Source organism: Talpa europaea (genome assembly GCF_964194135.1).
Source record: "Talpa europaea genome assembly, chromosome: 1".
Taxonomy (NCBI): Eukaryota; Metazoa; Chordata; class Mammalia; order Eulipotyphla; family Talpidae; genus Talpa; species Talpa europaea.
Genome location: NC_140073.1, coordinates 40409549 through 40553727, shown reverse-complemented (window position 1 = coordinate 40553727; position 144179 = coordinate 40409549). Strand labels below are relative to the sequence as shown.

At 40.0% G+C, this 144179-nt stretch overlaps 4 protein-coding genes across 5 annotated transcripts; 3 read left to right on the top strand and 1 right to left on the bottom strand.

Annotated features, from left to right (window-relative positions):
* Positions 1-14976: 14976 nt before the first annotated feature.
* GTF2H1 (general transcription factor IIH subunit 1) lies at positions 14977-41085 on the bottom strand (the record flags this gene model as incomplete). Its single annotated transcript, XM_084246585.1, has 14 exons — positions 40929-41085; positions 36587-36779; positions 35317-35482; positions 34284-34377; positions 32198-32347; positions 31996-32075; positions 27038-27170; positions 26848-26930; positions 23693-23781; positions 23192-23309; positions 20281-20371; positions 19716-19831; positions 17073-17165; positions 14977-15063 (listed from the first exon to the last, which is right to left on the bottom strand). The coding sequence occupies exons 1-14, from the start codon at positions 41080-41082 to the stop codon at positions 14977-14979; spliced, it is 1647 nt and encodes a 548-aa protein (XP_084102711.1). The 5' UTR covers positions 41083-41085.
* Positions 41086-50311: 9226 nt separating this feature from the next.
* On the top strand, positions 50312-92276 carry HPS5 (HPS5 biogenesis of lysosomal organelles complex 2 subunit 2; the record flags this gene model as incomplete). The annotated part of the gene is made up of 22 exons (XM_084243422.1): positions 50312-50419; positions 52721-52831; positions 53008-53072; positions 53513-53705; positions 56222-56355; positions 61416-61628; positions 62209-62280; positions 66696-66784; positions 67735-67913; positions 68376-68534; positions 69089-69275; positions 69964-70087; positions 70934-71083; positions 72450-72527; positions 72838-73415; positions 77180-77300; positions 77483-77638; positions 78645-78764; positions 79389-79502; positions 81054-81160; positions 91002-91272; positions 92216-92276. 22 exons carry the CDS (start codon positions 50312-50314, stop codon positions 92274-92276), a joined length of 3390 nt encoding a protein of 1129 aa, XP_084099548.1.
* An 11284-nt stretch (positions 92277-103560) lies between these two features.
* LOC311173170 (serum amyloid A-2 protein-like) lies at positions 103561-113693 on the top strand (the record flags this gene model as incomplete). The annotated part of the gene is made up of 3 exons (XM_084236983.1): positions 103561-103651; positions 112970-113108; positions 113531-113693. The coding sequence occupies 3 exons, from the start codon at positions 103561-103563 to the stop codon at positions 113691-113693; spliced, it is 393 nt and encodes a 130-aa protein (XP_084093109.1).
* A 3544-nt stretch (positions 113694-117237) lies between these two features.
* Positions 117238-143267, top strand: SAAL1 (serum amyloid A like 1; the record flags this gene model as incomplete). Of its 2 annotated transcripts, XM_084242334.1 has the most annotated exons (12): positions 117238-117425; positions 119022-119135; positions 126438-126521; positions 130416-130495; positions 132740-132799; positions 132894-133009; positions 133359-133539; positions 137391-137473; positions 137562-137750; positions 140559-140755; positions 141752-141844; positions 143175-143267. In XM_084242334.1, exons 1-12 carry the CDS (start codon positions 117303-117305, stop codon positions 143265-143267), a joined length of 1413 nt encoding a protein of 470 aa, XP_084098460.1. In that variant the 5' UTR covers positions 117238-117302. The 2 variants fall into 2 exon arrangements, with proteins under 2 accessions (XP_084098460.1, XP_084098461.1); XM_084242335.1 differs by lacking the exon at positions 126438-126521.
* Between the last annotated feature and the right edge of the window lie 912 nt (positions 143268-144179).

Below are 144179 nucleotides of genomic sequence, written 5' to 3'. Positions count from 1 at the left end.
ATCAGGGAAGACTGTTTGGGACAATAGCCGGGCAGAAGGATTTGGCTCTACAGGCTGTTTACATAATAAGGAAGAAGGAAACCCCTAACAGCATTTTGGGGGGAATGGGATAGATTTCAAAAACCATGCCCTAACTTCTGTGGACAGGTAAAATGGATTAGAGAGGAAAGAGGATTCTTGATAAAGGCTGCTGTGCACACCACTGTAACCTCTGCTGTCTCTTTGAAGGGCACATCAAGGATTTGAGCTATTTTGAAATTACTCATGATTGCTAAAGGGTACTTTTTTTTTTTTTTATGCATGCAACAGCTGGGGTGTAAGCCAGAGGTGGGGGGGGGGAGGGCTTGAGAGGATTCACCAGAGACAGAGTGGGGGGCAGAACAGGCAGACAGACTGAAAGCACTGCTGAGGGGAGCAGTGGGCGAGACAGGAGAGGTCTGCCATGCCATGTGGGACTCTCCCTGGCCAGCCGGGACTTGAACCCACGCTGCAGAGGCTGTGGACAGCTTCACAGCGCTGCACTCAACCTGCTGTACTACCGGGGAGGCCCCTAAAGGGTACTTCTTAGTCACTGTTAGGAGACCAAATCCTGTGGATCCAGACTTCATGAGAATGGCAGTAATAATCACCCTCATCTTTATTGAACGTTTAATATGCACCCAGTGCTCCTACTAAACTCTCTGAATGCATTATCTCATTTCATTCTCACAACTACCCTGTAGTGTCAGGAGCATCATTATCCCCATTTTACAGAAACGGGAACTGAGTCTTAGGGAAGTAAAGTCACTTGCCCGAAGTCACACAGTCAGATGTGCTGAGCCAGGCTTCAAAAATATGAAGACCAGGTGGTACCTGGGCAGGCTCTCTGCATGGTGACCAAGAGCTGCTAGTGCCCCAAATAGCAGAGACAACTAAGGTAGTGCCTCTCAGTAGCTCCCAAGGTAATCGCTGGGCCTTATTAAAGAGGACTCTCTGCAGGAGCCCCAGGCTCTCAGCTACCTAACAAAGCAGAAGATCATTGAGCTTTATAAGAGGCTCCTCGCTGATCTGAGCAGCAGGAATGCAGTGGGCCCCAAGACACCATCTGGAGCAGCTCCTGCCAGCCTGTTTCTGTGCCAGTTTGTCAAGTCCTAGGAGGCAGGGGGAGCCAGGAAGCACAGAGCCCAGGGTGACTCCTTCTGAGGACGCCCTGCCTTGTCTTTCTGCCAGGCCTTTTAAAATATAGCTGCCCCCCTCCCGTTACTCCAAGAGATACTCTTGACATCTCCCAAGGGATGAGAAGGCACAGAGAGCACCGCCTCCATCTTTACTACCTCCCTCTATTTTGTGCCAAACTTGAGTCCTTCAGATACAGGGGCTCAGTGGGAACCTCAGATTTGGGAGCCTGATTTGGTTAAAGCCCTGACTCTGCTCCTACTGCTTGAATATGTCTGGGCAAGTCACTTAACTTTCTAAGCCTTGTGCATCTGTACAATAGGAAAAGTAATCCCACCTAAGAGGGCGAATGCCAACAGGAGGAACTGACTCAGGGAAATTGCTCAATAAACTATATGCCTAGCTCAGGAAATGAGCTGAGAAGAAAGGCAAGTTTTTGGTTACTCTCTGACAGTTTGTTTCATCTAGTTTGGGCTATTACTGGTTCATAGACTTCTCCTCAGCCCTGCCCTCATGTCTAACCTGACCCTATGACCTCTTCCTCAGGTGAAGGTATTCTAGAACCTGCACTTAATGTCTGCCATAGCCACCTCATTTATTTATTTATTTATGATTTTATTTATTTATGATTTTATTTGTTTATTCATTAAGAGGAACACCTTTTTATTTAGTTCTACACTCAGTTATACATACAGGATCAGGCTGGCCAGGAAGGGGCTACTAGTTTCCTAATTTTTTATGATGTTTCTTGGTCTATGATGTAAAGCACAGGTCTTAGAAAAGAAAGGAGGCCAGTCCTGGGTTTCGGCCTCCTTTGTTAGAAAAGAGAGGAAGCCAAGAATATCAGATTGAAGTGGGTTTTCTTGAAAGTCCTTGAGGTGAGGACTTTCTTTTCTAACAACATGGACATTTCAGACCACCCAAAGCTGGACTTGCTGCCTGGCCATTGCCACATACTTTCTGGTCTCTGGCTTGTGCATGGATTTAGAAAGGCAGTCCTTGCAGGGGGTAAAGGGTGTGGGGAGGGGTGGAGGTGGTGGGAAGGCTCTGACGAACCTCAGTTTTGTTTTTCACAGGTTGGAAGGAGGCACCATTTAATTTCCAGACAGCAGCAGAGCAGGGGACAGACCTGGCTTGTGCCTTTTCCTCACTGGGGCCAGATACTGCCTGGGGGCGTGACTCCTGGCTCTGCCACTCACAGTGAGAGGTGGAGCAGTTTCTTGATCTCATGGAATCCCTGTGGAGTGGGGAAAGTAGCGCTTTCATACTTCGTTGTGTGGTTTCATTGTATAGTTCCAAGGGGGCCAAACAGGTGCTCAGTGCATGTTAGTTCTCTCCTGTAGCCCCTTGGGGCAATCAGGTATATTAATTGAAGACACTCCTGGGAAGCTCTCAAGAGTCCAATATAAGACAAGAGACATTGGGAGGAGTAAGAGAGACTTTTGACTGCCCCCTGCTTCCTAACCCAAGCTGCCCTGTTCTGGGCTGTGCCAGGGACAATTCTGAGACAGGTAAGGAGCCGGCCAGTTGTCAGCTTAAGGCTATAAAACTGAACACTCCAGCTAGCTGTTAATTTTCAGCCCCTCTGAGCTTCTTAGCCTGAATCTCAGAGTAAAGTGAGCAAGGTACAAAGAAAGGGAGGCCGCTAGGAGCAGGAATGCAGCTCTAAAAGGGAGGCAGTATCCACAGGTCTGCCTTGCTGGTCTAGTTCATACCTCTGCACAGAGTCTCTGCAACTCAGAACCTGCTTGTTGAAACCAGCACAGAAGCATTTCTACTATCATCTCACAGAAACAGTAATTTCTGATGGAGGGGGGCCTGTAATGGGCCATATCTTCCATCCTAAGGAACTACGAGGCAGGAGAAGAACACAGATCTAAGGGCTGTCTTGGAAAGGAATGTGATTCTTAAGTTTCCTTTCTGGATCACATCTATAACTCAGCAGAATAAGTGTTACCAAGTACTAGGCATTGTAACCATATTTGCCATTCCTGAATGGTACCTATTGTATTATTTAGTAAAGCTTTCTTTAAATAGAGTCACTGTTTTACTTGGACTCATCCTTAGCAAAATATGGGCCTGATACATTACATTTTACAGATCTGTATATTAAAATAAATAACAATTACAATTTTGAAATGTTCATTCATCTGATACTCTCTGTACCCTGGAGGTGGCTATCCATACTTTAGAAAACTCTGTGTAATAGTGATGAGGCTTTCCAGGAAAGACAACAATGAATAGAAAGTCAGGTCCTCCCTGGTGGCACAAGGGGTTAAGCACAGCACTGTGAAGCTATCAGCAGGAGTTCAATCCCAGGCAGCCAGGGAGCTACCCACATGGCACAGCAGACCTCTCCTGACTCTGACTCGTCCACTGCTCCCCTCAGCAGTATATTTCAGTTAATCTGCCTGTTCTGTTCCCTACTCTGTCTCTGGTGAATCCTCTCACCCCACCCCCGCAACTCTGGCCTGTACCCCAGTTCTTGTATGCATAAATAAATAAATCTTTAAAAAAAAAAAGTTAAGGAAACCTTAGTACCTTGCTGGCTACAGTGTTGCACATCCTCTGTTTGCCCTGAAGGTTCAAGTTCCACTCTCTACTCTGCCCTACGTTCTGGGGCAGCAATCTGAGTGAACTATACAGCAATGCTCCACATCCTCTGACTTCACAGGTAGAGGGCAGGAGGAGGGAGGAGAGTGAGATGGTGCCTCCCTGTGGGATCTAGAACAAGCTGTGTCCCTGACTCCTTTTCTCTCCTGGTAACTACTTCTTAGCCCCTCTTCAGGCCCAGGCGTGTTAACTGAGGCCACGGAACTTTCATATGGTCTCTCTACACTTTCCCAGTCCACACCTTTCTAAGCAGTCACGTTATTAACCTCCTCCCACCATCTATTTCCTCCCAGGACCCTAACTGAAGCGCTAACCAATATTTACATCATCAAAATGTAGTCACTGATATTGATTATCCAAGAAACTGAAATAACTATATCGAGAGGCCACAGAGAGGAAAATAGAGTAATGGTATAAGAAGACTAAATCATAATAGGAGCCAGTAGGTAACAAGATTGATAAATTAAAAAAGAATGGTATAATATAAGCTAAAGAGTTCAAAATGAATGATTTCATGGAAAGGGAATTGGGTAGGGAGCAGTGGGTTGGGGCTTGTGATGTTTTGATATGCATCTTTTAGTGCTTTTGATTGCTTAAATGATCAGCATGTATAACTTTACTAAAAAAAAAAAAACAACTAATATTTAGAAAGTCAAATGCCAGGAGAAAACAGGACAGCAAATATGCTTTGATTTCTTCTGCAGGACTAGCGCGTAATGGATACTTCATACTCTCAGCAGCTGAGCTTGAGCCTGTGTGGCTCTCTCCAGCAGCTTCACATCCAAGCTTCTGTCTCCTTCCTGCACTTCAGAATGAGGCAGTCTCTCAACCTCACAGCCATCCATTTTTGTCAGTGTGTAACTATTTCTTTTTTTTTTTTTTAAAGATTTTTAAAATTTATTTATGCATAAAAGAGCTGGAGTGTAGGCAAGAGGTGTTGGGGGTAAGACAATTCACCAGAGACAGAGTGGGGAGCAGAACAGTCAGATTTACTGAAATGCACTGCTGAGGGGAGCAGTGGGCAAGACGGGAGAGCCGTGTATCTGCTGTGCCATGTGGCTCAACTCCCTGGCTGGGAATCGAACTCGTGCTACAGTGGCTGGTGATAGCTTCATAGTGCTGAGACCTACGCCCTTGGGCCATCAGGGAGGCCCCAGTGTGTAACTATTTCAAAGAAATGAAATAACTCTCCCTTTCACTATTATTTATAGCCTAAGCAATGAGAGGAGTAGGGAGAGAGAGGTCAGCAGTGGCAGAGATTTTATATTCAAGAACTGAATTTGTATCTTAGCTCTTAACTCCCAAGTTGGAGTCAGGGCTTTTAGGAAATTTATTTCACTTCCTGAGCCTCAATTTGTTCTCAAGTATGTGCCAAAAGGACACAGTCTACTCTACCCATCATGCAGGACAGCGCCCTTTCATGACCTGAGACTTCATAAGGTGGGACTTGATTGATGCATAGTGGGAGCTTCATAAATAATTGTTGAATGAATTCTAAGGATTAAATAAGAATGTACAGTGAGCAACACAAATATATGGCAAATAGATTAATAGTTTCTTTCCCTTACTTTGTGCCTGTGCTACCTATCAATGTTGATATTGCATGCCAGCCTGGATCAATAAACCTAGTAATAGTAAATATAGTAATAAGAACATTTATTGAATGCTTAATTTGTGCCATGTGCTAATCAAAACATAGTTATTAGCTTGTTGAAACTTCAGATTATCTAAGAACTATTATTATGCCCATTTTACAAATTAGGAAACTAAGGTGTGGAGAGATTATGTAATCCCACAACTCTTAAGTGACAGGGCTGAAATTTGAAACCGGACAGCTCAACTGAAGAGCACAGTGTTTACTCACATGTTAGATTTTTACTAATCTATTTGTGTAACACGGAAAAGGGATCACTATTATGCTTTTAAAGAAATTTCTTCTTCCCTAACTAAGCTGTAATAGTAATGTGTAACTGTTGTGATGTCAAATCACCTTGTATTTTGGTTTGGGATATATTAAATAAGCCTGTTATTGTCCTTGTTTTGAAGAGAAACCTTTACACACTTGAACCAAGTTTCAAGGCTGCTCTCCTGCTTACTTAGTATATTTTCACTGGCTTTTTCTTTTAGCTCAACTTTAAGGCAACCTCTATTTTAAAATAAAATTGTTAGCAAGTAGTTAATTATAATAGGATGTGCTTCCCTTCCCACTCCTACCAAAAAAAAAAAAAAAAAAAAAGAACACCTTTTCCCCCTAAATATCAAACATTAAACATTAATTTCAAACAGATTATGGGTTCTACCCGCTTACACTGCTGATGGGAATGCAAACTAGTCCAATCACTATGGTCCACTTATTTACTACTATGGTCCAACCTCTACTGTGTGGAGGCTCCTCAAAACACTAAAAATGGATCTACTATATGATTCAAGGACTCCACTACTAGGAATGTACCCAAAGGATGCAAAGACACTGATTCAAAAGGAAACCCACACTCTTATGTTTATTGCAGCACTATTTACAAAAGCCAAGATATGGAAACAAAGTAAATGCCCCCAAAACACATGACTGAATCAAGAAGATGTGGTATGTATACATCATGGAATACTACCCAGCAATCAAAAAGATAAACTCATGCCATTTGCAGCAACGTGAATGGAGCTGGAAGGGATTATGCTAAGCGAAATAAGTCAGAAGGAAAAAGAAAAATACTGGATTATATCACTTACAGGTGGAATATAGGGAAACCAAGCAAAGGGTCAAGAAGACAAAATTTGCAAACTGACCATAGATCTAAGGCATATAGCAGGGGAGGAGGAGAGAGAGGGGTCAAAATAGGGAAAGGAAAAGAACAAGAGACTCTGGTGATGGTGTTAGGGTGATATGGGAGAACTATGGGGCCTACACTTGAAGGGGGAAATCAAATATTGTACAAAAATTAACAAAGATGTAAGAAAAAAAGCAACAAACATATTATGGCTTCTAATTTATAGTATCCTTTCACTTGCATCTGTCTTGATCTACACTTTATATATTACATCCCAGACAAGAACACAGAAACATATTCCTCATGTTCCCAAATGAGTAGAGAAAATTTATTTTGTGAATACTGCAACTGAATGGGCATCCTCTGCTGGCGCAGTGGTTGAGCACTGGGCTGTGAAGCTGCCCGCAGCCTCTGCAGCACTGGTTTGATCCCTGGCCTCCAGCGAGCGTCCCACATGGCGCGCAGACCTCTCCTGCTGCGCCCACTGCTCCCCTCAGCAGTGTGTTTCATCAGTCTGCCTGTTCTGTTCCCGGCTCTGGCTCTGGTGGATTCTCTCACCCTCCTGCGCTTCTGACTATACCCAGTGCTTGTATAAATAAATAAATCTTTTTTAAAAGCTACTGCAACTGAAGTATGAATCAGTATTAAGTAATTTCATTTAAAAAATCCTAATATGGAGAATCAGGATTCCACAAACAAGTGGGTAGTAATTAATCTATTAGAGATGAATCATGAAGCCAGATTTAGGCATTTTTGTTGGGGTAGAAACACAGAAGTACTTCACTATTCTTTGAAGGAATTTTCTTCGATTGAGGTTTCTAAACAGTGATATCACGAAGATGCTGCAATTAAGAAGAGCCTTTGACTGTGTGACAAGTTTAAGGGAAGACTATCAGCAGTAAGGACAGCAAACTCCCACACAGCCCTGGTAGGTGCTGGACTCTGCTCCATGTACCTTATATAGTTATCTGTTATTGTAGCAATAACCCTATCAGTTAAGCTCTACTTCAAGGCCCATTTAAATATTTTTCCTTGAGCTTCTTGGGAATGTGAAAAAATATTTTAAAAGTAGCTTAAGAATTCCTTAAGCTATTAAGAATTCTTTCCAGGAATCTTTAGAACTTAAAAATCTGAAATTTCTTCCTACCATGTTTGGAGGGAAGGAAACAGATGTCATATTTTTATAAATCTCAGATCACTCCTACTCGATTTTAATCCTAACCTTTAAAACAGTTGCACACACAGAGCTTTCTTTCTTTTTTTTTTTTTGTAGAGGCATGTTTTATTTATTTATTTGTTTGTTTGTTTGTTTTTTGTTTTTTATACAAGCACTGGGTACAGTCAGAAGCGCGGGAGGGTGAGAGAATTCACCAGAGTCAGAGCAGGCAGAAGACCGAAGTACACTGCTGAGGGGAGCAGTGGGTGGCAGGAGAGGTCTGCGCGCCATGTGGGACCCTCCTCTGGTGGCAGGGGAGCAGCCGGGGATCGAACCGGCACCGCAGAGGCCGCGGGCAACATCGCAACCCAGCGTTCAACCGCTGCGCCACCGGGGAGGCCCTCTTTTTTTTTTTTTTTTTTTTGTGGGATCCTCGCCAGTGGCGGGGGAACCAACCTGCGCTGCAGAGGCTGCGGGCAGCCTCGCAGCCCAGTGCTCAATTGCTGCGCCATCAGGGGAGGCCCACACAGAGCTTTCTTATATGTAAGCACTGTGTATATTAGATCTTCACATTCCCCCCGCCCCCCAGAATAATCTTTTAGCATAGTTAAGCCAAACAGCACAGATTGGAATTTTTATCTATAGGACTTAAGGCAAATGTATTATTTTTAAATAATTCCTGTGAAGGCCAATTTTATAGATGAAGAGATGTTAGCACAGACTTAAGGTCACACAGCTACTGAGCAATTTGAACCTGAAACCCTATGTCCAAAGTTCATGCTCTAACAGCTCTGCTGTACCATGTCTCTGCTGAAGCTGAGGTTGCAGTCAGTCCTGAGAAGGCCTGTTGGAATACTAGACAGTTTCTCTGCTTCCTGTATTTCTGAGGCTAAATGTTCTTTGGTGACAAGAATCTGACCGTGCATGTAAAATTCCAAGATGTTTTTGTATTCAGGCCAGGCAGAACTTGTTTTTATGGACTACCAGGTGCCAAGTGGATAGGACCAAAACTCACAAAAATTTGATTTACAGAAATAGGACCATTGATTGATTCTTTTCTAAGGAGATGAGCCCAATTGTCAAGATTTACTTTGAAGAGCACACAGGTGTGCCCAAATGCCTCTTCACCAGAAAAATCTCAGGTTGTAGATTGGAAAAATAATTTGAAGAGCATAGAAAAATGTCTGAAAGAAAATGCACTGAACATACTTTGGAGGAGTGAGATTTAGGAGTAAGGATCTAGAAACATTTTCTATTTTGTGTAATTTAGTATTATTCAAATCCTTAAAATTGTACTTCTGTGATTTAAAAAATAATAATGGTCAGTGATCTTGTCCTTGTCCATTCTTTTTAAATTTATTATCACCAGCCATTTAGCTACCCGAACCAGACAGGAAAAAAATATGCGTAATAAGGGTCTTTGAATCCTAACAACTAGTGAACCTGAGTTTGAAACTTGATGGGAAGTCCAGTAAGTACAGACACTTGTGTGATTAAAACTAGCCTAGATTTGAGCCTTGGTTTTTCAATCTATTCTGACAATCTGTGTCTTTTAGAATGCTCAGGAGGCCCACATTTAATGTAATTGTTAATAAGTTGGGAAATCATTATCTCGCTATTTATTTCCAATACTACAGATTAAGTAACATTTAAAATTTAAGCCAGACTTTATCTTACACTTCAACTTAAGCCTACTCCTGTTATCAGCTGTCTAGCCTAACAAATACAGCATATCATCAGGTGGCCAGAGGGACATTGATTGGTTTTTCATGTTTGTGTTGTTAGTGGGCATGCGGGAGGGTTTACTGGATCTCTGGCACAGGTAGTTCCACATTGATTGTATGTTTTAGGGATTGTATGAAAATAGGATTTTCTGGTTACAAAGTTTGAATTCAAAAGCCACTTCTGTGATTAAAATACACAATCAAGCAAAGATGTGGACTACAAACTAAGGCTGATCACCTCTGAACCAGGTTCCAGGCAACGCTCCAGGCCTAGTCAATTTAAGAACTGAAAATAACAAAGATTTCCCTGGCCTCAGGAACTGGGAGAACAGCTGAGTCTTGAAGGAGCTAAACTGGGAAAGGGCAGAGGTAATGTACTGAGGAATCCCTTGCAAGTCTTGACACTGGATACAGCAAATCTAAGTTTAAAACAGGCAGCTTTCCATCCCAGGGTCACTGACGGCTCCAAATGGTCTATGTACCCATAGGAAATCACTTTCTGCATTAAACCCTCAACCTGGGTCAGTTGGTTGCCCTTTTGAGTATGACTGTTAAAACAACCATTTGTCTTCCAGACTGAAGTGGGTATCACACTGTAGGGTCAGGATTGGCCACTGAACAGGTTTTCTAGGATCCCATGCAGACCGGGTAAAGGAGGAGTCAGAGTCCTCAGTGGTTTTTGCAGGTCTTTTATTGGGATTTACCCGGTACACAGCAGGCAAGGGTGCTGGGGGGCCGGGAGGCTGGCAGGCCTCCCAGCCCCCAGCAAATCCTCATTCTATCTGGGCTCTCCGGTGATCTCTGCTTCTGCTCCTTTGCTTCTCTCTTGGCTTCTCTTTCGGCTTCTACTGGTGTCCCCGTGACACCGCCCTTAAAAGCCCAGTCTCAGCCCAGGTGAATCCATCTACCCATGCCCACACCCTATTCCAGGTGGCCGCCATCAGGCATGCACTCAGGACCTCAAGGATCCATCATCTATCCTGATGGCAGGAGGGCAGAAAAGCCTGACATTTTTCCTTACCCTACACACACCCATGAAGTTCAGAGCAGATTAACATCAGACTTTGTCTTTCCAGGAGAAACTCAGTATCCTAAGGCAGGATATAGTTTCATTATTATATTTTGCAGCCCTCTGGGCTAATGGGACCCACTAGGCAGATTAACCTCATGTGATTTGCTACAAATGGAGCATAATATAGAATCAGATAGTAAAGCCTGACAGAGCAAAGAAAAACTAGGCATGGAAACCCAGACTCTGAAATAAACTTCCAATTTCACAAGCAGCATATTCCTAAGTGACTGCAGAAGCTTAGCAGTTTAGGATAAATCCTAGTTCAGCCACTTCCTGGCTGTGTGAATTTGGATAACTGACTTACCATGCCTAACCTGTAAATCTGTGGCACTGACCTGGTTGTTGAGGGAATGACATGACCTATTGCAGGAAAGGTGCCTGGCAGAGATGGTTTATAGTAGCTCTCAATCACCAATGGCTGCTATCATTTTCCAGAATGGGAGGTGCGGTCACAGTGGGTCTACATGGCCACCAAAGTTCATTTTTAAAGGACTTCAACTACCAAATATTTCAAATGCAAGCTAGACATGAAATTGAGAGCTATTTCTGGTGGTCACCCTTATTCCCGTCACTGCTTATAAGACTTGCTTGTGTATTTTAGTGTTGCGTCGGGCAACACCACACTGACAAACGGGAGTCATGGAGCAGGCTACATAATGCAGGATGCTGCAGAAGAGCAAGATCCTGGCCCTTTTATTGACACATGTAATTGGTTTTAAGATTAGGGAGATTAAGGAAAGGGGAAGGGTGTAGAAGATTAGGGATTGTGAGTCTGCCCTCCAGGCACTTCTAATCTACTTGATGCTACACCCTAATCCCCAGCCATGGTTCTAATCTTATCAACAAGGCTCTCCGCTGATCAGCTTCTGGGGTCCCTTGTCTTACATCAGTCCTTGGCCCCCCAGGCATTCCTGGTCATACCTTGTGATGTATAAATCGGGAGTATATATTGTGCATCAGTCCTCAGCCCTCCGGGCGTTCTGGACATACCTTGTGATGCATAACCTTCCCAGTGTGATCCAGCTTTGTGCTCTTGTTTGATCTGAAGGGCTTAAGGGTTTGGGCTCCTGTTCCTACCTGGCCGGGCCACTTTGACCTTATTTAGGTGACAAAATGGCGGCCGAATAGGCTGCCTAGGAGTAGCAGACCCACATTTTAGGAATGTCTTTACTCAGTCCCTTCTCCTTTCTACTTACTAGACCTCCACTAATTTGGACTTAGTTCCACTCTGTATGTTCCAAAAGCATTTGTTTTGGCCTCCCTAACTGCCAGATCTTTCATTAAAAAGCAAAAGAAATATACGAAACCCCACAGAACAACCAAATAGCCCTTGCAAAAACTACATACTTGCTCAGTTTTCTCCCAGGTCACCCATGACTAAGGAGGTAGGTCTGAATTTCCTTACCTCAGCATACAAACTGACCTCCCCAGCCTTTTGTCACTCCTTACCCTCTAACACACTGGAATCTTTCGAAGCCTTCACACCTTCATCATACTTTTTTTTTTTAATATGATGAAATGTATTTTTCCTTTTTTTAAAGATTTATTTATTTATTTATACAAACACTTGGGTACAGTCAGAAGTGCGGGAGGGCAAGAGAATTCATCAGAGCCGGAGCGGGGAGCAGAAAAGGCAGAAGGACCGAAGCACACTGCTGAGGGGAGCAGCTGGCGTGGCAGAAGTCTGCGCGCCATGTGGGACCCTCCCCAGTGGCTGGGGAGCAGCCGTGGATTGAACCGGCACTGCAGAGGCTGCAGGCAGCTTCGCAGCCCAGCGCTCAACCGCTGAGCCACCAAGGGAGGCCCTCATCACACTTTCTTATTCAGTCTTTCAGGCTTAAAATGTTATTTCTTTAGGAAAGTCTACCTAATTCTGTTGTAGAGCAACCCCGATACAAAACGGGGTGCCTGACTGTGGGTCCTCACCCGCGCGCTTAAAAGGACTTATCAATGCTCTACTGCAGGCACACGTGAAAGGTTAATAAAAGGTTTATTTACAAGGGAAGGGGAAATGAGGAAATGTACAGCTCTGGGAGAAAAGTGGGAGACAAAGTTTTAAATGAGTCTTACCCAATCCGCCCATCAGGAATCCCAAAATGGCACTCTGAGAACTGGCCGCCAGCCAGGAGCCGTGAAGCCAGGAGGCGAGCGATCACGAGCCAGAGAGAGCCCAAGGCCCACGTGTTCGGTTTTTTATATCCAACCTGGCTGCCCAACTCCACCCTCAGGTCCCAGCCACCCTCCCTTGGTGGTGACGGGATTTGTCTTTCCCAGAGTCTTGATGGCTTTAGTCTGGAGTGGGGGTGGGATCCACAAAGCCTGTATGGGATTATCTCAGGACATCATTTCCCCCTAACAATTCTACTGTTTCTTCCTCCGGGCTACATTATCTATCACTTCATCTTTTTAAAAAAGATTTATTTATTTATGCATACAAGAGCTGGGATATAGATCAGCGGTATGGGGGGCGTTGTTTGAGAGGATTCAGCAGAGTCAGAATGGGGAGCAGAACAGACAGATCTATTGAAATATGCTGCTGAGGGGAGCAGTGGGATAGACAAGAGAGGTCTGCTACACCATGTGGGTTACCTCCCTGGCCGGGGATCCAACTTGTGCTGCAGTGGCTTCAGATAGTTTCATAGGTTGTGCCTTAAACCCCTTGCTCCACCAGCGAGGCCCATCATTTCATCATCTATCTGCCTTTCCCAATAGACATACTCTTTTTTTTTTTAATTTTTAGAGGCATGTTTTATTTATTTATTTGTTTGTTTTGTTTATACATGCACTGGGTACAGTCAGAAGTGCGGGAGGGTGAGAGAATTCACCAGAGCCAGAGCGGGGAGCAGAGCAGGCAGAAGGACCGAAGTACACTGCTGAGGGGAGCAGCGGGCGGCAGGAGAGGTCTGCGCACCATGTGGGACCCTCCTCCGGTGGCCGGGGAGCAGCCGGGGATTGAACGGGCGCCGCAGAGGCCGCGGGCAGCTTCGCAACCGCTGCACCACCGGGGAGGCCCTAGACATACTCTTTTATTGCAAATATTTTTCTATTTGCTCTATTGTTATTGCTCAGAATAGTTGTGCTGATAATACATTTGAAAAAGACTTTGTAAAACTATAATAGCTAAGGGATTACACCAATGCTATATGGACCTAAAGGAGAAATGGGAGGTTGTCGTTCCTTTTACCAGTTCAAAGTCGGGACATGTTTTTGACCTGTTGCAACCATTATACAAATGATAACCAGCTTGTAATAATAGTTTTAAAAAAGAATGAGTAGCCCTCAAGTCACCAAGCAAGTAAATATCACACATAAGGAGAAACCACAAAATATGTTTCAGTTAAAAGAGTATCTATAGAAAGTTTTACTTTTTACTGTAATTTTTAATACAAGACATCTAAAGTCTTAGAGAAACAGCAGGTTGATCCCATTAGGAACAAAATATGGCACGGATTCCAGAAACAACAACATAGCTTTTTTTTTTCTTTTTTGCATTTAGGCTTTTCAGTCACTATGCAGTGATTATCGATACGCCAAGGACAGTAACAGATACTGGAGAAAAGGAGATATGAGAAACATCTTTTATTTTTTCTAAAGAAGTGAAAATAAGTAAGATTTCTTATATTTTTCACTCATAAGATTTTTTAAACTCTTAAAAATGCAATTTCCTCTTTTCAAAGCACATGCCATCTTAAAAAAAAAAAAACTCTTAGCACTGTACATTTGCACTCAAAGAAAAACATGCAGTGCCATTGTCTTCTGACAAAATTCTGCATAAAAAACCCCACGCGACTTTCTGCAAATATGTTCCCTCTTTATCATTTAGGGACTCCAAGCCACAAACATTCAGTGCAATATTTATTGTGTTTTATTTCCGTAGGAAACACAGGACCAATGATGTCTTCTGACTATAACTGTTTCCCGATGGTTGAGTAACAGTCTTCCTCTGCTTTATTTAAAAGTACTCTCTTAATTTGCTGATGTAAGGTACAACTAGAATTCAGTAAAACTTGAAAATTCAAAACTGGAGGATGAAGGAGAAATACTTAAGGTGTACCCTGTGCCATAAACTTAGGAAAAAATTTACACAGAAAAAACAAACAAACAAAAAAATCCCCTAGCCCCACCCAAGATTTTATCAATGCACCCTTTAAAAAAGTGTTTTTTCTTCTTCAAATTTCTGAAAGCAGCTTAATGTGAATCAAAAGCAGTTCCTGAGTAACTGCAGTAAACAGTGTCTTTTTAAAATATATATATTTGCAACTTAGCTCATTTTGGTTCTGCCTTAATATATCTCCCCAGCTTTTAATTTAATCACAGTTCCTTTCAGTTCACAATGTGCAAGTACAATAGCATCAGCTCCGAGAGTCCGCGTGGTGCAGATGTTTGTCACTTCTAAGTGATCCATCTGCAGGTCTGTCAGGCCAGGTTTTCAGGGTCATTGTGGGCCACAGTTCTCTCAATCTCACAAAACCTGTGAGAGCTACCGACCCTTCACGTTTTCTTCATCAGACGCCGTGACTGCCACATGTGTAGCTTGTTGTAGGCTGTCTGGAGCATCTCTTCTATGTGACTTACCAGCTGAAAAACACAGGAGGACACTTAATAACTGGGCAAAGTCTGGGGAAGTTAATGCTGCTCACCCTGACACATCTTCAGAGTACAGTTTCCAAGATTATTTGTGTGTCCCCAGTAAATGAGGCAACTCTATGCAGATAGTATTAACAAACACATTTTGCATAAAAATGTAAGAAAGATGTTGGATACAGTAGAGGCTAGAAAATTTACCTGCTCTGAGTTGTAATGTTTGCCCTGTCATTAACCAGGAAAATAGGAAAATCCTAACTTTACTTAAGGACTCAATTTCTTCTGTCAAGTGAGGGAGGTGAACCAAACTGGTGATTTCAAGATTTGAACATTAATCTGTTGACTAAAGCCAGGATGGTGGCACATTACGTTATACAACATTTGAAAAATCTCTTACCCCCCAAAGATTCTGATGAGACCCAGGAATCTTCTATTTTCAAAAATTCCTGAAGTTAATTCTACACAGCCAATCTTGCACATCATTTTCGTATTTCTCTAGGGTCTTTTCCAGCTCCAACATTTGAGGATTTCAATATTACTCAGATTAGAGAACATCTAAATGATTTCAAAGTTTCACACAAGTACTGTGTTATACCTTAGGTTAGGACAAAGTATTTTGAGTAGAAACTAAGTTTGTCTTCATCATGGATATAATTAGAAGTCAACAGGACCACACTGATCTACACTGACAGACTCCTGAGGCAGAATGTCTTTGGAATATATTTCTTTGGAGGAGGACATTTATATGGTTGGAAGCAAAAGTCTTGTAAAGTCTACAAGTTACTTCTGACAGTATGGGGATGGAGATCAAGAAGTCATAAATCCTTTCAGCATTCCAATGTCTTAGATTCAATCAGAAGTATAAACAAAATAAAACTCTTATCACATCTGCTATCACTACCTGTGTGTGTGTATGTATGTTAGGAGTATAATCTTAACCAGGTTATTAGGTCTGTCTGGAAACTTACAAAAATCATTTATTCTGCTTGATGGGCAGCAGTGGTTTGAAATTACCAATTAGAAGATATGAATACTACAACCTCCTTTAAGGCTGCACAAGACTTTAGATCCTTTTCATCACAGTGCTCTGGAAGTTACATTCCAGAAGGTACATGAGTTGAAACCTATTGTCATCCTTGCCCTGCCATGGGAAGGCACTTACAAATTTCTTTTTTGATAAAAGTAAAACCGTTGTATTTTGAGAAAAGTTGTTTAGAATGTTCAGGGAATAAATGCTTACTAAAACTCTCACTGATGAAGATTCTTCAGCTATCAGTTGTGAAGTAACTCTCTGATCATCCTCCTTATAGAAATATTGAATCTAAAGTATGTATATAATAATCTTTCCCAGTCATTTCAGAACGCACTTATATACACACAAAATGATCTTGTGCGGTTGCTCTAGCCAAGCATTAAAAACAAAGCTAAAAATCCTGGGTACAAAGTAACACTTTTCACTCACCAGCTTACCTGCTGCCCTGCACTGCCCTGCTATAAACAACCAGAGAAGGTGAAGGCAGATTATAATCTAGGAACTGCTTGGTTTACCGTCACATATACTGGCAATTTTGTCATTCTCTGCATTGCTTGGTTTGTGCTTGCTACTCAGGTTTACAAACTAAGTATTATTTTAGGAACATATACATAGTTTGTAAATCTATGAAGAAAAGCACCTTTTGATGATCATTTCAAATGCCTGGTTAGTCATGGACTAGGGACAGTGAGAGATTAAGAGCAGGCCAATGAACAGGGGCATTTAGGGGATACCTATGAATACTGGTAATGTTCTTGGTAGTATTTCTTACCATGACTGGTGGACATACAGTCCATAGCTTTTTATTTTAAAAAGCACATATATTTTACATACTCCTGCGAATGAAAAACCGGTACTTCCATCAACAACAAAAGTTAAATCTATATACTCATCACCAAAAACAAGGTTAACTTCATCATCATAGTACATAGAAAACAATAGTTGGGCAAAAATCAAATTGCTATCTTACATTTGTGCTTAAATACTGTCTTCGAATTTTTTCTTGGAATGGGGAGAGCTTTGTAACTTGGAACCGTTCCAAATTACTTTTCATTTTCACTACCTGAAAAAGATGAAAGAAATAATGAATTATAGAGGACTCAGAAAGGCCCTACAGGGAAGAGAAAAATATACACAAGAAAGTTTGTGCGTGAGTACACATATTCAGATTAAACGGCTATACCAGGCAGAGAAAAAATAGCTAGTCCCAAAATAATATATGATTTCTGCAGAAACAATTTTAAACGTAAAAGTAAGAAAATAAATGTACTTCTTGAATATTCCACCACATATATATCATTAAAACTTTGGTTCATAATTCATATTCTTGGTATTTTTCTGTGCATGTGTATAAATAGATACAAAAAAAGACAGTAACACTAAAAATTTTCAAAGCCCAAAAATAAATCTACATATATATTGATACTTAATTCCACGGTAAAGAAGCCATGAGCAGGTAATAGGCATGTCTTTAACAAACATGCTAGGAAAATTCAACAGTTCCATGTAAAAGAATGGTGTTGGATCACATTCTGATCCCATGCACCAAAATAATTTTGAAATGAATTAAAGATTTAGATATAAGACCTGCAGCAATAAAAATATATAGAAGAAAACACTGGCAATCCATTTCATTACAGTAATGATAAAGATGTTTTTGGAGCCTTGACCCTTATGCAGGGATATACAGGCGAAAATAAATAATAGGGGTTATCTCAAAAGCTTTTACATAGCAGCAGAAAATATAGATTAAAAAGACATTCTACCATGAGGAAATATTCACACATTACACGACCAAAAAAGAAGGTTAATACTAAGATATATATATATATATGTAAAAAAAAAAAGCCTAATTTAACAATTCAAAAGCAAATAACCCAACTACCCAAAGAGGATACCTAGAGACCAACAGACATAAGGAAAAAAATGTTTATCATTTTTAATGATGGAGATGCAGGTCAATGCCACAGAGATATCTCACATCTGTGAGAACGGCACATAAAATGATCTCCCTACATGTGCTGGAGAGGGTACAGAGAAAGAGGAATCCTATTATACTGTTGGTGGGAATGAAAACTGGTGCAGCCATTTTAGTCATTTTGAAAAGTAATTTGAATATACCTTAAATAACTAAAAATGGAAATACTGTATGACCTGACATACAGTATGTCAATCTCATTCTTGGGCATTTATCCAAAAACATGAAACCATCGACTCAAGGAATTATATGCTCTACAATGTTTACTGTAGTTAGGACATGAAAACAACCTAAGTGTATACTGATAAGCAACTGGAGTAAGATGTGATATATTCACATGATGGAATATTACTCATCCATAAGGAAACGATAAAACGATGCCTTTACAGCAAAACAGAAACAGTACAAGGGAATTAAGCACAGTAAAGAATGACAAAGACGAATATTGGATGTTTACACAATGGGCAATAAGACAAGACAAAGCAAAATATTTATACAACAAAACCATTCAAAATTTTTTTCCTAGGGAAAATGTCAGACAAAAAAAGTAAAAGTATACACTGACAAGTAAAACACCAGTGAGGAAAGTAAAAATTTTTTGTTTAAAGGGAAAAACCATGTATCTTCCAAAGGTGAAAACTCTTTTGGATAGATTATGTATGTGCATGTGATTCTATTTACATAACATTCTATAAAATGCAAACTAATTTATAGAGACATAGTATATTAGTGGTTGCTTGGGTCAAAGGTACAGAGACTACTCTCAGAAAAGGAACATTTGGGAACTTTTCAGGTAGCAAAATGAGTGAGCTGGATTGTCAAGTAATTACTAAAAATTTCATAGGATTAGATTACATGAAAGAAGTAAACATCACTTATAATGCAAACCAGAGTCTCATTAAGTTCTGTACTAGTCAAACCACATCTGAAACATTATGTTCGATTATGATTGGCAGATTATAAGCAGGTTACCTATGAAGGGCATCAAAAAGAAAAAAAAAAGATAATGTATTTGAATACTAGTGACTATGAAAATTTCCTCTTGGATTTACTGGGCTCCTGCATTCTTTAGTGAGCTGACTGTTAGAAGTTTTTCACATTATCTTTAAATACAAGATTTACCTTTTCTTTTAAAAATTGATTGTAAGAGTAAAATTATTAGCATTAAAAACATCCGCCCGCTGCTCCTCTCAGCAGTGTACTTTGGTCCTTCTGCCTGCTCTGCTCCCCGCTCTGGCTCTGGTGAATTCTCTCACCCTCCCGCGCTTCTGACTGTACCCAGTGCATGTATAAACAAAACAAACAAATAAATAAATAAATAAAACATGCCTCTTTAAAAAAAAAAAAAAAAATGAAAATATCCTTAAAAAAAAAAAAAAACATCTTTCCATTGTTAACTGTCTTTTAATTGGTTAAAATGGTTTTGGAGTTGTTAAGAAGCTAGCTAGTGCTAAATCTGCTGTCCTTTCAATCTGTATTTCACTAGACCTATAATATATACCAAATAAATAATAGTTATCCCAATGTCTGGCACATGGTAAACACTCAATACAATTCTCTGAGGTGTTTAAAAAAAAAACACCTCACTAAGTCACACCATGACAACAGTTGGCTGTGTTTGGAATTGGTCCCAACCTTTTCTTCTAGGAATGGTGTATTAACAGGAAAGCAGGACCAGAAGTGCCGTAAAAGTTCCCCAACTGCCACATAGAGGTGTTTCAATTCAGACTGAATATCATTTGGCACCATCTCTGTAAAAAAAAAAGAGGTTGAGAGGATAAAAGTTATTTTCACATATATATAGTCTCTGAAAGAATGACTATTCATGAGAATAAACTTGAACACATGTTTTTTGCCATTGCCAAAGTAAGATGTGTAATTCTGACACAAATGACTGACTTTGTGACCGAGAGATCACAGAATTAAAATTCCCTTGGAATTTTGAATGAACTTTTCAGGTTTTCCTTTATTCTAGAAGTAGAGGAGAAATGAAGGAAGCTTCTAGTGTGATACAAGGAGACAAGCAATGCCGACTGCTCATAATAATAACGGGTGTCTAAGGCCTTCACTAGCCATATTTCAGGATCTGGATGCAGAAAACAAAATCCCAGAAATGTTACTTACAGAGAAAAACCTCTCTACTTGTTCTTTAGAGCTTATTTAAACAAAGGGAGAGCAACAGAAGGTGGCCCAGACATACGGTTTATGGCTTGCTGTGTTCCTCCCTGCATAAGTGCTCCTCCAGGTGACAGTGCTGTGATGGTACTACTGGCAGCACTACTTGAAAGAACCTGAAACAAATCAGGACAAATGTCTGTAAGTCTTTGCTCCTGTATAAATGCATAAAGCAGCCAAGTGAACTCTTTACATGATGTACAAAAGAATACCTACCAAACTTTCAGGAATACCAGGTAAGTCCATCAGTACCTCAAAACTGACACATTTTTGCCTAGTGAAGCCCTTTGAGTACCAATGCTACTTGTGAACTCTTACCACTGAAGATAAAACTGAATTTAAGGCAAGAAAGTCAAATGAAACAACACATTAACATGTATTCTCAATAGCTGCCGGGGAAAACAACTGTAGGACAGCAAAAATAGATCATCTGTACGTTTTCTTCTTTTTTAAAAAATTTATTTATTTATTTATGCACAGAAGAACTGGGGTGCAGGCCAGAGGTACAGGGGGTGAGAGGATTCACCAGAGACAGAGTGGTGAGCAGAGCAGGCGGATCTACTGAAATAAACTGAGGGAAGCAGCAGGTGGGACAGGAGAGGTCTGCTGTGCCATGTGGGTCAGTTCCATGGCTGGGGATTGAACTCATGCTGCAGTGGCTTGCAACAGCTTCATAGCACTGAGATTTAACCCCTGCACCACCAGGGAGGCCCCCGTAATTTTTCAAGGAAGCAAATACCTTACCAGAAAGGGGAAAACTGTGTTTCAACATTGAGGGATATAACCAACCTATTTATTCAGTAAGTTTCTAACAAAAGCCAGGCACTGTGGCTATAGGAAAGAACAAATCTTGTTGAATAGCCCAAGTGTAGTACCTAAAAATTTTCAATGGATTTTTTAGAAATAGAAATCGATGTACATGTGGGTTAGATGAAAATAATTTTTTTTAACTTGGTCTAAGTGCATGGTAATTCTGAGTTATAGGAATTATTAATTCTGGGATATAGGAAATATTCCTAGTGTCAGAAATTTTATAATGCATTCGAACCAAAACTTCAGTGATTATTGAGCTTGCTGACTAGTTACTGGCTGCACTCAGGTACACACACCTAAAGACAGATACTCTTCAGCTACTGACTCAATTTACACATCACGGATAATGAAATCACTTTTTTTTGGGGTGTAGGGTAGGATGAGGGGGAAGTGGATGTGGTAAAGAATCGAAATATTTAAGACAGACTACAACTTTAAAAACTTATGTGGGGGGCCTCCCCGTTGGCACAGTGGTTGAGCACTGGACTGTGAAGCTGCCCGCAGCTTCTGCAGTGCCAGTTCGATCCCTGGCCGCTGGCGAGGTTCCCACATGGTGCGCAGACCCCTCCTGCCACGCCCGCTACTCCCCTCAGCAGTGTACTTCGTCACTCTGCCTCTTCTGCTGCCCGCTCTGGCTCTGGTGAATTCTCTCACCCTCCCACACTCCTGACTGTACCCAGTGCTTGTATAAATAAATCTTTAAAAAAAACAAACAAACTTATGTGGGTCTACCTAGGCCCAAGGGCCAGATGTTGGACTATTACAGTTTAGAATAAAAGTAGTTAGATAATCACAATTTTGTTATGTGAGCATATATGGACAGACGTATTTTTCCAAACTCTGTTCAATGAGGGGATAATGACATTAGTGGCTACTGATATCCCAACAGCAATGAATATACCTCAGTACTAAAAGGAAGACTTCGTGACCAGGACATTGGTGCAATGTCCCTTATATGGTACACTGGATAAAAGGGGAAATTTGTGTAAGACCTATAGACCTATAGATAACACTTTATCAATGAAAATATGCACTGAAATATTTAAAGATAAAGGAATCTATACTTAAAAATGGGCCTTTCCCCCCTTACTTTCTGTAAATCTGAGATTACTTCAAAATGAAAAAATAACAGAGGAAATGAAAAAACTAACTTGTTTCTGGGCAAGCTGAGAACTTTTTTTCAGAGGCAAGGCTGAGCTGAGCTGAGCACTGAATTATTATTAGTAATTCCTTAGAGGCAGTAACAGGCTATGGGCATTCTGAAAGCATGAACAAAAGCACAGGAAGCATGAAGATATGATTTTGAAAACTCTGGGTAGCTTAATGTTTGTGTTAGGCTATAATATGTAAGTCTTGGTTACACGCGTGGAAGGGGAGAATGGAGATACAGCTGAAGCTGGGACTGGAGATGTGAGTTAGGGCGGGCCAGACAAAGGCATTCTAACAATTGCTATGGCAATGAAGGGAGTGGAGGTTCTTTGTTTTGTTTTACATTTTGAAAGGACAGGTTTATTAGGAAAAGGAGAAAAACAGAGGCACCTAGAGAGTCACAGGTAGCAGAGCTGCTGCTCTTGTTTTGCAAAGGGAAAAAAGGGAGTGAAGGTTTTTAAGCTGTAGTGTGATATTATGGAATTTATGTTATCAAAAAGGTAACAGTGTAGAAAAGTGATCATGTCTGCTTGAACCAAGGTGAAAGAGTGAAGAAACTCTCTGAATAGATGGAATTTGTTGATTAAGTGAAGTATGAATAAGGTTGGGAGAAAAATTAAGAAGAGATGAGTTTTGATTTATATATTGAGTCATGTGAATATCTAAGAGAATGATGTCTAGAAGTTTTACTAAAATCCAGTAAAACTCTGTGTGTGTGTGTGTGTGTGTATATATATATATATATATATATATATATATGAGTTAGCAACTACAAAGCTCATCTTATTTTTTGTTATCATCTTCAGATGTTTCTTGAGTATGTTAAATACCTTTTCCTCTCTACCTCTTCACACTTAGAATTTATTTAGCCAAAATGTCTTTTCCAATTAAAATAACAGATGCATAATTCAATTTGGTTGGGTTCATAAAGTGAAGAAGGGGAATTATGGCAATTCTGGCATTCAGTCACTTACCTGAGTTAATTTGGGTGTATAAGCTTCCATTTCTTGTCTAATACTTTGAAAAGAATTAATAATGTCCTGACTTGTTGCATACTGTAATGACTGGATTGGAGTTGGACCATGATAATACCTAAAGTTTAGCAAAGAAAGAAATTATTGATGAAATAAAATTGCTCACCATTTGTCTTTCAAATATTTTAGCAGTCCCAACACACAACATTCTTCCAAAAGCAAAAAATAAGTTTAATGAGATTTCAATAAAGTAATTTAATTTGTAGGAGGACCGTAACAGAAAACAAAACAGAAATCCAAAATTAATTTTCTTCACTTTGATCATTTAGGATCGTTTCCTTAAAAGCACAAAACAAATTATTAGAGAAAAAGGGTACTATACTTTTATAATAACAAATTAAAACTTACAGAATTTGGGTGCTATAATGCAGAACAAAGTCTGCAATAACTTGTGTTATATGACTATTCTGTTCCAAATTAATTTGATACTAAACAACTTACCTATCTGACTTCTTGAGGTTTAGTGCAATTGTTTTCATGGAATTATTTTTCCCCAAATCCTCATATTCAATAGACTCTTGTAACTTCGCCTATAATTAACAACATGACACTTTATATTATTATATTCCCTTATAAATGTAAAGGACACGACTGAAAAAAGTAAAACTATATTAGATGGCAAGCTATGAAGTCTTCCCACCATGAGCTTTTCTTTCTAGAGGTGATTTCTACAAAAGGCTGAACCCATTTACTCACCAACCACTTATAGAGAGTATTTGTTTCTTTATACCCTAACCATACTATTGAACTTATAATTGTTGACAATCTGTTAGTTTGTGAAAATCTATATTTTACTATTTTTCTACCAAATAAACAAGACTAAATCTTACCATATACATCTCAAATACTAAATAAATTAAGAATTTTCTTCCAGTTTGGGGTTTTTTAATTTTAATTATTCCCTTTTTGCTTATTCTTTTGTGTATCAATCTTTTGTTTAAGTCTTCGAGCCATGGGGATTTACTTTAGAATGAGTTACTTTTCACTAAATTACTATCAGTCCTAATACCATTTGTGGAATAATCTGTCTTTCCCCACTGATTCTGAGATGTTATGTTTATTGTATTTATACTTAATATCTCTGTGTATAGGTATACTTATAGACTTTTATTTTGGTTTTATTTATGTTTTCTTCATGCTAGTAATGAATTAGTAATGACACGTAATACACACAAAGACAAGCTATGTAAACATTTTGAAACTAGTTCTTTTATGGAATACAGGCCAGAGATGCAGGGGGTGAGAGGATCCACCAGAGACAGAGGGGGGAACAGAACAGGCAGACTGACCAAAATACACTGCTGAGGGGAGCAGCAGGAGTGACAGGAGAAGTCGGCCTTGCCATGTGGGTTTCTTCCTGGCCGGCCCGGGGATCAAACTCATGCTGCAGAGGCTGCGGACTGCTTCCTAGTGCAGTGCTTAACCCCTTGTGTCACCAGGGAGGCCCTTGAAACTAATTCTATAATGTTTTTAATATTTTGCCTGCTACACAGCTATGAAATTCAGGTCAACTCTTATCTCTAGCTACCAAGACTAGGATCAAAACATACAGGTTACTAAATATATCTTAAGAAGTCAATTTGAGAACTTAGTATTTTAAATTGTCTCTATTTTAAGTCCAAATGCAAATAGTCCTCCTGTTAGTACAGAAACTAATCTGCTCTCACTATCAGAATACAGTTATCACCTTACCTAGACTCAGTCTGATTTTTTTTAGTATTTATACTCTTCAGCCAACTTCACGATGTACTGAGTTCTTTATTACTTTTCACATGATAAGCTCATTTCTGCCCCTACTGTTACCTTACATAAATCATGTCTTTACCCAACCTCCATAAAAATCAAAATCTTAACTTCTGCCAATGCCTGGTTAAGTCACCTGGCTTTCATACTTAACTGAAAGCTCCATAAATGTTAAGGACTCTTGCCTGCTACTTCTGAATCACCTGTTCTATAAAACCCTTTGGAGAACACACAGCAGACTATTACTGATTTGAGAGAATATCTTGAGTCAGCATCTATTAGTGAATATTGTGAAAATCCACATAATGACTTTTGAAACTCTTTTACTACTACCAGGAGTACTTAGTGTAACAGTATTGTAAAAAAAAAGCTCACTTCCCAGATTTCCTTTTTTTTTTTAAGATTTATTTTTTATTTATACAATAGCTGGGGTACAGGCCAGAGGCACGGGAGGGTGTGAAGATTCACCAGAGACAGAGTGGGGAGCAGAACAGGCAGACAGACCAAAAGCGCTGCCGTGGGGAGCAGTGGGCGCGACAGGAGAGGTCTGCTGCACCATGTGGGAATCTCCCTGGCCGGCCAGGAATCAAACCCGTGCTGCAGAGGCTGCAGACAGCTTCACAGCGCTGAGCTCAACCCACTGGGCCACCGGGGAGGCCCACTTTCCAGATTTCTTATTTAGCCTTTGTCTACAACTTACAGTTTAGTTTCACTTCAGCGAAAAAAAAAACTTATTAACTGTTAATCTTAAAGGTGTACATGCATATAGAAACATGCATGTAAGTTACTAGAATACATATAGCATAGACTCACCCCTAATCTCTAAATAAATATAACCAACCACTTAGTATATTCTTTTAAAAGTCTTTTTAAAGTCCATAATTTTTTTTTCATGTGTTAAACTATACTATACAATTATACAATCCATTCTGTGAACTATTTTTTTGTTTGTTTTTTACCAGCACTCTAGTATTTCAATGACAAGGAAATTTATCCAGCTTCCTATATAGTGGAAGGTAATGGCCAAAAAAATGACAGATCATTCTATACAAATAAGAGTGTATTTAGTATATTTGAAATGAGAACCCTCTTTAATTCAATATATTACTAATGTATTTAAAAAGATTAGTGGGTGCATAGACTCTTGTAACTTCGCCTATAATTAACAACATGACACTTTATGTCATTATATTCCCTTATAAATGTAAAGGACATGACTGCAAAGGACATGACACTTTGAAGGAGAAAAACCTTAAAAATTTTAATGCATTTGCCTGATTGCCCTCTAAGAAAGTTCATCATAATTAATTTTTATAATTGGGGAGGGAGGAACTTAAAAAAATTTAAGGATAGAGTAGTTTGGCAAAGTCGCAGGACAAGGACTATGCAAGCTGATTACTATATTCCCCCATACTCCCAAGTGAGTTCTTCAATATTTAATGATAAGACATATCTAGCTCGGAAAATATAAGGCTTAATATGAGGGCCAAATTCTATCTTTTAAAAATCATATACACAAACCTTTAGTTTTTCTTTCTGCCATATTGCCTTTGTTGAATGAATACTGTTACAAAAACCAAAAACTATGTGTCAATATGTGTGTGTGTATACATGAAAGGAAAAAAAATAAAATAAAAATAGTAAAACAGACTTGAGTCCACAGAAAGCTGGCTAACAGGCCAAACCTGAGAACATACTCTCTAAAATGGTCTACAATTTAAGACAAATGCCAAAAGTCTTTCAGAAGAACTCAATCATTTGAAATAATTAAGGGGCAATATAGACTACTAGCAGTTATATAAGAAATCTATAGACACTTGAGACTTAAAAAACGTTATACTTTTTACCCATACCCGTTTGACTGCTGGCTGAAAGCAGTCTGCATCTCCACAGTTTCCATCCATGCTGCTGGGCTCACCATTTTGTTCGGTTTGTGCTTCTCTTAAAACAAAGGGAAAAAACTTAAATGTTAAAACCACAAGCAGAACAAGAACTCCACCTGGCCTCTTAGAAAGCCTAGTTACCGCACCCCTCCATGTATACTCAACTGCTTCCTGAGACCGGCTGCCAGGACCATGGCACTGTGATGGTTAAACCTCTTGATGATGGCAGCATTACTATTCTCCTTTATGGATTTAGAATTAGAAGTAGATGGCATAGAGGAAATGCCATAGCCCTATGAAAAATAATTCAATAGATTAAAAATCAAAATAAAGTTCTAGTTTTCTTATCTATTTTGAGAGACACAGATATAGCTGAAAATATTTACAGCTTAACACTTAAAAATGACATCTAAAAAAACTAAGAAATATCATTTAACCCTTTCAGCATGACAAAAACCTTTAATCTTAAACTGCATTTTTTTTCCCAGAGCAATTTTGGATCTAGTTAGCAAAGTATAAATAAAGAAATACTGTGGGAAAAAACATGGACTTTGTGATCAAATAGATGTAAGTTCTGGCTTTATCATCTTTCCTCGTATTAGTCTAGGCAAGTTAGTAAACTTTTCCAAACTGTATAAAATGAATATTTTTAGAATTAAATAAGTTAATATTTTCAAACATTTTCTGAGTACTTGTTATGTGCCAGGTCTTATGGACAGAAAGTTGATAAGACCCTGTGCCCATAAGGAGCCTAAATAACAGTAATGGGATGCTGGATTGCGAGCCAGCACACACAGCTAAGATAAACAAATGCTACAAGAGAGAAAGTGGTCACCCCTAATACAGGACAGTTGGGATAGGGTTGAAAAAGTTTCATGGAGCACCATTAAGATAAATAGGTGCTTGCAAGACAGACATGGAGATAACATTTCAGGGAGAGGACACTAAACAGAAGTGTAGGAGCAATGCAATATATATTATACCATGGGTTTGTCTTTTTTTTTTTAAAAGGAATTCATTTTATCTATTTATTTTATTGTTTTGCATAAAAGAAATGGGGTGTATGCTAGAGATGCAGGGGGTGAGAGGATTCACCAGAGACAGAGTGGGGAGCACAACAGGCAGGTCTACTAAAATACACTGTTGAGGGGAGCAGCAGATGGGACAGGAGAAGTCTGCTGTGCCATGTGGGTTAGCTCCCTGGCCTGGGATTAAACTCAAGCCATAATGGTGACAGCACTGAGACTTAACCCCTAGACCACCAGGAAAACGCTGTACCATGGGTTTGATTGTAGTGTAGTATACCTGAAGGTTGAGTAAGGGACTAGTGAAACTAAGGTTAAAGTAGTAAAAGGAAAATCATAAAGATTTATGTCATTCATTCATTTATGAATGATACAATCACTGAGTGTCTAATGTATACCATGTGCTGGGAATAGGCCAGTGAACAACAGCAATCAGTTACATGGAACTTATACTCTACTGAGAGGAGACTGACAACCAACAAAGACAAAAACAAGATCACTTTTAAAGTGATCAATTTACAAAATAAAAAGGGTGACATAATGTAGTGACGGAATTGGGCAGTGGAGTCACTTTATATAGGGGAGGTTAGAGAAGGTTTCTATGAAGAAATGAAATTAGAGCATGTCTAATTAAAAGCTAATTAGGTAGGGCCTCCCCGGTGGCTCAGCGGTTGAGCGCTGGGTTGCAAAGCTGCCCGCGGCCTCTGCGGCGCCAGTTTGACCCCCGGCTGCTCCCCGGCCACCAGAGGAGGGTTCCACATGGCGCGCAGACCTCTCCTGCCGCCCGCTGCTCCCCTCAGCAGTGTACTTCGGTCCTTCTGCCTGTTCTGCTCCCTGCTCTGGCTCTGGTGAATTCTCTCACCCTCCCGCGCTTCTGACTGTACCCAGTGCATGTATAAACAAAACAAACAAATAAAATAAATAAATAAAACATGTCTCTATTAAAAAAAAAAACTATTAAAAAAAGCTAATTAGGTAGAAGAGAAGAGCAAGTAGAAAGTCTTGAAGTAGAAAAAGCTTGGGATGGAAATGAAAGGTCACAAATAACTGGAGGAGAGCACAAATAACTGGAAGTGGCTCAAACCTCAGTAAGTAGGTAGAGGGCAAAACAGGAGCTTTGATTTTAATCCAAGTGCAAGACAGTTTTACAGAGGGGAGCATTATGATCTGATTCATAACACTCACTACTAGGGGAGAATGAAATAAAGGAAACAAGAGTGGAAGTAGGAAGACAGAAGCTAATGCCAGCAATCAAGCCAAACGTGACTAAAAGTGAGATTAAAAGTGAAAGGACATGTGTCTGTGAATAGAGATGTAGTCAGAGATGAATTTTAGAAAACTCTTTGATGAACTGAATATGGGGAGATTTTATGTTGTGGCTTGAGCAGTTGAGCCCATGGCATTGTTTTATCACTGAGATGGGAAGATGCAGGAATAAAGAGCTTTATGAGGATGGGAACCAAAGGTTCCATTTTGGACATGTTGAGATGTCTGTGAAATATCTGAGTGAAGTTAACAAACCGGCAGCTGATTCGATTTTGGAATTCTGGGGTCAGACAGATCAGGATCATTTGGGATTTAACATTATGGAATTAGTATGTGAAGCGATAGTATACATAAAATGTACCAAGAAGGAACCTATGAACAGACCCTAAGGGGCAATTACAACACCTAGAAACTAACAGCAAAAGAGGTGCCAAAGGAAAAGTGGAATCAACCAGTACTTCTATTAAGAAGATTAGATGTTACTTTATTTCATCCATTATTTACATTAAATATTAACTTGTATCTATATGGAATACGATATGCAGTCACACACACAAAAAAACCCCACAAAAACAAACCACAACCCCATAGATAATAATAGTAACATTGTTACTTACTGAGCACTATGTACCAAGATCTCTTGTAGCAATCCTATTAGGTAAGCACCTTTTTTTTTTTTTTTGGGCATTATTTCATTGAGATATAATTTACATGTAACATTGTATAAGTTTACATGTACAATGTATTGAGATTTGATACATTTACAGTCATGCATTGCTTAGTGGGGATGGCCTGAGAAATGTGTTGTTAGGCCATTTAGTCATTATGTAAAAGTCAGAACATGATTACATAAAGCTAGATAGTATAACCTACTACAACCCCAGGCTATACCATATAACCTACTGGGATCACCATTACAGATGTAGCCTGCAGTTAAAAGAAATGCAGTTAAGCAAAACATTATTGTATATTGTAATTTTGTTACTACCATAGCATTTTAGCTAACACCTATTTTCGTTTACTTTCCACATTCAGTTCATCACATATGTATCGTTGTTTTTCTTTTTTTCCATTTTTTAAAAAAGATTTATTTATTTATTTATTTATTTATACAAACTCTGGGTATAGTCAGAAGCATGGGAGGGGAGGGTGAGAGAATTCACCGGAGTCAGAGCGGGGAGCAGAGCAGGCAGAAGGACCGAAGTACACTGAGAACACTGAGAACAATTAAGATCTAGTCTCTTAGGTACTTTGAAGTTTATAATCCAGTCATTGACTATAATCACTACACTGTGCATTAGATCTCCAATACTTGTTTATCTAGTAGTTGAAAATTTATATCTTTAAACATCTCCCCAATTTTCTTACTCCTAAGGTCAGTACTCTTAATTTTATTTAATAAGAAAACTTCTAGAAGTGATAAATTTATTTTGATAACCTAAGTCAGGTAAATTGTAAAGTATATTTACTTAATTATGGTATATTTAGCTTAGATGCATACTGATATAGGCAACATGAAGAAGAAAGTTACACATCTGTACGTATAATAAACTATCATTTTTATTTTAAAAAAAGTACTAGAAAGGTTTCCTTTGTCATATTAAGCTGTATTTTTTTTTTTATTTTTAAAAGATTTATTTATTTATTTATACAAGCAATGGGTTCAGTCAGAAGTGCAGGAGGGTGAGAAACTTCAACAGAGCCATAGCGGGAAACAGAACAGACAGACTGACGAAGTACACTGCTGAGGGGAGCAGCGGGAGGCAGGAGAGGTCTGTGTGCCATGTGGGACCCTCACCCGGTGGCCAGGGATTGAACCGGCGCTGCAGAGGCTGCGGGCGGCTTCGCAGCCCAGTGCTCAACCTCTGTGCCACCAGGGAGGCCCCTAAGCTGTATTTCTAAGCTTAACTAAACTTTGTTTTCTCAAGATAAGATACAAATGTTTTGTAATGTGTTGAAATTTGCCAAGAAAGTGCCTGAGTGTTGAAAATTACCAGGAAAACTGAATTTCATTAAGGATACAACTCACCTGAGCACCAAGGATTATTTTCTGTTAATTTAGACTTTAGATTGTAGCACAAAATTTTAACATTGGTTTTCTCACCTGGTGAGTACATACACTAAAATAAGAGGAAAAAGTTAGAAAAATAAAAGATAGTAAGGTATGAGCATGTTTACATGGCCAGCAGAAAAGGAGTTAAAAGGAGGGCAAGAAAATGAAAATGTAAGAGTGAAGAGAATATCTGTGGAAGGCAGATTCCTAGCCTAGAAGACTGGGCAGGAGAGAATTAGCTTTGATCAGACAGGATCACATTTTTCTCCATAACTATATAAATTGGTAAGTCTGGAGTCACAGTAAGAAGCTCATACTTGATGTTGAAACATACTGGGACTAGTGTTGGGTAAGGGTCATGAGTGTGCTCAAGGTTTGGTTAATAGTGGGCAACATTTGTTATCTTTTCATCATATACTAATATTTACCCACATTTTTAGATTAATGTCAGCTACAACAAAAAGCTGGAATGACTGGGGAACACATTAAGTCTTTGTTACTACCTAGAGAACTGGTGATGGGGGCAGCTAACTGCTAACATTTTAGCAATTTACACAGCAAATGGTGAGTGAATTTCGGTTCTAAAAGGAAATTTTAACAGTGAACAGTGCTACTAACAAGCACTTCTGATAAATCACTCCAAAATTAGCAGTATTTTGTTTATACATTTTTACAAATGGAACATCTATCTATACCTAAGGCAATATAAAATCTATAAAAATATTGAAGAGTAAAAGACTGTTTTCTCTCATAAATCCTTTTACTACTTCTTACCTCATCTAATGGTTTATCTTCCAAAGCTGTTAAATCAAGCAGTGGATTTTTCACTCCTAAGGAAACCATTGTTTTTAGCCCTAGAAAATCAACGGGAAATGAGTTGATTATGTTTTTTCCTCAGAAATAAAATAAATTCATGAACAGCACCAATGATTAGAGAGCCACAAAATAAAGACCAGAGTGAGTCAGAGATAGTTACCTTTTTCATCTATTTTGGCACATTCTGCAAAGAGGTCCTTTGACCCAGTATTCAGTCTGTCCCTATGAAAATAATGGGACTGAAAAAAACGTGTCCAGAATTCCTTTTCTGTCATGTTGTGGGGAACATTTTCTGCATATTTCATTTTTACTGTGGGGGGAAGAAAAGCAATAATAGTACATATACAGAATACCCATTTCTTATAACCTCTCAAATTAGAAAATTGAAATATAGACTAAAAGCAAAAATCAGATTATGAACCTACTCAGCTTTATATACTCTATGCATATAATAACCTAATTACAAATGAATGAAATATAACTTGAGAAATTAGGTGAGATACTACTACCTCTATCAATCTTAACAAATTAGAAATAAAACCTTGTTTTTCACTAAGAATTAATAAATTTCAGAGTTTTAGTAAAAACACCAAGAATTCTGGAGTCAGATCTGAGTTTGCTTATTTGTTTATATTATATATATTGGTATTTAATCCACAGCACTGGGTGTTAGTGAATAAAGACATCAATACTCACTGAAGTATCAACTCAGCACTCAAGATGCTCATAGGCCAATGAGATAAGTTGTTAAGAAAAGTGGTCTTTTGAGACAGAGCGTCTGAGTTTAAAATTTTAATTTCTATATCTACCACTCACTGTATTTCCTTGGGCAAATTACTTTAGTCTCTGTGTATCTTGCTTTCCTCATCTGTAATATGGGGTAATGACAGTATTTAACTTCAATGGGCGTATGTGATGATGAAATGTTAATATACATAGAGGTCTTATAATACTAAATGAAACATTATAATATTATGTAGCTTTTAAGTATACAGCATATTTCCATATCTGTATATGCTACATCATGTTTCCCAATGTAATCTATAGATTAAATGCAATCCTTACCAAGGTTTCACCAGAATCCATTTTTTAAATTTTTAATTTTATTTATATTATTTACATCATTTTTCATTTTTGTACAATGTATGCATTCATTAGTTTTTTATGCTATACATTTCTTTAGTTATTGATCTATTTATAATAACCAAGTATTCATTGGTGGACAAAAATGAGTTCTTTGAATCTGGAATCAATGCTCTACTATCCCCCCTACTTTTTTATTCTAGTTTCTGTAAGTTCAAATAAATGTGAGCCACACTTTTGTGCTACGCATTAAGGTCATGTTAACAGAAAGTAGTTGAAGTTTGACAAATAAATACACAAATAAATTCACCGAAAAGTAATGTTCATTTGTATTGTAATAGTATGAAACTTAAAGGTATTTTTTATGTAATATTAAAACAAAAATATGAGTGTAAAAAAAAATACTATATGGCACACAGTAAACACTTCATAACGAAGTTATTGTAGCAGAAAGATATGAAAACAATTACATCATGATGTGATTAACTCTGAGGCAAACACAAGGCCTTACAGAAGGAAAGTGCTGGAGGTTGGTATCTGCCCCAAGAAGTCAGGATTTTACAGAGGTAGCAATGAGGTAATGCTTGATCTGAGTCCTATGGGAGAGGTATGTTTGCTAAGGATAAAGGGGACAAGAGAGAAGTCGGCTTATGCACAAACTCAAGCATATGGCTTAAGTGAGTACTATTCAGTCAGAATGACTGAAGCAGAGGCCCTCGACACTGGCTGTACATCATAAATCTCTAGGGATGGTGTCAGACATTTATCCTTTCAGGATGGTTTCTCTGCAAGGTAAATGATTCGTGGGTTAGAAAGATCAATCTGAAAGCAGCATAAAGGGTAATGTGAGTTTAGTGTTGCAGAGAGGCTCATTTATTGATGCCTCTCTGGTCTGTCATCTTGCTCAGATATGTTGAAGGGAAAATAAATTTAAGGGGAAAAATGAACCACCAATGAAAATAAACATAATATTTTAGTGACAACTTTATTTACTGAATTCTTAATATCTACTATATGTCAGGCACTAGGTAAGGTACTTTATATATTTGATTGCACTTAATCAGGAATAAAGATAAAACCTTTTTTTTTTAATCAAGATATTACTGATAATTACTAAATAATCAAAACATTACATTTTAATTGGAAGAACCGGTTCTTCTTACCAGCTGGATAGGTCCTAAATATGGACTCAATGATATCCGAGGTTAAATTGTATCTCAGACCATTACATCCATCTGTTTGGGGCCGTACATCAGCCTAAAATAAAGACCATATTAAGGGATGACCATTATAATATTGAGGGAAGATACCTAAACTCCCAGTAGACACTAGACAGGAGTGGAAAAACAGATATTCTGAATGAATTAGAGAGACAGAGATAAGTCCTCTCACCTCACTTTCTGGCACAAAGGACTCAAAGAAGCCTGGTTTCAAATAATCTCAGTGATCTATAAAACTGGTTTTCTCAAAAATCCATCATGGTAAAATAGGCATGCTTAATTGTGGCCAAATGCAGACAGCTAGTGGAGACTTAACATAAAACTTGCACACTTACAACAAAAACTATAAACCCATGTTACTAAATAATTTAACAAATATACTTGACCAATTTCTTTAGGAAAGGCCTTTTTAAATCAATTCACTACTAAGCACCAAGAAAGATGCCAAATAAAAATTGGTGCTCAAATTTTTGTTTAGTGTATAAATACTGCTTGGGTTCCACCAAAGCACATGCTAACTAAATCCCACTAATCCCACAGATAAGTTATTCCCAATTTATCTATAAGATACACTTTATAGATTTTATAATTTCAATAATGTAACAGTCATTATACATCTATCTTTTCATTATAAGTAAAATATAGCAATCATATAAAAGGGTATAAGTTCTAGATTTAAAACTATTAGGATAAGTATTAGCCCAACTTCTGAGATTCTCTTTTAAAAGTCCACTTGATATCCAGCATGTTTGTTAAGTCCTACACCAAGTGCAAAGACCAAGAAAAGACAAATGGTAAAAAGAAATGAAAATTAAAACAAAAATACTATATGCATTTAAAAAATATTCTAGAAAAATATCATGGATAGCAAAGGTTCCATTAATGTGAAGAAGTGCTAGATTTTAAAAAAGAAATGTTAACATACATATCAGGGTTTTCACTTTTTTCCCTAAAGAAATCTAAAAGAGCCACATACCAGAAATGCTGCAGAAATGCCAACATCCTGTTTGTGATTGGATGTGGAAGAACTCTCTGTTGCATTCACATTTAAACGATTGGCCCAGAATTCCTCAGCACTTATCACTTGACTCACAACAAGGTCTTTATAGAGCTGAAACAAAACAGGATCTTCTTGCAGCATTCTGGTGATAGAACATATTGAATATATTGAACTTCCAGAATAAAAAGCCCTTCAGGTAACATTTTTGTCTTCACGACATGTAACACTGAAACACAACTTTCATTTTGTGATGACTGAGCAGCAGAGATCATTTAGTTCATCATTTAAAAGCCAAAAAAAATTTTTTTTTGAAGTAGAAACTAAAATAAACTAAAATAAACTCTTTGAGTATGAATTTGGCCTTACTCATCTCTATCCCAGAAATAGAAGGTCACTGGGTCTGTATTACACTGTATTCTCTCTTCACATTCTCTAAAAGTGAATGAGAAAGAGAGGAGGTATGTTTGAGATTTTCTACCAACTAATTTTTCATGGTGACATGCACTTGAAGCTATAATCACAGATGGCTTGAAAGATAGTGGCGACAGCATAATTCATCTTATCAGAAATTCTCATTAACAAGATTTCTTATCTTTTTTACAGTATGCTTTCTTTCTATTTCCATTCACATACACACTTTTATGTTTTTATATATAAAAGTAACTCATTTAATTAGTTTTAAGGTATCTTTATGACCTATCACTTTACAACTGCGTGAAATGACAAGTTTATATAAGAGTCCTCTGAAGAAGATATTTTACTTTCAGGTAATTTCCTTATCTTATTGGGGTTTGAAATCAGTTTCCTTATTTTAATGGGTTGTAACACCACAGCCTGCTAACCTTCAAGGCACTTTTTTTTAGTGCCACAAACATACTTTTTTTTCCCCATAAACATGCTTTTAAATGGGCTAGTATGTTCTCTGTAACAGAGGACAGAAAAATAATTAAAGGAGGAAAAAAATAATTAAAGCAGATCAGAACCTTTGAATCTCAGTTCTGTTCCTAATTAGATATTAGGCTTGAGGCAGTTAATTTAACAAGTTTACACATTCTCCTTTACTCAAAGCCAAACAGCTAGCAAGATGCTAAAGTTGGGCACCTAACAGCAAGATAGACAGCAAAGCTCCTATTTTTCCTATAAGTACACCACTGAAGCACAAAGGGTAAGTAATAAGCTGTTATTCTAGTAAAAGACTGGGAAGAATCAAGTATCTCTTCAAAAGGCTATTCTTTTCCTCCTTTACCTGTTTTTCTCTTCCAGTTCTTTATTTGCTTTCCTCTTGAATTTAGGCAGCAGCTGCTGAAGAAGATCTTTCACTGCATCTCGCTCTTTCACTGCTGTGCTTTCATTGGAAAAATGGAAGTTAGTTGTGTCCCCTGCATGCAGGACCAGCTGAAGCTGAATTTTAGCTTTTCCTTCTGGACTGATTTTCTGGCCTAAAAAGAAGCATAAGGCTAATTAGATGAGGACACTTACACTGGGGAAGTTGCCATGTAATAGACTACTTCTCCTCCCAGCAGATTCAGGATTCCTTTGGGTCCTGTACCAATCTCCATGCTTTTATGGATATGCATTCTTCTCAAATAATCCTATGTAGGGCCTCCCCTAGTGGCGCAACGGTTGAGCACTGGGCTGCGAAGCAGCCCGCAGCCTCTGCAGCGCCGGTTCGATCCCCAACTGACAGAGAGGGTCCCACATGGTGCGCAGACCTCTCCTGCCGCCCGCTGCTCCCCTCAGCAGTGTACTTCGTCAGTCTGGCTGTTCTGTTCCCCACTCTGGCTCTTGTGAATTCTCTCACCCTCCCATGCTTCTGACTGTACCCAGTGCTTGTATAAATAAATAAATAAATAAATCTTAAAAAAAAAAAAATAAATAATCCTATGTAACCTGAGCATGTACAACAAAGTCAGTGCTAACAATGTTTCTTTCTTCAGTATCCTTTTTGTATGGCATCTCTCACCACTGCTTCTGCCTCCAAGTACTAGAAGGATTTTTGTTTCCATTCAAGAGGAGAAGATCTCTTTAAGGCTTTCAACTAGTCAACTAGGAGTTCTGAATCCACTCTGAACAGATGTCTCCCAATTAGTGAAAATGATTAGTCATGATTCAAAAAGACTCCAAAACTGTCCACTTACCTATTAGTTGCAAAGGACAATAAACAATTTTACATTTGAGATATCTGGTATTACCATTTTAACCAAATATCAAATTTAGACTCATTTAAGAGGAACAACCTGACACTATGGGCTTTCTTAGGTGATTGAGCAGGAAGCACACATTGCTACCTATGTATTACTTTTGCTAAAATGTTTACCTTAAGTATAATTAAATCTGTAAGTGTGACTTTCTGTTTTTAAGAAATACAGCATACAAGAGTAAAAATTTTGAGAAGACAATGAGACACAGTGAAAATGTATGTTATTTTTTATAAGCCTATACTCTGAAAGAGACTACAACACAAACCTAGACTGGTGGCCTCCCTGGTGGCCTACAGGTTAAGTCTGAGCGCTATCATCTACAGGGCCTGAGTTGGATCCCTGGCCAGGAAGTTAACCCACATAGGGTGCAGACCTCTCCTGCCTCATCTCCTGCTCCCCTCACCAGTGTATTTCAGTAAATCTGCCTGTTCTGCTCCCCATTTTGCCACTGGTAAGAATCCTCTAACCCCCACCCTTCCCCACCCTAGGCACCTCTGGCCTACCACTCAGTTCTTCTACTCAAAAAAATCCCCCACCAAACCTAGACTGGTTATTGGTTTAAAAAAAAAAAAAAATATAAAACACATTATTGGGAGAACTGGAAAAATATAATAATGGTCTGGATCTTTATTATTAATATTTTCTTGGTGTGCTAATGTCATAGTTTATGTTTAAAAAAAGCAACTGTAGCAAAATACTAACTGTAGATGAGATACAGTATGTAAACATTGTACCATTCTTTACATATTTCTGTAACTGGAGATTTTTATAATAAATTGGGGTTGGGAATATCAAAACACACCTAAAAGGGAGAATTTATATTGTCAAAGAGTGGCTCATGGAAATAGTAATGTTTTTATTTTTTAAAAGAGAAACAATAGGTGAAGGGCCTTTGTCTCATAAGTGGGTGACTTATGGTAAAGTAAACATGTTGCCTATGGCTCTCAGGCCAAACCAATCTACTAACCCTTTAAACAGAAACTTTCTCAGTAAAGATGCTATTTCTAGACTGCAGTTCGAAATACCTTACTGTTCAAGGTAGCAATATGAAGCAATTTATACCATCGTCCAGCCTGTTTCATTACCCCATTCCGCAAAAAAACAAAACCAAAAAATCTTAACTCCTTTCCACTTTTTTTTTTCCAGTCACTGCTTCATCCTTGCTCTATCTTAAATCTTTCCTCTCAAGAGGCCTACTTCTGGAGTTTTTTTAACTAGTTAACTTAAAATGCTTAAGGTGCTCATTTTCATCTTATTAATGTACTGAAAAGTTTTAATGGCTTCTTCCAGAAATGGGCATTCTTTCAAACTTAAAATGAAAACTGATCTGCTGAAGACTTAGATTTGGGTATGTACTTTCCTCCCTGATAGCTGAGAAGAACTGTTCTAAGACAGGAGATAGGCATTTCTTTATTGCATATTGTGGGTATAACAAATAGTGTGTATTTTGCAAAGTTAGCTTCTCATTTAAGAGAAATGCAAATAAAAGCAGTTCCTAAGTTATGAGTGCACTGCAGTTAGTTTGTAAGACTCAATCTTACAATGTGAGGCTTATTTCCACAGAAACAAAGTCTTAAAAGGAGGTAACATTACCAGGATAGTGGACAAACAACCAGATAGCTTAAGCAGTACTAAGGAGTAATGGTAAGTTTTATTTTTTTTAAGATTTATTTATTTATGCATACAAGAACTGGGGTACAGGCCAGAGATGGGGAGGGAGTGAGAGGATTCACCAGAGACAGAGTGGGAAGCAGAACAGGCAGACTGACTGAAATACACAGCTGAGGGGAGCAGTGGGCAAGTCAGGAGAGGTCTGCTGCGCCATGTGGGTAGCTCCCTGGCTGGGGAATGAACTCGTGCTGCAGTGGCTGTGGATAGCTTCACAGGTTGTGTCTTTATCCCTTGAGCCACCAGGGAGGCCCAATTATAGTAAGTTTTAAATAGTATTTCCTTTTGATAATTAAGAGTCTGAGCTATTTTAGTTGAGAAAGGGGAGGGTCTTGGTCATTTCCAGCAACAAAGTAAAGCTAAGTCCTTAAAGCAGTTCTTCATACACAAAAGACATTTGTAAATTGAGACTCGTAAACTGAGGGTTTGTCTATTTTTCAAAATGTTATGTTCCTTTAAGTCTACACAGGATTTTATTTAGAAGGGTCTTATACCCAAGAAAATTAATCCATATTAATGGTCATAATTAAGATAAAATTTATCAAAGGATTTGTTACCCAGGCTCCCTGGGTCTCTCCTATTCAACATTCTTACTTAGGTGTTTTGGAGAAGTACTTTTTGGAGTAAAGGTTCTAAATATCAGGATTCACTTGCTAGTTTTAAGCACAAATACCATACTATTTGGGTAGTTAAGTTCAAAGTTAATATTGAAAAATTGGAAAGACAAAGGGGTTTTGATTTTAGCCTTTGTATGTTAAAATTTAAAAAATAGGCATCTTAAAATACTTTTTCCAAATTTTATTCTATTGAGAAAAAATACTTTTTCCAACTTTTATTTTATTGAGAAAATTTTTTTTCCACAAATATTACTTTGTAGATTGCTTCTCTCACTTAAGGACAGCTGTTTCTGCTGGACCACAGTGCACTGTGCTGACGCATGTCCAGTTAAAAATATTTATGTTCTGCAGGGGAGGGGGAGGCAGAGGGGTCAAAACAGGGAAGGGAAGAGTATAAGGGACTGGGGAGATGGACCACAGCTGCTATGGTGGTGGAAGAGCTAGGGGCACAACACCTGAAGGGAGAAATCAAATAATGTCCCCAAATTAACAATGATGTAATAAAATAATTTAAAGAAATTTATGATCTGTATTTCTCCCATTTGCATTCAATATATTGAGTATATATTCTCAACAGATAATGGCTACATAACTAAAGATTAATTAGACAACTTGCTTAAATGTTACAATTTTATTAAAGGACATTTAGGCATCATCTATCAGTATTTTAAATGCATGAATGGTTTGAACCAGTAACTCCACTACAGGGATGTATTCCACATGCAAAAAAATTATTGCACAGATCTATACTGCAATGTAGTTTGCAATAAGAAAATTCCAGAAACTTTCTAAATGCCCTTTAACAGAGGACTAGTTCAATACATGATTGTACATCCATTCATATTCAGTGGCATATTATGCAACTCTTAAAAGAAGGAAATGTTGAGATCTTTTTATGAGATAGAATTACATATGTAAAGTTGTACACACTATTAAGCAGAAAAGGCAGATTACAGAATAATACATTCAATGATCGCATTTTGTAATTATTTCTGTATGACTAATTTTTTTAGATATAACAAACCCATAAAGACTGTATAAGCAATCTTCCTATAAAACTATTAATATATTTGACATACATCAGACTTTATAGTTGACTTACATTTAATATCTGCATACATATGGCTGATTGTAAATCTATCTTTGCCTTCAGGTGCCCAAGCAATTCTTTCTGCCATGAGGTACAGTGCTCCATCCTGCTTCTTTTGACGCACCTTCTTTACAATTAGCAAAACTTCTTCAGATGAAGTTGCCATAATGGCTAGATGATGCTAATAGAGATAAAAAGATTTCACATTCAGTCAAGGTTGGGATTTGCTGACTTCTAGAATTTCTTCCAAATCTACAACTTAAATGGTAGGAATTTTTTTTCTAAGATTTATTTATTTTTATACAGGAACCGGGGTACAGGCTAGATGTGTGGGAGGGCGAGAGGATTCACCCGAGACAGAGCAGGGAACAGAACAGGCAGACCAACTGAAATACACTGCTGAGGGGAGCAGCAGGCAAGACAGAAGAGGTCTGCCCCGCCATGTGGGTATCTTCGCGGCTGGTGAGTATCGAACTGCCAATGCAGAGGCTGCGGTCAGCTTCATAGTACTATGCTCAACCGCCTGCGCCACCAGGGAGGCCCAGCTGTAAAAAATTTGTAAGAAAGGAAAAGTCTCTGCCCTCATTCAAAACTGAAGATAAAATTGTACAGCATTATTTCTTTGAAATCAAATTTAATTTTGTTCTTAGTGTGAATTTACACAGTACTCCCAGTTTATAATTGTCAGTTTTTTAAACCATTTCTGCTTATGCTAATTAGAATATTTCCCATTTATTTTTATTTTCCTGCTATATTCTCAAACCTTAAAATGCATGATTTGTCTACATATAAGTTTCAAATTTGTTTCAAGTGAAATTTAAAGTCATAGAGTTTGTGTGTGTCCCAGCACCACTCACAGACCTAAAAACATACCATTTTCTTGGTCTAAGATTCCTCCTATGTATCTGGAATAATTCTTAACACTGCAGATATTATTTCCCCTATCTCTAACAAGTCACTGTCTTCAATTGCTCTGCATTGTCCTGGCTAAAGATTCACTTGCATATGGTTAATTGTTATGTAGTGACAGCACAGACTTCTCACTTCTCCCCAATACTGGGAATGTTAAATATTCAACTCAAATCCTAGAGGCTTGAGTGTGGCTTTCTGGAATATGAGGCTGCAGAGGACTCTGAAGTTGTCTGGGCTCAACAGCAGATGCCATGATTGATGTCTATCTTAGGCTGGAATGGGGAAGTAGAAACACAAATGTCACAGATATGCCATTGCTGGTAAGGGTATGATTTAGTTTTTATTTCCAAAGGAATGATTTAAAATCTAATTTTAAAACATTTTACTTCTTCAGGTTATAAAGCATAAGTTTAGTGAAGTCAGCAAATCTAGGTATCCTTAGAATTAAATTTTCCTGAACAAACACATGGAGCTTTCTGAAACATTTTTTCCTGGAAGTGAAAACAAATAGGTACACTACTCGATGTGTCATAAGGTATTAAAAGTAACTGAGACCTACGATTCTCCTTTTAGAGACATATGGCACTCCATTAGTAAGAGTGCCAGGCATTAAAAATAATGGAAATCCCATTCCATTACCCCACAGCCCTAACACCAATTTTCTTAACTTTGAATTGTGCTTATTTGTACCCATGTTCCAAACATAATCATGAAACATATCCAATCATCTTGTTTTTCACTTGTCATTGAAAATATTTCCCCCTGCTTTTATAATAGCTATAATTTTAATATCTATACACTATATTTGATGAGTTAAAATTCTTAACATACCAACTTTTAACCAATTTGTTTATTTCATGTCCTCCTAAGTAAGATTACAAGGTCATTGCCATTTAAAAATTTAAAAACCACTGTTTTAAGTCCACTTAATGATATGACAAAATAAACTGTTAAGTGATAAAAATAAAAAAAGCAAATACTTTGATTCTATATTCTAAATTAAAAAAAAATCTATCTAGAAATTATTTCCTTATAATATGTACCAGACATTAGCTATGTTCTTTATTGGCACTATCTCATTCAGTCCCCAGTTAACAATCCTGAGGCAGGTGCTATTAATAGTTCCATCCTGCAGATGAAAGAAACAGACTTTGAGAAATTGAAAGATGGAGTAGGAAGCAGGGCAAGAGGTTAATTATAGAAAAACTTGAAGTGCGTTCAAAGGTGGAGGAAGCGCAGTGGCAAGGACAGGTGACAGCAGAAGTCCCCAGTTAACTGGGCTGACAGGCAACAAATGGGAAGTGTTAGCTTTGCCAAAAAACATAGTAACATTTTTGATTTGGAAAGGTAAGGAAGGAAAGATGAGCTAAGGTAAACGATAAAGTAGAAAATAAATCAGACTGACAGTCTATTAGAGTCAACTTCTTTAAACCAATTGGGAAGTACATAAATCTCATATAACATGCAAAACCCATTCATATTAAAACTACATTTAGGGGAACTTTAAAATGTAAATTGGAGATAAGTTTATTGTATATTGGGTAGGACGGTCAACTGTCTTGTGCTAATTTGCTTGGCAAATTTCCCAGATGATCTGTAGCATCCCCTGTTAAACTGTACATGGACCAGTTTTAGGAAGTTCAATAGAAGCGGTGGGGATATCTTTCAATGAATTTTGTGAGTTCTACATTTTTCTTGAAGGAGACTTTGTGGGTGGCAAACACTTCTCAGTAGAACTCTTTATAAAATTTACACTGTTTCATTTACAAAAATATAGGTGCAATTACATTTAAACAAAGTGGCTAGGTAAAAATCCAGCTTTCCTTATTTGATTTATGAAATAATGTGCCACAAAGCTTCTTTAAATAGCAAGATAATCCAGTAAAGGTACTATTCATTTGCAGTTAAAAGTTGCAGTTAAAAAAAAAAAAATCCAACTTCATTAAATTAAAAAAAATAAATGTCAGTTAAAAAAACTGCAGTTAAATGTACATATCTTACTCTGACCTGCCTCGCCCCTCCCTTGCCATCAGTTCATTTTTATTTTTTCACCATCACTGATATTTTTGGTCTCCTCTAATTTTCAGGGTTACTAGGCAAGGTCCCCTATTCTCTCCACAGCACTAATCACAACTAATTTATTTTTATAAGTTCTGTCTTAATGTCTGTTTCCCCTGGCAGACTTTAAGCTTCATAAAGAGGGCAGAGGCTCCATGTGAGCTCACTGAAATACAGTATCCAGCAGCACAGTTTGGTCTACATATCGAGAGTGCAGGAAGTATCTGTGAATCTAAGACCTCTGTTGTTAAACATAATTTCATTAAAATACAAGAAACCCTTGTACATACATTCTTAGCTAAACTCTAGGAAGCACCACAGCTCTCAATTCACAGATCAGAATACCAATTCCTCATAAAGATTCTAACTTCTGGCTAAAAGGAAAGAGTGATAAAAGGAATTTGAAACTGTTGTATAGAAATATTTAAATTACTGCAGCTTAGTTTTTCCATTACCTACATCCTCCCTTCCAATGTGCAGAAATAAATTAAGGGGGAAAAGGCAGAATGTGGAAAGTAAAGGATTGAGAGAGAGAGAGAGAGAAAGAGGTCATATCTGCCAGCTCACAAAATGGAGATATGGAATGTTGCTTGCCACCAGGCAATCCAAAAACATTTTAACAATTCAGCATTACAGAGAATAAGACCTTGGAAGCAGGCAGAGTGACCAAAACGTACTGTTACAGGGTACTTACAATGACAAGATTTTAAAGGGAATAACTGATGTGGCAATTTTAAACTGAACATTTTCTCACTGTATAGCGGTGCAGGGAGAGGTAGAGAAGGAAAATTCAAAAGAAAGGGACAAGATAAAAGGAAATATGTGCTCCTACTCAGTAATACTGCATGATGACAAGAGTGTATCAACAAAATCGAGGAAAGAGCAGTAAGCTGGGAAAGTGGGAAAAAGAACTATTAGATGCCTGACACTGCCACACTGAAGGAAGGAGAGAGGCAAAGGAAGAAAACAAAGATACCTTTATCATTAATATTCATGAGTTAGAAATAGTGGTCAAAAGCATAGGGAAGCGAAGGTACAGTAGACAAGGTTCTCATGGTTGGGGAAAAACATACAGAGCACACAGAACAGAAGGCCACAAGGTGGAAAGACAGACCTGCAGGGGAAGAGGTTAAGTCCTGAGGGCAGAACATACAGAAAGATTTACAACTGAGTGGAGCTGATCATTTGGTTTATTACTATTAGCTGATTCCTCTTTTCCCCAATCTTCCTAAAAATTTTCAAGAATCCTCTGCATTTGTGTGGATTACTTTTTTACACTTGCACAGCCATATGTATTTACTATTACTAGGAGAAACAAAAAAATTGGCTTAGTGTATTGTTAAATGTTGGCTGAGGGGCGCAGATCAGGTTGAAGGACTCAAATTACTCCTCTTTTCTTAAAGAGGGTCTTAGTGTTGCTAAAAGGTACAAAGTTCTCTCCAGAGCCCAATTCTTCTGTTAACTGAGTAGGCCTCATACCAGAGGTTATCTTCCCTGCTGTTATGACCTTTCCAACTCAACTCTTGTAGTTTTGACTTCCACAAATCTTATCTCCTGGTGGGCAACCTGACATATCAAAGACCAGTAGAGAGATTTTCAAACTATGTTCCAAGAGGGGACACTAAGTGGGTGAGGCTTGGCTCTCCCAAATTCAATTCCACCAGAGAATGCTGTTTTATATTGGGGTGCCCTTTAAGAATTCATGGGAAGAAATAGTTAAAAGGCTTTTTTTACAGTCAATACTTAACTTCAAGATATATTTCAAACCACTTGTTATAGGTCAGCCCCAATATTGAGCGGGTTGCCTGGCTGTGGGTCCTCACCTGCGTGCTTAAAAAGGACTTATTAATACTCCACTACAGGCATACACAAAAGGTTAATAAAAGGTTTATTTACAAGGGAAAAGGAAATAAGGAAAATGGACAACTCAGGGAGAAAATAGGGAAATAAAGTCTTTAATGCATCCTACCCGATCGCCGACCTGGAAACCCAAAGGCACTTTCAGAGCTGGCCGGACGCTGCTAGCTGGTGGAGAGCCAAAATGGGGGACCCCTCCAAAGCCCACGTGTCTGCCTTATATCAACCTGGCTGCTTAACCCCACCCTCAGGTCCCAGCCACCTTCCCTTTGGTGGTGATGGGATTTGGAGTTCCCAGTGTCTTTGGCTTTGGCCTGGGGTGGGGGTGGGGTCCACAAAGCCTGTACGGAATTAGCTTTAGGACATCCTTTTCCCCCTAATACGGCGGATGGCAGAACCCATTTAAAATAGACAGGTTCGCGGGGTTTGGGCTGCCCCTCTCCCGGTCCTATAACACACTTAGTTTTTAAAATAGGGTCTTTTCTAATGAGCAAAAAAATACATTTTTAAATCTCTCTCCCTTCCCCCATTTTATAGGCCATAAAATAGATATTTAAGAGTTAATCGGATACACCTCCTTGGTCCATTTAACCTCTGAGGACATCGGGGGATTTATGCGTACTGTCTTGCATGTATCTTGCAATGAATTATTTCCCGTCATCGTCAGACAATCGAACCTGGGTACAGACCAAATTTGGGGTGTGAAGTGGCACATGTGTCAGAAAGTTTTAAGAGCGGCAAGAATGACAGATGAGGCAAAATGTGAGCGGACACGAAGGGGAAAGCGTCTCTCTTCCAGAAATCGAAAGGCTGAACGGCACATTTCCTAACGGGAAAAGGCTTTTCTGCCCGGGAGAGGCCTCCACTTCCTTCATCCTCATGAATCAAGTCTGATCATGGCTTTGGGTAAATATTATGAGCCCGTGCTCTCAGAGAACGGATAGGTTTCCTATAGGTAAGTAGATTAGGGGGTTTCCTTTTCCCCTGCTTCAGGATAATAAAGGGGTACCAAGACGGCAGGCTTGGAAGTCGTGGCGACGGCAACAGGGGGGCAGGGAAAAGAGGCAGAAGCCGCGCGGTCCTGCGGCCCCCGGGCCTGTCAGCGCTTCACTCACCCACCCAGCCACCCACCCCCATTCTTCGATCTAAACTTACCAGGTGGGAGCGACGCCCCTAGGCAGAGAGCGCGTAACTGGGCTGGGTCGGGCGGAGTCCCACTGCGTTTCTCAGAGACGCTGCCGGGAAGAGGCTGAAACCCTGCAGCCGCCGCCGTCGCCACCGCCTCTGTTACTGGGGGGTCTCGCCTCCATCGCTGGCTGCGAGAACTCTGCGGGCACGTGACCGGAAGTGCCAGGGCGGGCCGGCGGGCCACGTGACCCAGAGCGCGGCCGCCATGACACCTTCCGCTGGCTTCCTCCCTCCCCTGCCAGTTCCCGCCTGTTTCATTTCCTCTCGCTCGTCTCAAGCAGTGGAAGGGTACCGGAATCCTGGCTGGCGCACCCCCTTTGGCCTAGAGCTCCTCCGGTCCGGGTCGGCGCCGAGTCTTCGGCCGTCGGTCGCCCGCTGACTGCAGGCCACAGGGAGCGTAATTGCGACCGCGGCCTGAGGGGGAGGGACCACGCGCAAGCAGGGGCGTGACCTGTCACGTGACTAGGAAGTACCGTTCCCAGCGTGTCCCCGCGTCCCCCGGCGCTTCGAATGACGTACGCCGGGGAGGAGGAGCGGTAGCAAAGGGTGAAGTCGAGGTGCCGTTCTCAGAGCGGGGTGAGTGTCCCGACCCGAAGCCGGGGAAGGGCTGAGTCACCGCGGCTGCGGGTGGTGGAGCTGGCGGAGCGGGACTGAGCCCTCGGGGCGGCTGGTGTGGGAGCCTGATTTTGAGAACTTGCTTTCCGAGGCTCCTCTCCTGCAGAGGTCTGACTGCAGTATTAAAGCCAACGCTGCGAAAAAAGTAGCAGGTGCTCTAGTCGAGGACCTTCTCGTGGGCCGGGACTGTCTCCGGTGGAGCGTGCAGCCGCGCGGGGCACAGCACTCCCACTGAATGCATGAATGAGCTTGTCGCCCGTTCGTTGTCTGATGTGGAAGAGTTGTATTTTCGTGGATAGAAAGATTCCATTATGAAGAGGGGAATTTCCAACTTCCCTGCTTGTAATATCATTACTTTTTGCTTCCTCCTCTGTTTTGCTAATTTCCACACCCAGCTGGGGGAAGGAGACCGCTGTGGTTTGTATTTGGTGTGTGAACAGCAAACACTCATTTGGTAAATAAAATGAGTACTGGAACGATGAGAAAAACCTTTTCTTGATCCTAGTACTCTTTTTTTTTTTTTTTCTCCATCAACGCGGGAGAATATCTGGATTAGGTTTGAACTCAGGTAAATTCTAGACTCAGGTCCATCTCCTAGGCTCTCTGTGACTCTGGGCAAGGCCGACCGCTCAGTAACTTGTTTCCTTGACTTTGGTAAACTTTTATGGCCACCTTGTATTGGTTAAGTATTTGGTAGGCTGATATTGTCACTGACTTAAGTAATGCTTAAACTCAACTTACAGAAAGCTGACTTTTGTTACGTGGGGGAAGATTAAACAAACAGGTATATTAAGCCATGGAGGCAGGGAAAGTTTAAAGACTCAAAGGAACAAAAGATAGCACGGAATAGTTGAAAAATAGAAGATAATGTAAGATGGGAGATGGGGTTGGAAAAAGCAGTGGGGATGAGATCATAAATTATATAATAAGAGCTATTGAAGGTTTGTAGACAGTTTTTTTTCTTTGTACTTTAGAAAATTTTATGGAAAATTTCAGACATAGACAGTAGTAGACAGGATAAGATAATGAATCCTTGTGTTCACATAACCCAACATTAACAATTATCAATATTCTCCTGTTTTTGTTTGTACAAAGTTTTAAAATTTCTAGGCACTCTTTCTATCCATTGTCACATTTGATTAATAGCAGTGTTCAGTTTGAGCTCAATTCTACTGTAGTTAAAGGATGGGAAGATTATATTGATTTTATGTGAAAATTTCTTTGGATTTTAGTTGACCTCTTGCTGTTGAATCAAAAGTGTAACATGACTACTTAAAAAACATACCTGGTGTTACACTAGGTTGTAAGATAAAACATTGTGTCCAGATAAAGAAATTAGTGTTTCTAGTCTATGTTAATCCAACCACTTGAGTATTATGTTAAGGTCTAGACACCACATTTTCAGACAAACTAAAGTGCTTTTGAAGAAAGTTGAAGGAGAACAGAGGGATTTGGAAATGGTCAGAATGATTGAAAAATTGGGTATGTTAGATTTTTATCAAACCTGATAACACTTTTAAATATTGAAAGTTTTTTTCCCCCCTGAAAGGTTGCTTTGGAAGGAGTAAACTTATCCCCTTGCCATTCGGAAGACGTCAACTGTAGAAGACACAATTTAAAATGATGAAGTTCTAAATGATAAGATTTCAGCCCAATATCAAAAAAGTACCTTGTAACAGAACTGTGGAGGAGTGGATTGGAGAGTTTCATGAGAGGTAGTGCTTCCTTCCCTTGACTGAAAATTTTCAGGGATCTATGGCAAAACTAATTACTGAATTAAGTAGATTTATGCACTGAATTACTTATGAAGTATTCTTCCACCTTGAAAATTCTGGGAAGTAGTACTTCTGCTGGGCCTTAAATAAGTAGATTTGGAGAGTAAGGTGTCGTTTCAGGGAGGAGTAAGCACAACGATGGCCATTTTTGCTAAGAAAGTTAAATTTAAAGTTGTTTTTTTGACACCATCTCCCAGTCCTACAGCCATGTTCTTGCAGAATTTAAGTCTCTGAATCCATTACTTTCTCCCAGCAACTTCTCTTAACTGACATATGTTTATCTTGTGTCAGTTTCTAAAGTCTTTATTGGTTATTTGGCATTTGCTACCTTGTATTCTTGTTAATTTCTATCAGGTCTCTTCTGTTGAAGCTCTTGTTCTTCTTTGTGCTGTAATTCCCTGCACCTTACTTCTTACTTAGTGGGTGCATTCATTCATTCAGCAGATACTTATGGAGCCTCTTGTAGGCAGGGCAGAGATCCAATGACCTATTCCTATTAAGCACTATTGAATAGTTAACTGACGACTATAAAGGTATACATTTAAAGATTGCCCTCTAACATGATTCTTTTAAAAACAGAAGATTTACAATTCAAAGAAATGCAGCAGTTAGTATTTTACCATAGAAGAAGTTGGCCAGCTTTCCTTTGAAATCCTATGGTGTACATTGTACTTACCTCATATTGTTATATAGAGTAGGATAGGATGGAGGGCCTAGAGAATCTGGCTTGATTCTCTGGGAATTTTAGAGTTAGGAAATGTTAGCAGTATAGTTGACTGTTTCATACAATGATACCTATGTGTATTTATTTCCATCTAGATGCTAATCATATCCAGAGTAGAGATTCTTGTCCCACTACCATGATACTCTCTGTTCTTCATATATTCATTAGTGGAATGCTGCATAATGGCAAGTGTCTTACATTGTTTTGCAGGTTTTAGTAAGGAATCCTGTGCCTATTACTCAACGTAGTTTCAACTTTCTGGCTAAATGACTTTTGTGCCAGTGATACCGGAGTCCTACAGCCATGTTCTTGCAGAATTTGAGTCTCTGGATCCATTACTTTCAGCCCTGAGACTGGACTCCAGTCGTCTAAAGGTGAATTTCTTTCTTTTTTTTTTTTTTTAAAGATTTATTTATTTATAAGCACTGGATACAGTCAGAAGCATGGGAGGGTGAGAGAATTCACCAGAGCCAGAGCGGGGAGCAGAGCAGGCAGAAGGACCTAAGTACACTGCTGAGGGGAGCAGCGGGCGGCAGGAGAGGTCTGTGCGCCATGTGGGACCCTCCTCTGGTGGCCAGGGAGCAGCCGGGGATAGAACTGACGCTGCAGAGGCTGCGGGCAGCTTCGCTACCCAGCGCTCAACCGCTGCGCCACCGGGGAGGCCCCTAAAGGTGAATTTCTTAATCCTTGTATCAGTTTTATTTCTGTATTCGTATTTTTGTGTGCTCTTTGTTACATGTGCCCCTGCCCCCCAGTTCCTTGTGTTTTATAGAACCTTGGGTGTTCTTACCTGTGCTTACATACCTTACATACCTTACATAGAGGTAAGGCCCATAGCTCTTTCTTGACCTATTTTTGAACTGTTACTTAAATTCTTCTGTCCCATATTTGGAATCCATGATATTGATTGCTAAATATTTTTTCTCATTTGTTTTTCTGTCTTCTCTCAGAAAGTAATGTATTTGAAGTTAAAATGTATAAATGAGTATACTACTTCACATTTTGAGCAACATGAACTATTGCACTTATACTACGCTCATTGTAAAAAACATATGTTTGACGTATCTTCTGTTTTAAGGAACTGAGCAAAAGATGTTAGCTCTGAAGGAGAGAGGATGTGCTTTCTTCAAATCCTGAGTTCTTTTGATTAAATCTAAGAATGACATGGGTAGAAACAAAAATCTCATAACCAATTCCAAAATTGTTCTTGAGACTTCTTGCTCCTATCCCAAAATACCTTTCTTGTCTCTGAGCAAAGGGAGAATAGGAAGTAACAGGAAAAGTAATATGACAGCAATTTTGAGGGTCAATATCAGTCAGATATTTTTTCAGGCGCAAGTTATAGAATATCTTACTAATAAGTGTGTAAGCAAGAAAGATTTATAACCTTGTTATAGGTTAGTGTTTCTGGGTTTTGTATAGTCACCTAATGATATTCCTGAACACTCAGGCTCTTCATGTTTCCTATTCTACCATCATCCCTATATTGGCTTTTGGTCATGGTTGTAAATACAGTAAATGTCTTGGTTTCTGTCTTCATGTCCCCATTAGCATCTCAAGCAAAAGAGAGGGCTAAGGACAAATATTTTCTTATCTTTAGACTCACCTTTTTATCTAGGATGGTAAAGCTTTCAAGTCACTCCAGCAGGCTTTGTATTTTTTTTTTTTTTAATAGAGGCATGCTTTATTTATTTGTTTGCTGGTTTGTTTGTTTTGTTTATACATGCACTGGGTACAGTCAGAAGCGCGGGAGGGTGAGAGAATTCACCAGAGCGGGGAGCAGAGCAGGCAGAAGGACCGAAGTACACTGCCGAGGGGAGCAGCGGGCGGCAGGAGAGGTCTGCACGCCATGTGGGACCCTCCTCCGGTGGCCGGGGAGCAGCCGGGGATCGAACCGGCGCCGCAGAGGCCGTGCGCAGTTTCGCAACCCAGCGCTCAACCGCTGCGCCACCGGGGAGGCCCCAGCAGGCTTTGTATTAATGTAGTTAAGTCACTTGGCTCCCCCAGATGCAAGACAAACTTGATAAGTGAAAGCTTATGGTTTCCAGCTCCTATAGTGGAGAACAACAAGATTGAAGAAGGTTGGGAATGTCTGTCAGCCATCCAGTAATCTTTGCCAGGACATTGGGAACAGTATGGGCAAAGCATGGCCACTGCTTTTTTGTGGTGAAGGAGAAGAACCAGTAGGCTGAGCGTGTGGGGAGACATAAGAGTACCTTCATCTTCGTCCTCTGCAGTCTCCCTTGCTCTGAGAGCGGTGGGTGTTTTGTGCTAATCATATAAACTGGAAATGATTTAAGTGAACAAATGATTCAAGTGGTTGCTTTATCCCCTGGAGACTTATTTGATCTTCCAGGATTGGAATGACATAGGCAAAATACACAAAAGATGAATGGCCTATAACTGGCTTTCATCAAGGGAAAATTGCTCATTCATACAATTCTGCTATTCAGCCATTTTGAGGTTCAATTAAAAATTTAAAACCAAAATGTTCTTTCTTCTGTATTTTCCATTATATGAGAATGAGAAAATGAGTGTCATTATGTGGTGTCCATCTGGGTAGAGAGTGGAGTTGGGGGAGGAACCTGGTTCACAGATCTCAGTATTTCCAGTGAATAGTTTTATTTAGTTAAGAGACCATGATGACCTTATACTTGTCTGTTTATGCTTTTTAGTGCACAAGCATAGCTGTGTCTCGGAAATGGTTGGCTTTGGGCAGCTCAGGAGGAGGACTCAATCTCATTCAGAAAGAAGGTTGGAAGCACAGGTTTTTTCTTCAACACAGGGTAAGGTTAAGGGACTGCCCTATCATACATCATTCAGAGTATTTTTCATAAATGCACATTTCTCCATTATAAATAACGCTTTGAATTAAAAGAAGAATGTAAAACTTGAAACTGAAGAGTAAAAAAAATGGTCCTTTTTTGAGGAGCTGCTTAATATGTTTCCTTTTATGCTCTAGGAAGGTGCAATTTCTCAGATTGCCTGTTGTTTACATGATGATGATTATGTTGCTGTAGCTACCAGGTGAGAAACTATTTCAAAACTGATATTTTCCAAATGCATTCTAAATTGACTGATGTAGTTGTATGTTAGGATGACCAGCCATCCTGGTTTGCTTAGGACTGTTCCACTTTAGCACTGAAAGTCCTGTGTCATGGGGGAACTTGCCATTCCCTGGCAAACCAAGATGGACAGTCCCCCTAATGTTTGTCAACAGTGCTAATTTGCAGCAACTACATTTCAGTGACCTTAAATGAAAGATAATAGAGATAATTTAGAACATGTAAATTCTCCATTAGCCTGGTTTTATTGGTGAAAGCAAGGGCATTGGCTTTCTACTTCCTTTTTTCTGAAGAACAAAAGTTTTCTATGTTAAATTATATTTAATATAGTTGATACTGTGATATAGTATGTACCCTTTTCACCACTGCCATAAATTTACTTTGGTGATTCAATTCTTGCAGTCAAGGTCTTGTGGTTGTTTGGGAATTAAATCAAGAGCGTCGTGGGAAACCAGAACGAATTTGTGTGTCTTCAGAACACAAAGGCCGAAAAGTTACAGCTCTTTGTTGGGATACAGCTATTCTTAGAGTTTTTGTAGGTGATCATACAGGGAAAGTTTCTGCCATCAAACTCAACACATCTAAACAAGCAAAGGTGAGAACCAGTTCAGTTCTTTGTGTATGTGGGCGAGATATAAGGTGTCACTTAAAGGACATGATTTTTTTTTAAAATAAATTTTATATTTATATTCTCCATACAATTGCAACCCCCTTATTTTGACCCCAATCCCTCCCCTCCCCTACCCCCACCCCCCATAGAGTGTCTCTGGTTCATAGTTTTTTGTTGATTTTGATTTTCACTTTCTTATAGTTATTCATTTTCCTGGTCCCTTATTTAGGTTTTCTAGATTCCTGCTATGAGTGAGACCATCCGGTATTTTTCTTTTTCTTTCTGGCTTATTTCGCTGAGCATGATCCCTTCCAGCGCCGTCTATGTTGCTGCAAATTGCATGTGTTTATCTTTTTTGAATGCTGAGTAATATTCCATGGTGTAAAAAATCAACTCAAAATGGATTAAAGAACTAGACATAAGACCTGAAACCATAAAATATATAGAAGGAAATACAGGCGAAACACTACGTGATTTGCACATCAAAGACATCTTTACAGACACATCACCCAAAGCAGTGATAGTGAAGGCAAAGATAAACAGCTGGGACTACATCAAATTAAAGAGCTTTTGCACAGCAAAAGAGACAATAACAAAAACAAAGAGAAACCCCACCAACTGGGAGAACATTTTTGCACCCAACACTAATGATAAAGGACTGATCACAAAAATCTGCAAAGAGCTGATGAGACTCAACAACAACAAAGAAAATAATCCAGTCAAAAAATGGGCAGAAGAGCTTAAAAGAAACTTCTCTGAAGAGGAAATGCAAATGGCCAACAGGCATATGAAAAAATGTTCAACATCACTTGTCATCAGGGAAATGCAAATCAAAACTACCATGAGATACCATCTTACACCAGTGAGAATGGCACATATTAAAAAAACTAGCAACAACAAATGTTGGCGAGGGTGTGGAGAAAAAGGAACTCTTCTGCACTGTTGGTGGGAGTGCAAACTGGTCCAACCACTGTGGAAAGCTGTGTGGAGATTTCTGGACCTACTAAACATAGAGCTTCCATATGATCCAGCAATTCCACTCCTAGGTATTTACCCAAAGGACACAGAAACATCAATTCCAAAGAACACCTGCACCCCTATGTTTATAGCAGCACTGTTTACAATAGCTAAGCTTTGGAAACAACCCAAATGCCCAAAAATAGATGACTGGATCAAGAAGATGTGGTCCATATATACCATGGAATATTACTCAGCATTCAAAAAAGATAAACACATGCAATTTGCAGCAACATGGATGGTGCTGGAAGGGATCATGCTCAGCGAAATAAGCCAAAAAGAAAAAGAAAAATACCGGATGGTCTCACTCATAGCAGGAATCTAGAAAACTTAAATAAGGGACCAGGAAAATGAATAACTATAAGAAAGTGAAAATCAAAATCAACAAAAAACTATGAACCAGAGACACTTTTAGGGGGGCGGGGGTGGGAGGGGAGGGATTGGGGTCAGAATGGGGGGGCTGCAATTGTATGGGGAATATAACAATAAAATTAAAAAAAAAAAAAAGAAAAAAAAATTCCATGGTGTATATGTACCACATCTTCTTGATCCAGTCATCTATTTTTGGGCATGTGGGTTGTTTCCAAAGCTTAGCTATTGTAAACAGTGCTGCTATAAACATAGGGGTGCAGGTGCTTTTTGGAATTGATGTTTCTGTGTCCTTTGGGTAAATACCTAGGAGTGGAATTGCTGGATCATATGGAAGCTCTATGTTTAGTAGGCCCAGAAATCTCCACACAGCTCTCCATAGTGGTTGGACCAGTTTGCACTCCCACCAACAGTGCAGGAGAGTTCCTTTTTCTCCACATCCTCTTTAAAGGACACGATTTTATCTACTATATTCTTGGGGAACTGATCTAGAGCCCAGATGATTAATTTTGGGAAGACTTATTTATATGTGGTACATAAAGTAGCCTGGCTTATCTAGGTACTGTTGCACAGTGGTTTCTCTGATGGCTTCCCTCTAACTTCAGTAATTTGCACTATTTCATGTGTGTGGCTCACTTAACTCAATCTTTCTTTTATATGCGGCTATTAAGAAAGAAAACATGCTTATTAGCATGTGATTAAAATAGCAAACATACATATGGCATCAACTGTCGGGACTCCTAATATTTCTCGCTGGTCTATGGTGTATGTAACCAATTATGAATGGAATCTTAAAGCACCCCCTGGATTTTGCTCAGCTGTGTGGGTCCCCAGGCTTCCCGCCATAGTTATGGTTAGAGGAGAGGGATTGAGGCTCAGATCACCCTAACAAAACACCCAATCTGTTGTCAAGCAGAGTTGACAATCTCTCATTGTTCCTCTACTCCCAGGCTGTTAATATCAGATATGTGTGGCATTTCTCTCTCATTGGCTTATTTCTGTATAGGGTCCTGGTGGAAAAGAAGAATTCTGCCAATGGCTAACTTACTGTAAAGAGAAAGCAATTCTGTGTATATATAATGATAAATTTTATTTCTTTGTCATGTCCCATTTAGGTAGCTGCTGCTTTTGTGATGTTTCCTGTTCAAACAATAACAACCGTTGACTCCTGTGTTGTCCAGTTAGATTATTTGGATGGAAGACTACTTGTATCTTCACTTACTCGATCCTTCTTGTGTGACACTGAGAGGTATATTGATGAAACAGCAGTCATAAGATATATAGAATGGTAGAAGTGGACATGACTTTAGAAATCCTGTAGCCCATGCCCCTCAATTCAACTATACAGATATTAATTAGGGACCAGCTGTGTGCAAGCTGATGTTAGAGAATAGAGAGGAGTGAGAGGAAACTGAGACCGTCCGGTATGTGTCTAAGAGAAGTATTCAACTAGCTCTCCTGTGACACATGGCCTAAGTGCCATGAGGGAAGACTAAATGATTAGAAAGTCTTCCTATTGAGTTTATTTAGTTGTTTAAATTTGTTGTGTATTTAATAGATTTTTACTAAAGCGTAAAAAAGGATGAAAAATACCGAGTAATTCTTTGTCAGAAATTAAGCTTGGGACCAGAGTTCCAACGAATGGCCGGCCAAGTAGTGTGTCTGTTAGTGGTAGCTGTGAAATACCAGGACAGAATAGGAAATGAATATTATGTATCACTGTGCTGAAGTTCCTCAGCTATTGTTTCTATAGGGAAGTAGTCACTGGCATTTTTTTTGTTGTTTCTATAGGGAAGTAGTCACTGGCATTTTTTTTGTTGTTGTTTGCCCATCTGCTATATTCCTCAGGACCATCCCTCTTTTAAACATTTATTATGGAGAATCTTGAGAATATACATGAAAAGAGAAAATTGTGTAATGATCCCCAATGAACCCACTAGTTAGCTTCAATAATTTTTTTTAAAGATTTATTTATTTATTTATTTATACAAGCACTGGGTACAGTCAGAAGCACGGGAGGGTGAGAGAATTCACCAGAGCCAGAGCCAGGAGCAGGCAGACTGAAGTACACTGCTGAGGGGAGCAGCGGGTGGCAGGAGAGGTCTGCGCCATGTGGGACCCTCCTCTGGTGGCCGGGGAGCAGCCAGGGATCGAACTGGCACTGCAGAGGCTGTGGGCAGCTTCGCAACCCAGCACTCAACCACCGCGCCACCGGGGAGGCCCTAGCTTCAATAATTTTTTATGGTGGGGGGAGGAGGAAACTTTTTTTCTCCCCAGACCTCTGAACAGTGTTATTTATTTATTTATTTATTTTTAAAGATAGATTTATTTATTTATACATGGAAGAACTGGGGTGTAAGCCAGAGGTTGGAGGGCACGGTGTGAGGATTCACCAGAGACAGAGTGGGGAGCAGAACATGCAGATCTACTGAAATACACTGCTAAATACACTGAGCAGCGGGCAAGACAGATGATGTTTGCTGTGCCATATGTGGGTTAGCTCCCTGGCCTGGGATCGAACTCAGGCTGTAGCAGATAGCGTAACAGCGCTGAGACTTAACCCCTATGCCACCAGAGAGGCCCAGTTGTATTTAATTTTAACATCTTTTTCTAATTGAGGTAACATTGGTTCTAACACTGTACATGATTTAGGGAAACTTCTGTAATCTTGGTGAGGATTTTTGCTATGTGGAGTTTGGAGGAAGAGGGATATGAGAGAGTATTCTAGTAGGAAGAAATAGAATTTGATGGGGGAAAGTGAGAAAGAATTAGGCATATTCCAAAACCTGCCAGTCTAACTTGAGTTGTAGGAGAAAAAGAAGGTAAATTGGTACCATATTGAGAGTGATGGCCTTAAATGTCATACACAGTGAAGTATTCATTTAAAGAAAGCATATGAGGGCCTCCCCGGTGGCGCAGCGGTTGAGTGCTGGGTTGCGAAGCTGCCCGCAGCCTCTGCGGCGCCGATTCGATCCCCGGCTGCTTCCCGGCCACCAGAGGAGGGTCCCGCATGGCGCGCAGACCTCTCCTGCCGCCCGCTGCTCCCCTCAGCAGTGTACTTCGGTCCTTCTGCCTGCTCTGCTCCCCGCTCTGGCTCTGGTGAATTCTCTCACCCTCCTGCGCTTCTGACTGTACCCAGTGCTTGTATGTATAAACAAACAAACAAACAAATAAATAAATAAATTTTTACAAAAAAAAAGAGTTTAAAAAAAAAAAAAGACTTTATGCTGACTGCCAGGGATGGTAGAGAGAAGAATGAGGAGAAAATGTATTTGTTTTATTTTCTTGGAATGGCAAGGTCACATGAGAAGGAGGCCAGTAATAGCAGCTGGCAGGTGTCTGGAATCAGAGAACCTAGATGAACAGCTTGAGAAACAGGAGACATAGCTGTCAGTTTACATGGAATTGGAAGGAAGGATGATTCACTTGGTTCTGACTTAGTTCAGACTGTAGATCAGTGATGAAGTTAATACAGAAATCAGCAAGTGTTACCCTTTCATATTTGCAGTCTGAAAACCTTTGTCTAGTGAGTTAAAGAGCTTGCCTAATATCACACAGCAGGGACAAAACAGACAAGATTAGAACCTTTCTTGATTTGTTACCCTTCTCTAATCCCACTTACCTCCTACTTCAACCTTTGACCCATGGATCTTTGGCTATTAACTGTACCCTTGAGATTTTGGTGAAGTATTTGTTAGCTTCACAAAGTTTATAACTATTCTTTATAGGTTTTCAAGTTTACCAAACAGCCCTATTCAGAAAATTAGCTAAAATTCTGACAAGTGATCAAAACGCTGAATTGAATTAACACCCTAGGGTCTCGCCGGTGGCGCAGCGGTTGAGGGCTGGGTTGTGAGGCTGCCCGCAGCTTCTGCGGCGCCGGTTGGAGCCCTGGCTGCTCCCCTGCCACTGGAGGAGGGTCCCACATGGCGTGCAGACCTCTCCTGCCGCCCGCTGCTCCCCTCAGCAGTGTGCTTCGGTCCTTCTGCCTGCTCTGCTCCCCGCTCTGGCTCTGGTGAATTCTCTCGTCCTCCGGCGCTTCTGACTGTACCCAGTGCTTTTATAAATAAAATATAAATAAATAAATAAATCTTAAAAAACAAACAAACAAACAAAAAACACCCTATTGGTTGGTGTTTGAGAATTTGGTGAAAGGGTACACATGAAAGACTGAAAGAGCTAAATAAGTGAAGGTTTTTTTTCCCCCTTTGTGTGGTAGCGCTGCTAATTAATCACTGTTTTCCCATTTTAGTGAGACTAGAGTTGATTATGAGAATAATGTAAAACCTGCTGCTGAAATGACATGTTTTAGAAATGCCCACTTTCTGTTACCAGTTTGGGAGGATATAGATAATACAATAATTTGAAATTTTAATTTGTGTTTAATTTTTTTTATTTTCATCAATTTATATTCTTTCAACAACCTTTTTTTTTTTATTATAAGTTGAAGCTACTAAAAACTGCCCAAATTGTTAATATGTGAATTTGCTTCTCTCTCTAGCTACTGCCTACTTTCTGTCAGTACTGTTAGCCAACAGGGTTGATCCCAGGGGGAACTAAAACAAACAGAAACAAAGAACAGTGGTATAGTATAGGAAGTGTAGGAAGGAACATTGGCTGATGGAACCTGACATTGTTTTCAAATTCTGATTCTGCCACTTTAAAAACCTTATGAGTTTTGACACATCCAGGATATAGAGATAGTTTTAAGGGTTAACTAAGTATATAAAATACTCAGCTTTATGCCTGTCACATATTGTTGAAAATGTAGAAAGTCAGATTAATGAGCATGTAAATCAGAATGTGAATTGAGTGTATTTGTTCACTTAGCAAAAACTCTTTGCTCTCCTCTGGATCCTTAGAACTATGTTAGGCACTGCATAGAGTATAAAATAAGTAAATACATTTTATTTCCCAAATAAGGAACATGAATAATAAACCATTACTCTTTATATTGCATATTTCAGATTCACATACATGTTCTTACAGTAAAGCTGATTTTACAGTTTTTTCATGAAGCAATTAAGCACAGGGATATTTATTGAATTTTTTAAGGTCACATAGTAAATCCACACTGGAGAGCATATTACTGGGTTACTGGAAAGTCATGATGTATTTTTTCTACGTTTTTCAAGCAAAAATGTGTCATGACTTTTCTGACAACCCAATAGTTCATTCTTCAAGGAAACATGCTGATATATTGAGCACTGCTATGTATTGAGTGCATTCTGTGGGCCCCAGATGCTGTGCTATACACTGGGAACTCAACTCAAGGGGACTAATAAATGGCTTTTGTTCTGAAGAATGTCATTAACTACTGGCAGTTAGACACAATTACCACATGTAATGTGGTAAGTTCTATGAAAATGTAGCATGGGACACATGTACTTGAAATTATAAGAGTCAAGAAAGAATGATGGAGCTAAATCATAAAAAATTAGAAGTTTTTAGGAAGAATATTCTTTTTTTTTTTTTAAAAATAATAAATTTTATTTTTATATTCCCCCATACAATTGCAAACGCCCCATTCTGACCCCAATCCTTCCCCTCCCGCCCCCCACCCCCCAAAAAGTGTCTCTGGTTCAGTTTTCTGTTGATTTTGATTTTCACTTTCTTATATTCATTTTCCTGGTCCCTTATTTAAGTTCTCTAGATTCCTGCTATGAGTGAGACCATCCGGTATTTTTCTTTTTCTTTTTGGCTTATTTCGCTGAGCATGATCCCTTTTTAGGAAGAATATTCTTTCCATCTTCATTACCTTCCATGTTCCCAGGCAGTGTGCTAAGCTATTTTATATATCTTGCTCATACAATCATAAGAGAACAAAATATTCCAAGGTACAGAGTTTTAAAAAGACTTGACATTTTGAGGAGTGAGGAATTTATTTGATGTTTGTGGCAGAGAAGTGGTTTAGAGACAAGGTTGGAATGGTGATTAGTCGTTCCCATGGAGTGTCCACAGGTGACTTGGAAAGCATATAGCAGAATTTAAGGATGCATGAAATGGTTTGGTAGCATTCATTTTTTAGATTTGAAAGGGGCCTTCACATCAATTGCTATCCTCTCATTCTGTGGATAATAAACTAAGTACAAATAGAAGTGATTTGCGACAGTTTCCTGTCACAGAGTTAATGGCAAGTGAGAGCTGGACCCCTTTTTGACCTTTCCATTTGTTGTTCTTTACTGTATATTGTTTATATGAATGAGAGAGGACATTGTGGGTGGGTTATTATAGCCATGTTGATTGGTAGTGTCATTGTTCTTTCGGATTTTTGTAAGAAAAGTGCTTCTCTTTTATTTGGTGTATTAGAGAAAAGTTTTGGAAAATTGGAAACAAAGAAAGAGATGGAGAATATGGAGCTTGTTTCTTCCCTGGAAGGTGTTCTGTGAACCAGCAGCCTCTGATATATTGTGCTCGTCCTGGCTCCAGGATGTGGGAAGTGAACTTTGATGGGGAAGTTATAAGTACACATCAGTTCAAGAAACTCCTCTCATCTCCACCTCTTCCTGTCATTACTCTAAGGTAATGATTTTGTGTGACTTGTTATGAATATTTCTGAAATTTACATGGAGGGGTTATATTGAAATCTCTGATATTCTCTTTTTTTATAAAGATTTATTTATTTACTCTTATAAGAATTGAGGTTCAGGCCAGAGGTGCGTGGGAGGGAAAGGATTCACCAGAGACAGAGTGGGGAACAGAATAGGCAGATTGACTGAAATACACTGCTGAGGGGAGCAGCGGGCAAGTCAGGAGAGGTCTGCTGCACCATGTGTGTTGCTCCCTGGCTGCCAGGGATCAAATTCGTGCTGCAGAGGCTCCAGACAGTTTCATAGGTTGTGTCTTAACCCCTTGTGCCACCAGGGAGGCCCCGATAGTCTCTATGTATTAGATTTTATGCCTTTTAAGAGTGAAATCGAATTTTATTAAAAAATTCAGAGAAACCAGTAGGCCTTAATCAAGGATCTTTTATATGATTAAAGCAAACCAAATAAGGGCAGACAGTAATGCTCTTGAATTAGTTTGGGGGGACAAAAATTTTTCTTTATAGGGAAATTTTTATGTCTTGATTAAATCACTAATAGATATCTTTGCTTCCTAGATCTGAACCTCAGTATGACCATACAGTTGGCTCTTCCCAGTCTTTGTCTTTTCCCAAACTTTTGCATCTTAGGTAAGTTTCTCCTTTGAAATCTGTAAAGAAAAAATGGACATTTATCTTTTTCTCTGTTTCTTGCTTTGTGATAGTTAGCTTTTTAAGGTTGTTTTTGTACTAAGCTACTTTTAGAAAATTAGGAAATGACTGTTAGATGTTACGTAAAGTGTTCTATATACAAGAGGAATGAAAAGATTGTATAGATCAGCTCCCTTTCACATTTGAACTGACCTAAACCAATTTGAACATTTTGATTATGTAACATCCCTGGTGGGATGTCACAATGAAAACAAATCTTGGAATGAAGTCTGCCACTCATATACCTGTTTTTTAACAAGCCAGAACAAAAATAGCTGTAGAATTTGTTTTTGCAAGCTTGTGGAAGTTCAGCTTTCTACCCTTTTGGTACTCCGACAAGTACCTTGCCTGAAAAAGCTGCTTGAGGTAGATTCAGCCAGCTGTATTCTAAACATCAAGATTCAGCTGGCTTTCTAGTTGAATGAGGTGTGAAAATGCACTATTAAGTGGCAGCTGAGAGTGCCATAAAGGTTATCTGTGCACAGTAGGGCTTGCCAGTTTCTTGCTCCCTGTTCTACAGGCATGGGGGTGCCACTATTGACTTCCCAGTGATCTGTGTGTAGAGCCAATCTTGAAATCTGCTTATTCCCTCAATGAAAGATTATTTTTTATAAACCTTAGGCTCATTAATAAACTGTATGATGCAGGTTCAGAGAATGCTAGTCAGAGGTTGTTCTAGTGTTTTATAGAATTTGACTCATGATTGAGTTCTTTCAAAGGCTACTAATTAGTCTTAGAATGTGATTTTAAAAAAAAAACACTTGAAATGCTAGTTAATTATCCCTAGTTAATGTATGTATATGTCGCACTGCCTACACTTGAAGTATTTACAAGTCAATTATAGACAGTATAACATTTTCATAAATGCACAATTTACCCTAAAAATCACTGGGAAAAAAGGTAATTATTTGCCCAATAATTAGATAAAGCATATTAAAAATTCTTCCTTTATAGAATTTACATAGTTTATAATATTCATACAATATATATATGCCTATCTGTCTGTCTTATTACTGGACAGTAAATTCCATGAGGGATTTATGTCTGTCTGTCTTCACTTTTATTCACAGTGCTTGGCCTAGTGCTTGGCACAAAATAGACACTTAGTAATTGTTGACTATGGTCCAAGAGTATGTTTTCTAATGACCAGGACACAGTTTGCTTGGTTCTCCTGATAGTTGTTCCTTTGAGTTAAGCTATTTTAAGCACCTGTTATAGTTCCTGCCATAGCAAACAAAGCACTTCATGATCTGGCTCTGCCTACTCTTAGCTTAAGCAATAATTAATGCCACTTTGAAGCCTTTGCTGTTTCCTCCACCAGTCTTGGCTTAGATTGTTATTTTTGTATGTACTTTGGACTAAGATTCTGCCCATTTCTTTGATCTTTATAAACATAGTAAACTAGTTCATGTCTCCATCACCCTCACTTTTTCACTGTACTCTGAGTGTCCATCCCAGCACCAGATTATCAACTCTTTTATTATAGCAGCAATGCTGGGCACATAGAAAGCTCCCAAATAATAGTTAAATAATTCAATGAAGTTTTTTTTTTTTTTTTTTAAAGAGAATAAGGAGATCTTTTTGTTCCTGTTTATTTTTCCCCTTCACCTGTATACTTGTGTTCTTATGGTAAACTTTACTGTTCAACTCATATATCCCTCCTTACACCCCTTTGTTTCCTTTTGGGTAATCTGGTATCACTTCCCCTTCCTTAACATTTTAAACTTGCTATTAAGCCTGTTTATTATTAGTGAAAGGATAAGGGATTAGGGATGTATAAATTACAAAGAATCAACACCTATCTAAATCTCTCCCTCATTCATATAATCTAGGTTGCTATTCCTAAGGCATCTTTCTAAGCTGCATATCAAATTCAGCATCAAAATCATGATGTTGTATATCTTTACTTGTGAATTATCTTAGCTCTTGTTTTTCTTTTCCTCTAGTTCCTGAAGATAGCCTTCTGATTTTACTTACCTTGAACTAAGATTCTGTCCATTTCCTCCATCTTTGTGACAAAGATTACTTTTTTTTTAAATATTTATTTATTTATTTATTTATTTATTCATTCAAGCACTGGGTACAGTCAGAAGCTCAGGAGGGTGAGAGAATTTACCAGAGCCAGAGCGGGAAGCAGAGCAGGCAGAAGGACCGAAGTACACTGCTGAGGGGAGCAGCGTGGAGGAGAGGTCTGGGCGGCAGGAGAGGTCTGCGCACCATGTGGGACCCTCCTCTGGTGGCTGGGGAGCAGCCAGGGATCGAACCGACACTGCAGAGGCTGCGGGTAGCTTCGCAACCAAGCGCTCAATCGCTGTACCACTGGGGAGGCCCGACAAAGATTACTTTAAGAGCAGTGATACGGTCTTTCATATTGTCAAAAAAAATTTTTTTTAAAAATATTTATTTATTTATTTATACAAGCACTGGGTACAGTCAGAAGCGCGGGAGGGTGAGAGAATTCACCAGAGCCAGAGCGGGGAGCAGAGCAGGCAGGAGGACTGATGTACACTGCCGAGGGGAGCAGCGGGCGGCAGGAGAGGTCTGCGCGCCATGTGGGACCCTCCTCTGGTGGCTGGGGAGCAGCCGGGGATCGAACCGGTCCTGTAGAGGCTGCGGGCAGCTTTGCAACCCAGTGCTCAACCGCTGCACCACTGGGGAGGCCCATTGGCAAAATATTTTAATATTTGGGCCTCCCCGATGGCGCAGCGGGTTGAGCACAGCGCTGTGAAGCTGTCCGCAGCCTCTGTAGTGCGGGTTTGATTCCCGGCCGGCCAAGGAGATTACCACATGGCATGGCAGACCTCTCCTGTTGGGCCCGCTGCTCCCCTCAGCAGTGCTTTTGGTCTATCTGCCTATTCTGTTCCCCACTCTGTTTCTGGTGAATCCTCTCACCCTCGTGCTCTTCTGGCTTGTATCCCAGCTATTGTATAAATAAAAATAATAATAATAAAATCTTAAAAAAATTTAATATTTGCCCGAGGACCCAATTCCTATCAAAATACCATTCTTAATATCATAGGCACATGGTACTATAATATTTTTAGTATTCTTAAAGCCAGAAAAAAGAAGTCCCCGTTAAAATTTTAATATTTTGAGAGATGTGGTTTATTTCTGAAAAGCTTAACAACAGTAAAATGCAAGAGTTGTGAGAGTGTAGTGCATGATTGTTATGAGCAGGGTGAGTGATTTCTGTGGACTAATGGGGAGGATTACAGAGGAGATAGAACTTTTGCTGATCCTTGAGAGGTGACTCAAATGAAGACATTATAAATAGGGGGATGCCTTACTAGGGGAAAGAAGCAGATTACCAGTGATATATAAAAAAATAGTAGTCACCTTGAGAGAGTGAGAGATTTAAGCAAAGGAGTATGAAAGAGAAGAGCATGCGTGGACTATACCAGACACCTGGAAAGGAAAGTGGACCAAGAAAGTGATGCAGTGTCTTAGAATACGAGGAGGTGAGATTTAGGAAGGAAGGAATAGTCAACCAGTTTGATCCCTGCTTGGGTATTAAGAAGAAGGGAATTGAGGACAGTTTTTGGGTTTGACAGTTAGGAAATCTATGACTTTTTGAGAATGAAATTAAGTGAAATTTTTAGGATTCCAGATCACAGTGGGTGGATCAGTGAGGATATGTGAAGGAAGAAGTAGATTTTGAAATGTAGAGAAAAAAGTTCAGGTTATAAATTCTGATTCTTCATCACTCATGTTGAATGACCTTGGACATATTATTTTATTTCTCTGCGCTTCAGTTTCCCTTTCATAAAATATGAACAGCACATCTATCTGTCTTGGTGAGTTGCTATAATGTTACTGAATATTGGTAAATTTTTAAATAAAGCTCCTACCATGTAGTTGACCAGGAATTTTTAAACTTTTCTTGCCCATGTATAATTAGGATGTCAAAACATTACCACCATTAAAAGTTACTATCAGAACAGTGATTGGGGGTAAGAGGTTACGTTTAGTCTTACATTTCCTGTTATACCAAATATGAATTTAATTGCTTTAACAAACATTAAGTAAGATACCAGCCTTTTATTTTTTTAGAAGATATGGATCTGAAATTCCCCCACCCCACCCAATTTGACACTGTAACATACCATTTTTTAGCCGAGATTAGATGCGTTCAGCGTGGTATGGCTGTAGACTATACTGTTTTTTATAGACAGGAAAAAGTAGGCTAGTACAGACAGGCAAGAAGTGTTAGTACTTAATTAGCTGGATCACTGTTGTTTTTTCTTTGTATGGTCTGAATTTACTAATGGGAAGGTCTGAATTCAGTGAATTACTTTATCATAGACTTATGTACTTGATCAAATTAGAATTCTCTTGACTTCCATTTTCACTTACAGTGAGCATTGTGTGCTGACATGGACTGAAAGAGGAATTTATATTTTCATTCCTCAGAATGTTCAAGTTCTTCTTTGGAGTCAAGTCAAAGGTAATTTTATTAAAATTTAAATAAATTTATTTAAGAAGTGGAAAAGTAGTCTGAGGTGACATGCCTTTTAAAGATAAACATTGCAGATGTTTCCCATGGTAAGGTATCCCTAAGCAGTCATTTGTCAACTTGTGTTTAGTTACTTAGTTTTTCATGGGTAATTTAAAATACAATTTTCATTCATTCTTAAGTATTAGTAGCCAGTGTGAAGTATTGAATGAGTTAATTTTTTCCCTCAACTTACTCTGAATCTTTATTCTAGCCCTGTTAGAAATTTCATGTCCTCATAGTTGGGAGTTCTACAAGTCCTTGTAGGAACAACAGTCATTGTATGTGACTGAGACAGAAAAATCATTCTCTGTATTCCTTTAAATTAAACCAGAAATGGAGGAACTCTAGCATTATTAGCATTGCTGGTCAGAAGAAATGTATATTGACTTTGGATTTTCTGTTTTGTAAAAGTTTAAAAAAGAGAAACTACCAATCTGATCACCACTGATTCCTTGTACATTAAGTTCCCTACGGGTGTCCATAAAAACTACTTAAGTCCTTTCATGATATTCAGCCAAGGCAGATATTTTTTCATGAACTGTTGGTTTACATAATGTATTAAAAGCCTTTCATTGACATCAGAATGTACTTCTCAGAAATGTTACAGTCTGCCTCTAATGTAGAATGCTCTCTTTTAAAGTCCAGATTCTTTTTCACAGAAAATAGTATCTTAAATATGATAGTAGATTAAAAGTGTTTCTTTCTCTGTGTCTTCCATTCTTGATGGAAGTGTCTAGTATATGATTTCTTCATTGAAATGCAAGTACAAATATAGGAGTGAAATTCAATCTAGCCAAACTCTATAAAAAAGTTAATTTATTGGAATAATTTAATCCTTGCAAATAGGGAAAAGGAGTATTTGGTTAACATCCCATGTTTTTACCCCTGTGCTTTTATAGACATTCAGGATGTAGCTGTCTGCAAGAATGAGTTGATCTGTTTACACTTAAGTGGGAAAGTCTCACATCTTTCCCTGTTATCTGTGGAACGCTGTGTGGAACGCCTGCTAAGGAGAGGCCTATGGAACCTCGCTGCTCGTACTTGTTGTCTTTTCCAAAATTCTATCATTGCTTGCAGAGTGAGTCAGAGTTTACCTACTAATTAGCAGTTAAAAACCTTTCTCCTTGAAGGACTGTGCTACAAAGTTGCTTATAGTTTTTGGCCTTTTCTATACAATTTTCAGAGAAAGCAACAATAAATCCCCAAAAGAAGCACATCAAACAAATCTAGGGGTGGGTAGAAAATAAGAAAAAGGCATACTTTTCAATTTTTAAACTGCTGAATTTGCCCCCAAATTTATTTGAATTTCGGGCCTTGTTTTTAGAGGGTTGATTATGTATACCATTACTCTTAACTATATTCTTAATTCTTATGCAATTCTCATTAATTCTTTCTCTAGCTTGTTAAGGCTTTTTAAAGCCCCTTTGAGATTGGTTATATGTTCTATGTTAGACCTTTTTCAATATATTGATATTTGTGTATAGATTTTGTTACAAACAGTAAGCTAATTTGTTGAGTTTCTGTTTTATTCTTTCATTAGGGAAGAAAATCTTTGACTCTAGATAAACTGGAGCATTTGAAATCACAGCTGGATCTCACAACCTGTAGTGATCTAATTTCTCAACTGGAAGATTTGATCTTAAAATTTGAACCTTTGGATTCAGCTTGCAGTAGCAGAAGGAGCTCCATCTCATCACATGTAGGTATTCTCAGTTTTGAAAGGACTTTACTGTACAGTAAGGTTGCCTTAGGTTGCACTCACTCACCTCTACGATCCCAAAACTTACTTTTCTTGTTCATGTAGTATATTTGGGAAGGGAGTGTCAAGAGGGGACTTTCTTTCAGCTGTTGGACAGTCTTGTGAAGCTTTTGTTTAGGGGTGTCTTGAAGCCAAACTTTGTTTTGTTTATTATATTCTGTTTGCAAATGTATTTTGTGTTGCCTCCAGCACAATATATGATTCTAAATGCTTCACACTAATTTGAGTCTCAGCACAGCTCAGGATTGTGTCATTTAATTCTTATTCTCACTCTCAGACTTTATGGGGACAAACTAGAGAAATATGGTTGCATGATGCTGTTAACACATGAGAGTGACCCAGCTTCCAGAAGCCATTGCTCACTGGTTGGTTCTAATAAGCCATAATTGTTGTTATTGACTGGCTATTTTTAATGTTGCTTTTTGTCCTAAAAAGTTATATTGTGCTAGAAAGAAAAGTTTACTGTGTTTTTTTGGAATTATTTTTATTTTTAGGAAAGTTTCAGCATCTTGGACTCTGGTATTTATCGTATCATTAGTAGTCGAAGAGGCAGTCAGTCCGATGAGGACTCTTGTTCGCTTCATAGCCAAACCTTTTCAGAAGACGAGAGGCTGAAAGAATTCACCTCACATCAGGAAGAGGACCAACCAGATCAGTGTTGTGGCTCACATGGAAATGAAGGTGATGAATGTGTCTCTTGTTGGTTGCTCATATGAAGCAGTTACTTTCTCTGACTTCTTGTTTGCCAGGATTATCTTGTGCATAGAATTTCTTACCGAGTATTAATAATTTTTATTATGTTGATAGACTTGCCATCTGTACCTGTAGATCAGCTTGGCACTAAAAGAGTGGATTTATGTTTAGTTGTTTTTTTTTTTTCTCTCATGTGTAGGCTGATATTGATAAAGTACTTGATTTTGGTTATCAGCATGCTGGAAAGTTAAGAAAGGGGATCATTAACTAAAAGAGTGGAACCATTTTACCCTCACTAACCAAATTATTTTCCATTAGGAATGAAATATTGCTACAGTTTTGGGGGTCATTGCCTTCACTTTTTGATGTTCGAGTATTCCTGTGACTGAACTGTTGAGAAGACATTAATTGAGACTCTAAACTTCCTTTTTGACTTATGGGGATTCAGGGTTAGTAGGAAAATGCAGGTACCTGACTAAGTGTTTCACATGTGGACCATCCCTTGCATCTTGTAAGCTTGTGTTCTGCTCATTTGTATCTGGGTCACTTGTGATTTTGATATTGAATCTTTCATTTCCTTTGGTTTATTCATTTCAGAATTTCTTTAGAATGATGTGTTGAGTAAATAACTCCCCTGTGATTAGATTTTTTCTTTTCCCCTGATTCCATTCATCAGACACTGTTTCTCATGTTCCAGTGATGTTTGAGGCAGATAAGAATGAAACTTTTCTCCCCTTCGGCATTCCATTACCATTTCGTTCTCCATCTCCTCTTGTGTCTCTTCAGGCTGTCAAGGAAAGGTAAATTAGTCTTTTCTAATCCCATTTCTGGTTTTACTTCAGTTGTCACATTAGGTACTTTGTGCTGAGAATGAAAAGATACTTTAGGAAAAAAGAGGTCTCTAGGTTATTTCTCATATAACCTCTTACATGAAACTGGTAACTTCTCATTTCCATTTTGGGGGATTTAGCTTCCCTCTTTGTATGAGCAGCTAGATATTTGAGTTGTTAGAGGTATGTCTCCACTCTGCCCCCGCCAAGCAATAAGTTTGACACTGTTTTTTCCTCATCTTCTGAAAGGAACAGTTTCTACATATTATTGGTCACTTCTTGATTCTCTTGCAGTTTGCACTCAGAATGAGACACTGTCAGAAGTATTTTGAACTACTCCCTGGGACCAGGCTTGGCATTTGATTTTAAGAGAGACTTTGTGCAGCTTTAATTACTTATCTGAGTCTTACTGGATATAAATTTTACTTAAGGATATATTGAGTAGTGAACAGCTGAGGTTTATGAAAAAATTCTTTGTTAGTTCTCTGGCCAGTGTGGGGCAAGTGACAATCACATGGCCCCCTTTGCCTTCATTGATAGAAACATTGCAGACATAGTTGGAGCTAAAGACCTTTTCTTTAGCACCGAATCAAGGCAATTTAGTAAATGAAGAGAATTCTTACTATATTGTAAATTTATGTGTACTTATGTAAAATATGTAGTTGATCAGAGAAGTTGCTATACAGTTTCTTTTTTTTTTAAGTCCAATTTACCTTCACCAGACTAATGGGAACACAGAGCAGTCATGTAAAGAATTTTTCATTCCTTGCAGTCATGATATTTTTTTCATATTAATTTTTGGTATTTGACTTGCAGTGTTTCCAGCTTTGTGCGTAAAACTACTGAGAAGATTGGCACTCTCCATACAAGCCCTGATTTGAAAGTAAGACCAGAATCCAGAAGTGATGAGGCATCATGTGAAGAGGATGTGAGTGCAGTCACCTGTCCAAAGGAGGAAGAGACTAAGTAAGCTCTTGTGTATAGATTTGTGTCATCAGCAGCCCTGATGACAAGGTGCCTAATCCAGCCAAATCCATTCACTCTGACCTTCACCATTGTGTCTCAGGGGGGCTGTCTGTTGAACTAGAGGGATCAGAGAGGCAGATCTGTATAAATTCTAGATGATCTAGCTGTTGGTTTGAAGAAAGCCATGACTTTCTCACGTAGCAGAAGGCATATGAATGACGTGGTTCTTGTTTGTGTAACTCATAAAAATTGAATACCACAAAATGAGCGTTGAAAAATTACATAAATCCATAGCAAGTCTGTTAATTCAGAGTAAGTGGCTAATATTTTCTGGCCTACACGATGAAATGTCTTTTCATAGACCTTCTTATGATATGCTGGTTGCATGGTCCTTCTGTGGCCATAGGGTGGTAGCAAAGCCCTTGGTTTAACTCAGTGTGAAGTCTCTTGTCCATTGAGTTTCTACCTCATCACACAGTTCAGAGAATCTGAACATTAGAGGCCAATGAGTTTAGCACTCTTCCAGGAATTGAGAGAGACCCACATGCCCGTGAATGAGGACAGTTAGGTAAGATGAATGATTTGATATCTTCAGAATGATTTAGAGAATCCCTGTGTTCATAGAAAAATGTATAGATATGGCTATGGCATTTAAGGCAACCCTCAAATTGACCTCAGCCAACCTTTCCAGCTTGATCTCCAACCACATCCTTCTTAGCACTCTAAATCTAGTCCTGTCAGAGGACCTGATGTGTACTGATACCTTACTACTTTCTTGATGCTATCTTCCAACTGCAGAATTCTTCCCTCTATTTTTCCTAACAAATATCACCTCCTTAAGCTTCCTTTGCCTAGTTAAATAATCATTCCCTTATGCTTTCATAGCACAGTTTTTTTTTTTGTTTTTTTTTTTGTTTTTAAGATTTATTGATTGATTGATACAAGCACTGGGTACAGTCAGAAAGTCAGAAGTGCGGGAGGGTGAGAGAATACACTAGAGCCAGAGCAGGGAACAGAATAGGCAGAAGGACCGAAGCACACTGCTGAGGGGAGCAGCGGGCGGCAGGAGAGGTCTACGCGCCATGTGGGACCCTCGCCCGGCAGCCGAGGATCGAACTGGTGCTGCAGAGGCTGTGGGCACCAAGGAGGCCCCATAGCACAATTGTGCTGCTTTTCAGCATTTCTTTCACTTGCTTTTATATTACTTAGTTGTTTGAATGCCTTTCTTTTGACTAGAACCTGCTCATCTTGAGGCCATGTGCTTATTTTTATATTCTTTTTTTTGTCTCATAACATTGAGTGTAATACCTGCTGCTTATAATTGTCTAAGAAAACTCAGACTCCCTCTCTTTTGACACTTTTTGAGGGGACAAAAAGAAGAAACTAGTCAACCTCCAGAAGATGACAAGCTCCAGGAGCTCAAAATAGCAACAGAAGAAGCAATGTGAGTATTTAAGAATGAGAAATTTGTAATGAATGGGAATGACTTTTTGCATCAGTAGTGGTCCTGAGATAGTGGGGGCAGAAGTAGTCTCATTTGGAATTGAATTTAGAATTCAAATTCAAGAATTTGTACAAAGTTAATATATTACCTGTGTTATCATCTTGCTTAGCTAATTTTTACTTAAAGAGTTAAATAGTAACATTTATTCCAGATAATTACATTATATTCCTTAGGTTTATTTAGCATGAAATAATTCATTTTTTAAAAAAGTACATGAAACTTGAATGTCATACTTGTCTGTTTTGTACAGGACTAAACTACAGGACCCACTGATTTTATTTGAGCCCAAGTCTCTGAGAATGGTTTTACAGGAGTGGCTTTCACAGTTAGAAAAAACTTTTGCCATGAAGGACTTTTTAGGCATTTCAGATACTAGCAGCTCAGCCACAAAATCAAACCAGGATGTGCTCTTACTTGACGAATCAAAAAAGGAAATATTAGATGAAGAGAATGAAGAAATAAAAGAGGTCTTTTCAGGCAATGAAGACACTCTTGATCAAACGACATGTGAATCTGTAAGTAGTCAGAGCGAGCCCTTGGATGACTTTTTTCAAGTATATCCTCCTTGCATCATAGCAAACCGTCTTCAGAAGGAGCTGGCAGAATTGACAACATTATGTTTGGAATTGAATGTATTGAATTCTGAGATTGAAAGCACAAATAGACATGTGGACCACACTTCACAGCAACACTCGCCTGAAATTCTAACTTGTCAGTTCCTAAAGAAGTACTTTTTTCTACTGGACTTGAAAAGAACAAAGGAGAGTATCAAGTTTAGTTACACTAACTGTCCTTTGGTTTGGGACACTTTTATTGAAGGATTGAAAGGTAATTATCAGATTACCTTACTAAAAAGAAAAATTGGTATGGAGAACAATAGTATCTTGGTATTTTTGTGTTAAGAAAGTGATTTAAATAGACAATCACCTCTGTTCTAGTTAACCTTCATTCTGTTACCACTCAATCTTTTATGGTTCCTCAGACCTTGGTTTAATTTGCCAACTGTATTATAAAAAATTAGTTTTATTTGTCTCACAAGCACATTTAGAAAGTGAAATAGCTTGGAGAAGTTGGAGTTAACATAAAGTCTTTATAAATGCACATATGTAAAACTAAGAAAATCTTTCACGTAACTTACTAATATAGAAATAATATAAACCACTTATTGAATACTCCTTGTATGCCAGATACACTAAGCACTTCACAGGCATTATTTCATTTCATCCTTACAACATCCTCTAGAGTAGATGATCGCATTACTCTTTAGTAGGTGAGGAAATTGAGGCACAGAGAGGTGTTAATAGTCAAGTAGGCTAAACTATTATAATGACTCAACTATAATAGAAGTTAATTTCTTGCTCATATATATCTGTCCAGAACAGATTTTCTGGGTCAGTGGGCAGCCTTCTTCCATGTGGTAATCCAGGGCTCCAAGTTCCTTCCATTTTTTTGAACTCCTTCCTCCCTTAAAGACAGTGATGGAGGTTGGGTTGCTGTGTCCAGAAGAGAGCTTGTAGAAGTGTAAATATGCTCTTTTAGGTCAGTTAGTGACCTGTTTGTACTCCATTGGGTGAGAATTCTATTACATGACTCCACCTATCTGCAGAAGAGACTGGAAAGTGTAACCTGTCCAAATGTCCAAAGGGAAGAGGATAGATACGGGTAAAGAACTTGCTTGTCTGCTTCAGAGATTTTGGCTTACAGTCACTAGTTCACACTTTATGCAAGGTCACACTACTTGTCATGCTCTTTTTTTTTTTTTTTTAATAGAGGCATGTTTCATTTATTTATTTATTTGTTTGTTTGTTTGTTTATACATGCACTGGGTACAGTCAGAAGCACGGGAGGGTGAGAGAATTCACCAGAGCCAGAGCGGGGAGCAGAGCAGGCAGAACGATGAAGTACACTGCTGAGGGGAGCAGCGGGCAGCAGGAGAGGTCTGCGCGCCATGTGGGACCCTCCTCCGGTGGCCGGGGAGCAGACGGGGATCGAACCAGCGCTGCAGAGGCTGAGGGGCAGCTTCGCAACCCAGCGCTCAACCGCTGCGCCACTGGGGAGGCCCCATGCTCTTTTTTTTTTTTTAAAGAGTTTTAAAGTTTTTTTTTTAAAGATTAGTTATTTATATAAGCTCTGGGTACAGTCAGAAAGCGTGGGAGGGCGAGAGAATTCACCAGAGTCAAAGTGGAGAGCAGAGCAGGCAGACTGATGAAGCACACTGCTGAGGGGAGCAGCGGGCGGCAGGAGAGGTCTGCGCGCCATGTGGGACCCCCGCCCGGCAGCCGGGGATCGAACCGGCACTGCAGAGGCTGCGGGCAGCTTCGCAATCCAGCACGCAACCGCTGTGCCACCGGGGAGGCCCTGCTTGTCATGCTTTTATAGAAACCAGCTGTTAAACCCCAGTGACCATTACATGCCCTTTCTATTGATAGTCCCATGTTTTTAAAGAGGTGAATTTTCTTAACACAAAATTAATACTTGATTAGAGATTTAAGCAAACTTCATTGTTTAACATAAGTGGTAGTCACAAGTAGAGATATATTTTTATATTACTGACTTAACGATCTCTTAGTTTTCTAGAAGTGTGGATTATAATTATGGTTCTGCCTTAATTCACACTGAGCTGTTAAAAGCATAAGTAATGACTGAAGTTTTTTTTCCTGGATTCAGGTAGATTGCCTTTTCAGTAAAATAGAAAATGTCCTTTCTTCTCAAGTAAATTCACATGTTTGACATTATTACTTACTAGAAATGTGCTTATCTGTCATTCCTAATCCTGGTCACAGGAAAATAGCAGAAAAAAAATCTCCATTAGCCTGAGTGGTTGTTGACTTAATACCAGAGCTGGCTGGTACATATGTGATGGGCAGTTTGAGGCAATGTCTCTGCTTGCTTGAATTTAGGTGCATATGTTTGACTTAGTTCCCACCTAATAAAGCTTCCTTCTCCAGCTCAATATGAGGGTTTCCTTCTCTGAATTCCTTAAGTACTTTTTGCCTAACAGTCAAATAGGAAATAAACTAATTGGGGGAAATGATTGTTACTAAAAATCAATTTTCATTGATTTGCCCCTTCCTTGCAAAATGATATAATTTCTGGAATTTACAGCTTTAGCCCTTGACGTGTGCACAGGCTTCTCTTGCCCATCACTAGAGCTCCAGGGCTATTGCACCATCAGATTTCCTGCCTCTATCGCCTTTTCCCCCGCTTTCCTTCCTCCTCCCCTCTGGTAACTGCCATAGTTTTCAGAGTCTATTTTTATTGTGTTGTGCCGGTTTGTTCCACAAATGAGTGATGCCTTCCAGTAATTATCTTTCAGTTTCTGAGAGGAAAATGATTTTTTAAAAAATGGTTGAATATTAGAGATTGAAGATTGGTTCTTTAAAAATGATATGTTGAAAATACTCCACCCATCAAGTTATGTTGGAATTGTGGAAAACAGCTTTTGGAACTGTTCTTTGGCATTTGTCTTCACAGACAGTTGAAAACTCATTTTACTTTAGGTTCATTTATTTATTTATGCATACAAGAACTGGGGTACAGGCCAGAGATGCAGAGGGGGAGTGTGTGAGAGAGAGGATTCACCAGAGACAGAGCGGGGAACAAAACAGGCAGTCCGACTGAAATACTGCCAAGGGGAGCGGCGGGTGAGACAGTAGAGGTCTGCTTCGCCATGTGGGTTGCTCCCTGGTCACCGGGGATCAAACTTGTGCTGTAGAGGCTGTGATTGCCTCATAGTGTGGTGCTTAACCCCTTGCGCCACCAGGGAGGCCCAGGTTCATATATATATTTAACTGCGATAGTTTCAGCAAGATCATCACTCACTTTATTTACCACACTTGGCTTTAAACGATTTGGCAATTCCCCAAAGAGAACTCTTCCTTCAAAGGAAGATTTGATATAACTGATATTTTTTTTAAATAGTTCAAATATTTAAAATTAATTTTATTTCAAAAGAGACAGGGCACTGGTTCTAGAAAAAAAGAAAACAGGAATTTGACACTGATGATAGATGTATAGCTTTCCCCACACTCATTTATTAAAGAGTAATAATCACTTTTGTATTATTGTTCTTTTATCTTTAGAACTTTGCATATGCTTCATCTCCCAATTTCATCTAAGTTCTTTATTTTTTTAATTTTATTTATTTATTTGTTTGTTTGTTTTGTTTATACATGCACTGGGTACAGTCAGAAGCGCGGGAGGGCGAGAGAATTCACCAGAGCCAGAGCGGGGAACAGAGCAGGCAGAAGGACCAAAGTACACTGCTGAGGGGAGCAGCGGGCGGCAGGAGAGGTCTGCGCGCCATGTGGGACCCTCCTCTGGTGGCCGGGGAGCAGCCGGGGATCGAGCTGCAGAGGCTGCGGGCAGCTTCGCAACCCAGCGCTCAACCACAGCGCCACCAGGGAGGCCCTCATCTAAGTTCTTTAAACATACAAATTGCGTCTTGTTCTTTTTTATCTCTGTTACAATGCTTAGAAGCATTGGGCCTTGCACAAAGTGGTACTTGACTAACGATTATTGAATGAATGTTTTCATGAATTGAATATTTATAGCTGTAAGATAAAGGGGAAAGAATGTACTTTATCTTTCAGAAATGGCAAGTTCTAATCCTACATATATGGAAATGGAAGAAGGAGACTTACCAACAAGATTAAAGTTACTGGATGATTCAGTTCCTTTTGATAGTCCTTTGCTGATTGCTTATGCTACCCGGTAAGTTGTCTTATATGTTGTTTATATGAACTAGAGCACATACATTCTTTTTTGTCTTAATCTCTAATGTTTTATTGAATTACATGTTGGGCAACTTCTTAGTATATTTATTTCTATTTAGATAATGTAACCAAGTATATCATCTCACTGAAATTGGAAACATGTTTTCTTTTTAAATGCAGATTGTATGAGAAGTTTGGGGAATCTGCCCTTCGATCCTTAATCAGGTTTTACCCATCCATTTTGCCTTCGGATGTCATGCAACTTTGTCATCATCATCCTGCTCAGTTTTTGGCCTATTTAGACAGTCTGGTGAAATCAAGGCCTGAAGATCAACGGTGAGAAGGCGAGAATGTTCATAGACTCTCCTTCTTTTTATGGGACATTGTATCTCTTGTGTAACTCACACAGTATTGAGATACCTACTGTGGAAGAAGAGAATTTCGGCAGCCATGTACCATTCTTTAGTTCACAGCACATAACACAAACTTCTTTTCCCACCCTTGGGTTCTCTAGTCATAAGTGTCAAATTGAACTTCAGGTTCTAGACTAAGATAGATAAGCTTCTTTGCTGTCTCTGCCAGTAGCTGAATTCACTGCCACCTTTTTGCTGCTGATATCCTAGCCTTTGTGGGTGGATCTCAGTTCCAGCTCTTTACCTCTTTAGGCTGACACCTCATTTCTTAATCTCCATGCACAGGCCCTTTGGTTTTTGAGATAGGCAACTTTCCCCCTTTCTTTCTCTGATTGACTTTTGCCATACAGGTTATTATTTTTTTTAAGATTTATTTATTTATGCATACAAGAGCTGGGGTACAGGCCAAGATGCGGGGAGTGAGAGGATTCACCAGAGACAGAGTGGGGAACAGAACAGAACTGAACAGAACAGAACTGAACAGAACAGAACAGAACAGAACAGAACAGAACTGAAACACACTGCTGAGGGGAGCAGCGGGCGAGACAGGAGAGGTCTGCTTTGCCATGTGGGTTTCTCTCTGGCTGGCCAGAATTAAACTCATGGTACAGAGGTTGTGGATTGCTTCATAGTGCAGTGCTTAACCCCTTGCCCCACCAGGGAGGCCCCATACAGATTTTTAAATCTCCCGGACCTGAGCCTACCTTCCCACCGGCTCTTGCTTTTTTCCTTTTGGTTTTTTTCCCTCCTTTGGTGTTTTTATTATCTAGGCTCAACTATTTATTTAAAAGACATATTTTTCCTAAGATTTCTATACATTTTGTGGCAGAGGGGCTTCACCTTATTTCATTCACTATATTGAATGCTTAATAATAATTTGTTTCCTTTCTCAGTATGAAGATTGGTGATTTTTCTCAACTTTTTCCTAGGCCATCCTTTCTTGAGTCTCTTCTACAACCAGAGTCTTTAAGATTGAATTGGCTGCTTTTGGCACTGTCCCATGATGCTCCCCCCAGCATAAGCACTATGGATGATGAAGGAAACCCTAGGTATACTAGGAGACCTCTTTCTAAGCTTTTCTGTTTCTTTGGAAACATAAAACATCTGGGATGACTTCAGGAATGGCTGTGGAAAAATTGACCTAAGTTAGAGGGATAGAGAAAGTATGTTTGGTGTGTGTGTGTTGGGGGTTGGGGAGGACGGTATTTGTGTGTATATTCCTAGAAAATTGCCAAGGATTTTCTTGCTATAAGCTGATTTTGGTTTTCTGTTTTTTTAAAAACTAAATAATTACAATACAATATTTTGAAAAATACTGGTACTGTAGCATATCAGAAATGTTCCCTGTGTTTTCCTCCAGGAAATACTTTGTAAAAGCCCCCCAAATTCCTATCTTGTATGCTTAGAAAAAGATCTGGAAGGATATACAGTAGCTATCTGAGTAGAGGAATTATGGGCTTCTTTGTCTTGCCTAAAATGTCAAATTTTTTTTAAATGAATAGGTATTATAGGAAAAATAGCTTTTTAATTTTATTAAAGCCAAATAGAAATATTTGAAAAATATAATAACAATGGCACAAATGTAACTCAATTATATTCTTCCCTACTAGGTGACTGAAATGAAAGTTAGATTTATTTTCTGTCTAATTTACTGAGAGTTTTTCATTTCACAGGCCTCATTCACACTTGTTTTCCTGGGGTTATAGTCAACTGATTCTTCATCTAATTAAACTTTCTGCAGATTTTGCAACCAAAGAGAAAATGACTGACATTTGTAGGTCTCATGGGTAAGTGAAATTTTTCTTAGAAGCTGAAATTAAGATTAGAATAATTTCAGTCCATAACTTTGTAGTTAAGGACCTAAATTGATATGCTCTATAATTTGGGAATTCTTTTTGTTATATAGAAGTGCCTTTTTGTTTTAAGTGATAGTAGAAATCTTTTTCCTTTAAGTTTTGTGCATGTTTTTCTCTAGTACATGAGACTAGCCCTTGATAATTCCCCTCTCTTTCTAGTTACTAGTCCCAGTTCTTAGGCATGTAGATGTCAATTAAGCACCAGACTGTGTGGTATGAACTGAATTGCTATAGGATTTCCTGGAATGAAGAAATCAGAATGGGCTTAGTAGATTCACTAGTGAAGAACTTATGGGTGTAGTAAGACTTTGGAAGTACACCCTGAAGGCTGAATAGGACTTGTATTTATAAGGGACTAGGAACAGGGAGGTCATTTGAGAGAAGCGCAAGAGTAAGGGCAAGAAAAACTGACATTGCTTTTTATTTGTACCACATATTATTTATGGCCTGATGATGTTATATTATGACTCAATCTGGACTATATCTTTTGGGAATAGGTACCGTGTCTCCTTTTCCCTCATAATGCCTAATTCATACAGTGGTAGATAATTGACATATATAACAGGTCCTCCAATAACATCATTTTATTCAATGTTGTATCATCGTAATGTTGATGAGAAAAATGTAACTCTGATATTGAATGAAATTGTTATTTGAGGATTTGCTTTCATTATAGTCATTTTGCTTAAAGTTACAGTTTTCAAGAACACATTGATGACATTAAGTGACAACTTAATAGTATTTGTTCATTGATAATGATGGATGAGATCAGCATGTGGTCATAACATCATTAGCTGATATAGTACCTTGAAAGCTGGTAAGGAGAATTTAGTATCAGTAAAGACTCCTTAGACTTTTTGGTGTGAAAATGATATAAAAATGGAACTCTCCAGAGATCACTTAGGGTGTCATACTTTGGGAACAGGCAGACGAGCTGGGAAGGTGTTGCAGTAACTCACGTATGAGAAAATTGGTAATTAGTGGGGCAGCAGCAGGAGCACATCCAAGGGCCATTTAGACAGAAAATTCAGTGGGACTTGCAGATTACTGGATGTGGCAAATGAAGAAGATGGAAGTGTCATTTGCATATTTGTAGGGAAAATATACTAGTTTTATATTGAATCTAAAAGTTTATAAACTGTATAAACAAGTGTTTCTAAATTGGTTCTTGGCTTCAAATATCAATATATTTATCACTAGCTTTTTTTTTCCTTAAATGCTATAGATCAGGGGTGATACCATTATCCTATGATAATGGAAATATTGTACTCCACTGTCCAGTTTGGTGGCCACTAGCTATATGTGGCCATTGAGAAGAAAAAGAAATATAGGTTGATAAACTTAAGAATTGACTTTTGAATTTATTTACTTTTAATTAATTTAAATTTAAATAGCTATGGCTGGTATCTACTCGTTGAACAGTGCACTTCCAGATAAATTCACTGCTTTTTTTTCCTTTCTTCAACTTTGGTCTTTTTAAAGTTTCTGGCCTGGATATCTTACACTCTGCTTGGAGCTGGGGAGAAGACGAGAGGCCTTCACCAACATTGTATATTTGAATGATATGAGCCTGATGGAAGGGAACAATGGTATGTAAGTCACAATTGGTTACTCATGGTTGTAGTATTTTAGAAGTCACTCCAGACTTTTCAATAAAGACATTTGGTGAATAGTCCATTGATCATATATATATACTAGCTAGCTGTCAAATTTGTGAAATTATTTTTCTTTTTAATCTGTACCACATGGTATATTGTAAAAATATTATTAGAAATAAATTTTAGGTGCCATTTTAATTTAATTAGCTCCTATTGTGTGCTAGACAGTAGGTACTTTTCCATAAGTTTCTTTTTTTTTAATTTATGTATATTTTACATCAGTGTTCATTTTTTTTTTTTTTTTTTTTTATAAATTTTATTGTTATATTCCCCATACAATTGCAGCCCCCCATTCTGACCCCAATCCCTCCCCTCCCGCCCCCGCCCCCCTAAAAGTGTCTCTGGTTCATAGTTTTTTGTTGATTTTGATTTTCACTTTCTTATAGTTATTCATTTTCCTGGTCCCTTATTTAAGTTTTCTAGATTCCTGCTATGAGTGAGACCATCCGGTATTTTTCTTTTTCTTTTTGGCTTATTTCGCTGAGCATGATCCCTTCCAGCGCCATCCATGTTGCAGCAAATTGCATGTGTTTATCTTTTTTGAATGCTGAGTAATATTCCATGGTATATATGTACCACATCTTCTTGATCCAGTCATCTATTTTTGGGCATTTGGGTTGTTTCCAAAGCTTAGCTATTGTAAACAGTGCTGCTATAAACATAGGGGTGCAGGTGTTCTTTGGAATTGATGTTTCTGTGTCCTTTGGGTAAATACCTAGGAGTGGAATTGCTGGGTCATATGGAAGCTCTATGTTTAGTAGGTCCAGAAATCTCCACACAGCTTTCCACAGTGGTTGGACCAGTTTGCACTCCCACCAACAGTGCACAAGAGTTCCTTTTTCTCCACACCCTCGCCAACATTTGTTGTTGCTAGTTTTTTTAATATGTGCCATTCTCACTGGTGTAAGATGGTATCTCATGGTAGTTTTGATTTGCATTTCCCTGATGACAAGTGATGTTGAACATTTTTTCATATGCCTGTTGGCCATTTGCATTTCCTCTTCAGAGAAGTTTCTTTTAAGCTCTTCTGCCCATTTTTTGACTGGATTATTTTCTTTGTTGTTGTTGAGACTCATCAGCTCTTTGCAGATTTTTGTGATCAGTCCTTTATCATTAGTGTTGGGTGCAAAAATGTTCTCCCAGTTGGTGGGGTTTCTCTTTGTTTTTGTTATTGTCTCTTTTGCTGTGCAAAAGCTCTTTAATTTGATATAGTCCCAGCTGTTTATCTTTGCCTTCACTATCACTGCTTTGGGTGATGTGTCTGTAAAGATGTCTTTGATGTGCAAATCACGTAGTGTTTCGCCTATATTTCCTTCTATATATTTTATGGTTTCAGGTCTTATGTCTAGTTCTTTAATCCATTTTGAGTTGATTTTTGTGTATGGTGTGAGGTGGTGGTCAAGCTTCATTCTTTTGCATGTAGCGACCCAGTTTTCCCAGCACCATTTATTGAACAAACTTTCTTTGCTCCAATGCATAGTCTTTGCTCCTTTGTCAAAGATTAGTTGACCATAAATCTGTGGGTTTATTTCTGGATTTTCTATTCGATTCCATTGGTCTGTATGTCTGTTCTTGTTCCAATACCATGCGGTTTTGATGATTATGGCTTTGAAGTATAGTTTGAAGTCTGGGAGTCTGATGCCTCCATTCCCTTCTTTTTTTTTCAGGAGAGCTTTGGCTATTCGGGGTTTTTTGTGATTCCATATGAATTTCATCAATAATTGTTCTATTTCTTTGAAGAATGACATTGAAATTTTGATTGGAATAGCATTGAATCTGTATATTGCTTTTGGAAGGATGGCCATTTTAATAATGTTTATTCTTCCAATCCATGAGCAGGGGATGTCTCTCCATTTCTTTGTGTCTTCTTCTATTTCTTTTAACAGTGTTTTATAGTTTTCTTTGTATAGGTCCTTTACCTCTTTTGTTAGATTTATTCCCAAATATTTGATTTTTTTTGTTTCAATAACAAAAGGGATGGTCTTTTTGATTTCTTCTTCTTCAGATTTATTGTTTGTGTATAGGAAGGCTACTGACTTTTGCGTGTTGATTTTGTATCCTGCCACTTTACTGAACTGATTGATGAGTTGAATTAGCTTTTCTGTGGAGTTTTTGGGGTTCTCTATGTATAATATCATATCGTCTGCAAATAGTGATAGTTTGACTTCTTCTTTTCCTATTTGGATTCCTTGGATGTCTTTCTCTTGTCTTATTGCCCTGGCTAGGACTTCCAGTATTATATTGAAAAGCAATGGTGAGAGTGGACATCCTTGTCTTGTTCCAGATCTTAATGGAATTGCTTTCAGCTTTTCACCATTGAGAATGTTACTGGCTGTTGGCTTGTCATAGATGGCCTTTATGATGTTGAGGTATGTTCCTTGTATCCCAAGAATTTCAAGGGCTTTTATCATGAATGGGTGTTGCACTTTGTCGAAAGCTTTCTCAGCATCTATTGATATTATCATATGGTTTTTATATTTCTTTTTGTTGATGTGTTGGATAACGTTGATTGATTTTCGGATGTTAAACCATCCTTGTGCCCCTGGAATGAATCCAACTTGGTCGTGGTGAATTATCTTATGGATACATTGTTGGATTCTGATAGCTAAAATTTTATTCAGGATTTTTGCATCAGTGTTCATTAGGGAGATTGGCCTGTAGTTTTCCTTTTTTGTGTTGTCCTTGTTCGGTTTTGGTATTAGTGTAATGTTGGCTTCATAGAACGTGTTTGGTATTGTCCCTTCCTTCTCAATTTTTTGGAAGAGTTTGTGAAGGATAGGCACTAATTCGCCTCTGAATGTTTGGTAGAATTCATTTGTAAATCCATCAGGTCCTGGGCTTTTGTTTTTGGGGAGGTTTTTGATTACCATTTCAATTTCGCTAATTGTAATTGGTCTGTTTAGGTGTTCTATTTCTTCTTTATCTAGCTTTGGGTGATTGTAGAGTTGTAGGAATTTGTCCATCCCCTCTAGATTGTTAAACTTGTTTCCATATAACTGTTCATAGTAGTTACTGATTATTCTTTTGATTTCTGCTGTGTCCGTTGTGATTTCTCCTCTTTCATTGATGATCCTGTTTATTTGTGCTTTCTCCCTTTTTTCCTTTGTGAGCCTGGCTAGGGGTTTGTCTATTTTATTGATTTTTTCAAAGAACCAGCTCTTGGTTTCATTAATCTTTTGGATTGTTTTTTTAGTTTCAATTTCATTTATTTCTGCTTTGGTTTTTATTATTTCTTTTCTTCTACTGGTTTTGGGGTTTTTTTGTTGTTCTTTTTCTAGATCTTTGAGCTTCGAGATTAGGTTGTTTCTTTGCGTTCTTTCTTGTTTCTTGATGTGAGCTTCTATTGCTATATATTTTCCTCTTATTACTGCTTTTGCTGCATCCCATACATTTAGGATATTGGTGTCCTCCTTGTCGTTCAATTCAAAAAATTTTTTAATTTCTTCTTTGATCTCCTCCTTAGTCCAATGGTCTTCCAGTAGTGTGGTTTTTAATCTCCATGAGGTAGGAAAGTTCCTTGCCTTCTTTTTATGGTTTATTTCTAGTTTGATGCCTTCATGGTCAGAAAAGATGGTTGATATGATTTCAATCTTGGTGTATCTGTTGATGTTTGTCTTGTGCCCCAGTATGTGATCGATCCTGGAGAATGATCCGTGTGCGCTTGAGAAAAATGTATACTCCATTTTTTGGGGGTTTAGTGTTCTATAGATGTCTGTTAAGCCCAATTGCTCTAGGTCTTTATTTAGAGCTTTGGTTTCTTTACTTATTTTTTGTCTTGTTGATCTATCCATTGTTGATAGTGGTGTGTTGAAGTCTCCCACTACGTATGTGTTTTCTCTGATGTCTGTTTTCAGAGAGGACAACAGTTGTCTGATATATTTTGGTGCTCCTTCGTTTGGTGAGTATATGTTAATGAGTGTTATTTCTTCTTGAAGTATTGTCCCCTTGATCATAATGTAGTGACCATTGGGGTCTCTTTTTATCTTTTTGAGTTTGAAATCTGTTTTATCTGATATAAGTATAGCTGTTCCTGCTTTCTTTTTTGGTCCATTTGCTTGTAGGATTGTTTTCCATCCTTTAACTTTGAGCCTATTTTTATCTTTTGTAGCTAAATGTGTTTCCTGGAGACAGCAAAAGGTTGGGTTTTGTTTCTTAATCCAGGCTGCAACTCTGTGTCTTTTTATTGAAGAGTTTAGTCCATTTACATTTAGAGTTAATATTGATATGTTAACATCTGTATTTGCCATTGTGTTTGTCTTTCCTTTGATTTTATTTATTTATTCTTTTAATAACTTTTTTTTTTTTTGGCCTTCTTTCATTGTTATTCGTCGCTCTGAGGTTCTGGCTTTAGGACTCCTTGTAGTATTTTTTGGAGTGGGGGTTTAGTTGCAATGAAATTCCGGAGTTTCTGTTTGTCTGGGAAGGTCCATATTCTTTCTTCAAAGAGGAAGGAGAGCTTTGCGGGATAGAGTATTCTTGGTTGGCATCTGTTTTCTTGGAGTCTGTTGACTATGTCCCTCCACTCTCTCCTTGCCCGTAGTGTTTCTTCGGAGAAGTCTGATGTCAGCCTGATTGGTTTTCCTTTGAATGTTATCTGTTTCTTCCCTCTTGCCAGCTTCATTATTTTTTCCTTGTCCTGGATTCTTGGGAGCTTTACTATTATGTGTCTTGCTGTATTTTTCCTTTCGTCGTGGAAGTTTGGTGTTCTTCTTGCTTCTTGTATATCAATTTTCAGCTCCTTCTTCACATTTGGGAAGTTCTCTTCAATTATCTCTTTGAATATTTTCTCTGTTCCTACATCTCTCTCCTCTCCTTCTGGTATTCCTATAACTCTTATATTTCCTTTCCTCATGGAGTCAGATAGTTCCCGAAGTCTTTCTTCGTTCTTTTTCCTTCGTACTTCTCTTTCCTTTTCTGTTTTGGTTCTTTTTATTTCTGTGTCTTCAAGATTACTTATTCGTTCTTCCATTTCATCTATTCTGCTTTCATTGCTTTTCCCAGAGTTCTTTAGTTCTTCCATTAATTCTTTGATCTCCTGCATTTCTTTTACTTCCCTCTTTAGGGACTCAATTTCTTTCTTCTGACCATTGTTTTCCCTCTCTAGGGACTCAATTGCATTCTTCTGATCGTTGATTATTTTTCCCTTATCATTGTTTTCCTTTATGACTTCGGTCAGTTTTTTAATCACGGCAATTTTAAATTCTCTTTCTGGAAGGCTCAGAAATTCTTCCAAGTTATTGTCGTTGCAATCTGGGGGCTGGCTTTCTTTTTGTGGTGTGCTTTTTCTCTGGAGAGTTGCTAGATTGCGTGTGGTTCTTCTCCTCCCTACTGTCTGTTTTCTAATTTGCCGTATGCGTTGGGACACTGTGTTGTTGGGACTTGCCGGCATCTTGGGTGGGCTTCTCTGTTCCCCTCTGGTTCTTCCAGGAGTCATCTGTCAGTTTCAAGCAGCCTTTACTGGAGAAAGGTCCCTGTTCTAAAATGCCGATGTGGGGACACACTCCCCTGTGCGCCTGGTCTGCCCCGGCGGTGGGTTCCTGCTCCCCTCTGGGCTTGGACTGCAGGCCAGAGGGGGTCTGGCGTGGGCGAACTTCCCCCGCTCACCTCTGGCTCCTGAGGAAGCCTTCTGCAGGTAGTTTTTACTGAAGAAATGTCCCTGTTCTAAAATGGTGATGTGGGACACACTCCCTGCGCTTCTGGTCTCAGGCACACTCTTCTGCGCGCCTGGTCTGCCCCGGCTGTGGGTGCTCGCTCTCCCTGTGGGCTCAGACTACTTGTTCAGAAGGGGCCCGGTGTGGGCTAACTCCCCAGCTGGCCACTAGCTCCTTCAGTAGCCTGTGCTGGGGTCAAGTCGCTAGGTGGCACCAGAGATCTCTCCTAGAGCCCTTGGGGAGCTGATTTTCCACCCCGTGGGACAGGGAGCAGAGCGGGGATGGTAGGGTACACCTCAACGGCTTTGGGGTGCTGTGTCTGCCTTGTGCCCCACCGTCGTGGGGAACCCACGCCCCTAATTTCGTGCCCCGGGTCTCAGTTCCAAAGCCCTCAGTTCCAGGACGCGGGCTGTAGCCCAGATCAGTGGCGCGGGAATGGCGCCTTTTGAATCCCGCTCCCCTGCCTGGGCGCCTTGTTCCTGCTCACTCAGGGAGGGCCTCCGCCCGGGTCTCAGTTCCAAAGCCCTCAGTTCCAGGACGCGGGCTGTAGCCCAGATCAGTGGCGCGGGAATGGCGCCTTTTGAGTCCCGCTCCCCTGCCTGGGCGCCTTGTTCCTGCTCACTCAGGATGGGCCTCCGCAGTCTCCCCCTAATTTCGTGCCCCGGGTCTCAGTTCCAAAGCCCTCAGTTCCAGGACGCGGGCTGTAGCCCAGATCAGTGGCGCGGGAATGGCGCCTTTTGAATCCCGCTCCCCTGCCTGGGCACCTTGTTCCTGCTCACTCAGGGAGGGCCTCCGCCGTCTCCCCGCAAGCCTAGGTCGCAGGCGCAGGGGCCTGGGCAGCTGCAATCCGAGTGCCGCTTTCGCGCAAGCTTACCGGGCGGCCGGGGCTGTGTGCTGGTGCTGGTCTCCTCCTGGTGGGCGGGGCTCTCTTTAATTGCGCGTGGAGCTCACCTCCGCGGTGGGTCCTGCAGGGTTTTGCCTCAGCTCCCGTTCACGGGGTGTGGTGGCTGAAATAGTTCCTTTCCACTCACAGTCCCGCTTGCTGCATCCGTTTTTCTTGTTGGGCGTTTTGGTTTGTTGTTTCCCTCGTCTCTGCTGGTCGGAGAGTGCCGCCTCTGTGGGCGGGGGAGGGGAGCAGGGTTCTGCGCTTCCCTCCCTTCTCGTCCTCTTTTATGGCAACTTTCTTCTTCGGGCAGTTTGCTGGAGTCACCCGTTTATCTTCCGTGTCCCAGTTCTCACTGGGACCTGCCGCTTTTCCTCCCTATTAACTTTTTTTAATGGGAGATCTTACTCGCAGCGTCTCCTCGCCGCCATGTTGCTCCGCCCCTTCAGTGTTCATTTTAAGAGCAAACAATGTTTGCTTTCTTTTCTCAGGTGTAGTTCCCATAAAATTACCAAACACCGTGAACCATCACCATAGTCTTTTGTGCTCTTCCCTCCCATTTTTATCCCTCTCCCTCCTCCTGCTGAATGTCTCCTAGTTATAGTTTGCCTGCTAGTTTTGTCTTTTTGTTTTCCCCTGATCCCTTGTTTGGTTTCCCTGTATTTCTTCTATTAGTGAAATGATCCATTATTTTTCTTTTTCCCGCTGACTTATTTCACTGAGCATAATCCCTTCTAGTTCCATCCATGTTGCTGCAAATGGCATGTGAGTTTACCTTTTTTGAATGCTGAATAGTTTTCCATTGTGTATATATACCAAATCTTCTTGATCCAGTGATCTGTTTTGGGACATTTGGGTTGTTTCCATATCTTAGCTATTGTAAATAGTGCTGCAGTAAACAGGAATGCATGTTTCCTTTCTAATTAATGTTTTTGTGACCTTTGGGTATATTCCTAGGAGTGGAATTGCTGGATCATATGGTAGCTCCATTTTTAGTAGTTTGAGGGTCCTCCACACAGCTTTCCATAGTGGTTGGACCTTTTTGCATTCCCACCAGCAGTAAGTTACCATTATTTCTATTTTATGGAAATTATAACTGAATCCTGGAGAAAGGACAATTCGTTCCTTAAAGTCATATAAGTTAATGTTGGAGCTGGTGTTAAGACCTAGATCTGACTATCTCTAAAGCTTGTGCTTAGGCACTTCTCTCTGCATTGTCTTATTTTTTAACGTAGCCAGAAGCTAGAGATAATTTAAATAAGTTAAAATGGAGTAGTAATCAGATTTCCCTAAATCTTAACGCGTATTTAAACACTTTTTAAAAATACTACTTTTCTTCAATTCAACTCAGATAAAATGTTAATCAGAAGGCCAGAACTGACATTTGAAGTTGAGGTGTCCATTCTGCACTCAGAGAGATGGCCTCAGCCTGTTTTGTAGGTTTACTTTATTCATCTCAGTACAGAGATGTCAGCTTCATGACATGAGAATCTTTCACCCTGCAGTGTGACCCACAGCCTTTTTTCAGATCTGTTGGTAAGGAATAGGGAAAATCGGAGCAGAGAAGTGTTGATTGGCAAGGCTTAGCTTCAGATGTCACAGCCATAGCAATATTACCAAGATATCTTTGTGTCAGAAACAGAACAAGAGTGACTTTGTAAGTCTAGAACTTACACATGCATACACTTCTGAAAAATAACCAAAAGAGGTAAGTCATTATGCTATACACTTAAACACCTGAACTATATTGAAATACAGAGCTGTATGTCAATCATATGTCAACAAAACTGAAAAAAGTATCTCCTAAAACCCTCTCTAGTCAGATAAAAGTACCCTTAATATTTCACTAGTACAATAATAACTGTGCTGACCAAAGTTAAAGAGAGGGAGGATCTTTTCTTGACACTTCTCTTGTCTTATAACTCAGATTAACCACTCTCCAAGGCATATTGATTTTGCTGCCAAATATGTAGTTTATATCTGTCTAATTTGTTTTACCCATCATTGTGGTCCTAGCTCCTTGCCTAGATTAATAACCTCTTAATTGTAATAACCTCTTAATTGTCATCTGTTTTCTATTCTTACTCACCTTTAATTGATTTTCCTTGTGGTAATGTAAATACTTCTTTTAAACAAAAATTGGGGTATGGGGCCTCCCTGTGGGGCAAAGGGTTAAGCGCTGCACTATGAAGTAATCCGCAGCCACTGCAGCACGAGTTCGATCCCTGGCCAGCCAGGGAACTGCCCACATGGCACAGCCGACCTCTCCTGTCTCGCCCACTACTCCCCTCAGCATTGTATTTCAGTCAGTCTGCCTGTTCTGCTCCCAGCTCTGTCTCTGGTGTATCCTCATATCCTCCCACACATCTGGCCTGTACCCCAGTTCTTGTATGCATGAATAAATATTAAAAAAAAAAATTGGGTGTGTTTCTCTCCTCCTTTCAAACTCCTTACATTGAAGCCAGAATAAAAGGATAAACTCCAGATTCTTGAAGAGGTCACTTAAGGCCTGACCTATTATTTATTTCATTCTCTCTGATCTCTACTGCACTGTAGGCCTTTTATGAGTTGTTTGAACTCAGCAAAGTCTTTCCTGTCACCTTTTTGTTTCCTTTGTTAAAAATGCAGGCTCCTTCCATTTCTGGCGCCCCCACCTCACCTTTGCTCATACGTGAGCCACATGCTTGTCTCATCCTTTATCTTTCTGCTTAAGTGCACTTCCTCATTGTGCCCTTCTCAGATCCTCCAAAAACTCTACTTTTCTATATTATGGTTCCTGAATCCTTTCCTTTATAGCACCTCAAATTGTTCCTAAGTGTAGATTGTTTATGTATTTGTCTACATTTTGTCTTTATTACACTTGAAGCTTCATAAGAATATAGGGATTTTTTTAATTTAAATTTTATTTTTATATTCCCCATACAATTACAAAGAATATAGGGATTTTGAATGTTTTGGTCCTCATTGCATATCCATCAGCATGTCCAGAGGCTGGATCATTGCTTACTGAATTGAACAAATGAAAGAATTTTGAAGCTATTTTTGTGGCTTCTCCTTATCTTGAATTATTCAACAAATGTTCAGGACAAACTGTGTTAGGGTGATGAGATTATGTTCTTTTATATTTTTATTATGTTTTAGATTAAATATTTTCACAAATGGCTTTGATCATCTCTTGTGTGCAGGCAGAGTGCTAACAGCAGTCAAGAGCCAACAGTGTTTCTGTGTGTTTGTGTAGGTTGGATCCCAGAGACTGTGGAGGAATGGAAGCTTCTTCTACATCTTGTTCAGAACAAGAGCACAAAGCCAGCCCCCGTGAAGTCGCCAAATGGGAACTTCAGTGATGGGCCTTTACCTATCAATGTGGAGAATGTGGCACTCCAATTAGCTAAGGCAATGGGTCCAGATCGAGCCTGGTCACTGCTGCAGGAATGTGGTTTGACCCATGAGGTATCAGAGAGGTTTACCAGAACCTGCAATATCCTGAGGATTGCAGAGAAAAGGCAGAGGTAATACCTGTCTATTATACACTCTCCATAGGTGTTGGAGAATGTAGACCCTCACAGATTTTCAGAGGAGGACCAACCAAGTCCAACCTCTTTGTAATAGATAAGAGCACTAAGACTCATCTGTTACTTAAAGTGATTAAGGGAAGAGGGAAAAGTAATACTTCATTCATAGTCACAACCAGGACACTGTTTGGTTAATCTGAATACTTAAATCTGTTATGTGCTCAATTCTTTAAGAATATTTTTAGTACCAGATACCCACTGTCTCAGTCGGATTTTTTGTTTTTCTTTTCTTTTTAAACTGGTAAAATACAGATAAATATTACCATCTTAACATGCAGCCAATTTCCATCTTCCAAAATTGAAACTTTATAACCATTAAACAATACATTTCCCCCTCCACCCAGCCCTTAGCAATCTATTTTCTGTCTCTTATGGTTTTAAAAAAAAATTATTATTAATTTGTCAGTCCTTTACATATGTATTTAACTTTGAAAATTTGTGTACAAATATCCCTTTGAGACCCTGCTTTCAGTTATTTTGGGTATATACCCAGAAGTGGAATTGTTGGATCAGATGGTAATTGCATTTTTAATTTTTTGAGGAATTGCCATACTATTTTTTCACATTATGTACCATTTTACATTCTCACCAATGGTGCACAAGAGTTCCAGTTTCTCCACATCCTTGCAGCACTGTTTGTTTTTTGTTGTCTTATGAGTTTTTTATATTATCTGGATTGTAACCCCTTATCAGATGTAATGATTTGTAAATATTTTCTCCTGTTCTGTAGGACAGGATGCCTTTCCACTCTTGATTGTCTTTTGACTTACAGAATCAGCAACGTTTCTGAATCCTATAATTTTGTGTGGGTTTTTAAGTTTTTGTAAAGACCTAACAATGAGGACTAAACTGGCTTTCTTTCTTTTCTTTGGGATTTTAGAGCCTTGATACAAAGCATGCTTGAAAAATGTGATCGGTTTCTCTGGTCTCAGCAGGCCTAGTGGAAGAAGATCAGTAGAATGTTATAACATTTTGAGAAAAACTGAATCACGCTCCTGAATCTTCTGAATGCATTTGCTATTGAAGGAGAGGCGCCACCTGAAAACCCTGCCATCTTATTGGGAGTGCTTTTGTCAGCATCTGTAATCACGACTCTGTGACCTTAGTGTTTCTCAACCAAAGTTGAATTTTGAAGGAATCATCCTTGTTTGCTGAAGTGAAGTGCTCTGGAATCAGAATGTGAATTTCCACAGCTGTGCTGTCCTTATTCTGAACTACAGTATTATTTGCTCCTGCCTCTGGTGGGTTGGGGACATTCTTTTCCTACTGTGACTTCTGTATCGAAATAAAAGTTTCTTATCTGGTGATATGAAGAAAGAAAATGTAATTGGCAGAAATTGAATTCTTTTTATTTCTTCTCTGGGAAAGCTGGGAAATTACTGAAATAAGACCTGGTGTAATGGAATTAACACATAAAATAAGTGAAAACTGAAGATTCAAATTAGATATTAAATGAAATGTCCCCATATTTTTTTTTTTTTTAAAGATTTATTTATTTATTTATACAAGCACTGGGTACAGTCAGAAGTGCGGGAGGGTGAGAGAATTCACCAGAGCCGGAGCGGGGAACAGAACAGGCGGAAGGACCGAAGTACACTGCTGAGGGGAGCAGCGGGCGGCAGGAGAGGTCTGCGCACCATGTGGGACCCTCGCCCGGCGGCCGGGGATCGAACCGGTGCTGCAGAGGCTGCGGGCAGCTTCGCAGGCCAGCGCTCAACCGCTGCGCCACCAGGGGAGGCCCAGTCCCCATATTTAAATTGAGCTAATTTAAAATTTTTTTCTAGTATTTGACATTTTCCAATCTGAACCTATATATTTCATTATTGAAAATGTTTTACCTATAATCTTTCCCAAACAGAGTTGCCCAAAGGAATTATGCACTTTAAAATTTTTTTTTTTTTTTTTTTTTTTTTGTGGGACCCTCGCTGGCTGCCGGGGAATGAACTGGCACTCCAGAGGCTGTAGGCAGCCTTGCAGCCCAGCGCTCAACCACTGCACCACCAGGGGAGGCCCTAAAATGTATTTTTTAAAAACTATAATAAAGTCTGAGTACTACTGGAGACTGTAGGGAGTGCTCATTTATGTAAACTTCATACTGGATTACCATGTCACATTCCTATACATTTACATAGCCTGTTAGATTAATAATAAAGGTAAATTCTGAATAGAGTTTTCATTTGAGTATAATATAGACACGAGATTTATTGTAAGCACTTTGTAGGAAAGTATGATACCAAAGACCAGCCTCGGAAAAATGTCGTGTCAGGGGCTCCTGAAGGATGGGACGGCATCAGCACAATTGAGGAGTAAGGCAGACACACACAATGCCTTGTGTTAGTATCTCCTCCTGAGGGCCTCAGAGGGTCTTTATTTATACACTCAGGCAAGTAGTGAGATTATGTCATCACATGGAAGCAAAGCAGAAGCAATCAGTGCATTCTTTTTCCATAGACTTTTGGCTGCTACGTGCTCTCACCCAGAAGGCAGCCTTCAAGGTTAATAGCAAAAAAAACTAAGCCTTACACTAAAATTCATTATTTCAGCTAGACAATTACCTAAGACAGTTGATAGCTGACAGTACACTCCTATCAGCAAAAGCCTAATCATCAAAGGACTCCTCTATTTATATGACCTTCAGCCGGAGACCAGCTGCTTTCCCGTTATCAGCTAACAGGGTTTTCTACCTAGAAACTTCTTAACACAATTAACTTCATAGAGCATTAAAAAGCTTTCCGAAAAAACTTCTAAAAAAGGCAAATGAAGGAAGTACTATAGTCGTTGTCCTGGGTTGCTTGTCAGGCATGTTAATGTATAACAAATTCTTTCCCAATTGTCAGGTGGGCCAAATTTACAATGTTTAATTTTTAAGCAGGTATTTCTTTGTGCCAGAGTTCTATACGTATGATTTATTGCCCAATGTATTTTCCGAGAAGTTTTTTCTTATATGACCAAGAACAAAAAACTAAGGGATGTTTAATCTTCAGCCCCACGGTGTGAGGCACAAGGAATCTTAAGAACCACGGAGTGAGGCTCTTTCAGTCTTCGGCCCCACGGTGTGAGGCCCTTTTTCTTCAGCCCCACGGTGTGAGGCCCTTTTCTTTTTTTCTTTTTCTTTTTATAGAGGCATGTTTGTTTGTTTGTTTGTTTGTTTTGTTTATACATGCACTGGGTACAGTCAGAAGCGTGGGAGGGCAAGAGAATTCACCAGAGCCAGAGCGGGGAGCAGAGCTGGCAGAAGGACCGAAGTACACTGCTGAGGGGAGCAGCAGGCGGCAGGAGATGTCTGCACGCCATGTGGGACCCTCCTCCGGTGGCCGGGGAGCAGCTGGGGATCGAACCAGCACCGCAGAGGCCCACGGGCAGCTTCGCAACCCAGCGCTCAACCGCTGCGCCACAGGGGAGGCCCAGGCCCTTTTCTTAGCTGCTTGCCAGTGTCTTATCTGGCTGGGGCAGCAAGGACCCCTGCAGTATGGGGTAAACTTCGAGTGGCTAAGAAAATGGTTGGATACATTGAATGACTTCTCTATGTAAGGACTATAGGAATTGAGGTAAACAGAAAGTGCTGTTTACTTCCCCATGACAGCTGGATATGATATAACCAGATGGGTTGAAGAGACTGTCAGAGAAAGGAGGCTTCACTAAGCTGCTTAGAATTTTGGGAAGTGTGGAAAATCTAAGGGTTCTGGTCACTTTGGGGTGTGTGGGGTGTTTCTGGCAATAGCATTTAATCAGTCAGTGTCAAACTCAAATTGTTAACTCTGCTTTTGACTGACTAAATCAGTTTCCCATGATTCCCTCCTGGACTTTTATTAATTTGCTAGAGCATCTCACAGAACTCAAGAGAAACATATTACTTACTAGATTATAAGTTTATTACAAAGGATGTAATTTAGGAAAAACCAGATGGGAGAGACTCACCCCCATCTTCCTAACCACACTTCTATCACCACCTTTTCAGATTCCGCTGGGCTGGGATGCTCCATCCTTTAGAAATCCTGGATGACAAGCAAGCACCAGAACATTGATTGGGCCCACACTTGTCAACTGTCTCAAGAACTTACTCATCCCTCTGTATCTTGATAGGGGCACTGGTGGGAGTGGGCAGTGTTTACACAGCTGAGCATGCACCCAGTTGAAGGCTCGGAAGACATTTTTTGTCTTGGTACCCTGAATCTATCTCCACAAATCCTATACTCCTCACAAGATCAACTTTGCCTTCTCCGCACAATCCCACTGTTGAGGACTTTCCTATATGGACCAGAGGGTGGGGTGGGATGACGTGGTTGATTGTGCAGACCTGCACTGCTACTTTGTCATCAACCTTAGTAATTTAAATGATACCTGGCCTGTTTGGGGTGTGCTCTCTAGGATGTGGGGTATTTACAACTTCTTTGTCCTCAGCTGTGGGTTAACAAGAAAGAAACATCACTCAGCAGCCTGTTTGTCAAAGTTGGTGCAAAAGGAGCTCTTCTGTAATTCTTTAATTTCCCAGGTTTTTTATTACAGGAAAGAAAATCCAGTCTTCCCTGAAAAAGTAAAGTACCTGACTTACGCACAATGTATTTATTTCTGTAAACTATGCTGTTCACAATGTTTGCAAAACCTCCCATCAATGACCCACTTGTATATTTCCTGAAAGAAGGGGCAAATTTACAGGAACTCCAGGTTGGGTCAGAGTCTGTGTTTCTTAATGATCTGCCTGGCACGGAATTGCAATGCACCACAATCGTCCTTTACTCCCCGGCAGGGCTGGGAGTAGTTTCCAACTTCTAACACAGAGCCCTTTGAAAACCTCAACCTACTTTACTTTCTGGTTAAAATGATGGCAAAACTCATCCACGCACTCACTCATTCAACACTTATTTGATGAACTCCCCAAATACAGGAACCTTGCTAGGCCCTGGGTGTATAGGAGGGTGCTGCTGACATACCACTGGAAGAGTTATTAAGCAAATCAGTATGTAATACAATTGAGCTAAATTATGCTTACATTTAGTTGCTTATGTGCCACATTGTTGCCAAATTCAACTGGCAGCTATACAGCATAGACACTCAGAGTCCACATGCTCAATCCTAACAGACCAGATTTGAATTGCAGCTTTGCCACTGACTGTGGCAGGAAGGTTAGTAGCAAGGATAAGTGACCATGATAAGTTGTTAACTGAAAAAGCAGATATACAATGACGGGTCTTTTATCCACTCGCCTTTACTTATGTATTCACAGATGTGCATACACTTGGAAAACTGACTGAAGACCTAACATGAAGAGTCTACAGAGATTCTCCCCACTCCATGCACACTAGCCTGAACTGATGAGATCAGTATTGCTTTTGCGGAAAATAATATAGAAACCTTATTTATTTATTTTTAAATAGAGGCATGTTTTATTTATTTATTTTATTTGTTTGTTTGTTTTGTTTATACAGGCACTGGGTACAGTCAGAAGCGCGGGAGGGTGAGAGAATTCACCAGAGCCAGAGCGGGGAGCAGAGCAGGCAGAAGGACCGAAGTACACTGCTGAGGGGAGCAGCGGGCGGCAGGAGAGGTCTGCGCGCCATGTGGGACCCTCCTCCGGTGGCCGGGGAGCAGCTGGGGATCGAACCAGCACCGCAGAGGCCGTGGGCAGCTTCACAACCCAGCGCTCAACCACTGCGCCACCGGGGAGGCCCTAGAAACCTTATTTAAATGAAGCTGATAGGCTAGACAAGAGCTCTCATGCACAGTTCTCTGCTCCTAGTCGTTCCCAGAGACAATGGCCCTTGTTACTTTGGTTTTTGTATTTTCTTTTTCTCCTTTGTCCCAACTTTCTGGGACTTGCCTTACCCCTTTATTGCTGTGCTCGGCCAGAAGGTACTTAGTAGACTTATGGCAAGTTTTTTTGGGTCTTGGTGACCCCACTTCAGGTCAACCCTGTTTGGCTGGGCATTTGCCCAATAGGGGATGGGTAATTTTGAGAGTTTTGTTGGAAAACTATTACTATGAATATCCTTAAGTCTCTTCCCCCTCTCTCTCTGCACACTAATTCTGTTAAAGTTCTTTAACACTAAGAGTATGATTCCTTCCTGTATGTCTAGTTGAAAAAAGACGTCTAATCAGGTTCTCTGCCCATTTTAAAGTATCAGATTTTTTGCTATTGTATGAGTTTTTAAAAAATATGTATTTGGGCCTCCCTGGTAGCACAAGGGGTTGAGCGCAGAGCTGTGAAGCTATCCACAGCCTCTGTAGCCTGAGTTCAATCCCCGGCCAGGAAGCTACCCACATGGTGCAGCAGACCTCTCCTGACTCACCCGCTGCTCCCCTCAGCAGTGTACTTCAGTCTAGCTGCCTGCTCTGTTCCTTGCTCTGTCTCTGATGAATCCTTTCACCTCCTGTACCTCTGGCCTGTACCCCAGTTCCTGTAACATAAGTAAATCTTTAAAAAAGTACATGTTTGCATATTAACCCCCTTTTCAAATACATGATTTGCAAATATTTACTCCCATTCAGGGGGTTATTTTTTTATTTTGCTGATGGTTTCCTTAGGGTTCCTATGAGCTGGCCATTCATGGGCAACTGTGACCTATTTGTTATCTACAAATCACAGCAGAGCATTCCTCGACTCTCTACGGACAATAGTCTGAACATGACCCAGGCCCAGAGACACGTAAGCCACCGTTGACCTGATTATGTAACTATCTCCATGGTGGTCTCGGGAAAACTCTGCCTGTGATAACATCAAATACTTTGCTAATGCAATGTCTCTTGATAGATGGTCACAATGTCCCCTTCTCTGTTCCTCATAAAACTTTGTCCCCCATTTCAATCTCACTCTCCAGACTTTATTCCTTTGTCAGCTTTTACTAGCCTGTGTGTTTTCAATAAATGACACAAGACTCTGCTCTCTCAAGTAGCAGAGTCTTGCGTTACAAACCTCCAGACTGTTGTGTCCCTCATGGCATTTCTGACTGCAAAGTGGCAACAAAGTTCTTGTTATAAACTGTTTCCTTTGCTGTACAAAAGCTTTTTAGTTTGATACAGTTCTACTTGTTCATTTTTACTTTTATTGCCTCTACTTTTATAGTTAAATTAAAAAGAAAATCATTGCCCAAGATCGATGTCAGGAAGGTTATTGCCTGTTTTCTTTGAGGAGTTTTATGGTTCCAGATCTTGAGCTCAAGTCTTCAATCTGTTTTGAGTTCATAATCCCACTTTGCTCTTTCCTGTGATAACTTCTCAGCTTCACAAGCCTATCTGTTTTTCCCTCAGTGTTTCCTCATGGAACTTTAGGTAGAAAAATTAAAGTATCTCCTTTGGTGGTGAAAGATGTCTCACCAAACTAAGAAGATAATGTTCCTTCTTCTTTTGTAGTTGCAAGAATTGGGGATGGTTTTCTGCATCAAAAATTATTCTTGTAACAGTTATTTGTATCAATGAAACCTTATAAGACTTCTAAGACTGTCACTATAGCTAATAAAATTAAACCTTGATCTTTAAAACTGTAATTCTGATTGGTAATCTTACTCATGTATTAAACAATATGTGACCTTGGTAATAATTAATTAATGATTCTGACTCTGGTAAAGTATAAATTGTTATGGATTTTATTGGTCAAAGCAAAAAGAGTTAAATGTATTGAGTGCTTTACATGAGCTCCAAACTGCTCATTGTTCTTGCGAAGTTTGGGACTTTGCTGTCACCCTTGGCCATGGTGTCCTGTGAGCTTTAATTTTTTTCACTCTGGTTTTCTGCTGCACCTCCCCCTGCAGTGACCTTTAGGGATAATGGCTTTCGCCACGGTCCCTAGGTCCGGCTGGGCAAGGAACCAGCGCGCAGGGGAGTACAGCAAAGTTCCCTGAAGACATAGATAAGACAGACGCCTATCAAAAGATACAAAAGGAGCCTTATCTCGTCTCCTCAGACCTACAAACTTTATCCCTTCACTCTCTTTCTAAAACTTCTTCCTTCTCTTCTATAAAGGTCATTGATTGCTAAATTAAAGAAACATGAAATCGAGTAACAAGGAGGACTCAAATGAAACACCACTAAACCTTGCGTAACAACAAAATTGTTAGTTCAATAATTGCTCTGTTATATGTTAAAATTCCTTAGCTTTGATCCTTAATGAAAAAATGTCATTACATAAAAAAAATAGGTGCACCTGTTATAATTAATAATGATTAAGGAATTTAGTGGTTAGCTAGGAGAAAATGAAATTATATAAAACAAAAGACAAAACTAATGGCCTGACTGCTTAGGAATGTGCCTAGATCCAAATGTAACTCTGGACATAAATCACTGCCTTGTCAATGATAAGTTAAACCTATGAGCCAACTGGTTTAGTTCACTAATAACCGATCCTATGCCTTTAGAAAAACATATATATACTGGTCACCAACTCAAAGAAAATTACACTCAGATTTTCACTCTCTTGAAGTGTGTCTGTTTGTCATTTCTTTCACCGATTCCCTGACCACCCTGCGCAGTCTCTCAACCCTGAGACGGCCTCATCGTTCACTACTGTGCTGGTCCGCGGCAGTTTTCTGATTCTTCAGTCTTGATGTTCTTGTCTTTCACTTAATTGCAACAGGGTAAAAAGGAGACCGCTCAACAGCTTGGTCACAAATGGTTACTCCAGTAGTGGTACTGTTGTAGAGCAACCCCGATACAAAACGGGGTGCCTGACTGTGGGTCCTCACCCGCGCGCTTAAAAGGACTTATCAATGCTCTACTGCAGGCACACGTGAAAGGTTAATAAAAGGTTTATTTACAAGGGAAGGGGAAATGAGGAAATATACAGCTCTGGGAGAAAAGCGGGAGACAAAGTTTTAAATGAGTCCTACCCGATCCGCCGATCTGGAACCCCAAAATGGCGCTCTGAGAGCTGGCCGCCAGCCAGGAGCGGTGAAGCCGGGAGGCGAGCGATCGCGAGCCAGAGAGAGCCCTAGGCCCACGTGTTTGGTTTTTTATATCCAACCTGGCTGCCCAACTCCACCCTCAGGTCCCAGAAGAGACTGAGGAAGGAAGGAAGCAGGATGGAGCCAGGAGACCTGGAGGAGGCGCATGGAGCCTAGAGACACGTGAAGAAGCTGCGCTTGTCTTTTGGTCGTGGACTGGGTGACACAGATGTGGGTGAGACCCGTGGGGAGGTGGCAATGGCAGATTTTATCTTGATGTTGATTTTGCTCTTTTCCTTCCGGGCTTGTCCGGTTGTTTGTGACTCTTTTCTGTGGGTCCCCACTGGAAGATGCTTTAGACTTGTAACAGGCTTTGGGGCCTTGCTCTGGGCCGATCCCATATGGATGGACTTTTACCCACGAGGGGACGGGTAACTTTGGGTGCTTGATTTAGAAACTAGATTCTTTGCCTTTCCTGTATTGTTTCCTAGTTTTATTAAAGTTCCTTCCCATTAAAGTCTTATATGTTTTGTGTTGATGCGGCGGATGGCAGAACCCATTTAGAATAGGCAGGTTTGCGGGGTTTGGGCTGCCCCTCTCCCTGTCCTATAACAGTACCATCTCATTTATTATGTAAACAAAGTCACTTGCAAAAGTGAAAGGCGGTGTCACTATTAACAATTAAGCTGGGACAACACCTGCTAACAGAGACTGTCTCATGACAGCTGGGACACTGTGACTTTGTTTAAAATCCTTTAAACCAGGTGATTCTGATATCACCATGACATGATAGTTTTACTCCCACTATTGTTTATTGTTCTAAGCATTTGACTGCATGGAATGGAGTGTGCCTTCCAAGAAGACAGAATGCACTAAGTACAAAGGAAGTAGATTTACAATGCTATCAAAGTCTCTGTGAGGAGTTCCTCTTGGTTTCTAGAAATTGTACTTGCTTTCTCTCTAATATTTCTGTTAGAGAAGAGGATGACATAAAGGAACTGAGAAAGTCAGGCGTGAGGGCCTCCCCGGTGGCGCAGCGGTTGAGCGCTGGGTTGCGAAGCTGCCCGCTCCCCGGCCACCAGAGGAGGGTCCCCTCAGCAGTGTACTTCGGACTTCTGTCCCTCTGCCTGCTCTGCTCCCCACTCTGACTCTGGTGAATTCTCTCACCCTCCCGCGCTTCTGACTCTACCCAGTGCTTGTATAAACAAACAAACAAACAAACAAACAAACAAACAAATAAATAAATAAATAAATATTTAAAAAAGAAAGAAAGTCAGGCGTGAGTTCCAGCAGTGAATGGCTTAAAAGTAAAAGACCTGTAACAAGTTGAGGTCACGGATCCACAATTTCTGCCCTGAGGAAAATCTTGAGCTGGTCTCCCTAGGCTTGCCCTACTGCTGTCCTTGGGCTTCAAGCCCAGGGTCCCATGGTCAATAGGACCAGTACTGATGTCCTCTGGAGCTCCCATCATCTCTGCCATGTTATATACACATGTCTCTAGGGAAATCCAACAAACTTAAAAATTTCCCTTCTGGATGAGTGGCAGGAGAGTGAATCATGGCCTCTATCTCCCTGGTAGCACCTGCATGCAATTTCTTCCTGATACAATCCTGCAACATCACTTGGTAAGAGCGAGTCCTCCTTTTCTTTTTGTTTTAAAGATTTATTTTTATTTATTTATATATACAAGAACTGGGGTACAGGCCAGAGGTGCGGGGGGTGAGAGGATTCACCAGAGAGAGAAGGGAGCAGAACAGGTAGATCTATTGAAATACACTGCTGAGGGGAGCAGTGGGTGAGACAGGAGAGGTCTGCTATGCCATGTGGGTTCCTCCCTGGACTGGAATCAAACTCAAGTGCAGCAGTGGCTGGTGATAGCTTGATAGCCCTGAACTTCAACCCCAGTGCCACCAGGGAGACCCAAAGTTCTCCTTTTCTGATCAAAACAGCTGTTCCTTATCCTCACACCCATCAGCATTCTTGTCCTGCACACCAGTTTTCTCTGCATCCTTCCCAAATCTTTCAAACTGATAATGTAGCAGTCAATGGGCCATTTATTGCTCCTCTGCTCCTCTTTAGGTGTGTCACGACACCATTCTGCACAGCATGGTCACAAATTTCTACTTTATTGTTCAACATTCCAGGGCTACAGAGTCCTCCAAATATAACCTGCTATTAAGACCTTCAATAACAACTGATCATGATCATTTGAGCCTGCCATTGGATACTAAAAATTTTGCTTCCCTGGGTTATCTGTTCCTTCCTTCCTATTCCTGTGCCCTCAGGTTCCAGCTTCATCCTAAATTGTCCCTTGCAGTAGAGCCCATTTTGCTGTTCTATTTGCCCTGTATTCTTACATTCTTTAATCAGATTTTTTCCCCTAATATTGATTTCTCTTCACAGCAAATGTTTGTACATTACTGCATGGGGGGAAAAGCAACTTTCTCTTCCTGTAGGGAGACTGGAAATTGGAAGAAAACCCCCTAAAACCTGCCATATTGCACAATCTGGGAAAATTAGATGTGTGTAAACAAGAGCCCTGATGTTCTGAATGCTGTGTTCTGGCCAAAGAAGTTTCCCCTTACCTCATTGTTTAGCTTCCAACTTCTCTTCCCTTTTGTTCCACGTGCAAAGTGTCGGTATATATAGCACCAGCCACATCCTGAGACTGACAGCACAGGCAGCTTTACCAGGAGCCTCAGCAGGAAAGAACAGTCCACGGTAAGATGCTAGCACTTTCTAACAGGTTTATTCTTTGGTAATTCTTTCCCCACCAGCATTCTTGCGCTATATCCTCACACCTGCATCCTTTCTGTGTCTGATATTCTGACATTTCAAATTCATCAGGTGTAAATACTTCAAATGTATGGATTTTGTTTTTATATCTCCTCTGTGAACTCAGTGATGGTAGTACAGGCATCATGCAAATATTTGTGGAGCATTTAACTCAGCTGATATTACAGAAAGTCTTAGTAGTCACAAAATCTTCAAAATACTTCTTTGGAGTCTTCCTGAACAGTTGGATTTCTGAATTGATTGGGGATAGTTAAAATGGAAAGATGGTTTCTAATAAAAATCCATTGCGATCTTTCATGTAATAAATCACTGGGATGCCAATGAGACAAAGAGAAAAGGAGAATTAGGCCCACTGAAATACAATGTATCTACCACACCTACTTATCTATAGATCTATCTATCTATTGATATCTATCTATCTATCAAATTGGATGAGTTTTATATTTGGAATGCAAGGGGGGTCAAAATTACCAAACAAATAAACAAACACTGAAGCAGCACCAAAAAAATCCCAATTGTGTCACCCTTGGTTGTGTTTAGTTTATTCTGCAGCAGGATGAAGCTTGTCACCGCCATCATTTTCTGCTCCCTGATCCTGAGTGTCAGCAGCCAAAGATGGTTCGATTTCCTCAGGGAAGCTGGTCAAGGTAAGAACAATGGGGACAGGATGATGGGAACTGGAGGCTGCATCAGGCTGCCCTCAGAATTCACCTGAGTAGAGGCCATGTCCCAATAGGGCCAGGCCCTCGTTGGTAGAAAAGGAGTAGGGATTTCCTAGTAGCATTGTCTCAGATTTTTCTGGCCAGTTTTGTATTCTTCTGTGGGGACCCCCAAGCCTGAGGAAGCCTAAGGTTTGGGTCCCAACTTCTTTTTTTTTTTTTTCTTTTTTTTTTTTTTATAAATTTTATTGTTATATTCCCCATACAATTGCAGCCCCCAATTCTGACCCCAATCCCTCCCCTCCCGCCCCCGCCCCCCTAAAAGTGTCTCTGGTTCATAGTTTTTTGTTGATTTTGATTTTCACTTTCTTATAGTTATTCATTTTCCTGGTCCCTTATTTAAGTTTTCTAGATTCCTGCTATGAGTGAGACCATCCGGTATTTTTCTTTTTCTTTTTGGCTTATTTCGCTGAGCATGATCCCTTCCAGCACCATCCATGTTGCTGCAAATTGCATGTGTTTATCTTTTTTGAATGCTGAGTAATATTCCATGGTATATATGTACCACATCTTCTTGATCCAGTCATCTATTTTTGGGCATTTGGGTTGTTTCCAAAGCTTAGCTATTGTAAACAGTGCTGCTATAAACATAGGGGTGCAAGTGTTCTTTGGAATTGATGTTTCTGTGTCCTTTGGGTAAATACCTAGGAGTGGAATTGCTGGATCATATGGAAGCTCTATGTTTAGTAGGTCCAGAAATCTCCACACAGCTTTCCACAGTGGTTGGACCAGTTTGCACTCCCACCAACAGTGCAGAAGAGTTCCTTTTTCTCCACACCCTCGCCAACATTTGTTGTTGCTAGTTTTTTTAATATGTGCCATTCTCACTGGTGTAAGATGGTATCTCATGGTAGTTTTGATTTGCATTTCCCTGATGACAAGTGATGTTGAACATTTTTTCATATGCCTGTTGGCCATTTGCATTTCCTCTTCAGAGAAGTTTCTTTTAAGCTCTTCTGCCCATTTTTTGACTGGATTATTTTCTTTGTTGTTGTTGAGTCTCATCAGCTCTTTGCAGATTTTTGTGATCAGTCCTTTATCATTAGTGTTGGGTGCAAAAATGTTCTCCCAGTTGGTGGGGTTTCTCTTTGTTTTTGTTATTGTCTCTTTTGCTGTGCAAAAGCTCTTTAATTTGATGTAGTCCCAGCTGTTTATCTTTGCCTTCACTATCACTGCTTTGGGTGATGTGTCTGTAAAGATGTCTTTGATGTGCAAATCACGTAGTGTTTCGCCTATATTTCCTTCTATATATTTTATGGTTTCAGGTCTTATGTCTAGTTCTTTAATCCACTTTGAGTTGATTTTTGTGTATGGTGTGAGGTGGTGGTCAAGCTTCATTCTTTTGCATGTAGCGACCCAGTTTTCCCAGCACCATTTATTGAACAAACTTTCTTTGCTCCAATGCATATTCTTTGCTCCTTTGTCAAAGATTAGTTGACCATAAATCTGTGGGTTTATTTCTGGATTTTCTATTCGATTCCATTGGTCTGTATGTCTGTTCTTGTTCCAATACCATGCAGTTTTGATGATTATGGCTTTGTAGTATAGTTTGAAGTCTGGGAGTCTGATGCCTCCATTCCCTTCTTTTTTTTTCAGGAGAGCTTTGGCTATTCGGGGTTTTTTGTGATTCCATATGAATTTCATCAATAATTGTTCTATTTCTTTGAAGAATGACATTGAAATTTTGATTGGAATAGCATTGAATCTGTATATTGCTTTTGGAAGGATGGCCATTTTAATAATGTTTATTCTTCCAATCCATGAGCAGGGGATGTCTCTCCATTTCTTTGTGTCTTCTTCTATTTCTTTTAACAGTGTTTTATAGTTTTCTTTGTATAGGTCCTTTACCTCTTTTGTTAGATTTATTCCCAAATATTTGATTTTTTTTGTTTCAATAACAAAAGGGATGGTCTTTTTGATTTCTTCTTCTTCAGATTTATTGTTTGTGTATAGGAAGGCTACTGACTTTTGCGTGTTGATTTTGTATCCTGCCACTTTACTGAACTGATTGATGAGTTGAATTAGCTTTTCTGTGGAGTTTTTGGGGTTCTCTATGTATAATATCATATCGTCTGCAAATAGTGATAGTTTGACTTCTTCTTTTCCTATTTGGATTCCTTGGATGTCTTTCTCTTGTCTTATTGCCCTGGCTAGGACTTCCAGTATTATATTGAAAAGCAATGGTGAGAGTGGACATCCTTGTCTTGTTCCAGATCTTAATGGAATTGCTTTCAGCTTTTCACCATTGAGAATGTTACTGGCTGTTGGCTTGTCATAGATGGCCTTTATGATGTTGAGGTATGTTCCTTGTATCCCAAGAATTTCAAGGGCTTTTATCATGAATGGGTGTTGCACTTTGTCGAAAGCTTTCTCAGCATCTATTGATATTATCATATGGTTTTTATATTTCTTTTTGTTGATGTGTTGGATAACGTTGATTGATTTTCGGATGTTAAACCATCCTTGTGCCCCTGGAATGAATCCAACTTGGTCGTGGTGAATTATCTTATGGATACATTGTTGGATTCTGATAGCTAAAATTTTATTGAGGATTTTTGCATCAGTGTTCATTAGGGAGATTGGCCTGTAGTTTTCCTTTTTTGTGTTGTCCTTGTTCGGTTTTGGTATTAGTGTAATGTTGGCTTCATAGAACGTGTTTGGTATTGTCCCTTCCTTCTCAATTTTTTGGAAGAGTTTGTGAAGGATAGGCACTAATTCGTCTCTGAATGTTTGGTAGAATTCATTTGTAAATCCATCAGGTCCTGGGCTTTTGTTTTTGGGGAGGTTTTTGATTACCATTTCAATTTCGCTGCTTGTAATTGGTCTGTTTAGGTGTTCTATTTCTTCTTTATCTAGCTTTGGGTGATTGTAGAGTTGTAGGAATTTGTCCATCCCCTCTAGATTGTTAAACTTGTTTCCATATAACTGTTCATAGTAGTTACTGATTATTCTTTTGATTTCTGCTGTGTCCGTTGTGATTTCTCCTCTTTCATTGATGATCCTGTTTATTTGTGCTTTCTCCCTTTTTTCCTTTGTGAGCCTGGCTAGGGGTTTGTCTATTTTATTGATTTTTTCAAAGAACCAGCTCTTGGTTTCATTGATCTTTTGGATTGTTTTTTTAGTTTCAATTTCATTTATTTCTGCTTTGGTTTTTATTATTTCTTTTCTTCTACTGGTTTTGGGGTTTTTTTGTTGTTCTTTTTCTAGATCTTTGAGCTTCGAGATTAGGTTGTTTCTTTGCGTTCTTTCTTGTTTCTTGATGTGAGCTTCTATTGCTATATATTTTCCTCTTATTACTGCTTTTGCTGCATCCCATACATTTAGGATATTGGTGTCCTCCTTGTCGTTCAATTCAAAAAATTTTTTAATTTCCTCTTTGATCTCCTCATTAGTCCAGTGGTCTTCAAGTAGTGTGGTTTTTAATCTCCATGAGGTAGGAAAGTTCCTTGCCTTCTTTTTATGGTTTATTTCTAGTTTGATGCCTTCATGGTCAGAAAAGATGGTTGATATGATTTCAATCTTGGTGTATCTGTTGATGTTTGTCTTGTGCCCCAGTATGTGATCGATCCTGGAGAATGATCCGTGTGCGCTTGAGAAAAATGTGTACTCCGTTTTTTTGGGGTTTAGTGTTCTATAGATGTCTGTTAAGCCCAATTGCTCTAGGTCTTTATTTAGAGCTTTGGTTTCTTTACTTATTTTTTGTCTTGTTGATCTATCCATTGTTGATAGTGGTGTGTTGAAGTCTCCCACTACGTATGTGTTTTCTCTGATGTCTGTTTTCAGAGAGGACAACAGTTGTCTGATATATTTTGGTGCTCCTTCGTTTGGTGAGTATATGTTAATGAGTGTTATTTCTTCTTGAAGTATTGTCCCCTTGATCATAATGTAGTGACCATTGGGGTCTCTTTTTATCTTTTTGAGTTTGAAATCTGTTTTATCTGATATAAGTATAGCTGTTCCTGCTTTCTTTTTTGGTCCATTTGCTTGTAGGATTGTTTTCCATCCTTTAACTTTGAGCCTATTTTTATCTTTTGTAGCTAAATGTGTTTCCTGGAGACAGCAAAAGGTTGGGTTTTGTTTCTTAATCCAGGCTGCAACTCTGTGTCTTTTTATTGAAGTGTTTAGTCCATTTACATTTAGAGTTAATATTGATATGTTAACATCTGTATTTGCCATTGTGTTTGTCTTTCCTTTGATTTTATTTATTTATTCTTTTAATAACTTTTTTTTTTTTTGGCCTTCTTTCATTGTTATTCGTCGCTCTGAGGTTCTGGCTTTAGGACTCCTTGTAGTATTTTTTGGAGTGGGGGTTTAGTTGCAATGAAATTCCGGAGTTTCTGTTTGTCTGGGAAGGTCCATATTCTTTCTTCAAAGAGGAAGGAGAGCTTTGCGGGATAGAGTATTCTTGGTTGGCATCTGTTTTCTTGGAGTCTGTTGACTATGTCCCTCCACTCTCTCCTTGCCCGTAGTGTTTCTTCGGAGAAGTCTGATGTCAGCCTGATTGGTTTTCCTTTGAATGTTATCTGTTTCTTCCCTCTTGCCAGCTTCATTATTTTTTCCTTGTCCTGGATTCTTGGGAGCTTTACTATTATGTGTCTTGCTGTATTTTTCCTTTCGTCGTGGAAGTTTGGTGTTCTTCTTGCTTCTTGTATATCAATTTTCAGCTCCTTCACATTTGGGAAGTTCTCTTCAATTATCTCTTTGAATATTTTCTCTGTTCCTACATCTCTCTCCTCTCCTTCTGGTATTCCTATAACTCTTATATTTCCTTTCCTCATGGAGTCAGATAGTTCCCGAAGTCTTTCTTCGTTCTTTTTCCTTCGTACTTCTCTTTCCTTTTCTGTTTTGGTTCTTTTTATTTCTGTGTCTTCAAGATTACTTATTCGTTCTTCCATTTCATCTATTCTGCTTTCATTGCTTTTCCCAGAGTTCTTTAGTTCTTCCATTAATTCTTTGATCTCCTGTATTTCTTTTACTTCCCTCTTTAGGGACTCAGTTTCTTTCTTCTGACCATTGTTTTCCCTCTCTAGGGACTCAATTGCATTCTTCTGATCGTTGATTATTTTTCCCTTATCATTGTTTTCCTTTATGACTTCTGTCAGTTTTTTAATCACGGCAATTTTAAATTCTCTTTCTGGAAGGCTCAGAAATTCTTCCAAGTTATTGTCGTTGCAATCTGGGGGCTGGCTTTCTTTTTGTGGTGTGCTTTTTCTCTGGAGAGTTGCTAGGTTGCGTGTGGTTCTTCTCCTCCCTACTGTCTGTTTTCTAATTTGCCGTATGCGTTGGGACACTGTGTTGTTGGGACTGGCCGGCATCTTGGGTGGGCTTCTCTGTTCCCCTCTGGTTCTTCCAGGAGTCATCTGTCAGTTTCAAGCAGCCTTTACTGGAGAAGGGTCCCTGTTCTAAAATGCCGATGTGGGGACACACTCCCCTGTGCGCCTGGTCTGCCCCGGCGGTGGGTTCCTGCTCCCCTCTGGGCTTGGACTGCAGGCCAGAGGGGGTTGGCGTGGGCGAACTTCCCCCGCTCACCTCTGGCTCCTGAGGAAGCCTTCTGCAGGTAGTCTTTACTGAAGAAATGTCCCTGTTCTAAAATGGTGATGTGGGACACACTCCCTGCGTGTCTGGTCTCAGGCACACTCTTTTGCGCGCCTGGTCTGCCCCGGCTGTGGGTGCTCGCTCTCCCTGTGGGCTCAGACTACTTGTTCAGAAGGGGCCCGGTGTGGGCTAACTCCCCAGCTGGCCACTAGCTGCTTCAGTAGCCTGTGCTGGGGTCACGTCGCTAGGTGGCGCCAGAGATCTCTCCTAGAGCCCTTGGGGAGCTGATTTTCCACCCCGTGGGACAGGGAGCAGAGCGGGGATGGCAGGGTACACCTCAACGGCTTTGGGGTGCTGTGTCTGCCTTGTGCCCCACCGTCGTGGGGAACCCACGCCCCTAATTTCGTGCCCCGGGTCTCAGTTCCAAAGCCCTCAGTTCCAGGACGTGGGCTGTAGCCCAGATCAGTGGCGCGGGAATGGCGCCTTTTGAATCCTGCTCCCCTGCCTGGGCGCCTTGTTCCCTCTCACTCAGGGAGGGCCTCCGCTGTCTCCCCGCAAGCCTAGGTCGCAGGCGCGGGGACCTGGGCAGCTGCAATCCGAGCGCCGCTTTCGCGCAAGCTTACCGGGCGGCCGGGGCTGTGTGCTGGTGCTGGTCTCCTCCTGGGGGGCGGGGCTCTCTTTAATGGCGCCTGGAGCTCACCTCCGTGGCGGATCCTGCAGGGTTCGCCTCAGCTCCCGTTCACGGGGTGTGGTGGCTGAAATAGTTCCTTTCCACTCACAGTCCCACTTGCTGCGTCCGTTTTTCTTGTTGGCCGTTTTGGTTTGTTGTTTCCCTCCTCTCTGCCGGTCGGAGAGTGCCGCCTCTGTGGGCGGGGGAGGGGAGCAGGGTTCTGCGCTTCCCTCCCTTCTGGTCCTCTTTTATGGCAACTTTCTTCTTTGGGCAGTTTGCTGGAGTCGTCCGTTTATCTTCCGTGTCCCAGTTCTCACTGGGACCTGCCGCTTTTCCTCCCTATTAACTTTTTTTAATGGGAGATCTTACTCGCAGCGTCTCCTCGCCGCCATGTTGCTCCGCCCCCTCTCAACAATCGGGTCCCAACTTCTTAGCAGAATAAGGACAAGAGAAGTTCAGGGGTGCATGGTGATTAATCACAAGTGGGGTTTTACTAGCACCTAGTGGATGATACGGGGCAGTTCACGTCAGTGTCTCAAGTAGCCATGACATGGGTCTATCAAAGGTGTGGGGTGTGTTCTTGTTACAGGGCAGGGAGAGGGGCTCCCCAGACCCCGCAAACCTGCCTGCTCTAAATGGATTCTGCCATCCACCGCATCAACACAAAACATATGAGACTTTAATGAAAAGGAACTTTAATACAATTAGTAAACAATAGGCAAAGAATATAGCTTCTAAATCAAGCACCCAAAGGTACCCATCCCCTCGTAGGTAAAAGTCCACCCAAGCAGGATTTGCCCAGAGCAAGACCTCAAAACCTATCACAAGTCTAAGGCACCTTCAAGTGGGAACCCACAGAAAAGGATCAGAAACAACCAGATGAGTCTGGAAGGAAAAGAACAAAATCAAAATCAAGACAAAAACTGCCATTGTCATCTCCCCACGGGTCTCTCACCCACATCTGTGTCACCCAGTCCACGACCAAAAGGCAAGCGCAGTTTCTTCACATGTCTCTCGGCTTCATGTGCCTCCTCCAGGTCTCCTTCGGGCTTTGCATCCTGCTTCCTTCCTTCCTCAGTCTCCTCTCCAGCTGCTTCTCTCTCTCTCTGCTCAGCTCCACCCTCCCTTGGTGGGGCAGAAAATCTGGAGCCTCCCCCTTTCCTGGGGACCACCCTGTTACAGTCTCACTCCCCAGCCACTCAGTAATTACAATCAAAATTGTCTTTAATACTTTGTGGGCACTGTTCTTAAGAGTTTTACATTTACAAATGAACTCGTTTTCATCCTTGTGTTTCAATCATTTAATCCCTCAATGTGCTACTGATACCGGAATTGTCAGGCCTAGTCTCCCAGCCAGGAACAGATCCCAGGCTGCAGGGCAGCGCTGAGCCCCAGACGCCAGACCCCCACGGGTTGGTGTCTCAAGAAGCCGCAGCAGGAACTTCGCAGACGCTCAGGCAAGCAAGCGAGAAGAGGCAGTTTGTTTATAGAAAGAAAAAGTTTATTGAGGAGAAAAAGAGCAGAAATAAAGTGGGACTCCCAGGCCAGGGAATCAGGCCTGGGAGGGGCAAGGAAGCCAAAGTGGAGTTGTGTCTCAGGGAATATACACCTTTTTTCCCTCATTATTCTAAAGCTCCACCAGTCTCTCTGTGATTGGTTAGTTCTCGGCTGTCTCACTTAATTTGCTCCTGAGTGGGGGATCTTCACATTCCTTATCTAACAGCTTTCTCTTTCCCCATTTGTTGCATCTTTAAATTCATGGCCCAGTCCTCTGGATGGACATCCCTGCATTGAAGTTAAACAGCTGCCCTTCTAATGTGTCCATAAATTAAACCACTCTCCATTTCTCCAATCTCCGCCTCCCTTTACCACCTGAAGGAAACCAGGACTAGCATTAACAATGTTGTCCTTGGTCCTGGGATGTTTGTTTTTCCTAGTGGAATGGGTTACTTTCCCTTGATTGTCCTTATCTCTGAAGCCTCCCTAAATTCTTCAGAGGTCCCCTCCTGCACTGTCCCTAAAACTGCCTAATTTCTAGCTTGCCCTGTGTCTCTTTACTATCCCTTCACAGAGAAAAGGAAGCACTAAGAGATTAAGAGACCTAACAAATTCTCCAAACAGCAGGATTTAATCAGGCTATCAAGCTCCTCAAACCTTGCTATTAATCATGGTATTGCACTGCCTCCCCGATAAGAGCACACACACAGAGGGACTTGTGAACATAATATCCTGCTCTTTATATGAGCAAATGGCAAATAGTGCACAATTGGGATGTGGTGCCATAGGAAGGCAATTCTAAAGAGCAACTCTCACCCCAGTAAGCGGCACAATGAATTACTTCTATGCTAGTTCCACAGGGGCTGAGACGTGGCCAGGAATCCAATTGCAAGAGATATTTAGCTCATTGGCCATAATAAAGTGGCAAAAATTTATTTCACAAAATTGTGTTATTGTTTTTCTATAATAATTATTTCTGAACAATTGTTTTAAGAATAAGCTGTTAACTCATTAAATTCTCACAGACCCAGTTAAAAATATCTTTATCTCTGAGGTCAATGTTTTTCAAAGGGTTGTTCTAGAACCACGTGTATGAGAATTCCCTAGGGTCTGGAGTTCTTTGTGAAAAGCAGTTGACACACCCTAGTTCATACACCATCCCTCTGTTGAATCACAATCTCCATTACTAAGCTAAATGGGCTAATTTACATTTGGCCTTTACCAAACACTCCAGTTGATTGTTTGCCCACAGGAAAGGATGAGAACCAGTACCTCTAAGTTTACTGGCCCTAGACAGCAAAATAAGCCAGGCACTTTGGAAATACTCGTACAGGCCTGGACTCCAATGACCTGTTCGAATCAGTAACTCAGAGGTAATAAGAGTGTCATAACTCTCAGTAAAGCCATATTTCCAAATGCCAGAAATAATGAATATATAAAACAAAGATAAGTTATCTTGGAATGAATGGGAGGAAATTTTTTTTCCCTCTGTTTTGCCCAGATGTTGATCATCACATTTATTTCATCATTTCTTTCCCTTCCAGGGACTAGAGACATGTGGAGAGCCTACTCTGACATGAGAGAAGCCAAGTTCAAAAACTCTGACAAATACTTCCATGCCAGAGGCAACTATGAGGCTGCACAAAGAGGTCCTGGCGGAGTGTGGGCCTCTAAAGTGATCAGGTAAACAAAAGGGGGTCTTGGGAGCAGGGATGGGTGAGCACAGCTTTCTGCCTCGCACAACCTGGAGGGGCCAATTCTTAAAGAAGTTTCCAGTGGAGAATGCGGCCTCTCCCCTCTCGGCCATCCTATTCTTGCCAGTGTGGGATCTGAGTGATTGATAGATCCAGAGTAAGGTTAATGGCATTAACCTTACCAGTAGGATTCCCATATCGCCCGCTAGGGGTGCTGTTCACCAAGTGTAAGCGGAGTGCGGTCAGCCTGAGCGAGCTGGACAGTTTGCAGGGCAGGGTCCGTGTCTAACTGCCCTTTTCCTTGGCTCCTCTAAGAGTCATTAATTCTTCCAAAAGGGGAGAGAACTGGGAGGGTGAACCTGTTGCTCATCAGCCCCTGGTTAATCTCCTACCTGCTTCCCTCGGTTCCAGTGATGCCAGAGAAGCTACTCAAAGAGTCACCGACTTGTTTAGATACGGAAACAGTGGCCACGGAGTGGAGGACTCAAAGGCCGACCAGTTTGCCAATGAATGGGGCCGGAGTGGTAAAGACCCCAATTACTTCAGACCTGCAGGCCTGCCTGACAAGTACTGAGGTTCCTCTTCACTCTGCTCTCAGGATAGAAGTCTCTGAATACCCCTGAGGACAGTTGCTGAGCTCGGATTTCTGAATTCTGTAATCTTAGTACTTGATGATAAAGAGCACATGAAAGTGTTTAATAAATACTGAATAAATGTGAAATCCAATCTGTCTTGGCCTCTGGAGATAGCATATGACATTCTTCCCAAGAACTTGAGCCTGTTTAATACCATGGGTTGATGGATAAACATCATAGCTTTTATTTTTAAGAGGGAGATTAGGCACTAATAAACAATGGTAGTAGTTTGGCATAAAATGATTTCTCTATAGTATGGTCCATATACATAGACCATTACATGAACCAGTGATCAAACCATAACTTGATGTTCCATAACAGGGAAAGATAATAAGAGAAAAAATTCAACAATAAAGCTTTAAATGGATGCCCCAAAATCAGTAAATTTTTTGAAAAGTGCAACTTACAAAAACTGACACAAGAAGTGAAAAATAGGATTATGCTGTAATTATTGTAAAATAGCAGACTCAGATGGTTTTTTAGACAAATTACTCCTTCAAAATAGCAAATGAGGGGCCTCCCTGCTTGCGCAAGGGGTTAAGCACCACACTATGAAGCAATCCACAGCCTCTGCAACACGAGTTCCATCACCGGCCAGCCAGGGAGAAACCAACATGGCTCCTGTCTCTCCTGCTGCTCCCTTCAGCAGTGTGTTTCAGTCAGTCTGCCTATTCTGTTCCCCACTCTGTCTCTGTGAATCCTTTCACACTCTGCACCTCTGGCCTATACCACAGCTCTTGCATGCATGCATGCATAAATAAATCTTTTTAAAAAATAGCAAATGATTCCAATTTTGTAGAAACAATTCCAGTAGGGGAGTAGAAAATACTCCCCAACCCTTTCAATGAGGATAGCAAACATTGATGCTAAAAAACCCAAAGGAAAGTACAAAAACACCCGAATCACCATGGATTGACCATCTGATTAGGGGGTCAAAGTACAGCCTGAAGTGCAATCAAGTAAAATGAACTCATGCCATTTGCAGCAACATGGATGGATCTGGAAGGGATTATTCTAAGTGAAATGAGCCAGAAGGAGAAAGGGAAATATTGATGGTTTCACTTATATGTGGACTCTAGAGAAACCAAACAAAGGGACAGGAAAAGGACAAACTTGCATATTGACAACAGATCTGAGGCATACAGCAGGGGAAGGGGAAGGAGGGATCAAAACAGGAGGGAAGAGCATAAGGGACTATGGTGCTGGATAATGGGTGCTGTGGTGGTGGAGCTACACCTGAGGGGAGAAATAAAATACTATCTAAAAATCAACAAAGATGTAAGAAAATAAATAATTGAAAATAATGTTTAAAAATGCAGTATGAGGTTATGTCAGTTACATAATCCCAGAAAATCTTGGAATCTTGGAGATACTCTATCCAATCGTAAAGGGTAGCTCAGTTGTTGATGGTTCTGTTACTTCAAGAATATCTGGAGCTTCCACCTCTATCTTTGCTTCTGTCTGATTTGCCAGTCCTTACGGTGTCATCAAAGTGAGATTTGAGGGTGATAGGTGATAGGTGATAAAGACATAGGTGATAAAATGAAGTCAAGCTAGTTTTAATATTTGGGGATCTTTGGAAAAAGTTGTTGAGAAGGAAGTTTTAGAAATGATCTAGAAACTGGACATTTTCATTTGATTTCATCCACAATTGATTATGATTAGCTTTGAATGTTCTTATAAGAATAGTATTTTCACAATGGACATTAAATCACACTAAACAAAAGAAAAAATGACAAAGAAAAAATCAAAATGTTAATAGACAACGTCCCTTCTGTTAACTTAGTGATTTCGGGCAAAATGCTTTACTCATTTAGTCTTAGTCTCCTCCTGGGGTGGTGGAGAATATGAACTGTGACGTTATGAGTGTTTGTGATGGTGCCTGTTCATATTAAATATAATGTTATATTACATAACTTAAGTATATATAAGGTTAGAGAAGAGTCACAATAATGTGTGGTCTTTTAAATAAACAAAGTGGTGGCGAATCTCTTTGTTGCAAGATTTTAAAGATTTATTAAATGCTCCAAGTTTCAGGTCTAAACAATTAAAGATTTTGTACTGTGTGAAGTTCACGACTAAAGTCCAACTCTTATCATTGACCATATACAGTTGACCCCTCCCCCCAAATTTTCATCAATTGATAAGTACATACAATGGTGTGGAGATTACATTCTGTGTCAGAGGGATTGCGGAAAGGTGTGTAGCTATTTCCTTAGAGAATGGCTTTTACATAGTTCCTTCCCAAACTTGTCAGTCTGGGATACAGAGAGGTCTAGACCCTAGTTCCCAACAGGGATGCCATTGAACACCCACCCCTAACCTTCACCCCAGCTTTCATATTTCTGAGGACATTTTTGTTGGCACAATGATTGGGGGCCATTTAGCGGATGGTCCAGAGATACAGCTTACAATTTATGGGACAGTGCTGCAAACAGAGAACCGCCCTGCACAATGTTGGCAAAGTCAGATTTACCATGAAGTAGATGAAACTTGAGCTTCAAGGGCTCTTCTATGGGATCATTCCAAGGCCCTGGGAGAGACTCTAGAAAGTGTTCACATAGTCAAATGTCTTTGTAAAATCTGCCAAAATAAATATTTCAATTGCAAGCAGTTAATGCCTCTGACTTTGTCCACTGAAACATTTCACCATCACATTTCCCCTTGTGTGGGTGGCACTGGATGGTCACAGGCGTTTTGGGGATAAGTAATGACCATGGGATAAAGGAAAAGAAGTAGGAACTGAAAATACAAGGAGTTATAATACTGACATTGTTACCTTTGTCTTTCCCAGGATTCCATCTACACCTGGGAGAAGAATGAGCACCTACTGCTATCTTTAAGAACAGCCACGGGGTCCTCCCTAGTGGCATCACAGCACCATGAAGCAATCCGCAGCTTCTGCAGCACGAGTTCCATCCCGGCTGGCCAGGGAGCTACCCACATGGCACGGCAGACCTCTCCTGTCTCGCCCGCTGCTCCCCTCAGCACTGTATTTCATCAGTTGGCCTGTTCTGTTCCCCACTCTGTCTCTGGTGAATCCTCTCACCCCCCTGCATCTCTGGCCTGTACCCCAGCTCTTGTACGCATAAATAAATAAATCTTTAAAAAAAAAAAACAACCAAAAAACAGTGCTTGCTTCGGCAGCACATGTACTAAAAAAAACCAAAAAACAAAAAAGAGCCACAGTGCCTAGAGATCAGAAGTCCCACAGACTGGAGATTCAGGTCTGTACCACAGACGCCATTCGGCAACATGTTCCTCCTCATTCCCTTCCCTTCAAATCTGGCGAAGAGCTTCTGGAGGGCAGCAAATAATTATGACCATGACGGTGCCCAGGTCCTGGGTAGGGTGGAACGGGTTCCCAAGCCCGATGGGCATAGTGGGCGGGCACTCGGGCCGGCACGACACTGGGCAGCAGGGGGCGCTGTGGCGGGAGTCGTGCCGGACACTCTGCCGCCAGGAGGCCTCTCGTCTCCTCCGGCGGCTTCCGGCGCGGCTCCTGCGTGGCTCCTGCGCGGCTGCTGCGCGCCAGTGGCGACCGAGCCATGGACCGTAACCCGTCGCCGCCGCCGCCCAGTCGGGAGGAGGACGAGGCCACGGGGGATTGCATAGGGAGCACGGTCTACAGCAAGCACTGGCTCTTCGGCGTCCTCAGCGGGCTCATCCAGGTGCGGAAACTCGCGCCCCACGTGGGTTTCCCCCGGATCCCCGGCCTCGCCGCCTCTGCCCGCCCCCCGCTGCCCCGGGAGCCTCCAGCCCCACGACTCTTATGTTCTAGGCCCTCATGGAGGGGTCTCATGCCTGCGTCTGCCCTCCTCCGCGGACCCCCAAACTGAGGGGAGCCCCTCCCAGTGCCTCAGCAGAAAGGGCAGTACAGTGCGGGGGTGCTGGAATGCTGGCTGTTAAAAGATTTTTCCTTTTCGCAAAATTTCCAAAGACGCTGATCATGCAAATACATTGCTCGGATTTTTGCTTTTCCTCTTCCCACTGTAGTCCCCAAAGTCATAGCTTATCTATTTCGTAAGTTTTTGTTGTAGTAGAATAACTGGTGAATTAGGAGTCAAAGGGCTCTAATATCAAAATCGGGGGCTTCATCTCCTACTGGCTGTGTGACTGTGGGCAAATTACTTAACCGCCCAGAGCCTTGACTTTTTAAATTTTTATCAACTGGAAGGTCATATTATTGTGTGTAGGATTATTGTGTGGGTTAAATAAGATGATAAAGGTCGGGGGGTGCTTAACGTGGTGTTTCGCACAACGGAGGCTCTCAGTAAATGCGAACTTTATTCTCTCCCCACTATGTTTCCTTAAGTGATTTTCACATTTAAAAATTTTCTCCTCTCCAGTCCTTTGTCTACACAACTGCCAGCGCAATTGTCCTTGTAAAGAAAAGGAAAAAACCCAAAAGACACAAAAACCGGTTCATGGGAACTCCTTGTAGTTCTCATTGCCTACCGGAAAAAATAAAGCGCATTTCTTAGCTTGGAGTCCAGTGCTATCGGCATCCATTCACAGCTTTATCTGCCCATGGCGCACTAAATTGCTCACCCCTCCCCAAACGTGCTAGGTCTTATCAACTCTAAATTTATGTACTTTCCTCTTACAACTCTTTCCACAGTTCAGTTTGATCACTTGGCCTTTTCTGTGGTGATTATCAGTTTGCAGGTGTTTTCCCTACTAGATACTGAACTATTTGAAATCCGGAGATCATACCTTACTCATCTTTGTATTTCTACCCCAAATGCCTAGCAACAGTATTTTCTCCATGAATATTGAATGCATAGACTTACCCAAGGTACTACTTAAAAAAACAAACAAACATGGGCCTCCCCGGTGGTGCAGCGGTTGAGCGCTGGGTTGCGAAGCTGCCGCGGCCTCTGCAGGACTGGTTCGATCCCCAGCTGCTCCCCGGCCACTGGAGGAGGGTCCCACATGGCCGCAGACCTCTCCTGCCGCCCGCTGCTCCCCTCAGCAGTGTACTTCGGTCCTTCTGCCTGTTCTGCTCCCTGCTCTGGCTCTGGTGAATTCTCTCACCCTCCCGCGCTTCTGACTGTACCCAGTGCTTGTATAAATAAATAAATAAATAAATAAATAAAAATCGTTTTAAAAAAAAAAAACAAACAAAACCCACAAGGTATTTGCAAGAGAAGATACTTTGAGGTAGCATCTTTGTGACTTCTATGCGATTATGGGATCATTTTCCTTGGGGACTATTGTGAACAACTTTCATTCATCATCTCTTTTCTTCCTTTTTGCTTCTGAAGCTTGTTACCCCTGAAAATACCAAATCCAGCTCAGCTGATGAGGAGCAACAGATGGAACTTGACGAAGAAATGGAGAATGAAATTTGCAGAGTATGGGATATGTCAATGGATGAGGTATGGGAGTGAAGGGAAATTGAAAAGGCTTGGTGAATGGATTTTTAAAAAGGTTCGATTCTTAAGTCTCTGGGGAAAGACTTTAGTGTCTGTTATAACTCCTGTATATGGCATAGGGATTGAAGTCACAAGAACTTTAAGTGCCAAAAATCTCCATTTTATTCTATAGTGTGAAAGTATTTTCATAGATATTATTCCATTTGCTCTTCATAATAACTCTGTGACATAGGGAGTAGCTTATTTTGCAGGTAAGAGAAGAGCTGACTAGAGATTTGATTTATATGATTTCTCATTGTGCATCTTAGCCTTTTGCAGTAATTCCTGTGTAAAATTCTTGTTTTAGTGTCTTTCATCTCCCTTCTTTCCTCCATATTGTCACCTAAGATGTTTTTTCCTGCAAGAGATTTACTTGTATACCTCTGTCTTGAAAGTTGCCTATGGATAGTCGTCATTGTCAACCATTTGTTTAAAACAGCATCGTTGGGCTTCCCCGGTGGCACAGCGGTTGAGCGCTGGGCTGCGAAGCTCCCGCAGCCTCTGCAGCGCCGGTTCGATCCTGGGTCACCAGTGAGGGTCCCACATGGCACGGCAGACCTCTCCTGCCATGCCCGCTGCTCCCCTCAGCAGTGTATTTCGTTGGTCTGCCTTTTCTGTTCCCTGCTCTGGCTCTGGTGAGTTCTCTCACCCTCCGCGCTTCTGACTGTACCCAGTGCTTGTATAAATAAATAAATAAATCTTTCATTTATTTATTTATTTTTGAAGATTTATTTGTTTGTTTGTTTGTTTGTTTATACAAGCACTGGGTACAGTCAGAAGAGCGGGAGGGTGAGAGAATTCACCAGAGCCAGAGCGGGGAGCAGAGCAGGCAGAAGGACCAAAGTACACTGCTGAGGGGAGCAGCGGGCGGCAGGAGAGGTCTGCGCGCCATGTGGGACCCTCCTCCGGTGGCCGGGGAGCAGCCGGGGATTGAACTGGCGCTGCAGAGGCTGCGGGCAAGCTTCACAACCCAGCGCTCAACCGCTGCGCCACCGGGGAGGCCCAATAAATAAATCTTAAAAAAAAAAAACAAACTTACCATTAAAAAAAAATAATAAAATAAAAAAAAAAAAAAACCCAGCATCGTTGAGGTATAATTGACACCAACACCTATCTATATTTTCAGGTGTAATTTACATAAAAAACTGCATGATACTGTTAGGGGGAAGTGATGTCCTGAGTTAATCCCATACAGGCTTTGTGGACTCCACCCCCACTCCAGACTAAAGCCATCAGGACATTGGGAAAGACAAATCCCATCACCACCAAGGGGAGGGTGGCTGGGACCTGAGGGTGGAGTTGGGCAGCCAGGTTGGATATAAAAAACCAAACACGTGGGCCTTGCTCACTCTCTGGCTCGCGATCGCTCGCCTCCTGGCTTCACCGCTCCTGGCTGGCGGCCAGCTCTCAGAGCGCCATTTTGGGATTCCTAATCGGGGGATTGGGTAGGACTCATTTAAAACTTTGTCTCCCACTTTTCTCCCAGAGCTGTACATTTCCTCATTTTCCCTTCCCTTGTAAATAAACCTTTTATTAACCTTTCACGTGTGCCTGCAGTAGAGCATTGATAAGTCCTTTTAAGCGCGCGGGTGAGGACCCACAGTCAGGCACCCCGTTTTGTATCGGGGTTGCTCTACAACAGTTTGGCGCTCTACAACAATACCATTGCCATATTTAAGGGAGAGAACTTCTCTATCACCCCCAAAAGTTTCTTTATTCTTTTTGTAACCTCGACCTCTTACCCCTCACTGATTCTACCCTTCCTGGGCATCTTTGGCTTGGTTTTCTATCACTTCAGAGTACTTTGCATTTTCTTGAGTTTTATATAAATGTGATTATATTATATTTTGGAGAGGTCTTGCTCTTTCATTCATCATTATTATTTTAAGAATCATTCATGTTGTGACTATAGGAACTACACCTGAGGGGGGAAATCAAATACTGTCTAAAAATTAATGATATAAGAAAAGAAATTTTAAAAAGTTAATCACAGGCAGGAGATTAGGGAGAGGAGATTATAAGAGGTGATTAGAATTTAATTTTGCTTAATTCTATTTTTCTACTGGAAAGTTTTCATTATGCATTGGGGAAGTAGCTGTCATCTGGCTATACATTGTTTTGATTATGATAACTTTATAATCTTGAAATTAGGTGGCATTAATCCCCCAACTACATTCTTTCTCAAGGTTGTTTTGGTTGTCCTACAAAGGAAATATATCCTTTGTATTTCCATATTAATTTTAGAATCAGGGCCTCTCCGGTGGCACAGTGGGTTGAATGCAGTGCTGTGAAGCTGTCTGCAGCTTCTGCAGCACGGGGTCGAGTCCCTGCCGGCCAGGGAGATACCCACATGGTGTGGTGGACCTCTCCTGTCTCTCCCGCTGCTCCCCTCAGCAGTATTTTCGGTTGTCTGCCTGTTCTGCTCCCCGCTCTATCTCAGGTGAATTCTCTCGCCCTTCCATGCCTCTGGCCTGTACCCCAGTTCTTGTATAAATAAATAAAATCATAAAAAAAGTATTAAAAAAGTAATTTTAGAATCAGCTTGTTAATTTCTACCAAAAACTTGCTAGAATTTTGACTGGAATTTAGTTGAATTTATACATCTTTTAGTGGAAGAACTGACAAATTAATGACGTGTCTTTTGATCCATGAACAAATTATAGCTCCCCATTTATTTAGGTCTCCTCTAGTTTCTGTCAGCAAAATTGTATAGTTTTTAGTGTATAGGTTTTCATATCTTTTGTCAGGTTTGGTCCTGAGTATTTTGTATTTTTGGATGATACTATGAATGGTTTTTTAAGAAAATTTCAATGTCTCTTTAGTACTAGTATATAAAAATGCAGTTGATTTTGTATAACTTATATCCTGCAGCTATGCTGAAGCACTGAAGTCATAGTACCTTTTTTTATAGTTTCTGTTTACATAGATAGTGTACATAAATGATTATGTCATTTATGGATTTACTTCATTTTCAATCTGAATTGCTTTTATTTATTTTTCTTGCATATTTTCTCTTGCCAGAGCCTGCAGTATGATGTTGACTAGAAGTGGTGAGAAGGGACATCCTTGTCTTGTTCTTGACTGTAGGCAGAGCCTTGCTTCCATCATTAAGTATGATGTAGCTGCAGATTGAGAAGGTTCCCTTCTGTTCCTAGTGTGCCTAGAGTTTGTATCAGGAATGGATTTTGGATTTTATCATGCTTTTGCTAACAAAAGTATCTGTTCAGATGATCATGTGTTTTTTCTTTCTAATTTAAAAATATGCTGTGGGCCTCCCCAGTGGCGCAGCGGTTGAGCGCTGGGTTGCGAAGCTTGCCCGAAGCCTCTGCGGCACCTGTTTGATCCCTGGCTGCACCCCGGCCACCGGAGGAGGGTCCCACATGGCGCGCAGACCTCTCCTGCCACCTGCTGCTCCCCTCAGCAGTGTACTTCGGTCCTTCTGCCTGCTCCCCGCTCTGGCTCTGGTGAATTCTCTCACCCTCCCGTGCTTCTGACTGTACCCAGTGCTTGTATAAATAAATAAATAAATCTTTAAAAAAAATAGTTAAAAAAAAAATACGGTGAACTGTGTTGAGTAATTTTTCAAGTTGTTAGAATTTTGTTTAGAAATTTTATCTGTGTTCATGAAATACAGTCCTTTTGGTACCAAGGTAATTACTCTATCTTCACAGATTGGAAAGCTTTCCCTCTTCACATATCAAGAAGAGTTTGTGTAGAATTGATATTATTTCTTTCTTAAGTCTTGGCGGAATTCATCTGAACTTGGAAGATAACAGTTTTATTGAGATACAACTCTCTACTATGAAAGTCACCATTTGGTTGTTTTAGTATATTGTGGGAAAGACCATAAATTCAATTCCTTTAGTAAATACTTGGCTATTCATGTTACTTTGGTAGTTGGTGTACTCCAGGGATTTATCCATTTCATTTAAGCTGTTAAATTTATTGGCATAAAGTTGTTCATAGTATTACATTATTGTCCTTTAAGATTTATGATGACATAGTGGTCTTTCATTCCTGATATTAGTAATTGGTGTCTCCTGTCTTTTTCCCTTGGTCAGGCCGACTAGAAGTTTTATACTTTATTTTATTTTATTTATTTATTTTTTATAGAGGCATGTTTTATTTATTTATTTATTTGTTTGTTTGTTTTTGTTTTTATACATGCACTGGGTACAGTCAGAAGCGCTGGAGGGTGAGAGAATTCACCAGAGTCAGAGCAGGGAGCAGAGCAGGCAGAAGGACCGAAGTACACTGCTGAGGGGAGCAGCGGGCAGCAGGAGAGGTCTGTGCGCCATGTGGGACCCTCCTCTGGTGGCCGGGTAGCAGCTGGGGATTGAACCGGCGCCGCGGAGGCCGTGGGCAGCTTCGCAACCCAGCGCTCAACCACTGTGCCACTGGGGAGGCCCTTATAATTTATTGATCATCACAAAGAATCAGCCTTTGGTCTGATTCTCTGTTTTATTGTTTTCTATTTCATTGATTTCCATTTTGGTCCTTATTATTTACTATCTTCTGCTTACTCTAGTTTAATTTGATCTTTGTCTAATTTCTTCTAGTAAAAGCTGAGGTTGTTGATTTGAGACCATTATTTTTGTAATATAGGCATTTAACACTATGCATTTTCCTCTGAATATTGCTTAGCAGTATCCTACAACCTCTGTTATGTTGTGTTTCATTTCAGTTAGTTCAGAGCACTTTCTAATTTTCCTTTGGTTAATCAGTTATTTAGATTTCAAATATTTGAAATTTTTTCAGGTAGCTTTTTTTTTTACTGCAGTGAATACTCTGAAGCCTTTTAAGTGTATTGAGACTGTTTCATGACCCAGAATGTGGTCTGTCTTGGTAAACAGTAACATGGTCACTTAAAAAGAATCTGTATTGTGCTGTCGTATTGTGGTGTGGCCTATAAATGCATGTTAGACCAAATTGGTTGAGAGTGTTGTTCAAGTCGTCTTTTTGCCTGACTACAATTGAGAAGCTGTGGTTAAAAAAACACCTGTTTTCAAATGAAATCTTAGCGTAAAGTCCTTAAATACAAATAGGTAAAACAACTGCTTTTTGAAACTGTTGATGGAGGGGAAATGCCCTGTTTCTTGGCCTCCTCTTCACCCTCTCCTGGTTGTTCTTGAAATACCTCTAGAAAATTGAGCTGTTCCATGATCACTGGCATAAAGTTGTTTGGACGAGACTGTGTTCAGACACTATGTGTTTGAACAGCCTCAGGGACTTCCAGATACTTGCTGCACCTTCATGTGTTTATGCTCTCTCATGCTGCTCTCAACCTGGAATGACCTCCAGCCCAGCTTAAATGTCACCTCATCTGTGATGCCTCCGCAGACACTCCAGGGGGAATGTTCATTCTGTTGAACATTGTGTTGTTGTGTTAACACTTATCTTACTATTTAGTGATTGTTTTGGATCTCTATGTCCTCTGATAGGTTTTTTTTTCTTTTAAAAGCTTCATGTCACCTCTTTAGTGATATCTTCTCTGATATATCTAAAGTGGTTCCCCTTAGCTTGACTTCTAGCATACACTATCTTGTTTGTTTTCTTTGTAGCACTTAGAAATGATGTAGTTTTGGGCAGCCCTCCTCCCAAGACTGGCTGCCTGTGACTATGCAGGCGTCTCTTTCAACAAACCTTTTGCTTCAGATGCAGCTCTTTCTGCCCACGTGTGTCTGTGCAAGTGTCCCTTTCCTTTTTTTAAAGTAATAAACCTGCCCTTGTGGATGTTGAAAAAGAAAAAAAGAAATTATATAATTTATTTCTTATGTGTTTATTGTTAGTTCATCCCTCTAGAATAAAAACTCTCAGTGGAACTGAGACTTTATCTGGCTTGTGCACTAATGTGTCCCTAGAGGCTGAAATAAAAGTGTCTATTACTTGAATTTTTCAATAAATATTTGGTGAAGAATGAATGAATACCTGAGAGATAGCATGGTGTGCTGATAAATCAGCACATGGCCTTGAGTCAGACTCACGTAGGTTCAAATCCTGGCTCTGTTCTCCTATTTATTGTATAATCTTAGGCAGGTTGCTTAACCTTTTAAAACCTCATTTTATCAGTTATTATTAGGGGCTAATAATAGCTACTTTACAGGTTGTTTTGAAATTAGATGAATTAGTATGCAGACTGCTTCTCTGTGCCTGGCAATTAATATTTATTCAATAAATGTTAATTGCCATTATTACTGTTGGTGTTGATATTGTTAGGCCACCACTTGCTACTCCAGGAATAAGTCCCTGCAAACACTGCAATATAATATTGCATATAATAAATAGTCTGATCACTTAGTATGGAGGGCACCTGCTGCTATGACTTTAAATTTGGAGTATATCTTGGAAAATACTGTTTCTCTGACCACTGTCTCTTAATAAGTCGAGGTTGCCTCTCAGTCAACAGTCACGCAGGTTTGCCTCAATTTTGACTGCTTTGAAGGATTACTTCTCTCTCTCTGAGGTGCCTCCAGGGTGCTTATTACTATACATATTGAACTGCATTATCACATAGCCTGTATTTTAAGTTTAGCTATTACAGATGTGCCCTCACATTTGATAAAAGTCTGAGACAGTAAACAGCCAGAAATTTAGTTTTATTTCAGTATTTTACAATGCACATCTCCACAACTACCTGACTTAGTTTTGAGGCCCACATTCCTAGTGAGATGTGGTTACATGCCCACTCCAGTTCTTTGACTTGTGTGAGGTGTTCCTGTAGGTTCTGTGGACTGGGCAGACTCTAGGAAGGAGGTCCGCAGTTGCCACAGTTACACTGCAATCAGAATTTTTTTCTGTAAAGATTTTGAAAAAATACATTCTGATTTGGGCATGAGGATTTTGCGCCAGTATGAGTTTTGACCTGTTTCCTTGTCATATTTAAAGTTCTTAGAAAACAGTAATTACAAATTTTACTCTTTTTTCATATCCCTATCTTCCAGCATATTACCTGACAATCAACAAATGTGTCTTGTGTTAATGAGAATTCTAGCTACGTTAGAAAGATCATTTCGGTAAATACATTAAAGGCAGAAAGAAGAGGACAGTCCTCTGGAATATCACAATTAGTTTTGATTTGTTGGAATTATTCCATTGTGTTGAGATCAGCTATCACAAAGATTTTAATATTGCTTTTGTCTTTTGACATAATTCCTAGCATTATGGGTTTTTTTCTTATGCCTAAAGGAGGTATATATGAATTTTTTAAAAAATGGGTTCAAAGAGGAATAGCCAGTATCTAAGTTGAAATTTATCTTTATTTTTCAGGATGTGGCTTTATTTCTCCAAGAATTTAATGCTCCTGACATATTTATGGGCGTATTGGCCAAATCCAGATGTCCTCGATTAAGAGTAAGTATATATATATCTAAAACCTCCTCTTTGGAATAATAACAGATAGTGCTGGATAATCTTTTATTAATTTTCTTACTGGCTACAAATCAGTCTGCAAGTATTTATTAAACATTACTAGGTACTAGGCAATGTTGTATTTAAAACTATTATAGTCACTGAATTTTATATTTGGGATAGTCCAGGGAGATTAATACTTTCATTTAATAGCTGCGGAAACTAGATAGGAATAACTGAAGTGATACTCTAATATGAGGCAGACCAGGAAACACTCCCTGGACCTCCCATTTCTTAGTTCATTGCTCTTTTTTCATTCATAAAATCCTCCATTGCTTAAAAACCATCACTCTAAACTCAGCCTATTGCTCAAGACTTTCCATAATCTGAACCTAATTCATCTTCCAGCATGAAATCTGCCCTCCAGATGCTCCTTCTAATTTAGCCAGCCCTGTCTTACTCCTTAGCTTACTGTGATCATGCTGTTTGCCTTCCCTGCCCTCTCGCTGTTTACATCTGTGATCCAAGATGGTATTTTTCTTCACAGCCTTCCCCATTGAGTAAGCTCTCAGTGGCCAATACTGGTGGTAACTCCCCAAGACAGTCATCTGTACTTCTTATTTAGTCTTTAACTGTGTTCTGTACAGTGTACTGTGGTCAAATGCCATTTAGGTTGCACGTGATGTGCATATTTTGGGTGATTAGTAGGTCACATGTTAACTAATTATAATTATGAGTTACTGCTTGCTATTCACCAGGTATTTGTTTTAGTACTCTATGAGTAGGCATTTATCTCCACTTCATAAGTAGAAGAACTAAATCTCATGTTAAGAAGTTTATCTAAGGTTGTACAACTGGGAAAGAATGGAATTAGGGCTTGAAATTAGCCTGAACAACTTCAGTATAACTATTATAGTATGTAGTCTATTTTTCTTTGAAATTAAAAAGTGAGAATTCTGTAGTATATTTTTACAAATTCAGTTTGAATTAAATTTTTTTTAAAGATTTATTTATTTATTTATTTACATAAGCACTGAGTACAGTCAGAAGCACAGGAGGGTGAGAGAATTCACCAGAGCCAGAGTGGGGAGCAGAACAGACAGAGTGACGAAATACACTGCTGAGGGAAGCAGTGGGCGCGGCAGGAGAGGTCTGCGCGCCATGTGGGACCCTCGCCAGCCAGCCAGGAATTGAACCGGCACTGCAGAGGCTGCGGGCAGCTTTGTAGCCCAGCACTCGACTGCTGCGCCACTGGGTCAGCCCTGAATTAAAATTTTATGTAGTAAAATGTCCCACTTGTATTTGGTCCTAATGAACAATGAGCCACTTTCTCCTTGGGTTGTTACATTAATATAGAGATTTGACAGTTATATGATTTTCTCTTGGATTTTTGTAACTTAAACATGTTGACTCATTTGATTAGTACTTAAAGAACACAAGCCTATGTGAGGAATGGTGCATTTAAGGAAATAGTTACATCATTATTTATGCTTGCAAGCCATAGTCTGTCTACGGCAGTGATTCTCAGCCTTGGCCACATGTTAGAATCACCTATAGCACAGGTTCTCAAGCTTCAGCATGTCCCAGAATCAATGATTACTGGGCCTACCTCCCAAAGCCTCTGATCCCGTAAGGTTTGGACCAGGGCCCACATTTTGAGGAGTTTTGGTCAGCGAAGGTTTTAAAAACCCTGAATCAGGCCAAACCCAGATCATTTAAAACAGAATCTCCAAGGGGTAAGACAGCTTTTAAAGTTGCCCAGGTGATTCCAAGGGGCAGCCTACACTGAGAAACTTTGTTTCCGGTTAGAAGTTCAGTTATTTCCTCTAATTTTTAAGGGAACTGCATGTGTTCCTTCTACCCCTACTCTCTTGATCTTTTCCTACCATTTGACCACATTTCATCAAAACTCTCCATTCATGTAGCTTTGGTGCTACCTCACTCTTGCGGTCTGACTTCTTCAGTCACTTCTCTGTCATTTTTACTGTTTTTTTTTTTTTTTCTTTCTTTCTTTTTCCCTATACACTAAGTTTGGATCTTTTTGAGGTATAGACCTAGATCCCTTGACCACATTATATTCATTTTCTTAGTGAGTTCTTCCGCTCTTTACAAATCTGTGTGTATGGGGATCAAGCTGTGACCTTTATAATTCCTGTGCCTCATCTCCACCTATTCTCTGCTTGCAAACTGGCTTTTCCAATCCAAATTTCTTAAGTTCTAAATCAGTGATTATCACATTTATTTGATTATAAAAGTCACATGGTGTAGTTGGTAAACAATAGTTTCCCAGTCCTACCCTGGAGATTCTGACTCAGTAGCTCTGAGATCGAACTTGAAAATCTGTATTTTTAGCAAACTCCTTGACTTTCAAGACTGATCCAGAAAGAAACAGATAGACTGAATCACAAATACAGAAATTGAAATAGTAATCAGAAGTCTCCTGAAGAACAAAAAGGACTAGCTGGCTTCATTTGTGAATTCTACTAAACTTTCACAGAAAATATAGTAACTATCCTTGTCAAATTCTTCTAAAAGATTAAAGAGGGGAGAATAGTCTCAAACACATTTTATGAGGCCAGCATTATCCTGATCCCCAAACCAGACAAGGACCATCATAAAAAGCAAAACTGTAGACTGATTTCTCTGATGAACATAGATGCAAATAATGCTCAACAAAATCTTGGGAAATTGATTCCAACAATACATTGAGAGAATCATTCCACAGATGCAAAGACGTATCTTGCTCCCTGACTTTAAACCATACAATGGAGAAAGGAAAACCTTTTCAACAGATGGTGTCAAGAAACTTGATATCCACATACAAAGAAATCAAACAAGATCATTATTTGACACCATACACAAAAATTAACTCAAAATGGAGTAAAGACATGCATGGGATTTCAAACCATGAAATACATAGAAGAAAACACAGGTGATGCATTCCTGGACATCAACTGCAGAGATGTCTTTGGGAACTTGACTAATGGCAAAGAAAACAAAAGCAAAATGAATGGGACTACATGAAACTATGAAACTTTTGTATAGTGAAAGAAAACACCACAATAATGATAAGGAAATCTACTGTCATATTGGCACATCATATATCTAACAAGGGGTTATCCCTTTTCAAATACCACTAAGTTTTCAAGATTTCAAGCAAAATATATAAGGAACTCATATACCTCAATAACAAAAACCACAGCTCCATTAAAAAAAAAAGGGTAGAAGATTTGATTAGACACTTCTCCAAAGAAGACATACAGATGGCAAATGGGCACAAGAAAAAAATAGTCAACCTCATTTACAAGGGAAATGCAAATCAAAACCACAATGAGGTATTATCACCTCACATTTATGAGAATGGATTATATCAAAAAAACTGGAAACATTTGTTGGCGAGGGTGCAGAGAAAAAGAACTTCTTGTATGCTGTTGGTGTGAATGTAAATTGGTGCAACATTTAGGGAAAATGGTATAGAAATTTCTTAAAAAGCTAAAAATAGAAATATGGTGTGCCCCAGCAGTACCATCCCATGGTACTTACCTGAAAAACATGAAAAGATTAATTGGAAAATATGGTTTGCAGTATAATGCACCCCTCCTTGAGGGCCCTCATGGCTTTAGATGGCTTCCTAGATGAAATGCAAACTCTTCAACATGGTATTCAGTGCCCTTATGCTGATCCTTTTATTTGCTATACTTATCTCATGCTGTTCTACCACTTAGTGCTAGAGCCAGGTTAATGTCTGTATTGTCTATTGTATTATTAATCTTATATATTAATCTTATATATTCTCATCTCCTCCCAAGCTTGGGTCAGTAAAAGTTTTTTTTTTCCAGGTTTTGTTGATTTGTCTTTTACTTCAGCCATTGTGACTTGTGAAATTTGATTTGGCAGGAAATCTGTGTGGGAATTTTAGGTAATATGGCCTGTTTTCAAGAGATATGTGTGTCCATCAGCAGTGATAAAAATCTTGGGTAAGTTTTATTACATAATAATTATGTTTTTTATTTATTTTATTTATTATTTTTTAAAGATTTATTTATGTATGCATACAAGAGCTGGGGTACAGGCCAGAGATGTGGGGGGTGAGAGGATCCACCAGAGACAGAGTGAGGAGCAGAACAGGCAGATTGACTGAAATACACTGCTAAGGGGAGCAGCAGGCGAGACAGGAGAAGTCTGTTCCGCTATGTGGGTTTCTCCCTGGCCGGCCCAGGCATCAAACTCGTGCTGCAGAAGCTGTGGATTGCTTCATAAGTGCAGTGCTTAACCCCTTGCACCACCACGGGGGCCCCAAAATAATCTATTTTTTAAAAATAGATTCCTATTTCAGGGACCTCCCCAGCGGTGCAGTGGGTTGGTTGAGTGCTGTGCTGTGAAGCTGTCCGCAGCCTCTGCAGCGTGGATTCTATTCCCGGTCGGCCAGGGATATTCTCACATGGTGTGGCAGATCTCTCCTGTCTTGCCCGCTGCTCCCCTCAGCAGTGCTTTCGGTCTGTCTGCCTGGTCTGCTCCCTGCTTTGTCTCTGGTGAATCCTCTCACCCTCCTATGCCTCTGACCTGTACCCCAGTTCTTGTATAAAAATAAATCTTAAAAAAAAAAAAGATAGATTCCTATTTCAAATCCCTAAGGAAATCCTAATACATAGAAGAGACAGGAAAATAATATTCTGAAGTGTATTACTCCCTTTCTCCTGGTGAACATTCTCCAGGAACTTAATTGTGTATTATGGTAGGTAAGGGCTTCCTATTTATGTGCTCTATTTATGGATATAATTCAGGATTTTGATCTGTTTCCTTTTTCATTAGCAGGAGGACCTGCATGGTCAGCAGTGGTAAGCTAGATAGGATCAAAACTAGTGGAGCAAAGCTTGGAGATGGGGGAACCTGACCAGAGTCTGGGTCAGTTTAGGCTCAGAGAAATACAGTCTAGATAAACTGGACTTGGTTTCCAGGTTCATCCTGAGATCTCTGACTTAGGTCAGGGAATGGGACTTGGAATAGGCAGGGTTGCCTCTGTAATTCAAAAGCTTTTTATACCTCTCGTTGGATCCTAGTTCTCTCCTACATGCAGGAAGTTTTGAGCAAAAGGTTTTATAGTGGTAAAAACTTCAGTGGTTGCTTTAAGAGGTCTGAGAACACTCTGGAATCATAATCTATTTTGTGAGTTTTCATTTTCTAGTCAGAGGTTTCATGGCTATTAATAAGAATCTCAAAGAACTTTGTGCCCACAGTAGGGTAAGAAATCTGTCCTAGGGAGTTGTTAACTAGGGCTATAGGATCTATCACAGAGGTCAAGTACTAGCTCTGTAAGGTAGAGGGGAGTACTTTTTCCAGGTGTGGAGGGTTTTAAAATCCAGGTTTAAGGTGTTCATTCCTTGTTAACTTGCAGTCATTCGTGGAGAGAATGACTCATTGTTATGTCTGGTCTCCAGTGGTCCCTATCAAAAACCTGAGAATGAGTAACATTCGATTAATTCGATTAAAAGCTTATCTTAAAATAAATATGGAACAATTTACATTACTGATGGGATGTAAATTTGTTTAACCACTTTATAGCAGTTGGACATTATCTGGTCAAGTGAGAAGATGTGCATATATTATGGCCCAGCAATGCCACTCATAGGTGTTTGGTAAAAGAAATCACACATGCCAAAAATATCACAGAAGCGTTGCTTGAAATAGCCTCAGATTAAAATCAATCTCAGTGGCCATCAGTAGTAGGCTGGAAAAATAGCGTTATATTTATACAGTGGAATGTAGTGAATCAACTGTTGTACAAATGTAGGAACAACATGGGTAGATCTTAAAGATGTGGTGTTGACAAAAGGACTTAAGACTTAAAAGAATACATAAAATATAGTTTCATTCATAATACAGTTTTACGTCAAAACAAAAATAATAGAGTAAAGCAGTGAAATGATTGCTCGAAAAGTCAGGATAATAGTTATTTCTAGATGGGAAATAGAATTGTGATTTGGAAGATAGGTACACACAGGGCTAAGGCCATGCACCATTGGCCTGTTTCTTGGAAACATACTTGTTTTTTAATTACTCATGAAGTATAGAGTTGTATCTTACAGACTTCCATGTCTGTATGCTATATTTCACAATTAAATTGTTTAAAAAAGGAAATGAAATTCTACTTTGCTATTTGAAATGAGAGAAGTCTTGCAGTCATTCGTGGACTTTTTGTGTTAACTTTTTTGTTTGTGTAGCCAGGTATTATTGCAGTGTTTGTATGATTCAGACCCTCCTACTCTGCTGGAAACAAGTAGGTAAGGAATCTAGCAAAGTAGAGTTAACATTTCATGCTTGAATTCCCTTTACTGTTTTTGAAATACAGATATTAAACTCACATTTATCATGTAGGTTGTTGCTTACTTGCCTTTCCCAGACAGAGGTGGCCAGTGTCTGGGTTGAAAGAATCCGGGAACATCCAGCTATTTATGATAGCATTTGCTTCATCATGTCTAGTTCAACAAATGGTAAGTCACCATGTAATCTAGAAAAAAAATATTTCTGATAATATTTAATTGTTAGAAAACCAGGCAGCTATTTCTGGAAGTCACTGGAAAAAAAACAGACTGTGAGATGAGAAAGTAGTTCAATTCAAGATATAAAATTTCTTCTTAAACTACCAGGATACTGATAAATCCACTGTTTAAAGTGAAGAAGGACAAGCAAATTTAAACAAAGGAGTTAAACAAATTGCTTTTGGAATAAGTAATATTTTGGCATAGTTTGACTTTCTTGGAATAGCTTTAGGAATTTTGATTAAACTGACTACTTTAGAATTTTTTTCCCTGATTTCACCATCTGTTCTAATCTTTGCAGTTGACTTGCTAGTGAAGGTTGGAGAAGTTGTGGACAAACTTTTTGATTTGGATGAGAAACTAATGTTGGAATGGGTTGGAAATGGGGCTGTTCAGCCTGTGGACCAACCTCCAGAAGGTTCTGAAGAGCGACCAGTGTTTAAAATTGTGCCCTCTGTACTTGAAGCTGCAAAACAAATACGGTGGGTGACCTCTTTTGTGCAAAATATGGGAAAATCCAATCACTAGAGGTATTTTTGTCAGTCTTTTTAGTTTCTTTTCTGCAGATGAATAGCATACAGCTGATCTTTGTCAGGTTTTATTGAGTACTGCTGTTTGTGGTGACAAGTGTTCTCTCCTCACAAGAATCATAATGGTTACAAAGTACCTACTCTAATATAACTTAGCTCTATCTGCTATTGTTCAGGATTAATTACACTTACTGTGTTCAAATCTGCAATTTTGTGAAATTTAAATCAAATAGAAAAGGTTTTCTTGAGCTTTATTTTCCATGGACATTTTTTTTTTGTTTTGTTTTTTGTTTTAAAGATTTATTTATTTATTTATACAAGCACTGGATATCAGTCAGAAGCGCGGGAGGGTGAGAGAATTCACCAGAGCCAGAGCGGGGAACAGAACAGGCAGAGGAACGAAGCACACTGATGAGGGGAGCAGCGGGCGGCAGGAGAGGTCTGCGCGCCATGTGGGACCCTCCTCTGGTGGGCTGGGAGCAGCCGGGGATCGAACCGGCGTCGCAGAGGCTGCGGGCAGCTTCGCAACCCAGCGCTCAACCTCTGCGCCACCGGGGAGGCCCTCCATGGACATTTAACAACTTCTGCAACTAACATTAGACATCCTCTGTTTTCTTGCTTCTTACATGTGTATGTATGCCGGGCTTGGATAAGTGACCGACTGTAGGGCTCTGATGTCTTTCTTTGGGTGATTACTAAGTCTTTTTTTTTTTTTTTTAATAGAGGCATGTTTTATTTATTTATTTGTTTGTTTGTTTGGTTTGTTTATACATGCACTGGGTACAGTCAGAAGCGCGGGAGGGTGAGAGAATTCACCGAGCCAGAGCAGGGAGCAGAGCAGGCAGAAGGACCGAAGTACACTGCTGAGGGGAGCAGTGGGCGGCAGGAGAGGTCTGCGCGCCATGTAGGACCCTCCTCCGGTGGCCGGGGAGCAGCCGGTGGGACCCTCCTCCGGTGGCCAGGGAGCAGCCGGGGATCGAACCAGCGCCGCAGAAGCCGCGGGCAGCTTCGCAACCCAGCGCTCAACCACTGCGCCACTGGGGAGGCCCTGATTACTAAGTCTTATAGGTCATTGGAACTGTTTATTGTTAGCCACTAGAAAATTAATGTATGCATTAATCTGTTTAATCGTCAATTGTATATCTTAATAATCCACATTAAAGGCAGTTCATTTCATGTGCTTTTCCTACTCTAAGTGAGGATTAAACTCATCTTTTCCCCAAGCCTGCTCTTCAGCTTTCTCAGTCTCAGTAAATGACATAATCATTATTCTGTTTGGATAATATGGAAGAAACGTGGAGCCATTACTGATTCTTCCTTGTTCTATTCTTTGCCCATGGCCAGTCACTCACAAAGCCTTGTTTCTGACATTTTCTGGAATCCCATCCTTCGCACTGCTTGGTAGCTGTCTTTTACTTTGACAACTGGAGCATTTTCTTACCTGAGATTCCTGCCCCAAAGCTTGCTCCTTCCAATCTTAGACTGCAGAACCATCCTTCCAAAATATACATTGAGGGCCTCCCCGGTGGCGCAAGGGGTTAAGACGCAACCTGTGAAGCTGCCCGCAGCCACTGCGGCATGAGTTCAATCCCCGGCCGGCCAGGGAGCAACCCACATGGTGCAGCAGACCTCTCCTGACTCGCCTGCTGCTCCCCTCAGCAGTGTACTTCAGTCAATCCGCCTATTCTGTTCCCCACTCTGTCTCTGGTGAGTCCTCTAACCCCCTGCACCTCTGGCCTATACCCCAGTTCTTGTGTGCCTAAATAAATGAAAGAAAATCTTAAAAAAAAAAAAACAAAAAACAAAAAATATACATTGAGCATCTCACTTTCTGTTCAAATTCTTCAGTTGCCTTTCTTAATTAGCATAGATTTTTGATTTAATTTTTAAAAATTATTTTCTTGCATCATTGTTCATTTTTGTGCAGTATTTGATTTCTCCCCTCAGATGCAATCCCATAATTCTCCCACCACCACAGCACCTGTGACCCATCATCTTAGTCCCTGTGCTCTTCCCTCCCATGGTTTGACCCCTCTCTTCCCCCTCCCCAGCTGTATGCCTTAGATCTATGGTCGGCTTGCAAAAGTTTGTCTTTTTTCTAACCCTTTGTTCGGTTTCACTATATATTCCACATCTAAGTGAAACCATAGGATAGATTTTTTAAAAACCTGTCTTACAAACTCTGCACAATGCTTCTCCATTTTTAACCCTGGTACTCTTGTGTTTCAACTCTATGAGATTTTTTTCATTTCTTCAACTGAACCAAGTTCCTTTGTGTATAAACCTTTGCACACTATTTCCTCACTCAAACTTTCTTTGCCCATTCAGGTTTCTGTGTAAACATTTTTGTTATGATACTTTCCCTGACTCTCCAAATTAAATTACATCTGCTTGCTATGTGGTCCTCTAGCACCTTGGACTTCTTCTAGCATTACATCCATCTCACTTTATTGTAATTATCCCTTTACTCATCATCTCTCCTAGATCATAAACATTATAAAGGTAGAGGAACTGTGTCTTGTATATTTCTGTTTTTATAGCCCGGACATAATGCCTGAAAACATTGTTAAGAATATATTTTCTGAGGTGACTCCCCGGTGGCACAGCGGTTGAGCGCTGGGTTGCGAAGCTGCCCGCGGCCTCTGCAGCACTGGTTTGATCCCCGGCTGCTCCCCGGCCACCGGAGGAGGGTCCCACATGGCGCGCAGACCTCTCCTGCCGCCCGCTGCTCCCCTCAGCAGTATACTTCGGTCCTTCTGCCTGCTCTGCTCCCCGCTCTGGCTCGGTGAATTCTCTCATTCTCTCACCCCCCCGCACTTCTGACTGTACCCAGTGGATGTATAAACAAAAACATACAAACAAATAAAATAAATAAATAAATAAAAACATGCCTCTATAAAAATAAAAAGAAAAATCCTAAAAAAAAAAAAAAAGAATATATTTTCTGAGCTATTGTTTAATCTTTATCTTTTTACTTAAATATTTGGTTGAAAATCTAGGATTGTGAATGTCTAGGAATCCAAACAATTATACTTATGTGGTTTTAATACTCTCATCTGGGCAACTAGAATATCCTATGAAGTTTTAGAATATTATTATTGTCAGTGCTTGGTGCAGTGGGCCTTATGTTACTTTTCAAAAAGTCTCATTTTTTGTTCTGATTATTTAAGTAAACTAGAATGATGAAGTATCTCCTTGCAGGTTTCTGCAGTGTTGCTTTCATGGAACAGAACCAAAAAGAATTTTTACTTCTTACCCTGCATGTTGATTATATTACATTACATAATACTTGTTTTTTTTTTTTTTTATAGAGGCATGCTTTATTTATTTATTTTATTTATTTTGTTTGTTTGTTTGTTTTTTGTTTATACATGCACTGGGTACAGTCAGAAGCGCGGGAGGGTGAGAGAATTCACCAGAGCCAGAGCGGGGAGCAGAGCAGGCAGAAGGACCGAAGTACACTGCTGAGGGGAGCAGCGGGCGGCAGGAGAGGTCTGCGCGCCATGTGGGACCCTCCTCCGGAGGCCGGGGAGCAGCCGGGGATTGAACCGGCACCGTAGAGGTTGCGGGCAGCTTCGCAACCGAGCACTCAACCGCTGCGCCACCGGGGAGGCCCCATAATACTTGTTTTTGATTGCTATCCCCCATTAGAATGTATGCTCTGGTGAATGCAGACTTTGTCCTGTTCTCTATTTTATCCTGGGCATATAGAACAGTGACTAGGCCAGTGATAAATATTTGTTGATTGAATGATTGATTGCAGTGCTGTAAACTGTAAAGTTGTTTTTGCTTTTTACATTTAGTTCTGAACATCTGGAAGGACTTGATGTTTACATGCATATCTTACAGCTGCTTACCACTGAGGATGATGGAATTCAAGCAATTGGTAAGATGTTATATAGGGAAGCACTATAGTTACTCATTACATTGTTTTCTGTTTTTAAATTACTACTTTCTTTGTTGTCTTTATTAAGTACAGTGTCCTAATACTGGAAAAGACACTTGGAATTTACTTTTTGATCTGGCCTGCCATGAATTTTGTCAGCCTGATGATCCACCCATCATACTTCAAGAACAGAAAACAGTGCTAGCCTCTGTTTTTTCAGTATTGTTTTCCATCTATGCTTCAGAGGCTGAAGAGGAGAATCTAAAGATTGAAAATGGCAAGTATCATTTTACTTTACTAAATTTCTTGTCTTACCAGATTAATAGACCAGGCTACCCACTTGGGACCTCTCTCTGTTCAAAGAGCTTTGCTGTCCTTTTCTTTATATGATAATAAACTTGCTTTTCTGACTTAAAAAAAAAAATTGTAGCCCAGGGTATTGTTCATTTATTTCTTTTGCACATATTTTAAGGTCCTTTTATTACTTGATTACAAAAATATTATATGTTCAATGCAAAAAAGTTTGTGAAATTTATAAAACATAGTGCTTGTAACCTGTCATCCAGAGGTGACAGGGGACTTGGAAATTCAGTCATGGGAGGTCCCCAGGAAAGGCAAAAGCCAACAAGGACATCGTACTTTTCATATATATTTTTAAGTCCTCCTTTCTTGGCAGCTGTTTTCATTTAGAAATATAAAGTGGGGCCTCCCTGGTGGCCTATAAGTTAAGTCTTAGCACTATCATCACTCTAGCCTGAGTTCGCTTCGATCCCCAGCCAGGGAGCTAACCCACATGTAGCAGCAGACCTCTCCTGTTTCGCCCGCTGCTCCCCCTTAGCAGTGTATTTAAGTCAGTCTGCCTGTTCTGCTCCCCATTCTGTCTCTGGTAAATCCCTCACCCCGCCATACCTCTGGCCTACAACCCCAGTTCTTCTATGCAAAAGAAAATATATTTATATATTTATATACACACATACACACACATGCACAAACATGCACATACATATATAAAATGAATATTTTCCTATGTAAACAAATGCTCTGTTACAGAATGATTTTATGGTTGCAATTAAATTGTTGATTCCTCTTTAATTTATAATCTCAACTTTTTTCCCAGATGGCTACCTAATTATCACAGTACCACTTAGTGAATAAATCATTTTCCCCACACTGGATTGAAATTTCATCATTACTTTGTTCTGAATTTGTCTGTGTATTTAGTTCCAGTGCTCTATTTATGTATCAGTACATAATCAGTGCTCTATTATGTATAGTGTTTTAATTATTAAAACTTTGTTTTGATACCTAGTAGTGTTGCTTGGATGATTTATACTGCTTTTGATACTTTTTCTGCCTATCTTGTGTTTGAGGTTTCTATTGTGTCCTAGCTTTATCCAAGCTGGAGTTTGTTTTTTGATGCTCATTTTCTTGGTTTCTTGGTGATGATTTCTAAAAGGAAAAGAAAATGTCTTTAGTGTACATCCTAACAACCTATATATATGTTTTTCTGTTGAAAAATAGAGAGTTTTTATTTGGAATACTAGGAACACATCTTTCTTGATATATGATTAGCTGTTGTATTCCCCACCTTCCACAACTTAATGACTGTTATGATTGCATGAGAAAGTGTAGAAATGCTCTTTTTACTCCATGCCACTGATTAACTCCCAGTTCCCTCATCCTCCCTAAGCTTTGAATAGGCTTTGTGGATTAGGGTTGGGAGGAGTAAGAGAGAAGAGATTCTGGTATCCTGTAGATTGATGTGAGCTGCAAGGAATTTGTGGAGTAATGTATTGGGTGCTGGAATGAAGAGTTGCTGGAGACAGATAATAGAGTGGGAGTAAATCCGAGGGGAGTATAATAAAGCAGCCAGACAGGAGAAGTGCTCTGAAGAGGTGACACTGAGGTGAAAACTACAGGATAAGATTTCCCTGAGTGCCAATTTTTTTAAACTTTGATTTTCATGTATTGAAGTTTGGTTAGATATTTTAGTTCGTTAGACCTAAGTGAAGTTAGATTTTTTTTTTAATCGATATACTGATTCAGTGTTGTAGGAAACTTTTTCTCTGGATTTGTAATTACTAAGAAGAAATGGTAGAGTTAGAAAGGAAATCGGAGTGACAGCTTTTGGTGTGTTCATGCTAGAGTGTCTGTTTTTCAGTCTGTGCTGTAGTTTTATGTTCAGTTTTTATTATAGGTTTATTTAAAAGTTACAGGTTAATTAAAATGATTGACCATCTTTTAAGTAATTGTACTACTTTTAACTTAATAAAGCATAAGATTTCAAAGCTGTAAGATTTTAATGATAGGGCCTCCCTGGTGGCGCAAGGGGTTAAGCACCACACTGTGAAGCAGTCTGCAGCCTCTGCAGCACGAGTTCGATCCTCGCCCCGCCAGGGAGAAACCCACATGGTGCAGCAGACCTCTCTTGACTCGCCTGCTGCTCCCCTGAGCAGTGTACTGCCTGTTCTGTTCCCCACTCTGTCTCTGGTGGATCCTCTCACCCCGTGCATCTCTGGCCTGTACCCCACCAGCTCTTGTATGCATAAATAAATCTTTTTTAAAAAATTTTATGCTAAAGTTTAAAATTCTAATTCTTTTCTCACTGTGGCCTCCAAGGCCCTACATGATAGGACTCCTGCCTAACTCTCAGAACTCATCTTGTACCCACCTGTTCCACTCACTCTGTTTAAGCCACACTAACCTTAGTTCTTCAGACCTTCTGTAACATTTCTTGCTTGGGTCTTTTGCACTTATTCCCTCAGCCTGAAGTGTTTTCCTGGACTCTGAAGTATTATTCTCAGCTCTGTGTCATCTCTTCAGAGAACCTTCACTGCCAGCTGCTTTATTATATTCTCCTTTAATTTCCGTCATAGACCTTAGTGAAACCCGAAATGATCTGTTTTATTCTTTTGATTTTTTGAGAATATAAAAATGTAAGCAGTTTGAAGGCTGAGTTCTTGATAATCTTGTTTACCACTGTATCTGTAGTACCTAAAATAGTGTCTAACACTAGATATTCAGAGTATGAATGAAAGAGAAACCAAATTTAAGTAATTTCATGCCTCTTGATTTGTTTATACAGTAGAACTCCCTCTAATTGATAGCCTGATTCGTGTCTTGCAAAATTTGGAACAGTGTCAGAAGAAACCAGAGAACTCGGCAAACTCTAACACAGAAGACACTAAAAAATCTGATTTGACCCAAGATGATTTCCACTTGAAAATCTTGAAGGATATTTCATGTGAATTTCTTTCTAATATTTTTCAGGAATTAACAAAGGTAAGGGAAAAAAAGTTTTAAACAAAAGAATGGATTGCTTAATACTCTAACTTTTATTGCTGTTACTTTGTTTTGTTTTTTAATATAAGACTAGTATAACCATATGAATTTAGGGAAATAGAGAAGGAGTAAACCTGTCACCATTAGTTTATATTCTTAAACAGTTGATGTAGTGTTGTATAGTTATAGTTTCTACAAACTTATAACTTGGTATATACATTTTTTTTTTAAAGATTTATTTATTTATTTATACAAGCACTGGGCACAGTCAGAAGCGCGGGAGGGCGAGAGAATTCACCAGAGCCAGAGCGGGGAGCAGAGCAGGCAGAAGGACCGAAGCACGCTGCTGAGGGGAGCGGCGGGTGGCAGGAGAGGTCCGCGCGCCATGTGGGACCCTCCTCCGGTGGCCGGGGAGCAGCCGGGGATTGAACCAGCGCTGCAGAGGCTGCGGGCAGCTTCACAACCCAGCGCTCAACCGCTGCGCCACTGGGGAGGCCCGGTATATACAATTTTTTAGAGTGATCTTTTCAGTTGACATTGTACTATAAACATTTTTCTTGACTCCAATTCAATTCACTGAAAAATTTTCCATTAGAGCCAATTCAATATACGATTTACCCCCCAAAAAATCAGTTTTCAGAATTTACTGAAAACTTTTTTTCAGTAATATTCTTCCTGAATATGTTCAGGATTATTAGCATGTTCTTCCTTTAAGCATACCCTTTATATCCATCTATTTTAGAAAAAAAACATACTTGTGCATATTCATTGGATTTTTGCTTCCCTTTCCTGATTTGGGATTACCTTAGCATAGGTTTTTCAGAAGTCAGATTACTGGGTTCAACACTATAAATATGAAGATAACTGAGGTAAAAATGGCAAGCTATTGCCAAAATGCTTTACTCAATCCTTATTACTGGTTTGTATCAATTAACCAAATATAGTTTTAGAAACCTTCCTTTTTTGACATTATATCTTTTTATTTTGTTGCTTTAGGAGACTGTGGCTCAGGGACTAAAAGAGGGCCAGTTAAACAAGCAGAAGTGTTCCTGTGCATTTCAAAACCTTCTTCCTTTCTATAGCCCCATGGTGAGTATGAATAAATGTATAGGTGACTGAGTTTTGGAGGATTACTAAATAAAATGTTTTGAGTAATAAGCACTTGATCTTTGAGGCAGTTGTCCAAAGATAGTGCATACAAGTACAAGATGTAATGCCTTTGTCAGATAGGAGACTGCTGAAGAATTTATTGGAGTAACTTATGTAACAGTATAAATTTTACTGTCTTTTTTTGAGGTAACATTGGCACAGTTCATATTTTAAAAGAAAGGAATCAACACTAAACTTACTCTTTCTGATATGAAATAGCATATTTTTATTTTTTTTAAAGATTTATTTATTTAAATTTATTTATACAAGCACTGGGTACAGTCAGAAGTACGGGAGGGTGAAAGAATTCACCAGAGCCAGAGCGGGGAGCAGAGCAGGCAGAACGACCGAAGTACACTGCTGAGGGGAGTAGCGGGCAGCAGGAGAGGTCTGCTTGCCATGTGGCACCCTCCTCCAGTGGCTGGGGAGCAGTCAGGGATTGAACCAGCGCTCCAGAGGCTGCGGGCAGCTTTACAACCCAGCGCTCAACCGCTGCACCACCGGGGAGGCCCTGAATTAGCATATTTTTAAACAAAAATAAGATTCTTAGATAGTTTTAGTCAGTAGTTTTTAATGATTCTTCAAATTATATCACACTTGCTACCATTATACCTACTTCAAAATGGGAACTTTTTTTTTACTTTTAAGAGGCATGTATTTTTATTTATTTACTTATTTTAAAGATTTATTTATTTATTCATACAAGCACTGGGTACAGTCAGAAGTGCGGGAGGGTGAGAAAATTCACCAGAGCCAGAGCGGGGAGCAGAACAGGCAGACCGACGAAATACACTGCTGAGGGGAGCAGCGGGCGGCAGGAGAGGTCTGCACGCCATGCGGGACCCTCCTCCAGTGGCTGGGGAGCAGCCAGGGATCGAACCGGTGCCACAGAGGCCGCGGGCAGCTTCGCAACCTAGCGCTCAACCGCTGCGCCACCGGGGAGGCCCAAAATAGGAACTTTTTTTGGAAAATGAAATATGTAATGTGGGAGTGTTTGAACGTGTTAGCCAGGAGGGTGATAATAAAGCTCCCCCTAAAGGGAAGCAGGGAGAGGATAAATACTAGTTAAGAGTAAAACAAAGTGGCAAGGACTAGTTACTTCCTTAATATTTCAGAGCACTAAAAAATACTTTTGTCATTTGCGGATCTGTCAACATTTCCTTTCCCTTGGACTATTTGGAAACCACGGAACATTTTATATTTAAGAATCAATATCGAAAACTAGCTTTTCCTCTATTTATATTCCTTGATTCTTTTGTTTGACTCACAGGTGGAAGACGTTCTAAAAATCCTGCGTGAAGTTGATAAGACCCTTGCTGATGACCTGGAAGAAACCTTCCCAAGTTTGAAGGTTCAAACTTAAAAACTGAATTGGAATTTCCTCTGCCCAAGAAATAAACTTTATTTTCCTCATTGACAGTGGAAATTGACATCTGGGCAATACCAGATAAAACATGTATTAGTCCATAGTTGTCTGGTATTACGTTCATGCCCTTATTTCTCTCCCAGTCTTACCTCACTTTTGTTTAACTTTGTCTTCTGGATTTTGCCACCATCATATGTTTCCCCTTACCCTCCCTTTTTGGCATTGCTTGTGTGGTTGTCACCTGTAGGTGAAGAACACAAAAATATAAACTTATATTGAGGTTCTTTTTAAAATATTTGAGGGGTTGGTTAGAATTTTCTTCATAACTCAATTTGATTTTTATGTGAGTATTTTGTATTTGTAGCCTTTACAAGCACATTCAGCTGCACTAATAGAAAAGCCTACTATAACAGCTTAATGCAATAGCTTTTATGTATCTTATGCAATAAGAATTCCAGAAGTAGGCAGTCCAGACCTGATAAGGTGGCTCAGGAAACCTGACTCCTTTCACTTCCATGTGGTCTGCCTCATAGGCCTTTGTGTTCATGTTTATTGTCTTACCGTTAAGGGGTCTTTAATATCTCCAGACTTTTCATCCATATTCAGGGAGGATGTAGGTAGGTGAGACAAAAGGGCTTTATCCTAGCAAGTCTTTACCTCTTTATTTGAAAAGGACAGCCCTCTTGCCTAGAACTGTGTCACTTGGTCATCTTTAATTGCATTTATTTGAAATCAAATACTTTTTAATTTTTTCTGGTTTCTCTTGGAGAGAAACAGATGATAGAAGGGGGATATGAATGGCTTTTGGGTGGCCAATCTAGGTGTTTGCCACAGTTTGCAAACATATTTTGTGACTGTTAATTGTATTAATTGTATTGTAGTAACTCAAAAACAGTTATCTTTTGACTT